At 50.0% G+C, this 142,887-nt stretch overlaps 1 protein-coding gene across 5 annotated transcripts; it reads right to left on the minus strand.

Annotated features, from left to right (window-relative positions):
- Window positions 1-18,631: 18,631 nt before the first annotated feature.
- On the minus strand, window positions 18,632-108,001 carry Bcor (BCL6 corepressor). Of its 5 annotated transcripts, none has more exons than XM_038317018.1 (15): window positions 107,892-108,001; window positions 43,380-43,505; window positions 42,050-42,128; window positions 38,359-41,199; window positions 37,659-37,712; window positions 36,994-37,180; window positions 30,823-31,080; window positions 30,115-30,459; window positions 29,211-29,536; window positions 28,641-28,895; window positions 23,569-23,735; window positions 22,561-22,706; window positions 21,262-21,339; window positions 20,921-21,077; window positions 18,632-19,792 (listed from the first exon to the last, which is right to left on the minus strand). In XM_038317018.1, the coding sequence occupies exons 2-15, from the start codon at window positions 43,463-43,465 to the stop codon at window positions 19,501-19,503; spliced, it is 5,271 nt and encodes a 1,756-aa protein (XP_038172946.1). In that variant the 5' UTR covers window positions 43,466-43,505; window positions 107,892-108,001; the 3' UTR covers window positions 18,632-19,500. The 5 variants fall into 5 exon arrangements, with proteins under 5 accessions (XP_038172946.1, XP_038172948.1, XP_038172945.1 ...); XM_038317020.1 differs by lacking the exon at window positions 107,892-108,001 and adding an exon at window positions 60,937-61,185 and having other exon boundaries at window positions 30,115-30,357; XM_038317017.1 differs by lacking the exon at window positions 107,892-108,001 and adding an exon at window positions 60,937-61,185.
- Window positions 108,002-142,887: the final 34,886 nt, after the last annotated feature.

The following is a 142,887-nucleotide window of genomic DNA, read 5'->3' on the forward strand; positions in this document are numbered from 1 at the left end:
GGTTGGGCTCAATTAGCCTATTTACTGTCTGCACTGGTTTTAAAATATGTACACAAATTCTTTGGTACTCCTCCCTCCAAAAGGTGGAGCCCAATTTTCCTCCTTGGAGTTGTGAACTGTATTTAGTGAGTCACTTTTAATAAATAGAATGTGACAGAAGTGACTGTGTGACCGCCAGTAGTAGGACATAAAAGGCATTACAGCTCCCTCTTGGCAACCTGGGGGAAGCTTAGCAGTCAGATGACCGCGGAGAAAAGCACATGCCAACAGCCCTGAGAGGAAGCCATCTTGGAAACACATCCTGAAGCCCCTGGTTGGGTCTTCACATGACATCTCGGCAGCAACAGCATGGCACGATGAGAGTCAGAACTGCCTAAATATGGGCTCATTATTCTCCGACCCCTAGGAACTCTGGGAACTAGATCTGTGCTGTTTCGAGTCACCGGACGGTAGGGTGCTGTGTTATACAGCAGTAGTCAATCTTGCGTGTGGACACTTTTGCTTCCACCCATTTTTCCTACCCCCCACACATATATTAAATGTTATTTCTTTTGTTTGTTTGTTTTGATAAAATCCCTCTATGGAGCCATGACTGTCCTGGAACTTGATATGTAGCCCAGGATGACCTCAAAATACCAGAGCTTTTCCTGCCTCTGCCTTCCAAATGCTGGAACTAAGGGAGCACACCACCACACCCAGCTACCACACACACAGGCACACATTCTGCAGTGCTGAGAATAGAATTTCATGCACGCTAGGTAAGTGCTTTCTCACTGAACCACATCCTCTGCCCTTCTAGGCCATTCTAATAACTTTGACACTGTTTAAGGCAGTAGAGAAGCCCTCTTCCAATCTTCAAAGGAGGAACGTCACCAACTTTAAAAAATTACATTAGATTTCTCTACTATGAGTATGCACGTATGAGTATGGGCATGCACGTGCATGGCATGTAAGGATGTCAGAGGACAGCTTGCAGGGGCACTGGCTCTCTCTTTCCACCATGTAGGTCACAGGGTGCAAACTCACGCCCTCAGGCTTTACAGCAAGAAGGTTTTGACTCACAGGACCATCTCACCATTCCTTCACCATCTTTTCCCCCCTCAACCTCGAGAACCATTTCCTAAAACCTTGTGAGGAGTAACCTATATCACATGGCTGGGAGTGAGAGAAAGGAGTGAAGGAATGGAGCAAAATCAAGTTTCCCGTGACTATAAACTCAGAAGCAGAGGCGGTGAAACAGTTTTAAATAGTTCTTTTGATCACTTTGCAGTTGCAAGTCGGATCTCTGTAAGAACTCATTAGCATTTCACTTACTGTGAGGAGCCATTCTTGAGGGGAGAGTCAAAATGAAAGCAAACACACCCAAAGTCTGAAGAGGAAGCAGGATCATTCATTTCTGGAGGAGGTATGCCCCCGGGCGCTGCTTGCTGAAGAGGCAACTTCCTTTCCCTCCTTCTTGGTAGTTTTTCAACAACTACAATGATAAAATGTTTGGTGTGTGACCTAAATGACTAAAATTGTTTCCTGTCCCCAGAAGGGGCACATTACAGAGTCAACTTAAGACTTCTCACTCCTTTCTAGTCACTCACATGAGACGAGAAGAGAAAAAGACATAGAAAAGGAGAGAGAGAGAGAGAGAGAGAGAGAGAGAGAGAGAGAGAGAGAGAGAGAGAATATTGAATATCATTCACAGAGGATTTGACAAACTTAGGGACTTGGGTTTAGATCCTCATCACCCATGTAAAAACCCAAGCACGGCCACGCCCTCCTGAAGCTTGACGGCTGAATCACTAAACTGAATCACTGAGTGAGCTCCAGGGTCAGTGAGAGACCCTGCCTCAAAAGAAAGCGGGACATGTTTTGTTTGTTTGTTTTTGAGACAGGGTTTCTCTTTGTAACCACCCCATCTGTCCTGGAACTCACTCTGTAGACCAGGCTGATCTCAAACTCAGAGGTCCACCTGCCTCTGCCTCCCGAGTGCTGGGATTAAAGGCATAAACCACCACCACCCAGCGGTGTGACACAATTTAAGGTGACACCTGGCATTGACCTCTGGTCTCCACACAAATGTAAGCATATGCACATAGACACCCACACATATGTGTACTTACCCCCATGCACATGTGTACATACAGGAACACATATACATCCACACACAAAATGAAGGAACCTAGAATTCTGTACATGCCTGTAATTCTAACACTCAGGTGGTAGAAGAAAGACCAGGAGTTCCTAGTTATCCTCTGTTACCTAGCAGGCCAGCTGGGGCTACAAGACAGTGTGTCTCAATAAGCCATAAACAAACAAAACAACAAACTCCACACAGTCAGGGAAGGGCTTTTCTTGTTTGTTTTTTAGGCTGGTAGTGATGGAAGCCAGGGCTTTATGCATGTTGGGCAAGTGCTCTATCTCTGAGCTACATCCTAAACCCAGGGAGGCAATGATAGGAAAGCCATTGGGATGGTACTTTCTTCTATCAGTTTGGAAACACCCAATATTCATTCATTTGAATGATATTTATTGAGTAGCTATTGTAAAGTAGAAGTTAATGATTCAAAAATATGTAAGCAAGGGGTACGGCTCATGGGTACAGTGCTTGCCTAGCATGTGAGGGGCCCTAGGTTCTGTCCTAAGCACGAAACAACGAAGATGCTCAGAGTGGAGTAGAGCGTGCTGTGCAACCTAGTGTTCTAGCCACTTCCACAAACGTCTTTGGAGCCAGGTATGGTGATATATGCCTTTTATATGAGCATTCAGAAGACTGAGGCAGAAGGATCAGCAAGTTTGGGGTCCAGTCGGGCTACCGAGTCTCAAAAAGCAAAAGGCAATTGAAGAGTACTCAATAGCCAGGGAACCGGAATTACAAACATATATTCTCCAAGTCATGGCTTATACTGGGACTATTGGTAATGACCCCAAGCTGGAAACTGCCCAACTGCCTATCGGTACCAGGATGAGCAGAGAAACCTCAGTTCATACAGTGGACTACTATAGAGCAGTGAGCGCCAGCAATCGACACCCGCACACTACAGCCTGAGGAGTCCCTTCTGCATGGCATAGGGTGGGAGGATCTAGACTTAAGAAGGTAAGTACTGTATGATTTCCCACAGACAGAGTTTAAAAACCAAGCCAGACTGCCCCATGCAGTCAGCAGTCAGGAAGACGGTTACTTCGCTATAGGGAGGGACATGATGGGGAGGCGGCCACTGAGGCAGCCTAGGAGTCAGGGAATGTTCTGTTCCTTAACGGGGTGCTGTTTATGTCCAAGTGCAACAAGTCTCTTCAGTTTATGAGCCACCATTGGTAATACCTGCACTTTCTGCCTCTCTTCAGTACATCCATAAAATGTGCTTTTTAAAAACCCACAAAAGTCCTCCCTTGGCTGGAGGGGATGGGCCAATGAGGAGGAAAAGAGGGAACAGGGTGGGAAGTCTGCATCCTGCAAAATGTGATGAGTTCTTAAGTTTTGTTGTCGTTGTTTTGGTTTGGGTTGGATTTTTTGTTTGTTTGCTTGCTTGTTTTTGAGACAGTGTTTCTTTGTGTAACAGCTCTGGCTGTCCTGGAACTCACTCTGTAGCTCAGCCCAGCCTCAGACTCAGAGATCCACCTGCCTCTTCCCCGAGTGCTGGGATTAAAGGTGTGCATCACCACCACCTAGACTGGCTTTATTTCTTGATTTGTTCTGTTTTAAGTCTGAACATTTATGTATTTGCAGTGTGTGCGCAGAAGTCCCAGTGGAAGACTGGAAGAGAAACGAGAAGACAACTGGAGAGTCTTTTCTCTCCTCCTCGTGTGAGTGGGTCCTAGGGCTGTCACTCAGCTCATCAGGTTTGGTGACATGCGCCTTACCAACAGAGCCACCTCATTAACCCTTTTGCTCTCCTGGACCTTGCTCTGTAGACCAGGCTGGCCTCGAACTCACAGAGATCCACCTGCCTCTGCCTCCTGAGTGCTGGGATTAAAGGCTTGCGCCACCACCACCAAATGGGCAATCTTTTATGATTCACAGCATCCCTTGTGTGTATGACATCCATCTCAGGCTTGGTCTACACAGGAAGGTCAACTTTAGCCCAGGGAACAGATGGGTAAATAAACGTTTAAGTAAGAGCCGAGGGACTGGAAGTAGTCTAAGGAAGGAGTCTTGGGAACCAGAGGTTAGGGAAGAAAAGACAGCTATGGCAAACACTTCTTAGCCCTTCCTTACCAGCATCATTTGGCAGTGCAGTCTGGTCCAAGTACAAACACCTTAGCTAAAACAAGTGTGTACAGAAAACATCAAGTGCATCTTCCTTTTAGGGTCTGGATGCTGATGTTGCATGCAGAAGCTTCCCAGGTTCCCCCCTCCAAGATGACTACAACCTGAGTCAGCTCCCCTATGGAGACCTCATACCGCTGTTCCAACCTCCACCTGGTTCATGCTATGCATAACAAATGCTCTGGGTTCCTGGGTTTTGTCTCCATCAGAGCACACAGCCCACTCAGTTCCAGCTTTTTGTATTCCTGTCTGTCCTTTCTTCTTTCCTTGTGGCCCAAGTTAAGCCAATCTCTAAGCAACAAAGGTCCTGGAAAGGACATGATGACAATTAAGTTCAAAGAAGCTCCCTTCAAGAGTGACAGCAGAAGCCATCGGTGGTGGCACAAACCTTTGCTGGAGAATCTCTGAGTTCAAGGCCAGTCTGGTCTATGGAGTGAGTTCCAGAATGGTCAGGGACACAGAGAGAAACCCTGTCTCGAACAACAAAACAAAACAAACAAAAATAAAATAAAATAAAGAGTGGCAGAGAACTGAAGACCTAGAACTTTCCTAAATGTGGTCTGGGTAAGAAGAGAGGTGGGGTGGGGGAGGGGAAGAATAGATGATTGTAAGGGGCAAGTCAACGGAAGAATGAGAAGGACTCTGAAAGCAGAAAGGAAAAATAAAATGGGTATTTTAAAGCATCTAGTTACACATACAAAAATACAGTCTCTTTAGCTTTCTATAAAGACGGTGTCCTTGAATTCTTAAGGACGGGATCAACCATCAAAGGGATGCCCCGATTTCTCTCTGAAATAGATTCTTACCTTGGCATCCACAGCTCGAATTCAGGAGACTCGTGAACTTGAATGGCAAACATTTTTTCATTTTCTTTTCATTACCCTCGAATTGCAAGTTAACATTCCCTGTGGGGTATACCGTACGCAACAACTGCAACCATGGCAGAAGCGCCCAGGACTTCATTGCCACTCAAAATCACCAAGATTTTCTTATCAGGTTACAATTGACTCAGATATCGAGACATATTGATTACATGCATCACTAATTCAAAATTATGATGTTTGCTGGGCCTGTGAGCTGATCTTATTTAATTTATAATCTTTGCAAATTCCTTAAGTGTCTGTGGTTATCTGCTTTATGTAACAAAATATCCTGCAAATTTAGGGGTTAAAACAATAGGGCTTTTACAATTTTTCTTTCATACTTTTTATTTATTCTTGGATAATTTCATGCGTATCCAAAATGTATATGAATCCTATCCATCCCAATGCACCCCTCCCACATTCACGTGGTCTTCCTCTTCTTCATCTTTTTTTTATTTTTTTTTTTTTTTTTAAAGATTTATTTATTTATTTATTATGTACACAGTGTTCAGCCTCCATGCCTGCAAGCCAGAAGAGGGCACCAGATCTCAGTACAGATGGTTGTGAGCCACCATGTGGTTGCTGGGAATTGAACTCAGGACCTCTGGAAGAGCAGTCCGTGCTCTTAACCTCTGAGCCATCTCTCCAGTCCCCCTCTTCTTCATCTTGTAACACCTTGAATCCAATTAGTGTCACCTGCTGGAATCTTGTTGGCTTGCTGTTGAGCAGATCTTGTACGGGTGATCATAGCAGCAGTGACTTCAGGACTACAATGGTCAGGTTATGTCCATAAGACGTTTCAGGGTACTCCTCCCACCCTCCTGTTCTCATCTTCTTCCCAACTCCCTTTCCCTCCATTGTCCCTGAGGGGTTTGATTACAGACATCCCGTTTAGGGTTAAGCACTGAATGGTCACTTCTTATTCCATGACCAGTTCTGAGTCTTTGCAGTCACTGCTGCCCACTGCCAAAAGATGCTTCTCTGACCAAGGTTGAGAGCAGGTCTCTCAACGTGCACATGTATATTTAGAAGGCAGTTTGTCAGCATGTTCATTTAGCAAAACCACGGCGGTAGGTTCTACATCAGAGCCTAGGGCCTCTTAGCGTAGGGTTTAGACCAGGTTTATTAGTACCAGGTATGAAGTCCCTCTTGTGGAGCAGGCTCCAGATCCAATCAGATAACAACTGGCTGCTGTTGTAACCTTTATGCCACATCAGTGGACACATCTCGCCTGGCAGGTCAGTAGTGTAGCATGCAGAGTGTCGCACCGACTGATAACCACTGATAGCTTTTCACCCCAGCGGTCTGCGTGGCACCTGCTGACGCTATGAAATCCAGCCAGTAGGGAAGCCGTTTTCACGTCAGTTCCAGCTCGGTTTCTCTGTGCCTGTGACCAAAGTGTGCTATCTTCGGCAGTAGTCTTTTGCTGCGTGATTATGCTGGGTAGCCAAGAGAAAGGCCAATAGCCGGTGTTGTTCTAGAGGCCACTGGGTCCTCCTTGACTAGTCATAGGGAGGTAGCTTACACGTGGTACTGAAATTTTCATCTGATAACTCATGTCTTCTGGGAGAAGTATGTTCCATGCATGCCGAGCCCTTGTGTTCGAAGTCCTTTTGGGAAACAAGGAATGTAGTGACTCTGTAGATAAACTCCCGACAGTTTGTGGGAAAATAAGGGAAATGACAATGTTAGTCGGTTGCATCTATAAGCTTAAAATTGATAGAGGAAAAGTATGAGCTCAGTGAAAAAAAAATTAACCAGCTCCAGATTTGCATAAACAGTCTAAAGATTTCTCAGCAAGCTCTGGAAAAGAATCTTCTCTCTAGCAGCCAAAGAGCTTACGTTTTAGAAAATTAAACCCAAGCCTCATGATAAGATTGTCTAACCTACAAAGAAAATTCAAGTCCCAGTCTCGGAGAGTGTTGGCAGCTAAAGTAAAGGCACGGAGTGGTAAGGGACGGCATCCTAAAAGTTGGGATGGAGATGTGTGGGAGGACCGTAATGAGACTTCAGACTCTGAACCCTCAGATTCCGATGGATTTATCTCATCTGAGGAAGTAATCCTTCTATTCCAAGCACACACACACACACACACACACACACACACACACACACACACGGAGTGGAAGGGGTGTTTTTTGAGACAAAGGTCTCAATATAGCCTTGGCTGACCTGGAACTCACAATGTAGATCAGGCTAGTCTCAAGCTCATAGAGATCTGTCTGCTTCTGCCTCCTGAGCACTGGGATTAAAGGAAGGCATGCATAACCATACCTCCCCTCCCCCAACCCCCGTAAAACAGGGTGGTGGGCAGCACACACCTTTGATCCCAGAATTTGGGAGGCAGAGGCAGGTGGATCTCTGTGAGTTCGAGGCCAACTTGGTCTACAAAGTGAGTTCCTGCACAGGCAGGGCTACATGGTCAGATGTTGTCTCAAAGAACCTAGGCAGAGGAATGGTAGGATATTTCCTTTCTGCTCCAACAAATGTTAGGGGCCTCAGATGGGATGGCCCAAGTGATTGGGGTGGGAGTTGGGGTTGGGCGCTCTTGGAACATTTCTGCCTCTTTCTTTCTCTTGACAATCTTCAGACCTCTTCAAGTCCTCTCGTTTTCTTTTAATTGCTGATGTTAAGGATTGAATTCAGGTCCTCACACATATTGAACAAGCACTCTACCAGAGCCCCGTCCTCAGTCCCTTTGTTTACTAGCTCGCTTTTGGTTTGGTTTTGTTTGTTTAAAGCAAAGTCTCAGTTTGTTACCCAGGCTTTCCCACAACTACTGGGCTCAAGTGATTCCCCTCACCTCAGCCTCCATAATACCAGACAGAACATAGAATTCTAAGGCCGAAGGCCCTGCTGCCTTGGGGAGATCACAGCTCTGAGACTGCACTGGGCCTCTTAACTCTAGAAAGACTCCGGATAGTTTAATTAACTTGAAAACAAAGAGACAAATGAGTAAAAGGGGTGGCGTTTGTGCACTAGGCTTCCTGGAGGGAACAGGAGCACATGTCTTCTCTCTTTGCTAACTAATGACAATTCCACACACCAGACAAGGCCTTCCCCCAGCTGGGTCTGGTACCAGGGCCGAGGGAACACAAAGAAAACTCTCAGCCACCAAGATCTCCAATTTAGCAACAGATAATACAAATTCCTGCAGGTAGGTTGCCCGGGATACGAAGTAGCCAGTGTACAGAGAGTAACCCAGTGCAAAGGGATGGGGTTGTCTCTCTCCTTTAAACTGGTATTTAAGGAACCCAGGCCAAGTCTGTCTCCATCACTGATGGAGGGCCCATTGTGCAGCAAGGACTGAGGAGACCTTGGCGCCTATCTTCCAGGAACTTAGGATACCTGGAGAAAGAAATGTAGGGCACCTGGGACCAGAAAAGAAAGTGGACACAGAGACCTTTGTGTGGGTCTCTAGAAGTTTCATTTGAAACATGGAATTCTTTTCTTGACAGAGTTCCATGTATCCCAGGCTGGCCCCAGAGTTGCTAGGTAGCCAGAAATGACCTTGAACTCCCAATCCTTCCAGATTAGAGATCGAATCCGGAGCTCCAAGACTGACTCTCACACTGTCCACTGAGTTGCAGCCTTTGCCGCTAAACTTGCAGAGGCCTCAATTGCATTTCAGTTTGTGTTGTTTATTTTCAGAATGGTGGTACTGAGCCAAAACAAGAGAGAAGCAGGTTTGGAAGTAGAGTGCAGGAAGAGGGGACTTTTGGAAACATTTCCACCACGTGGCTGGTAGCTGTGCTGTGTGTGACGGAGAACTTTGGAAAGGGGGCTGGAGAGATGGCTCGGCAGTTAAGAGCCTTTGCTGTTCTTGCAGAAAGAAGACTGGAGTTGGGTTCCCCGCACTCATGTCAGGGGCCTCAAAACCTCCTGCGATTCTGTATCTAGAGGCTTTGGCGGCAGATGGCTGGGGGTCATGGGTGTATTACACTACCCGGTCTCTCTCCAGCTCTATATTTTGTTTTTGAGGCAGGGTCTTGCTGTCTGGCTTGGTCCTTGCAATGTAGTTTAGCCTCAAACCCAAGCTTGCGCTCCTACTCTGTACTCCTGAGGTTGAGATTACAGGCCTGCCTGTGTCACTACCGTGGCCTGCTCTTATTATTTCGGTGGCTGTTGCTACTATTCGCCTGTTTGTTTCTAGCACTCAGATTCAAAGCTATGAACGACAGATAAAGCATGGTATTGGGCTAGGCATGGTGGCACCTATTGGTCTCTGTCCCAGCACTTGGGAAGCAAAGCAGGAAGATTTTGAGTTTAAGGCCAGTCTGGGCTCCATAGTGAGTTCCAGGCAAGACTGAGCTACAGGAGATCCTGTCTCAAAAAACGAGTCATTGTCAGGCATAGTGGTTAGTCAGGATTATATACATGGTCAGAACTTGTCTCAGAACTAATGGGCAAAACTAACGTGTTTCAGGTGCTGCACCCAGTTGTTATCCGGTCCCAACCAGTTGGAGATGGGGTAAAGGAGCCTCCAGATTCTAGAAGCTTCTAGTCTAGAAGATTCCAGCCAGTCCTTGTGCTACTCCAGTGGACGCTTAGTGGATCAGAGGTGAGCTGTCCCCGGGACGGCCGCTCAAACTGCAGCTTCACAAGCAAACAGATTGTTCCTGCTTTGAGACATGAAGCTTCTTTTAAACAAAATCTTTATTGAGATATAATTCACTCATTCAGTTCTACAACTGAGTGGTTTTACCATATTCACAGGGTTGGGAAACTTCACGGGGAACTGAGGACCCATCACGGCTCTTCTGAAAGCTGAAGGTTCCCCGTGCCCTCTGCCGGCTCCCCACTCCCTGGGACTCACTAGTTGGCTTTCTGTTGTGGGTTTACCTGCTGCAGACATCTCAAATGAATACTTTCCCGTGCTCTGTGGACCTTTGGGTGTAGCTGCTTTCACTAAGTGTGCTGCGAGGCTCACCCCTGTGGTAGCGTGTTCTTACTCGAATACTTCATTCCTTTTTATTGTTAAATATTCTTACTTGCATGGCTACACCACATGTTTTTAAGCCATTCATTAGACCGACATTTAGATCATCTCTCTCTCTGTGTGTGTGTGTGTGTGTGTGTGTGTGTGTGTGTGTGTGTAGGCCAGGGGTGAGCACTACGTGTCTTTCTCAGGAGCTCTCCACCTTCAGTTTTTAATTATTTTAAAGTTATATTTTGGATATATGGATGCTTTACCTGCATATATGCCTGAGCACCACATGCATTTGTGCTGCCTAAGAAGATTAGAAGAAGGAGGTGGATTCCCTGGAAGCAGAATTGTGAATGGTTGGTTGTGAGTCACCATCTAGATGCTGCCAATCTAACCCAGATCCTCTGGAAGAGCAGGCAGTGCCTTTAACCACTGAGCCATCTTGCTAGCCCCTTCCTCCCTTTTTGACAGGGTTTTACTGTATAGACTTGGATGGTCAGTGAGCCCCAAAGAATCTGCTTCCTCAACCCTGGTGTTTATCACCATGCCTCCCGTCCCAAGATTTGTGTGTGTGTGTGTGTGTGTGTGTGTGTGTTGAGATAGGATTTACATAGAGCAGGCTTACTTTGAAGCTGCTGTGTAGTAGACAAGACTTGGAATTCCTCCCGATGCTCTTGCTTTCACCTGGTTATGCAGTGCCTGGGGAAACAAACCCAAGACTTCAAGGAGGAACATCCCCAGCCCTAGTTTTTAAAAAAAAGATTTATCTTTATTTTGAATTATGTGTATTGGTGTGTGTCTGTGAGTGGGCATGTGCTCATGTGTGTAGATGTGAGACGCAGGTCCCCTGCTCATGGGTGTGGACGGGAGACGCAGGTCCCCTGCTCATGTGTGTGGACCGGGCACAGGTCCGCTGGAGCTGGAGTCACAGGCAGTTGTGATCAGTCCACATGGCTCCTTTTCTTGCTTTTACATCATCACTAGCTAGTCAGAGCCACATTAAGAATGTAACGTGGTATTTTGCCTATTTTTAAACTTTATATGAATGTGTCACATTATACGTATTCTTCTGCAATTTGCCTTCTATTTTGGTCGCCATTATGTGTGTGACATTTCTTTTCTGGAGTGGTGCAGCTGGGATACAGCATCTTGTTTCACTAAACGCTCATTTCTATGTCCACTTGTCTTATTCACATCACAGTTCCCCTCTCTAGGTCCCGTCCCTAACCCCAAAACTTACCTAAAGCACAACATTTTCAGTCTTTCTCCCACCCCACCCCGTTTCCCCCTTTCCTTTTGTTATTTTGGGACAAGGCCTTAGTCTGAGCTCAGGCCTGTCCCAAATGTATGTGACACTGGTAACCCGCCCCATGAGCTTTGACAGGGCAGGCATCTAGAAGGGAGGGAGAATGGTGGGTGGAGCTTCCAGCCTCGGAGCCTTCTGAGGGAAGAAAGGAGAAAAAAAAAAGATGAGTAGGGAAAGTCCCAGAAGGCAGCCAACATAGTTCTTAGAAAGGTCAGCTAAGCTGAGGAGGATTCCTCGAGCCAGGGTAGCTAGGCTGGACTTGCATCATATCTGGATGAATGAGCCGAGCACTGGAAGAGATGGTGGTTGAGTGGCCACCCCTAGCTGAGAGTGCTGGGACCCTACAGTAGTGGGGCCTAGTCTTTCCCTAGCAGCTGGCTTCTGTGGTCCTGGCTTTAGTGTGTTCATGAGGACATTTCTGCTCAGGAGGAAATCTGGCCAGTAAATCACCTTTTAAACCAGAGTGCACTAAGAGGAAGGCAGCTTCAATGTGAGAAAATACCCCTCCCCCAAACTAAATTTACATGGAAACTTTGAAGTGATTCTGATCTCTCTCTCTCTCTCTGTCTGTCTCTCTCTCTCTCTCTCTCTCTCTCTCTCTCTCTCTCTCTCTCTCTCTCTCTCTCTCTCTCTCCAAGGTGTGTCCCTGGTGGGCTCAGAGGTCAGAAGAGGGCAGCGGATCCCCTGGAACTGGAGTTGTGGATGACTGTGAACCAGTATGGAGATGGTCCTGCGGAAGAGCGCTTAGTGCTCTTACTTGCTCAGCTGTCTCTCTAGCTCCAAGAATTTATTGTCTTTATTTCAGCCTCCCAATTGGATGCAAGCATATCAGTGGGTGCATGGGGTAAAGGAGGTGTCGAAAGAACAAGGTCACAAAGGTACTTTGGTGTTGACAGGTTTTCTTTCTCCTTTCTTCCTTCCTCCCTCCCTCCCTCCCTCCCTTCCTCCCTTCCTTCCTTCTTTCCTTCTTTTTTTCCTTTCATGGAGGCAGGGTTTTTCTGTGTAGCCTTGGCTGTCCTGGAACTCACTCTATAGACCAAGCTGGCCTTGAACTCAGAAATCCTCCTGCCTTCCGAGTCCTGGGATTAAAGGCATGCGTTACTGCAATGTGATGAGAAGTTAGTTTTCTACTGGATTCTGAACTGGGAATACTTACATGGGAGTAAAATTTCCAAAATGAAAACAGGACATTTACGTGAGTTTTTGTTTTATTTTGTTTATTATTTATTTTTTGTTTGGTTGGTTTCTGTTTTGAGACAGGGTTTCTCTGTGTAGCCCTGGCTGTCCTATAATTCACTTTGTAGACCAGGCTGGCCTCCAACGCCCAGAGATCTGCCTGTTTCTGCCTCCCAAGCACAGGAATTAAAGAGGTGCACCACCACCGCCTGGCTGTTTTGTTTTTTTTTTGCTGTTGTTGTTTTGTTTTGTTTTTGAGACAATGTTTGTCTGTGTAGCCCTCTCTGTCCTGGATCTCAGTTTGTGACCAAACTGGCCTTGAACTCAGAGATCTGACTGCAGAGGAATGCTGGAATTAAAAGCGTGTCCTACCACATCCAGATATGAGATCTTTTTATTACCTATGAATAAGACCTCAACCAGGTGGTGGCAGATCATGCCTAGAAGCAAGAAGTTATCTGTGAATTTGAGGTCTACAGAATGAGTTCCAGGACAGCTAAGGCTGCACAGAAAGACCATTTTGAAAAATCAAAAAAGTGACCGGGTGCCTTACAATTATTTACTCCCTGTCTGCATCTAGTCCTCTGTCAAGGTTTGTGCTCTGTGTTCCATTGTCCTTTCTTTTTAGCCTTGTCTGATCTAGGATATTCTCCCCTCCTTAAATTTCTTTCCCATGACACTGATTTGTAAGGAAAAAGGAGGAGGAGAAGGAGGAGGAGGAGGGGCAGAGGAGAAGAAGAGGAAAAGGGAAAGGAAGAAGGGGGGAGGAGGAGGAGAAGAAGAAAAAGAAGAGGAAGGAGGAGGAAGAGGAGGAGGAGGAGGAGGAGGAGAAGGAGAAGAAGAAGAAGAAGAAGAAGAAGAAGAAGAAGAAGAAGAAGAAGAAGAAGAAGAAGAAGAAGAAGAAGAAGAAGAAGAAGACAGTGACAAAGTCAGCACATGGTGTAGGAAGTCCTTCTGTATTTGTGTTGCTTTCATTGGTTATTAAAGAAACTGCCTTGGCCTAGCTGATAGGGCAGAACTCAGATAGGCAAAGAAGACAGAACAGAATGCTGGGAAGAAGAGCAGAGTCAGGCGGACACGATGAAGCTCCTGCCCAGGATGGACACAGGTTAGAATCTTTCCCGGTAAGCCACGACCTCATGGTGTTACACAGATGATTAGAAATGGGTTAGATCAAGATGTGAGAGTTAGCCAATAAAAAGCTAGAAATAATGGGCCAGGCAGTAATTTAATTGGTACAGTTTCTGTGTGGTTATTTCGGGTATTAAGTAGCCAAGTGGGACAGAACAAGGGGCCCTGCTCCTTTCAACAAGCATAGATTAAGAAACAGCCAAGCTAGTTGTCTAACAGAATGGCCTACATTCTGGGTTTGTCTCCTCAAAACCTGGTTCATGTCAAACATTTCTTGACAAAAATCCGTTCTTTTCTTTTCTTTCTCTTTCTTTCTTTCTTTCTTTCTTTCTTTCTTTCTTTCTTTCTTTCTTTCCTTCTTTTTGGTTTTTCGAGACAGGGTTTCTCTGTAGCTTTGGTGCCTGTCCTGGAAGTAGCTCTTGTAGACCAGGCTGGCCTCGAACTCACAGAGATCCACCTGCCTCTGCCTCCCGAGTACTGGGATTAAAGGTGCCAGACTACCACTGCCTGGCATCTGACTCTTTCTTAATGGTCATCTCAGGGGGGCATATGGACCCCAACTGGCCAGGCTTGCCTGTGTGTGCCCTGCTACAGACTTAGGGCTAGCTGTCTACAAAAACGTAAGTTTTGACAATGGAGATTAGAGCCTGCAGACCAAGAACCTGGTCTGAGAACTCTTACTGCTGCCGGGCTGTCAGGGTTTCTTGGGCTCTTTTAACAAACCAAGCTTGGAAATCCTGTTTATGTCCTGAACTCCAAGTCACCTGTGGCACCCTAAAATTCTTTCTCCTTTCCCTACATTCCCTATGAGCGCATCCCCAATCACTGCAGCTCTTATCCCCATTGTGTTGAGTACTTGCTCTGCCTTCTAATGGAACAGAAGACTTTTCAGTAGTACAATCCAAATGCTACTCCAGCGCCAGCACAGTAGATCTGTGCCCCTGTCTTATTTTGTGCTTTGATTATAGCCCACCGAGGATTAACATGCACGGGTGCTATGTTCTGGGATAGAGCTGTTGGTAGATGCTTGCCTTTGTTAGACTTGAGTCTACCATGAAACTTTGAGTCTGATCCCCAGCACCCGAGGGCATCATGGTACTATAATCTCAGTACTTAGGAAGTGGAGGCAAGAAGAAGACAAGTTCAAGGTCATCCTTGGGCTGCATTCCGTCCATTCTCAAACAACAGTCAACTATTAAAGTACCCAACAAGATAACAATAAAGAAAACAAGTACCGTGTTAGGAGAGAGGTAAGCCTGGAAACCCAGCACTACAGCGCTGACTCGGAAGGACCACAGTGCTAAATTTGGAACAATGGCTATGTCTTTCTGCCATGTCATCAAGGTGACACAAAACTTAAATTTATTTTGGCTTATAGTCAAATAAGTTTTTACAGAAACATGCCACAAGGTAGAGTCACCCCAGGAGGAAACCTTGACAGAAACGGGAAGGAAGACCTGCTGCAACAGTCGACTGCAGCAGGAAGAGCCATCACGAAAGCATCCAGGATTGTCAGTGCCAGACTGGAGCTGCTGAGACACTCAAGCCTCAGAGTGAGCAACTACTGGCCTCAGCTTCTTAGGTGTGATTCAGCTGTTGTCACCATTTTAATGAATGGCAACTTAATAAATTATCTATAACAAATCCCAGTGGTTCTGTTCCTCTAGAGAACCCTGATCATATAAATATACATATATCGTCCAAACATGACAAATAGGTATGCAGAGAGCAACGTGCATGGTGTGGCTGGGTGGGACAGTGCTTGCTTAGCACTGTCACTAAAACTAAACCAAGTGGCCCACAAATCTGCTTTGGAGGAACAGACTCCTTTTTTTTCTTTTAAAGCTTTGTGTTTTGCATTTTTTTTAAAGTCTTTATTTTTTAAAAAATTTTTGAGGCTGGGTGGTGGTGGCGCACAACTTTATCCCCAGCACCTTGGGAAGCAGAAGCAGGCTGATCTCTGTGAGTTGGAGGTCAGTGTGGTCTACAGAGTGAGTTCCAGGCCAGCTAGGACTACACAGAGAAACCCTGTCTTGAAAACTTGTAAACCCCAAACAAAACAAAAATCGAGATAGGAAGAGTCTTACTAAGAAACCTTGACTGGCCTGAAACTCACTATACAAACCTGGCTGGCCTCAGACTCAGAGATCTGCCTGCCTCTGTCTCCTGGGATTAAAGTGCTGGAGTTAAAACATGTATGTTACCAAGCAAGCCCAGTTTCTTTTCAAGAGACAGTGGGATATAGCTTAGTTGACTATATGATTATCCAAATTATTTTATTTTTAGTGTAAACTCAGGAGTCACACATGGGGTAAAAAAACCTGAGTGATCAGAGAAGTAACCAGTGGCCTCCTCTTTCTCCTTCCTCGATCCAAACGGCCTGAGAATCTCTCTAACCACTCCCTACTACTTCCTGTGTCTCTGTATGTCCTGGGTCCTCTAAAACCTTTATGACTAATTCTGGTCGGCTAGTAGCTAGTTCTGCCCTCTGACTCAAGGAAAGCTTTATTGGCAGTCTCTGGAGTGTCAGAGTGTGATCAAAATACCTACAACAGTTGAGAGAATGTCTACCTACAATGCACATTTTTAGCCTGGCATCGTGACACTCTATCAATCCTAGCACTCAGAAGAGGCTGTAGAACTCTGTGAGTTCAGGGTCAGCCTGGCCTACGTAGACCCTGTCTCAACGCAAAACTGTGGAGATCTCCGTTTGCCTAGGCTTCTGAATTTCTGGGCTAAAGCAACTCTTCAACTACATCCTCCTGAGTAACTAAGTGGCATAGCCTTGGCTATTGGTGGTATTCTATCCTGACTAGGTTCTGTGGCCTTTTGCCCACTGTGTAGAACATGGATCTTGCTTCTCCTCGTGTCCTCTATAATCACAATGGTGATGGGTGCTCTCAAACTCAAAATACTGAGCCATATGAATCCTCTACTTCTATAGGAAGCTCCTTGATGCCCTAATTCTGCTCAGCTATAGTACTCTTCGAAAGGCAAAAAATATTCAAGGTTATCTTGTCTATGACTGTTTTGCCTTTATGTACGTATGTATGTGCACGACATAAGGAAGTGCCCCACGTCCAGAGTTCAAAATAAGACATCCAAATCACCAGAAATGGAGTTACAAGCTATTATGAACCACCACGTGGGTGCTGGGGACAGAACCCAAATCCTCCGCAGAGCAACAAGAGTTCTTAACCATTGAGCCAGCTCCTTCAGTACCCACTCTCCACTTTCTTTATTAGACAGGGCTTCTCTGTGTAGCTCTGGCTATCCTGGAACTCGCAGAGATCCGCCTGCCTTCTGAGAGTTGGAATTAAAGGTAAGGCATGCATCACCACAGTCCAGCCCCACTTGTCTTTTTAAGATAGGGGCTCACTATATAGTCCTGGCTGGCCAGGGACTTGCTATGTAGATCACTATGTCGGGGGTGCATATATGGAAGTGGAACTAGATCCTCTCCTTCCACAATGGGGGTTCCAGAAATGGAAGCAAGGTCATCAGGTTTGCGGCAGGCACCCTTACCAGCCAGTACCTTATCAGCTTCTTTCACTCGTTCCCAACTAGAGGTGTCTTGAAGTTTCTCTACCAGCTTCGTCCAAACCTCCATTTTCCTCCACGGAACTTATTTTGTTCTCCATCCTCTAAGCCCCCATGTGACTCTCCCTTTGCCTCCAGCTGAAATGACCTTGGAATTTTGCTGTGGATTTGCCTCGAAGCTCCTGGCAGCCTTCCGTCTTGGGGTTCCAGTCTACCCTCAATCGCTTCAGCAGGCAGCACACTGGCAGGCTGGTCTTGCTTGCTAGCCAATTCTCCCCCTCCCCCGCTTTGGCCCTCTTATCTACAGTTTAAGGAGACTCTAGGTAATCAAATCTCATCAAAATCTTAACAGTAGTTCCGTCTGGAGTGGGGAAGAGTACTCTGTCGAAAAATGTGTGACAATTTGCTTTCATGATTAGAAAAGCTCACCAAAATACAACGAACAGAAACCTTGCTTGCTGCCTTGTTTTCAACACACATTCTAAATTTCACGTGGCAATCCATCTTCCTAACAAAAATTTCTCACTCCCAAGCATGCATTGATTGTCTTACCCGTCAGGCCACGGCATTTGTAGACTTCCCCATCTCAGGGTACTGAAGACTCCACCTGATAACCAGATGCTGGAATTGCTATGGCAGTGACTAGAAGTGTCTTCCCATAACCCATCTTCCTGTTTTGATTGTTTCTGGTGTTGGAGGGTAAAACCAGCTGCAAGTGAACCCAGTAGTTACAGCTTTCCCATCTTTGTCTTTAGGAGGATGGAGTTAAATGACTGTAGGATGGACTAACTGTTAATGCTAGTAGATGGTTCTAGCGAAAAGGAAAAGTAGCACAAAAGTTGAAACTGTAAGCCTTGCTGATTAGGCTTTTAAATAGAGTAATAGAACAAAAGGAGGCCGGGGGGGGGGGGGGCAGAAGTGACAATAAATACAGCATTTCAGAGAAAAAACACTCTGAAAGGACCAAGGGCTGGCAATGGCGTGGGACTGCAACTGATGAAGGTCAACAGCAATGCAAGTCAGCTTGGCAATCCAAGGAGCAAGGGAACAGAAGAGCCAAGAGCCGGATATGCCAGTACATGTCTACAAACCCAGGATCTCAGGAGGGTTGAGGCAGCAGGACTGAATTTTAGCTTGGGACAAAAGTGAGCACTGTCTCAAAAAGAGGTGGGGGTGAGGCTCAATAGTAGTATAGTTGCTTAGCATGTGTGAGGCCTTGGATTTGATCCTCAGTACCTCAAAAAAGGATCAGAGAGATAGATCTAAAAATCAGCACTCAGAATGGGATGATAGATCAGATTCTCAGCACAGTTCCCCTGAACTCTGTATTCTACCTTGGTTTACAGAAACAAAATTGGCTGCAAGTTGCCCATCACCAACAGTTAAAGGAAACCAGTAATACCCTAGGAATATAAAGGATGTACTGCAGTGTGCTCCTTTCCTCGACAGGTTTATTGCCTTTTAAGAAAATTTTTGTAAAATATAAATACAAAGGCAGAGAATTTACTTACAAAGTTAAAACACAGATCTCAAACATAAACACACAATTCAGAAAATTTTAGTTTTATGTACATTTTCAAGCAACCTCAACATATTATGTTAGTTCTCAATATTTTACAGGGTACAGAAAAAAATAGCTCAAAGTCTTCTTTAAATAAGAGCATAAAATGTTTAAACATATAAACAATCCGGTTTGATGTGTGAAAAGTAATTTCACAGCTTTTAAATTAGGATACAAAAGTTTCATACAATTAGTTGTGTGTGGATATCGTTTGAATTTATATTACATACTACTGGATTGCCTCCAATAGCATTTACCTGGCATGAGCAGGTAGTCTGTAAACAAAACATAAAAGTACATCGCGCCACCGAGTGCCTTTGCCCAATCCACTCCCCCAAACCAACCACACAGTTCTGACCACATGCTGCGGCCATGGCCTGCCACCAAAGCTTTGTGAAATTACAATAAAGTATGGGGCTCCATTTTCTTTTCTTTCTTTTGTTTTATTTTCTCCTTAGAAAAGAAAAATGTTCCAAGTAAAAACAGACATACATATCTCAAAGCATGTGTGCACTGAAAAATAAAGACATTTGAACAGGTTCATAAAAACTGACTTAAAAGTTTAGAAAGAAAACACAGACTTCTAGGTTCTTTTGACTGGAGTAACTTCTCTTATATAAAGAAGAAATATTTTAATATGTAATAGTGTCCTTTCTTTACAGAAATCATTGTATTATGACACATATGCACAAGGATTAACACTATAGCACACTGTACACAGTGGTAGGCAGGGCGGGCGGCTCACCAGTAGTCCTCAGGGACCGTGTCACTAGGGTGGAGCCACTCCACAGTGGAGCCCAGCAGAGTCTGGAGCTCATTGGTGAATTCTACCAGATCCAACAGCTCCTTGCTTTCAGAGTTGAAGGCTTCCAGGTCCTTGGGGCAGGAGAACAAAAGACTTGCAGAGACCTGTCGGTAAAACTCGGCTTCTGCGATGGTGACAATTTCCAGATTGGGAAAATTGCAGCGGAAAATCCGGGACGACATTTTCAACCTCTTGAGCACATCTGAGAGCAGTAGCCAGTTTCGTGGCCTATAAGATAAAAAGGGATGGGAGTTAGATTTCTGGAAAGGTACCTTTGCACCCTAACCAGCTGGGTACTAACCAGGGCCAGGGATCTTCTAGTCAACTCTTCTGCCCTGTTCCACCACACCCCACCGCTGGTCTTTAAGGTGAGGAGAAGAACTAAGAATTTGGGACAGATCTGCTTTTATAAAGAGAGCATCTACTAGAATTTGCACAAGCTTCACTGTGCCCGCTGCCATGGATGGAAACAAATGGGGAAAGTCTTGCACACCTAAAACTTGCACCATGCTTCTCCAGTGGACCCTGTACTCAGTGAGGAAAACCAGGCCTATATCCCAACCTCTTTGACCTCTCTGAAGACCCTCACCAACAGATTACTAAACACAGAAGGCTCCCTCTTCTCCCCTTTCACAGTTCTATCCCCATCCTTCAGTTATCTGGGTAGGGACACCTTTGAGAAGGGATGCGTAGTAAGACTTTGAGCCTGACACAATTTAGAATTTCTGTCACTGTTTGCAATGGCATACGTGTTTATACCTTCAGAGCAGAGGAGGACATTACTCATTAAACATCTTTGTTAACACAAAGCATAGCAGCTTCTTGACATGGACACCCCAAAGGACTGATTATTAAGGTACAGTGGCACACCCATAGGGAAAACATGGGATCTAACCAAATCTGATGACACATTAAGGACTCCAAGTGTCCTAGATAATTGTCCTATTCTTAGGTGAGGAGGTAGTTTATCACTATAGTCCAATTATATCTCAAGTGCCTGGGGGAGCCCATAGGCTGACTCGTTGGGGGATGGGATGACAGCTGCTAGGGGAAGACTCATTTCTTCACTGTTGGCTGCTCTAGTATCCAAGATGGCGGCTTTTCTGTGGCATTTCAGTTACTGTCTTCAATGCCCACTGGCCCCAAGAATGACTTGAAAACATACACTTACTCATGAGGGCAGTTTGAACCATGTTATAGGTAAGCTCTACCTCCACTGGGCATAAATAACTGATCTGGACCCTTAGCCAAGGTCTGAGGACAGCTAAGAAGCCACCCACCCACCTTCATCTGCCTAAAGGGACAAACTGCTTTTCAAGCAGCTTGGTAGTTTGTTCCACAGAGAGCCACGCTTACCCCTGAGCGACGGACACTTGGACGTTATAACACGGCAAGAGAGAGTTTTCCGAAAACTCAAACTCAAACATATCACTGTAGGCATCCTCCTCGTCATCTTGGTCTTCTGGCCCTGGGGGGTTAGCCAAAACGTCATACCCACTTTCATCGTCTGGTTCTAGTGGAAGGCAAAGGAGAGGGGCAGCAGTTAGCTGTAGAGTATTAGCTGGCTGTGGTGACAGCCAGGGCCACCAAATCATTGTGCCAGTGCTCACCCCCTGCCTCCCTCACCCATGCAAGCAAAAACATTCTCAGTCAGTCATTCGCTCTCCACTGGAACATGCACGAACGGTGATGCTTACCACACACACAGCTGCCATAGAACTCCCAAGCGCCACTGGAGTCATCGTCACTGCGACCCTGTAGGTCATTTAAGTAATCTGCAGAGACGGGGCGACAGAAGATAAAATATACTGGCAAGTTCTGTGGGGTATCACACAACTATAATCTCAGAACTCATGAGACAGAGGCAAGAGGATTCTACCTTTGAGGCCAGCTTGGGCCACACAATGTGATCCAGTCCCCAAACAAAACACAAGAACAAATGTTAAAGCAGTCAGGATGCCTTTCCCCTAGAAACTCGTAATAGGCTGGTTCGTGACTGTGCCTGCAAGTCACCTCTCAGTTTTTAGAAGCCCTCTGTGGTTCCTGACTTGCAGAGGGATAGGCCACCTTGACTTACCAAAATGAGAGCAAAGAAGCTTTGGAGGCTTATAAAACCAAGGAAGAATTGTATTCTTCCAACTTGTCTCCAATCCACCAGATAACTTCTTTCAGTAAGTACAACTCAAGGTGGGCATGGATGGATCATGAGGTAGCTGAAGGAACTCCTTGGCAGTGTCTGATGAGGAACTTGACCACAAGGGTCTGACAGTCACGAAACTGAGCTTGTTTTCCGGATCTTAGAACATCAGGGGCTTAAAAAATGGGTTTATCCTAAGACCAAACACCACAGCGCAAAACTGCATGCCTGGGAGCTTGGGTAATTTCACAGAGACTTGCTATGTAGACCCATGGGTCATACTTAGGTGAAAAATGGATTTGTAGAAAATGAAACTAACTCCGAAAAACAAAAACCAAAAAAACAAAACAAAAACCAACCAACCAAACAAACAAATAAAGCCAGGCAAGGTAGAGCATGCCTGTAATCCCAGCACTCAGGAGGCAGAGGCAGGCAGATCTCCTATGATGTCAAGGCCAGCCTGGTCTACAGAGCAAGTTCCAGGACAGTTACAATCTGTTACAGAGACAAACTATATCTCAAAAAAAAAAAAAAACAAAAAAACAAACAAACAAACAAAAAAAAAAAAAACAAAAACCAAATGGAAAAAACAAAAAGAACAAACACAAAACTGTAATATGCAGTTTCCATCTCTGCCCTTCCTACCTAGCCCTTTGGTGAAGTCCAGGGTTTCATACATGCTAAGTTTTCAACTACTAAAGGCCCTAACTTTTTTCTTCCCCAGAACAGCCCTTGATAAGTCAATCAGACTGGACTTACACATCCTTACTTTCTCAGAGTACCTAGGACTAGAGCTGAGCGCCATGTGCCCAGGTGAGTTGAACTTTTGAATAAGATCATCCATTGAACTCCATCATACCTGTTAAAAACTTCTCCATAAGTTCACTGTGGGTCATCTTCATGATGGTTCTACCTGAGTACGTGGCCAAAGTGGGGTCAGCACCATAGGAAAGAAGCAACCGGACAATTTCTAAGTGGTCATTCTCCACAGCATCATGCAGAGGCCTGGGAAGAGACACACAGTGGCATTAAGCTTGTGCGCAGCATACTTGTCTGATCTAGAAGCAGGGGAAACGGAATACATGCATGCCTCCTACAGTGAGCATCCTCGGTATCACTACATACAGAAGAAAACCAAGGCACAGTGACGGGAGCAAAGTCTAAACAACCAAGTGTTCTGGATACCCAACCCTCAAAAGGACCAGGAAGGGACTAGCTCAGGTCAGTTCTCAAGTATCCACCTATTTTATCCTTAGGCCTAAGGAAGAGTTTAAATCTATGATGAAAATATCTTCAGTGCAATGAGGTACAGACGAACCATGTAAAGGTAAATCTACAGACAGGAAAATTCCCACCATTGCAGAAGCCAGTGCAACAAGCAATCGCTATACAAAAACAAAAACCCCCCAAACCAACAAAAAGCCAAACAAAAAGCCAGTCACCTTTGCTATTAGCAGAATTTGCTAAGAGAAGCATTCTCTAAGTCCTGCTCCAGCACTTTATGTCCAGAAGCCAAGTGCCTGGCAGTGGCATATTCTCAGGAGGGCACATACCACCCCCAGGCCCCTGGGCTAATGCTATTCAATGAACAGCTCAGAGATCTATAAGGCAGCATTTGCCTCCCTGACTCATTGAGGACCATGGCCTTCTGGGAGGCTTTGGTCTGTGGGAGAACTACAGAATTGGTCAAGACTGGGAGGTTTTCATCACCTACCAGAAAAATGTGTTCAATTCAGTTCTAGGCTGGAATCAATGCAGGTGCAATTTGCTCTCCACCTTTCCCCCCTGGGGTCTCTGCATTCCCTGAGAGCTACTGTCTGCTTGACAGCAAGGCCAGGACGCAGGAAGAACAAGATACACCACTGACCTGGTTCCATCCTGGGCACTGCAGTTGACATCAGCGCCATATTCAAGGAGGTGGCGAACGATGTTGAGCCACCCCCTGGCACAAGCTTCATGTAGTGCACAGTAACCAGCATTGTCACGATGATTCACATCACAGATCTTGTTCTCCAGGCAGTATAAGACCACTTCCTGTGGGGAGGGAGCGAGAAATACCATCCGATCACCACACAGTCACCTCATAAGGAAGACGTCTTCATAGTTCTAAGACTGTAAGCTGAGGCCTGAGAACCCACTGTGGTTTGGGTGGTGCCTGAATGTTTATTGAGGGGCCTACAGCTGGGCAGCCCCAATCAAATGTGTTCTGCCTTCTCCCAAGTCTCCATAGGCTGTTTATGAACCAAAACACTTGTCTCATTACTGAGGGAGCATGTGGAAACTCAGCTGCAGAGACTTCAAAAGGGCTCACTGGAAGCCACCTGTATAATTCCCAACACTCAGAAGGTTGAGGCCAGAGAACCGACATGAGGTTGAGGTCAGACTAGGATATAGAGTGAGATCTTGTCTGACCAAAACAAGTCCGAGGGCACATTCATCTGTACTATGGCATTTGTTCCACTAGGGTTGCTACAGATAGTAAACAGCCAAGTTTAGATAAAAGCAAGGATGATCAAAGTGAAGCAAAATGGAAGAGCGCCATAAGACCCTGCAACCCAGAGCAGGCGAGGCAGACGGCATCCCTGTGTGCAGACAGAAGGCAGAGCTCTGAGAGAGGTGGCATACACCTGTAATTCCAGCATTCAAGGGACTGAGGCAGGAGGATGACTTAAGTTTGAGACCAGCCTTGATGGTAAGCCTGCGATACAAAGCAAAATGCCCTCTTAAAAACAAGAAGCTGGGTGGTGGTGGCGGCGGCAAACACCTTTAGTCCCAGCACTCAGGAGAGGCAGAGGCAGTTGAATCTCTGTTGAATTCCAGGCTAGGCTGGACTAAAAAGTGAGTTCCAAGACAGCTAGTACTGTTACAAAGAGAAACCTTACCTCAAAATACCACCAACCAACCAACCAGCCAACCAGCCCAAACAGACAGGTGGGGAAAAAAAAGAGACATAAAATGGATTGGCAGAACAGTAAGTAGCTCAGCAGTAGAGCCTTGGCATGGGTTTCGTTCACACCACACACACGGACACACAGACACCAGGGCCTCAAATAACCCCACCTTTCCTCACTTCTCTCTCTACTAAAGACTGAATCGATGCAATACACGCTTATTTACTTAAGTCAATGACAGGAATCAGATAGATCACATACCAGAACAAAACAGAACAAGTGTGTCCCTCCCCCCTCAGCAGAAGGCATTCAGTGTCAACAGTCTGCACCAGAATCACTATTATTAATTAATCTCACTTCTTTAGCATGTTAAAATATTACTATGAACCACTGCTAGTAAGCACAGCATTAATTTACTCAATGTCTTATTACCATGATTAAGCAAGTTTTCAAACACATTGAACATATCTGTCACCAGGAAACAGGTTACACTATCTTCTCCTAAGACATGCCAAGCAAATTGTCACTAACTTCTAAGAATGGGGCTAGACAATGCAGGGTGGCCTACCATTTGTGACACTGGGAGAACTCGTCTGCTAGACATAAAATATGGCTCCTTCTGGCCACTCATAGCGAAGTGGGTTGTGAAAAATCTCTAACGCCTTTTCTAGGACAGTTCAGTCAAAGGTAAAGGCTCACTTGGGTGCTACCTAGGATGTTCCAGATGCTTCCCTGTGAGCCTAAGGCTGCACACTGGTAAATCTGACCATCCGTGCCCTGTTGCCTCAGATCGCCACAGCAGCTCCTTTCTAATGCAACGGGAGGAAAAGAGAAGGCATGCTTGGCAAGGCATTTCTTCCGCCAGGTCCTAACCTGCCAGAATGCCCACAATCCTCTGAGCTCCCAGGCCACCTGCCCTGAGCACCAGTATCCAGGATACCGCATGTAGCTGCTGCTCTTTTAGCAGGTCCTCCCTAGCCAGACTCGAGTGGACGGCTGCAATCTAATGAGTTGTGTGCCCCAGCCAGGACAAGACCTTGTCACGTGACTCTGGGATTGGCCCTGAGCACCACCGACTGCTGTGCAGAGATCAATTTATGTGGATCCCGGCAGTCTGCCTGGTGTCCTCTCAACCCAGGGTTTATTTGTTCTGACAATTATGGCCCTCACCTGGAAACCTTCATCACTACAGGGCGGATCTGAGGGAACCTAGAAATGAAAGAAGTCAGAGCACAAGACTAAGTCGATTCTCTCTTGTCCTGGAGGATGGCGGGAAAGGCCACACACAAGGTGAGGCAGTTGCCACAGTCTATCCTCATTCAGCTGCACTGGTGTCACTTGGCCTGAGATCTGCTTGTCTGCTGTATGTCCCACACTACTCGCCACAGTCCGGGAAACAGCAGGAAGAAAAGTGGGAGTGTTTTCACCCAATACTTGGGGTGACTGCGGAACAGAGGGGCAAGACTCCCACGTCTGCTGGGAAGAGTCAAAAAGCCCAGTAAAAGGTTCTGGCTGGAAGGCTTTGATCCAATTGTCAAGAACATCCTTCTGACCCTCTGCTGGGCTCAAGCAAGCTAATATCACTCTCCTAGCTGGGAGAGTGATAGCCTCTTTACAGATGCCAACAGCAGTCCCCAACAGAGAAGGGTGAAGATGTGTGCCTGCCCAATACATTTCTCAGTTATTTTTTTGCATCAGAAATGGGTGTGTTTGAAGGACAGCCCACCCATTCCCAAACAAAATCAAACTGTTTTTGTTGGACAATTCTGTTAAGAGGCCATAAGCCGAATGCCATTAACCGCAAAATATAACCATAAAGGCCATAAACCCGACATTGTTAATTAATTAAATGCCTCATTAACTTTTTAAAAAACATGATTTATTTAATTCATAGAAAATTTAACCATCATCACTAAACGCACAAGCATGTGGTTGCATACTGACATTTTAGCTGGAGCAATGGAAGCCTTCTTAGCAGGAGCCAAGCAGCGTGAGTGTGCCTGGCCTGATCAGCGGTCGAATTAAGACAAAGCTGGAGAGGGGGCTGCTGTGAACCCCTAGACCCACATTAGCTGGAATAGAATGAGGCGCGGGTGGCAGGGAGAGCCTTTTTATTGCACACAAGGCATCTTTAGCCAAACAGGAAGTAACAGTGTCAAAGTTCACTCCTGGGGAACTCTCCCATAGCTGTGTGTTCAAGCAGTCCCCTACGGAACTATGGAAACTGTCCTTCATTTAGAAAGCTCGAAATCGCCACATCTGAATGACCTATCATCCAACATCTTAAATTCTGCTAAAAGAAATGCAGGAAAGTCAGCCTCTCAGCGAGAGAAATGCTTTAATATTAACAATTTAAACAATGGGCATTGAAATTTACATATTGAAAATTATATGTGCCTGTATGTTGGAAGACAAGTTCAATAAATATTCCCTGGGACAAAGGAACAGAGCCTACAAAGTCCAGGCCTCAGACCTACTGGCTGTATAAAAACTGTTCTTTAGAGAAGCTACAAGGGTCTCTTGAGCCTTGCCAACTCTCTTTGCAAAGGAATAAGACCTTTGGAAATGATGCGAGATCAAAGGCTAGGATAGAAGCCTTGTTTCTTTATGAGCAAGCAGCCTGCTGCCCTTGAGGGAAGCCTCATTCCTTCCCTGTCTCCCCTGGTGAGCGTGCAGAAGCCTCAGTACAGCTGAAGGGAAGCCCCGGGAAGGAAACTGATGCGGAGCACACACCTTATCCTTCTAGGTGTTGATGCTCAGCTGGTGGGAAAACAACGGTGGTCACTTGTACTTAATCCACATTAACTGAGCTAATTACCCATTTTTCATCTAGTTATTTCTGAGATAATCCAGAGATCTCGAAAAAGATGTGTTGGTGCAAACAATGGCACGCACACATGAGAAACACCAGCGCGCCCAAGAACCATGCTTGCCTCAAGTTTTCACCCACAAAGCCACTATTCCCAGGGTGGGCTGTGGGTCACTAGCTATATCACAGGGCTGGGTGATCCCACCAGGAACTACAATGGCATCACAATGAAGTTCAGGCCGCAGGGGTTCTGGCTAAATCCTGCCAGCCCTACCCTGCTGTGGGCCAGTATGGATGCTGCAATGTCTTTCCTTCACACCTCCACAATTGCTGAGCTGCTTTTTATTTTCGCCATCCAACTCCCAGAAGGCTGATGTCAGCATAAAAAAAAAAAAACAAAAAAAACCTTTGCCCTGTGGGCTATTGCATCACAATTCCAACTGGCAAATAAGTGTGTGGGGTACACATGGGGGCAGAAGGAGGCAGTTAGCGCCAGGAGGTTCTGAACTGCAGGAAAGGGCCCAGTGCGAGAAGAGGCTGAGAAGCGCTGGGGAAGGTGCCGGGGTGGACTGAGCTGAGCTACCCAGGATCACTATCTTTCAGCTCTTCAGTCTCTCTGCAACTTTCCTCAACAGAAAGTGCAGATAACAGTAACAGCAAGGGCCAGACCAAAGGCGGTGAAAGGGCAAACTGAGTTGCTGTGGACCACACGGGCTTAAGAGCACAGGTATACTGGCGGCAGTGAGCTTGGGGCAGAGCCCTCAGGCCACCATTGCCCCGTCAGTGCTGCCTTCCCCACCTCAGTGGGTCCATGTCAAGCCTCCTCAGTCACTTCTTACCCCCAAAGACCATCTTTCTACTAGAACTAGCATAAGCCGCCCTAAATAGAGCTAATCACTTCTCTACACCCTTGGTAATCAAAAACCAAATGAATTCATTAAAATTTGCCCCAGACGCCGAGTCCTAGGTTATGTCAGACTCTGTACCAGACACAAGTGAGCAAAAGCCTGGTCAGCATGGCCTGCCTGAACATCTGCAGCCTCCACCAGGCAGACAGACCTAGCCAGAGACAGCAGCCAGAGTGGGGCTAACACAAATATCCTGCTGGGTCTTGGAACACCTCCTGATGTGGAGGGGGCTGGGCTCTGCTCAACAAGACCCTCCCTTAAGCTGCTGCCCCCAGCCTGGAGCAGAGGTTATTGAATGCTCCTGATCCATGGTGCCCACAAGTTCGCTCACCTCATAGCCTAGTCGGGCAGCCCGCTGGAGGAGGGTCTCGCCAGCATTCTTGTTGACAATAAGTCTCCGAGCCTCTGGTGGCATGGGGCGAGACTGGGTGGTCTCTTGAGGAGAATTTGAGCGTGGCAGCTGTGTGGCCTGGGAGGCCGGTAGCAACTGTTGTAAACGGTCAAAGGGCTTTGGCTCCTGTTTGGCCGCCGACAAATCATAGTCTGTACTGGGCTCAGGTCGTTTTCTGAATCTCCGCACAGTCATCTGTCACAAGAGAAAAAGGTATGCGCAGGTAAGGCTGTGAACCTTCAAACACATCCACCGCTTCACTCTAGCTTCTTCCCAGAGTGGCAAACCCATAGAGAAAGACACTTCCTTTTCTTCCTTAGCAAGGGGAGAGGCTGTCAAAGGAGGGCAGGGGATGGGGTCTCACTCTTTCTAGTTTGAAACTTCATGGCCATCCAGAACACATGTCCCTCTAGGACAGAAGTGATGTGAAGGGGAGAGGGGGCTCAGTCCCAGAAAATGGGAGTTTAGTGCATGAGAAGCAGGCCCAAGGTGGGGGCGGGCAGAAGGTACCTTGTTGTCGGTGCTCTCCACATAGTACTCTCCTGTGATGGGCAAGCTCCTCCTGGGCTCCTGAGGTATCAAATGCTTGGTTTTGCACAGTCTCTTCCCGGATGGCTTCTCACTGTTGTCAGTGTATTTCTGCAGCGGGGAGGCAGCCTGGCAATCCTCTTCTTCGTCTGTGCACAGCACATCTGTCTTCTGGCTTTCTTTAATTTTCTGCTGTTTGGCAGGCAGCCTTGAGGCTGGCGTGCAGCTTGGCTGAGTCTGCTTTTTGCCACTTGCATTGGTGGATGAAAGGCTCTTCATGGGCGGAGAGCCGGGGAACACAGGCAAGCCTAAATACGGAGGGGGCGGTGACGGGCAGGGGAGGGGGAGAAGAAGCAGGCGTTACACAGTTGTAGCCGATACAGGAAGAAAAGCCCATTGTTAGCACTGATCACTGGAGCGGCTTCAGTTTTTAAAGATATACCAATTATGTTTTCAAAGCATTAATATTTTAATTATCCCATATTCAAATGGCAAATAGGTTAACCCTCAAAATGCCAAGTGCTAAGTTTCTAGAAAGCGCCAGGACAAGAGGACAGAAACTGGTCTTTCTACTCTTCCCCACCCACTGGACTAGGGCGCCCAGAATCCGGATGGCCGAGGCAGCTTGGGCCTGGAGGGACGGTGCTGGCGAGGGTGCGCGACCACCCAGCCTTCTCTTCCTGACCAGTCATAGACTGGGAAATAAGCAAGGAAGTGGAGAGAATCCAGAAATCGGGTGTGCAAAGACATGCACCACCTACCACACAACCCAGTCAGAGTCAACTCGGATGCCTCAAGGTCCCCCTCTCCAAAGGCCCTCTCTCATGGAAGGCACGACCCAACCTCTAGGGGCAGAGTGGCTAATCAAGAGACGGCCTCTGCATACCTTGTTCATGGTCAGTGGGTTTGAGGGACTCTTCAGACCAGCCTCTGTTGCCTTTGGCCTCTGCCTTTTTCCTGCCAGCCTTCTCTTCAGTGATGTTAGTCCCCTGGGAGGTGACCTCAGGCTGAATAGCCTGGGTCACTTCCTTCCTGCTTTGGCGGCCAGGTTTGCTCTCTGCTGCCGACACCTGCTGCTCCCAGCGTTCTCTAAGGTGCAGCAAGTGGCGTTGCTTTTTAGGATGGAGCCCTGTTAATTCAATGCACACCTTCAGGTTGGTCAGCTCACTATAATGTGGGTCTTCTAAGTGGTTAGAGGAACTGTTTGTCATTTCCCTCTCAGGCCAGTCATCTAATGGAGAAATAACTACAAATTAATCAAAAAGCCCCCTGGGGAGGGAACAAACTGTCTTACATAGCACCAATGGGGTGGGGGAGGGGGAGGGTGTGGCCACTGCCTCTGCTTCCACAGGTCACTTATTTTCCTTTGGCCGCCTCTGGGTTTGGAGGGAGGGAAAGTGGGTGCCACCTCCCCAGGGCTTCAGGATGCATTGTGAGAATGTCAAGGCTGCACCAGATACCCGTTCTCTGTCTATGGGGGGAGGGGAGGGAACAGGTGCTGCAATAACCCCACTGTGTCCCACACCTCAGGGGTGCCCTCTGCGGTTGCATGCACAGGCCTCCCAAGCAGGCAGTGGAAGCTGGCCAAGCTCACCTTTGGAGATCCGTCTCCGCTTGGCTTTCAGAGGGTCCTCTGTCAGCTCTTCCACAGTGGTCTCAGTGTGGATGCTGTCACCTGATGCCTTACGTTTCTTATCTAGCCGGAGGGTGGGGCTGTGCGGCATGTCCACCACCCCCTGGTCAGTGGGTGGCTCGCTCACAGGTGGCCTCTCCAAGAAATACTTTTCCGCAGGAAGATCTTTGTCCTCTGGGGCTTCAAAGGGATCGTGTTTGTTTCCAGTACTATACTCGCCTGTGGGAGGAGAAAAAAGAATGCAGAAATGAGGTCCAGGTTCTCCAAAGCAGGCGGGATAAGGGGAATAAGCAGGACTGCCATGGCCAAGGCGATCAACACCCGAAGGTCTTGGTAGACAGAATCCTCACCCATCAGAAACATTGAACCAACATAAACAGAACTTCGAGAGGAAGGGCATGCCAGAACGAGTCAGCCCGTGTAGCAGAAGGCAAGGCAGGAGGTGCCTTGTCTTCCTGACTTTTTTGTAATTGGGGCCTAAGGTACCCCCACTCTCTCAACCCAGTCTGGTTAAGCTTTAAAAAAAAAATCTCCAGGAAAGCATTTGTTCAAGTCATTATTATGAAATACAGAGGGTTGCAGTAAAAGACTAAACATGCCTAAAATGTCACGTACCCAAGGGGTAACATCTATGTTTACTTAAATGGACAGACAGAAGATGGTGAAAAATGAGGAGAGCAGATGGGAGTGTTGAAAGAAACTAGGACCTTGATGGGCAAGAGGGGGCAGAGAACCCTGCAGACCCAGGGCTGCTGGGAGAAGGGGCCCGGCCTAGCCAAAGGCAAGGGCTCCTTAGAGACAATTTCAAAGGGTTCAATCTGATGGCTGCCTACAGAAATCCCTATCACTAAATCAAGGAGCTGCTCTCATTTAATGTCCAAAATAGGGATCCCCATGGGGACTTAGGTCACCTAACCTGCACTCTTTCTCTCAAGCAAACATCTCTAGACAAGACCTCACCCCTTTCACAGTTGGGTCTTTTGTAGCCAGGCAAGCATTAGCAAAACTGCTGGCTCCAGCCCCTCCCCCCACACCCAGGGCTGCTCCTGTTCTCCAAGAAGACCAGTAGGCATCCCCCTTTTCCCTGAATCACAAAGCCCAGCACCAGTACCTAGTGTTCTAGCTAAGAACTGCCCCGCAAATTGCTCTGGTATGGCAGATTTTCTAATACACAACAAAATAGAAACACTATGGGAACAAGTGAGATGGTTCAGCAGATAAAGGTAACTATTGCAAAGCTGAGGAACTGAGTTCCATCTCTGGAAACTACCTAGTAGAAGGAGGACTGTCCTCTGACCTCCATATATGCATTAACTGTGACATGTGTGTGCACACACACAAAATAAATCCTCTAAACAACAACAACAAAAAACCTACTATGTAACGATCACCATAAGGTTCGGTGCTTACCCATAACACTAAAATGATCCCACATGTTACTGGGGATGTGGGTCTGGCTTTTGCGTGGTGATGCAGAAGTCATTTTGTAGATAAAATAAGCATGCATCTCATAGGCTGAGCTCAATCCATTTCAAATTCTACCCTTCCTTCAGAGCAGCTCGTGCCTCATCAGCTTCTCTCAAGGGCAATCCAGTATTGAGTGGCTGTCAGCTGTGAGGTGAGCAGTACCTGGGGCATGGAAAGCTGGATCCAATCTGAGCTAAGGAATGGCCACACATCCCCAGCCGTTCCTCCTCTTCATGGTGGTACACCTTATAGACAACAGCCAGCAGCCAGGCCCCTTGTGATTCTGAGTATACCTAACTCAAGGGCAAAGCAGGCCTCTGGTAATAATGGCAATGTTCTGTCATAAGGATTGACAGCAGCCAGAGAAGACAAGCAGGCGGCCATAGACCACTGCACTCAGCTTGGCAGGGTCTCACTTGTGCTAGCTACTCTGTGACCCTCTTAACGGCTCTGGCACTAACAGTACCACTTTACAACTTGGCCACGCTGGGCTATAAAGTGGGAACATTATGACCAGCTGCCTCTCATCCAGGGGTAAGCTTCACCAACTCCGGCTGCTCAGGGCAAAAAAGGGAAAGGCCAGAGAAATTACTTATGCAGGATGCTAAGACTGCACTTGCCCCAGTATTTTAAAGTATACTTCACCTCACCCTTTGGTAGGTGAGGTGAGACACTCACTACCAGGCAGCATACTCAGTGTGGGGCACTGCCTCACTTACCCCTTTCCAGCATCGCGCCCCCTCGCTCTAGCCAATCTCTAAAACTCTCTACACCAAGTGTTTTACATTGACTTCCTAGTCTTGCAGTTGAACTCCAGATCTCATGTAGGCACTGGTACCGCTGTCTAAGCTATCTTTCACAGGGAGGTTTTCATTTTCAGTCTCACTGCCAACTCCTAACAGTGAAATGCGGCTTTATCTCAATCATGTGACCCTTTGCCCAAACTGCCCTGGAAAACCACCCATTATTTGACTATTTTATGGGCTGGCCTGTCTGTTCCTCACTAAACAGGGGCATCCCTACAAAACCAGGGGTTTTGCTACCTCCTTTTCTTCTGGGATTTTCCCATCAGGGCAAACTTGTACACAGTGGGTAGAAAGGTGTCCCCACCACTCCATTACCATCTGCTTCTCATTGATAGGGAAGCTGGCAGGGAAGAAAGGAGGACACATTTGCTCACTAGCTCCTTCAATTCCCTACCACAACTCATCCATCTGGCCACTGTATTCCTGAGCCTTGGAGACTGTGAATCACTCTATGGCATGTCCCCTTCTGCCTTATCCCGAGAAAACTCCAGAGCAGTGCCCATTGTTATCTCTCCATTCTAAATCTTCAGGAACTCTCACTGATCAGTCTGGGGTTTACACTAGTCCACAGACCATTAATGTAGTTGTTTTCCCCACCATTCTCCAAATCTTAATAAACTGGGTGGAACCCTCCTCCCCCGATGCAAGCATCTTAGGGCAACAATTCCTATTCCCTTCAGAGACGTCCCAAAGATCTGCACCAGGCTGATCTTCCAGGAGGTAACAACAATTGTGAAGCAAACCTACCCCTACTGCCTGCCATTAGCCATGGGATGCTTCACATTATTTCCATACACTTTGACTTAGACCTCCTTAAATGGGACCAGTCCAACCACTACCTACAAGATTACCCTTAAAGCAAATGAGATGGGCTGATGGAAAGAAACAACAGAAGCCCTAACCACCAGGCTCTACCCACTGCTTGTACTGGCCCCCTGGTCATGCCATGTGGGCAGATGAGGGCGTGGCTGTGTTTGATACTTGCTCCCCTATAGCATGGTCATGACTTGCAGCACATATATCCCATAATCTACCATGACTGTGCTGCCATACTATACCTCATAGAAGCATCACCATGGCAACATTTACAAATCACCATGGCAACAAAGCAACTTCATCACTGTAGCAGCCATGCCCAGAGAGCGCTAAACAAGATGGGAGAGTTTAAGACTTCTGAGGGTTGTCCTGGATGTCAGTCCCCTTTGCAGGTCTGTCACCCACAGCAGAACAGACCAGGTGACTGACTAATGCCAAGGCATCTCTCTGCTCCAAACTCAAAGGACTTCATAAAGCATGCTGCTGCTGTCTGGGGGAGACATTCCCCAAGTGACAAGTTCCCACATAGCCCCTTGACTCAGTTTTCCTCCAATTCCTGCTTAGGCTACCAGTTAGCAGATACCAGGTCTGTGTCACCCAAGAGACTAGCAAGGGACAAAGTAGTTTATGTTCAAGAAAGACCAGGCTAATGCTTCCCCGTCTTTCTCTATCTCCAAAATGTCACTGATAATTCCTACCTACGAATTGTGCAGAGAAGTGATTCATTCATTTGATCAACTTCTACAATACTTAAATTCAGCCACCGTACCGAAGAGGCCAAATAAAATCCTGACCATGGCCCCTTCAACCAGATGCACCCACCATCTCAGAAGCTACGTCTGTTCTGGGAGCAGAGGGGCTGCCTCAGAAGGATAAGGGAGGGGAGACTGGCAGCACATGCCTATCATGTCAGCGCTTGAGAGGGTGAGGCAGGAGGATTAAGGCCAGCATGGGTTAGGTGCTAAGATTCATGTAGGACATACCTACCAAAAAAACCAAAAAGAACCAACCAACCGAAAACTGTGGGAGCAGGTAGAGTTGGAATCCTGTGCCCTGGACTCCAAATCCCCACGCTCGCTCTCATATGCAAACAGCTTGGCTCTTGCCTCTGGGACATCTATGAGAAGTAAAGGGATCCATGAAGAGTACAGCCTAAACCCACCTGAGCTGTGATGGCCAAGAGGGCTCATTAAGTAACGGCTGAAAAAATCTAGGAGTCCTTGTCCTCTTATATTGAGGAAGTAATGAGAGCGAGTACAACAATTCTTTCAGGGTGTCCCTGCCCGTGAGCCACAAACACCAAGTGCCAAGAAAAGTATGAGTATAGTAACAGAGTTCCTTCTTGAAAAACAAGCCTCTTGTATATCACCTGCAGAGCACTTGGTGGCAATTTCTGGCTCTATGAGTGGCAGGAGCCCTGTCCTGGTGCTCCAAAATAGCCCACTGTCTGAGTCTTGAAGGAGCCTCTCAAGCCACTCCAATTTCTTGTCACTAGGGTCAGCAGGGAAAAAAAAACAAACCAAAACAAACTGGAAAGAAGGTAGACCTCCCAGGCAAGTAGGTGGGTGGCCTCCGGATTTTTATCTGAGGGCAGTGGCCACTTTGTGCCTGACTATGTTACTTGCAAACTGAAGAAAGGGCCAAAAGGCTGGAAGCTGTCCAAGTTCCTTCCCACCTCTCAAGCTCTTCTTCCATTTACTCAGAACAAAGGGGAACTAACTCCCACTTGTGGACAGCTTCTCCCTTTTAGAAGTACCTTGCCTACTTCTCAGTTCTTACAGGCCTTGCCAAGATCTATGTGCTCACAAGGTGCTGGTGATGGGATTGCTTTGTGTTCACTCTGAGCACCAGACTGAAAGGCTTTCTTTGCTACTTCACCCAAGAGCAGCCCAGACCCATTACTGCCCAGTACACATCTGGGATGGGGAGTGTAAGGATACTCGTACTCAAACCCATCGAGAGTCCCTTGGGGAATAAAGGGCACTGTGCTTGCCATAGAAACTACTTTTCTTTGGGACTAACTCACAGCAATCTGATCCTGCCTGTCGCTGCAGCCTGACCAGACCATTTGCGGGACCTTAGGGATGAACTGGAAGCAGTGGAGGAAAGACAGTGCTCTAGACAGCCAAAACCACATGTTCCTGGATCAGAACCCCTCAGATTCCACCAGGCACTGAGGAATTATATTGCATGTTCTACACCTTCAAGGGCAGCAACCCAGGACACTCAAACATTCAACGCCGCTGACGGGCTTAGGAGGTTTCTGCAACTGCCAGCTTCCATGTTCACCTAGGCATCCTAATTGGGCACAGCAGCCTCCAAACTTAGGCATGCACATTTGAGGAAACCAAAGACCTTCACCAAGCATTGCACACACCCTCAGAATTCTCCATGGTTTAGAGCAACAGGGGACCCGCTGTTGAGACTGAAGTATTTGCATATCCTCAGAAAGACATTTTCTTCTTCCATATTTTACCCCCAGAACGTAAGCCACCATCTGTCTGGTGGACAGAGATCTTTCAATAAACCACACTCGGGGTCTATTGTTAACTCCCAATGACAGCAAACAAACTCAAGCAATGCCTGTTCCCATCTTTCTGCTACCTTGGCCAACCTGTACCCTATCTCAACAAAATCCAGATGGAAAAAACCTGAGTAGTTCCCATTCTACATTAGCCTGTCACGTGGGAGAGGAACAGGGCTGGAGCATCATTCTAGCTGCTACAAAAAAGAACTGACCCTCACCACCCACTTCCTACTGCTACATTGTATCGGGCTGTCATTCACTTTGAGCCTGGTGTTTCTTTGAAAACAGAGATGATGTCCCAGAAAAGAATCCCACAGACACCCAATTCCCTGCTGTTGCAAGCAGACATCACTGCACTAATGGCCAAAGTGACCCCTTTCTCTGAGCAATCCCCTACTGGAGCCAGGGCCATTATCCACAAATCGCTCTTCCCCTCGCCATCCCAGGCTTTGGAAGCAGGGTGGCCCTGTTCTCACAGGGACATGGTACTACAAGCCAACTGCTCGGGTTACTTACATCTCTCACTGTCATTCTGATCAGCAATGGCCTCTTCCAGGGCGACTGACTTTGGCTTTTTGTCCTGACTTCCTTTCAACCTTTCCCAGTCGGCTGGGCTGAATTTGCACACCTCGGAGTCTTTGGTTGCTGGGTGGCCACCTTCTCTCTCTTTCATCTCCAACTCTGAGAAGCGCATCATTGCACGCTAGAAAGAGAACGGAGATGGAAAAAAAAAAACAACATCTTACCATAAAGGCTATTTCATGTGCCTTATACTATAAAAGAAAGTGTTTTCAAAGAAAAGCTTGCCCAAAGCCAACCACAACTTATGAGATACAACTCAGATATTTTAAAGTTTAACAGATAAAATTTAAGAGTGTCTATGTGAGTAGTCACATTCTTTATCCATAAAGTCATGTGTATATAGATACAGACGCAATGTGTATGTATAGCCATACATACACGATTGCATAGAGACAGACATTCTCTTTTGAAGGTTATAAATAAAACAAAACAAAACCACAACGCAAAGAAAACAAAAGAAAAACACAACAGAAAAGAAACAAAATGTACAATGAATAAAGACGACCATGGCCCACAAACTTCCCTTTGTATATTTGGAAATGAAATTTAACTCAAAAGGTTTATGGAAGATTCTAGTAATAAAAATTTGAAGAACTGACCTCACAGTAAGCAGCGGGTAGACATAAAATACTGTCCTCTTGTAATCCTTCCATCTATGTAATTAAAATGGGCACTCAATGGATCATTTAGATAACTTCATCCATTTTTATCAGCATAAACCAATTTTTTTCTTAACATTGCAAAACAATTTGGCTTTATTCATCTTTTAATTAAAATTAAAATATCTTAAGGAAATTCCTATACAACATCTATCATAATTCACTAGCAAATTAAATACATACTCTATCCCTTTAAGCGAAATTTTTTTTGGTGAAAAAAATTGCACGATTCCCACAGACATGCGACTGACTGCTACACATCTCCACTGCGTATCAAGTAAGGTATTCTAAGCAATGCTTCTAGATATATTTGTTATCTTACAGGCAGAGACATCAAAGCAACTGCTAGGCAAACGTCATGCAGTCTTTAGACATCCTTCATAATAATTACAACTGTTATCAGCATTCCAGTAGAGTTCTCATATAATCTACAGACTAGCTTAAAGTATCCAGACACATGAACCTTCTAAAAGCTACTACTGCCATCCCCTTATTGAACACATTTAATACACTGCAATTATCCTAAGTGTCATTAACCGACTCTGCCTGGTGCTCTGTCCTACCACGTTCCCCCCAAACCCCTTTGTACATTGCAAAATGATAACTGATAAAGTCAGTGAAATTCGGGTGGGGGGCTCACCTGCAATGCCCGTTGCTCTCGGCTGAGCTGACTGGAATCCGCGTACAGTTCGGTAGTGACACACTTGAATCGGTCGCCCACATAACCTGCCGAATTAGCAATTCTTTTTGCCAGCTTGGATGGCTTCGGTTTCAGAACTTTGCCATCGTTGGACTCTGCCTCATCAGTTCCATCTTTGGTATAGGTGGGGGTGACATCCATGCTCGGTGGAGCGCTGCCCACACAAAATGGTTTGGGATCCTCTTGGGTTTTACCAAAAGTCACAGCAGGGCCCTCGCTGCCCAGAGCTGTCTCCAAGAATGGAGTTGCCACCGGCACCCCCAGGTTCTCTTTGTTGGTTCCCGCTGCAACACTGTCCTTGCCTAAGCTAAACACTGGCTGGCCTGGAGCCTGTTTGAAAGCGTAAGATTCATGGAAGTCACTAATGCGGCCCAGCTCCTCTCTGAGGGAGATGAAATCACGGTGTTGCGGGATTACAGGGTCTGCAACGGGCTTGGTGGGCTCTGTGTTCTGGCTCACATTCTCAGCTACAAGGCCTGGTTTGGATGCTCCTACATCAGCTTTAGAATCTGCTTCTTCTCGAAGAAGGTCTACGAAGACTAGCTTGTCGCTTTTGACCCCAGTTTTCCCTTGATTCCAGCTAGGGTTTGGCTTTAGGTTCTTGTCAGTGGGGACTTCTGGGTGTAGTTTGGCGCTGCTAGCTTCCAGCATCTCAGAAAACCGACTGCGGAGGGTTGGGTCCTCATAACGGGCTCTCTCATGGGAGCGGGACCGTCTCTCCGGCTTCTCCTCTTTTGTGATCTCCATGGGTGTGTGTGGAATCAACATGGGATGTACCATGCCCAAGCCCAGGGCATCTTGGTAGGCCACAAATTCTGGCCGGCTTGTATGCAGCCCATAGGGCAGGCCAGGCTTGGGGGCAAGGTGCCCAGGAAACAGACTGCCATTGGGCAACAAAACTGGGTGAGGGTACACAGGTCCTTTGCCATGTAAAGAGAGGGGACTTAGAGCAATGCCTTCTGGTGCTGGGTAGGGGAGGTAACTCCTAGGGTAGGGAATTGGTGGGGACCTGAATGCTTCATTTGGAGATAGAAATATTGAAGTTGGCGGGAGGCCATTCTCGCTCGCTTTGAAACTCGGTTCTGGGTTGCTGGCTTTGGCTCCCTTGCTGCTGGTGCTGCCACTGTGTTTGGCAGGCGTGGCTGGGGGCTGGCCCACGTGCTGAATAACTGATGGTGTGGTATCCACAGAGCTCCTGCTGGTCTTGGTGCCATCTGCATTAGCATTGGGGGCTGGTGATGCAGAGGCTGGACGTCCTGAGCTGGACACCGACCCTGAAACGTTAGTGATCACAGCGTCTGCGCCACCCATGCGGGGACATGAGGAACTCCTCTGTTGTGGTATTGCCCAGTCCAAAGCCTTGTTTTTCAACGACATGCTCTTGCCATTAGTCTCTTCATTAGGACTTGGCCCTGGCACCACCCAGGATGAGGGAGCAGTGCTGATGATTTCTGATCTATAGATAGCACAGCCATTTCCTGGAGAAGATGTTTCTTTTGGAATCTCACTTCCGGAGAGCACTAACCCACTTGCAGCCCGACTGTGAACCAGGACTGTGGGAGCCATCTTTTTCATGTGGTCAGCTTTGGAAGTGTCTCCGTCCACCACTTTAGAAGACAAGTCTAGTGGTTTATCTGTGACGTCTTTGGTAACAGTCTGCTTTTCCAACAGAGGTGGTGAGCCCCCATCTTTTCTGTCTTGAACTGTTGTCTTCCGGGGATGCCCAGGCATGGACTGGGCACAATCACCCCCATCTGGGACCTTGGGGTACTTGCCATTGGACAGCCTGGCTGTGGGGAACTCGTTACTGACTGTCATGTATGGCTTTGTCAGGGTGACTGACGGGGAGGTGGAGATCCTGGGATAATGCTTGTGGAACTCAGAGTAGGTCTCTGCAGCGGGCTGAGCGGGGTGGTGGACACGGGGTGAGGGCCGAGGTGAAGGGGGAAGCAGGAGAGCTGTGTCACTTGGCAGACCACTGTTGACTGCCTTGGCAGAGGGCACCCTGGGTTGTTTACTGTTTTGGATGTGGGGGTAGTTATGAGAATCAACAGGGTTCCCAGGGCTGACACCCATCTTCCATGGGATGCTTTTGTCTGAGCAGTGGACAAGAGGTGGGATGGCTGGAGAGGCTGAAGGTGTGGAAAGTCTCATGGGTGAAGCCAAGGAAGAGGGGATGTGGGGGTTAACATAGTGTGGGGGTGGCAGGTAGAGGAAGCGTTCCCCACTGGTGCAGACGGGAGAATACAGAGGCTGGGCCAAGCCGTAGGACTGCTGAGGTAGCAAGGCCTTATACATGTTCAGTGAATACTTATTTGGCGAGTCAAGGAAAGGGTAGATGGCTGGAGTGGCCCCCTCCATGTAAGGGTTGACCCAGGGCAGCCGCAGGTAACTAGCACCATTGATGTTGAGAGGGCTCTGTTTGTCGCTGGCAGGCCTGTCCAAACCCAAGCTTTCTGCTGTGGCTACAGCACTTTTTTGTATTCCAGGCGGTGTTTTGTATATAGCACTGAAGCCATTTGGGGGTTTTCCAGAAACAGCAGAAGCCTCCGCTGTCTCAGGAGTATTCGGTTTGAATTGCATCTCTGGATTTCTTTCTGAAGAAAACCCAAGGCCACCAAGAGAGCTTGAGGCAGCCTCCCGACCCTTTTCTGGGCCCAGTCCACACAAGCCAGAATAGACGATGTTTCCAGGGACCCGGAGCCCTTCCCGGATGAGGCCTGTGCGGTCCATGCTCAGTGCTGCCAGGCCATCGATCCGATGGGCTCCACTGGTGTCCACCTTTGTAAAAGAACAGCACATGTTACTTGGGACACCAGTCACAGTAGCAGCCCTGGTCCCGAAGAAAAGCCACCCACTGGGTCACATGACATCACCCACAACACTTTACAGAAAAGGTTAAAGAAAGACAGCTTTCCAGTGTCCAGAGGGGCCCCCCCCCCCACATTTCAAGGCTTTTTCCATTTCTGTTCCACTAGTACCCTGCGAGTACTGAAAGTTCTACTCAGACTAGAAGCCAACACATTATTTTGTTCAAATCTTTGTTGCAGCGCAGACAAGATCAAATACAACACTCTCTGCACCACTCTTAGAGGGTACATGACTTCTACTAATCCTGTGGAGCCTGGTAGGTTGAGTGGGGTGGGGTATTCATTTCTCCGGGAGACAGAAAGGGATCATTGAACAGGACAAGAAACAATTTTCCACGGGACAACGGGTATGGGGAACTTTAGCTTATCTCATTTCTAAATCAATAAAGGGGCCAGGGGTCAAAGCACGGTTGCATCTTTTGACTTCCTCTCCTTAGTGTCTGAAAGGACAGTCCAGTGTTTCACATTTCACTGGCAAAGTAAAGCCTCAGGAACTACTTTGGAGGCTGGGATGTTATCCAGTTTTGAGCACTAATGGGGCACACAGTGAATGAGAGATAAAGAACTGAGGGGGGCAGAGGATGTTAAAAGCAATACATAGGCCCTGATGTTCTCCCCTCCCCACACTGAATGTACATGTGCGCATGTGCATACGCGCGCACGCACGCACGCACAATACCTAATTGTATAAACTAATGCACAGTTGATTACAAATCATTGATATTCAGCTGTCCTATCAAAAGAAGCCATTCATCCCTTACCACGTTGTGATTCAAGGGATTCTCCTCCCTCAGTTCCAGCCTGGCTTTTGAAGCGTCACCATCATTCACAGGAATTTTCCTATTTAAAAGGACACACCAATTTCATGAAAACAGTTCTTGCTGAATATGTCTTTCATCTATCTCCCTGGACCAGACCAGTTTCTACTAATCTCATTTATTTTTTTGAACTCTCCTAACCCTCCCTGCCATGACCTATAGTGAAAGTTGCTCCCAAATGGTGATTCAATATTACCCTGGCAGAACAAAGCAAAGGCAGGCCTTTCATGTGTGGGGACATGAATAACACATATGTCCCAGAGGTGGGCAAGTCAGAAATTAAGCACACTTCTCTCACGTGACCTTTTCTACAGAGGCCAAGTACTGTCCTAGCTAACCCTTATGAGCTGTCCTGGAGGGGAGGAATTAAGTAAAATGGCCACGGACCAAGTGAGCTAGAAATCTACAGGCTAGACCCTTCACCTACCACATCTGCATTAACCCTGAGGGTATGCTTTCAAAACTTTCCCCCAAACAAAGTTAGGGACCACATCCATAAGACTAGTTTCCAGGGTGATAGTGAAGCTATATTTGCGGCCTTTTTCAAAGTGATATGGATATACAATAGTAACAGAGAAATGTCAGCTACTCCAGGCAGAAGAGGAAGCTACACATCTGTGCCAGGCTGCTGCTGGCTGTCCCAGGACTTGTTATCAGAGTATTGATAAAGAAAGTGTTCTATGCCAACTTCCAAATACCCAGGATAACATCGCTGACAAGCAGCGGAGGACAAGCTTCACCATCAACCCAAAGCTACTTCAATCATCTGCTGTTCGGTCGTCTACCCTAGTCTACTGATTAGAAAAGAAAGCCTAACTGAGCCGTGCAGTGATCAGAATGGGGCAAACAGCCACGAGGAATGGCAGGAGAGGGCAACCTGAAACCTTGGGTTGCACCCAAGGAAAGGGTAGCCATCTCCTCATTTATTACTAAGCAAACTATTTGTTTTAAAAGCACATCGAATGCCGATCCACCTGGGCCCACACTCCTGACATTTAGAGTTAAAGCAGCATATAGACGGGGATTAATTCTCCTTCATAAATATGAAATAATAAATTAAGGACGAAAGTGCACTGAAAGGCCGCTTCAGGGGCTAATCTTTTAAAGGGCGGCAATGCTTCGCTGAGCCAGGCTGCCTGGTAAAACTGTAAATCAAGGGCCACCAGCTAGGAGATCTCTCTTGCCCAGACCTTTTGGGTCCCTCTCTGGCTGTGAGAGGCGAGGGGCTTGGGCATGGGTTCTGCTCATAAGCATGGGGGAGGAGCCCATTCACCTGTCTTCACTTGCTCCACACATGCGGACCCGTTCGCTGTTCATCCAGCTGTGAACGTTCCCATACAGGGGAGTGGCTGAAAGCATGTCGTCTTCTTGGATGGCAGCTTGGCTTCAAGCGTCTAGTCTGTTTTTAAAAAAAAAAAAAAAGATAGTGGGTCCCCAAGAGGTTAGGGAAAGGAGAGGCACTGGCAAAACAGAGATTGCCTCTTTCAAGGCAAGTCATACACAGGATGCAGCCTGTGCCTGGGGATTGTCTACAAATGACCACGAGCCAAGAATACATCTGACCCACAGTGATTGAGATTCAAGCTAACAGGAAAAGCCCATCCAAGTCACAGCTCTTTACCCCCACCCCCACATATGAAGAAGCCATATTTGAGGACAGACTAGGGAGACCCGAGATGCTACATCGCTGGCACACTGATCCCTCTTGGGGTGGTAGAAGGAGTAACAGTGAGGTGGCAGTGGAAGGTTTGTGATTCAAATTACCGCACATTGTTAGGACTGAATTTTCAAGCTGTCCTGTGTACGACGCAAAGATCGAGGGTGAAAGACAGAGTCCAGTGGGCTGGTGAACCTCTCCACTGAAGCCCTGGATTAGATTAAGCACCTAACAGGGGTGGTTTTGCCTGGGAGCTGCAGGGGGAGGCAGCTGAGTAATTCAATGACGCCTGTTCACTGGGGACAAGAAATCATTAGCGCATAAGTCTCTGCAGCCAGGGCTGATGCTGATGGGCTCCGAGTAGCTGGCACATAGGAAAAGGCAAAAGCCACCCATTTTCCACCTCATGGGAGGGGCGAGGATGTGTGTGCGGGGGTGGGGGTGGGATGCGCGGGCCCCCGCAAAGGAGCCCAAACCACCTCCCCCACTTACCTTCTCAGCCCACTGCCCCCACCCCCCACCACATTCTAGTTTGCTGCATGAGTGAAGGGTCAGGACAAGCTGCATTTTATTAACAGGATTATCACGGCGCGTGATTTATCCTCGTGCAGGATTTTAATTGCTCTTTGGAGGTTGAGCCGTTTCTTTTGACTGCGCTTCAGCCCATATCCTGCTGTTAAATGCTGGGTTAATAAGTAGGGGAGCCTTTAATGCCTGGGACCGATGGCCCTCGGCAATTCCCTGCTCACAAACACATCTCAGTTTCCCTTGTCCAGGACAGACCACGGCATTTTTCCACGGGACCCAAACCTGAGTGTGAAATAATTGGTGTGCAGATAGATCATCAGGGGAACTTTTCTTTCTCCTCCCTCACACACCCACCCACACAGTTTCCGAAAGCCCAAATGTTCCCTTAAGTCGACACATTTCCTTTGTTAGCAGGAGAAAATATGCAAATGCTTGCTTTTACACTTTAGCACACTGCCAGGTCGGTTGGGTGGAGGCACCCCGTCCAGGGACTCTTCTGCCAGGGACTGGGGTGGGGGTGGGGAAGGCTTGGGAGGACTGAATCCAAAAGCTCAGCTATGCTCCTTTCTTTGTCCTAACTAGGTCTTTTGTCCACCAGCAACCCCCACCAGCCCCCAACCATAGAACAACACGCACCGACACACCGTGCAGTTAGAGCTCAACAATGAAGCGGGAAAGGGAGGAAGGACCCTGGAGAGGCTGGAATCTGTGAAGGCATCATGGGAATGGAAGGTCTTTTCCTGGGAAGGGTCTATTTCTTCAGTCAGGAGAACTCCAAATGACTTAGCCACAGTGCATGGGGGAACTGATTGGGGTGCTGGGGAAGGTTGTGTGGGGCTGCATTTTCCAAATACACAAAGCAAGCAGGGAACACCAAATCACCGGTGCTGGGAAGCCCCAAGACCTATTCCATGTAGTGTCCCTTCCCGGAGGATCTGCTGCCTGTTCCCACAAGAAAAGACATTGTGGGTAGCCTTATCAAGGAGAGTAGCATTCCGGGGTGCAGGTGTCCTGGACAGCAGGTGTCCTGGACATCATGCCTTCCTGGAGCCCTGATGAAGTGCAGACATCGCATTGGGAAAAGAAGGACCCCACAACCAATACCAGGAAAAAGAACCTGCCTAAGAAAAGTCAAAACTCCATGCTCCAGTTCCTAAGTCAGCCTTTCCTTGAAACCCAGCAGCCCCCCCCCAAAAGTGGCCCATCTTGGGGAAAGTACCTCAGGGAACCTCAAGGAGGAAGAGAATCAGCTTAGGGAATGTCTTCTCCCACAAAAGCCCAAGAGACTCTTCAGTCCTTTGCTTTCCCCCCAAAAGGCCACCCAGACTGTAAGGCACCTGGAATAGACCAGACAACAGAAGCTTTGGTCTCTCTCTGGGGCTTGTTCTTCAGGATTTTCAATATTACTGTCACAGATAAATAACATTAGCCATCAGGCTGAAGCGTCACACACAGGGTCAGACAGTTAGCCCTGAAGTGCATCTCAGTCTCCTCTGTTTGTGGTTGGGGGTGAGGAGGGAGCTAAACCAAGGGGAGTTGCACTGTGGACTATCCACGCATGTGCATGAGTGCTTGTGCACACTCGTGCACACACACTTACAGTCTTTAGCTGCTCCGTGAACTTTTTGTGAACTGTTTAAAAGTGGAGGTCTGTTGAACAAACAGCGGCGCCACTGCCAGCCATAATTTCATTGCAACAAGCTAAGGACTTTTAACTCTTCAGGTGCCTGGCCAGAGAGGAACAGAGTAGTGAGGACCAGTGACTAGCAGGTCCTGCCTGGCAGGAGGCCCTTCTCTAGGGTGACAAACAAGGGCAGGGCAGGAACATAATCAGCAGAGCATTGAGCTTCCATTAAACCATTGAGGAGCAGGGATTATCATCACCTAAAATCACAGGTGAAGAACCAAAAAGAGACCAAGAGGCAGAAAACAGTAACACTCAACTCATCCCATCCAGTTTCTAGAAAGTGCTAGTAAAATAGTTGAGGTTCTGCTTTCTACCTCTAAGGCAAAGTACTTCAGAACTGCCTTTGCTGACCCTTGGCTGTAGGGTACAGTACAGAGAATACAGAATACCTCAAGGCACATGGCTGCTATAGAAGGAAGAGGCTTACTTTTCGCCCCTTGCACACGCAGGCTATGCCTCTAGGAGTGCCAGGATGTGTAAAGTCACTCGTAAGAAAGAACTTTACAAGCACCAGCCTGTCCTGAAGGCGAGCTGCTAGCTTTACCTTGGCTCTGGGTTTTAACCCCTTTCGCCAGTTGTGGAGGGAAAAGCAAGGGCGAGAAAGGAAATGCCAAGAAATGAGGGCTCAGGAGAGCCAGGCAAGGAAGGCTGTCTGATTCTTATGGAACGGGTTGATTACTAACTGCACTACCTGCCTGCTGAACACAGAGGTTTGGAGGAGCCTACATGCACAGCAACACACGGTATGTGGTTACAACTCCTAATACCGTGTGTAACTGGAGTCACCTGAACAGAAGGAGCAATCCTTTGCTCTAGAACCTGGACACGGGGGAGAAGGGCCTGTCTGGCAGAAGAGTGTCAGAGGGACCAAATTAGGTGCTGTCCCTCCACCCCGGGCATCCTTGAGAAAGAGTATTGCTTCCCTTTATGAGAAGACATGAGGTGATCCCCAAGGAGCACCTTTTAACGCCATCTCATTGATCCCTGCCAAGACCACACTGCAGATCCAGCAAAAGGACACACTTCTCTTTTTTTAAAGACAAGGTCTTACTGTTCTGGCTAGCGTGGAACTCAAGAAATTTATATATCTTTGCTGGGCTATATAATTTAAAGTTTTAAAGATTTAAAGTCACCACCATGCCCAATTTCCTTGTTTCTTTGAGGGCATCTAAGATCCATCCTGCAGACAACAGGGAGTAGTAGGCCGAGAGAAGGGGGGGACAGTGAAACACTAGGTTCCTCGTGAGAAAAGCCTCTCCTCCCATGGCTGGCTCTCTTATGGTCATCCCTCTCCTGGCTCCCGCTCTTACCCTCACCCACCCTGTGTCCCTGGGCAGGTGGCCGAATCTTTCCAACCTTGGGCCCTCTGTAAATATTTGGCACTGTGTTTTCCAGAGGCTTCAGCTGCACTATGGACTCGAGTTTTGCCTGGCAATAGCTGGAGCTGGCCATGGTTAACCCCAAGAGCATCTGACTCCATTAAACACATTGTCCCAGAATGGTTACATGGGTCTTTACCACGGGTGGGGTACCGAGGAAGGAGATACAGAGGGGCCACGCTTGGGAGATGACGAAGACGACTGGTGTGGATTTCACCCAAGCCTAAAGCTAGCGCCAGCCCTTCCTGGGGTTGCTCCAAACCCAGACTGAATCACAGCAGCACCACGCTCTGGGTGTCAAGGAAGGGAAGGGGAAGAAGTTTCTATTTTAGAATGTTGGGGGGAGGGCCTATGTGGGGGTGGGAAATGAAAAGAAAATGCTTTCCCGGATGTGCAATGCAGGGCGGGTCCTCCTGGGCTGCTTTCCCAGATGTCATATAGCTGATGAGTAGGGGACCCTTAAATTACTGAGGTGTGGGGTTGGAGGTGTGATCCATGCTGCCACTCCAAGCCACAACCACTGGCTCTGAGGGTGTGACCACCCACAACCCCCAATTTTACCAGTAACAGACTAAGTCAGAGAGCAGCAGGCTAGAGGGACAATGCTTGCAGAGACCCGATCTCCCCAGCATCCAGAGCCTCCCCCAGCTTGAAGCTCCTGGGTCACAGCAGTGAGCCACTAGGGTGGAAATAAACTTGGCCCTTGGTGGCAGCAGTGGGGGAGGGGCGCCCCTTCTCCACACCTCTGCCTGTGGTGATGACTCTGCAAGGAGTCCCCTCAAGCCTAGCAGAAATTCTAGCAAACATCCTCCCCCAAAGACCCTAGTCAACCTCTGGGACCCTGTGTTCTCATGAGAACTTCCAGGATCCCTCTGCTGGAGCCTTTACTACTTACCAGGAAATTTCAGACAGAAACTTAACTTTTGAGTGCGTTCAGGCAAATTGAGTCAATAAACACCAACTAGTCAATGAACTACAAGTTCCCAAGCCCGCAGTAGAATCAGGACTACAAACCTTCCTACCTTCACTGTGGGCTCCCTTCAGGTTGCTCCTCTGGACCCTCCCCGCTAGGAAGATGGGAGCCAAGTACAGCAGTGTAGAGCCCTGCATAGGGCAACCCTGAGAGCCTATCCAAAAGGGGCCACTGCTGGTCACATATCCTCTCTACCCTAGGCAGAGCCCCACCCAGTTCTCAGGATCAGATTTATCACTGCTCCCAAAATCAAGGACAGAGAGGGACTTCCCCCTTTTCCTTCTACAGGAGTGGCCAGAGACTAACTGGCTTTGTTCCTTTCACTTTCCTCCAGGTTGGGCCACACCAACTAGTCAGTGAACTATGTACATCCAAAGTACAGGAGGGATGAATTTAGAAACAAGGACTCCTTAAAAAGAAGGCTAATTCAGCACCCCAAACCTAGGAAGAAAGCCAGGAATCCTCCTTACATGCCCCCATTCCCTATACTTGGCCTAGGGCAACAGAGCTTAGTCCCCACCGGGGAATCCACACAACCCGGAGAGGAATCCTAAATAAATGCCTCCCACCCTCCCATCCCCGGCAAGACCATAGTAGTGTTTAAGGGTCTCCACTAAAGCTTTGCGTAAGTATAAATGAAACACAGTTAATGTCACTCCCTGCTACAGAAAGTCACAAGTCACATGGAGGGCTATCCCTGGTAAGCACAAAGGAACTTTTTAAGGAATTAAGATGTGAAAAATGCAAAGGTTCTGAAATTTGCATGCAGGCTTCTTGCTGAATGCGCAGAGCCTGGAAGTCCTGGGAAGGCTGGGGGTGAGGGCTAGGAGAGAGACATTCACTTTCTTTACAAGGAACAATAGGAATTCCACGTCTGCTACTCAGTCTTAGAACTCAAAGCACCCCAAAACAAAGCCATATATTTGGGGACCCACGAATTTTTGCGGCTGTTCAGAGCTTAATTACTCCTCCTTGATCCATGGGACTAGACACGACACCGCCAAGGTTAAAATGCCCCAACAGCGCTGAGCAGATGTGAGCGAGCTGGCAGACGCGCAAATGAGGCCTGCCTCGGAGCCCGATAACAAGTGACTAATACATTGCATATCGTTGAAAGAAAATTATTTTTCTCTAATTTGCATTTGCTTGGGGGGAAAAAAAGCCAACCGAGTCCCTCCTTACACGCAGGAGTCTAATCCTGGAAATACAGCCCGGCTGCTTTAAGAGAGCTGGAAGCAGGAAAGACTGCCAGTGTTTTGGCGTTGCAGGCTTGTTTATCTTTCCGCCTTTCCTCCAAGGCGAAACTCGTTTTGCAAGCAACATTCCTACAGAAAATGGCACACGTCATAAAAAGAGACCAATTTATAGAACTGGCAACGAAGTTCATGTATCACTCCAGAAGCATCTTCCAGCTCCCCAAGGGGAATATGTAAAAGTCCACATTAAAGCTCGGCGTGTTTATGTTACCTGGGGGGTGGGGAGTCTCTAGACTCAGACCATCCTGTAGGTGTCCACCAGGGCCAAAGTCACCCAGGAGGGGAGAATACAGAATTAAGTTAGCCTGAAAAATTCTCTATCTCCCGTGGACAGCCGGGGCTTAGGAAGCTTCTTTCAAACCTTGGGATTCCTGGGGATTTGGGGACGATGACCGTCTCAGTTTGCCCAAGGCCACCTAAAAGACAGACCCAAGTTCTTGACCATCTATGTATCTCCAGGACTGGAGGGGGTGACCGTCACCCCCAACTGTTCTCCTTTCCACCCTGGTGCTCACAGAGCGAGCACTCAGCTGCTGCTGCCAGCAGGCCTTTTGTGGCTGTAGCTGAAGAGGGAAGGTTAGGAGATATGTGAGTCCAAGTCAACCTGCAAAGTACACCCTCTGGATCCTGAACCCGCACATTTGCATTTCCATTCCGAGGAATGGTGCCCAGTGCCCAGAACACAGCAGCCACCAGTCTCTAACTTGTCTGAATAGGGCCATTGCAGGGACGGGGGGGGGGGGCAGGGGGGGCAGGGAGGGCGGGGACAGACTTCAGAGCCCCTGGAATCCCCAGGAAGCCTTCAGTTAAGAACACATTCTCTCCAACAAGCTTACTTAGAGCTGCTGGTTATTTGCCCAAATCTTGCAAACTCTGTCACAAGCAGCTGAGGACCTAGGTCCATGGGATCTTGGCAAACCCCTCCAGACACTGACACTCCAGGCCCCCCTGGGCCTTCCTTCTTCTGACACCTCTGCCTTAACAAGTTCCCTAAACCACAACACATAAACCATTCCACACCCTCACTCCACCCTTGGGAAGTCCTTAAGGTGTGTGCCGGGGATTGATTGGTGACGGGATGGAGCCCAGCTTTCTCTCATCCGAAAGCGCCAGCCACAAAGTGGTGGCCACCCTCTGCAGCTCCTCCGCGGGGCTGCATAGTGCGCGCTTTTTGTGTGAGTGCTGAGGAGGCGCAGTGCTGCTCGCGCGCCAACAGCTGTCACATTATTTGCACTCGCTGTAAACAGCCTTCACATTCCCCCCTTACCACATAGTTAAAGCCAGACTAACAATCCACAGTTAGAGATCAAACCAACAACAGCAGCATTGTGTCTGCCTTCGCCTTCACACCAAGCCCAGCAGCTGGCAGGTTTCTCCGGAAACAATGGGACCCTGGCTCTCCCCCACCCCAGCCCTCCGGGCTCTAGCCAAGGCCAGCTTTTCTCGGTGCAGTTTGTTAAACCGAGAGCACCGCCATTTCGCAGAGATTTCGCGGTAGTTTAGCAGCCCTCTCCCACTCGGAGTTTGAGCCTCTTTCTGGTAGAGTCTGGGGATGTGTAATGCGAAGAAGACATGGCTGCTCACACTCATAGACCACTGGGCCAAGTGGCCAGGCTGGGTCTGAGACAGAGAGACCTGCAGCGCTCCAAGTTGTCACAGAGGCTGGGCATGTCATGTCTGCCCTCTGTACAGACCACAGAGGTCTGCCTTTGGTCCTTCAGAAATGCCCAACTCATTGAATACTTACTGGTCGCCCACTGATCAAAATGTCTCCTTTATGATTTGGTACGTTGAACATTTCCATAATCGTATTATTAGCACAAATTACACGCCTAATCGGTCCTTAAATAGATTTTAATTAAATAATCATACAAGGCTCTATTTATGACTTAAGAAAGGCATTACTTTTCGTTTAGAAACTTTCCACCAGGATATGGAATAAGACAGACAAATACTTGTTCTTCGAAGAGCACCAATCACCTGAGGGACAGAGTAGCTGCAGTAGACGTGGTTTTTAACTTCCAAGTGGAAAGCTTGGCGCAACACATTATAGACGCTCAACCGTGCTCCTAGGATGGGAGCGCCTTCTCTTCAGTACTACTTTTGGCTCTTTTTTGGACGTAGAAAAAACTGCCCTCTCCATCTGGAGAGATCTCTCAGCTAGTGGGTTTGTGTAGACCACTTTCCCCCCACCCCCCACCCACTTTCCACCCCAGTCACTGTGGAAAGCAGGCAGTCTGGGCTTGATTAAATGCTGTGTAAAATGCCTGTTAATTAAAATAATAAATACAAAGGATGGAGGCTGCTGGGTCCATGGGTGTTTTGACTGGAAATGCCTGGCACTTGTCATGTGTTTATGGGAGGCAGACAACTCCAAGGATTTACATAGTTTGAACATTTTTGTACTTCATTTATCCTTTCCTAAATGACGTAGGTCTTGAGCTATTTCAAGTTCGCATTTGTACAGAAACTGTGAAATGCCTAGGAGTTTCTCCAATTAAAGCAAGTTTTGAAATCAGACTCAAAGCTGGGACATTACTCCTGCCCGCGTCCACCCTCGGCCTCTTGGGCTTGAGAAAACAAACATCCTCGAAAACCAATCCTGGGTCCTCAAGCTTTCCACCTCTGCCCACTCGAAAGGGCCCCTAGGCAAAGGTTATGGGGGGCTTCAGATTGCAGGCAGCTGGGCTCCACGCTGTGGCCATCACAGCAGATAGGAGGAGCATCCTGTCCGTCCGTATACTACCTCTAAAACAGTGCTAAAACGGGGGCAAAACTGCTGGCCTGGTAAAACACCTAGCTCACAAAACAATGTCAGCAAAGGCTGTAAGGCATTCTTTAGAGGGACCAGGGATTCGTGCCTAAAGCAGCTCTTTCAGCACAAAGGCTTTTAGGGAAAGAAGGGAAAGGGGGAGAGGGAGGGAGGGCTCCTGTTTCAGAGCAGGCATCCCCTGAGAGTCAAGAACCAAGTGTAGCTTCAATCAAAAGCTGACTTCCCCTCTGGGAGTCCAAGAGGAAACCTGATCACAGTAGCTTCCTACCGCCCTGGATCCACACAGGTCTGGTTTTCTTCTCATGCTAGTAATTTTTTAAATACATATCGATATAAAAGAAGCAATCTCTGGCTGACTTTATTGAAAACCACATCGAGCCTTCATAACATCCGGACTTAATCCCTATCAAACCACAGCACCTCTGGCCTCTGCAGCAGGCCATTCCTTCACCTCTTCCAACTAGGACTTCTCCAGCAGCTCCAGTCCCTCGCCTGAAATCCTGCCTGGAAAACTTGCCAAACAGCACACCTAGATAGCAGTTCTGGAATCAATTCCTAACCATATAATGATCCCACTTAGAGGGAAAAAATCCAAGTCGTTGCATATGGAATCCCTTAAAGGCAGAAGGCAAAGAACTCTGACAAAGGGAGAGAGGCGCCCACATTGGCTGACCCAGAGAAATGCCCCTGGAGGGAGTAGCTGACCTGCATACTTGGTCCCTGGGACACAAGCCTAGCAGGTCTTGGGGGCTATAGAGAATTGAGGAGCAGCTTATAGAAACATGGGCAGTCATTCAGAGCAATTATTAACCCTCTGGGCCTACTATGTGCCAAGCATTGTCTTTGATCCTAAAGGTAGATAGATAATTATTCCCAGTCATACAAATGAAGAAATGTACTGAGGTTCAGAGGCCATAAATAACTTGCCCCCAAGGTCACACAGCTAGTAAAAAAAAAAAAAAGAAAAAAAAAGAAAAAAAACGGGCCATGGTCAAACTCGGTCCTGGAGTTGCGGAGAGGAGCCAATTATTGGTCTAATTGTGTCATTTGAAATCCCCATTTTCACATATTGTCTTCACCTCAAATAAATCTGCAAGGTTTCTTGGGTCTTGTGTATCAAGTACAAGGTAAAGAGGCGGCTTGTGAGCCTTACGTAATTCATCCAGTATGATCCCAGAGCCGTCTCCCCAAAACATTACTGCAATCTCTACGGCCACTGAAAAGGCTTTCACAATTTCCCTCTACATACTACAAATCTCTCGAGGAGATGCCCTGGTGTGAGGCTCAAGGCTCCCAACAAGGTGCCACATTCCCTTAGGGTGCTAGCCCACAGTAGGCACCAGGAGGTGGCCTGGCCTTTCAGTTCTCAGGGAAAAAGCTGACTACTGGTCTTTCAGCTGAGATTTCCACCCTGGACTTGGCACAGAATGCAATAGATTATCTAGATCGAGCACCTTCGGAAGGTGCACCTATGTCTATCTACCTCTTCCAAGACTCCAAGAAAACACCCTAGGAACCACGATGAGGTGGGAGGGAAAATATCAGCCAAGTGGCTTGCAAGATATCAGCCCTATTGGGCATTTTCAGAGTCCCCATCAAAAAAGCCAAGCACCAAGGCAAACAGGAAGACTTTCTCCTTTTCCCAACCTTTCCTCCGAGGATATGGCCTCCAAACCTCGGTGCCCCACCATCTTCTCCCCACCTACTCCCAATTTCTAGGCCTACCCCAGGCTTTCAGTTGCTTTTGGAACTTTCACAGGGAAGGCTTAAATCTCCATCTTTGCTCAGTGAGGACTTGTTCAGGCACTAGACACCTGGTGCCTCTGCCAGTGTCTGCAGCTCTGCTTGAGGAAGAGCCTCTGAAATAGACCCGCAGAGAGAGTAGGAGGAAGAGGGTCCAGGTGGAGAGAGACAGCACACTCCCTCTGTTCCCCAGCCGAGTGGCCAGGCGGCCCAGCTAACCTGGCTCCCAGCCAGTCGTCTGCAAGTGGCTTTCTTTCTCTTTTTAAAAAACTTTCCAGTCTTGGCTAGCCGGCGGAGTTTCCAGGTCCCGCCTGCCCCAGCTCGGAACTGGCCTTGCACGCCAGAACCTCTAGAGGCAACCTCCTGTCCCTGGCAGTAGGTAGGCCCAGAGACACCTTCTCCCGCTCCAATGCAATCATCCACCAGAATTCCTCACCCCGAACATCGGCCACCTGGTGCCCGCGGCTTCCCGAGCAATTGCCATCCAGCCGAGCTAGCGAGCAGAGCTTCCGTCGTGAGACTATTGCCCACAGTGCCATCGGTGCGGACCCACCGGGCCTTGCTTAGGTTAGGTGGAGGGCGTGCTTAGCCCCTAACACAATCACGCCCACAAGGTCTACAGCTGGGGGGAGGGGGGAAAGGAGCAAGGCAGGAAGGGAGAAGGGCTGCCTTTTTTTTTTTTTTCTTCCTTTCTCTTTAGATTTTGGTGTCCCTGCCAGAGCAAAGGCTCGAGAGAGAGCCAGAACAATAGAAATGGGAGGTGGGGAGTGCCGGAAATGATGCAGGAAGACCCCCTATAGCCCTATAAACCTCCCCTCTCCCTTATAGTTACCATTAGCATTAAAAGACCTAGGGCCTTCACTGCAATTGTATCTTTTTATAACTTTTCCCCTAAACCCAACTCCCTCCCCACATTTTGAAATCACTAGGTAAAGATATCCGGGAAAGTTGTAAACTGCCCCCCCCCAGCTCTGAGAGCCTCTTACCTGCTCTGCCCCTGGCAACCTAACCTGACTCACCTCCCTCCCCCAATAGTTCCCCTGGTTTGCACCTAGACAATAAATTTAGTTTAATTTAGCTTCCGGTCTTTAATTTTAGCAGGTCTCCTTTTTGCATGCAAATCAATATGGCAATTACCATCTAAAAGCTCGCCCAGCCCCGGGTCAATGTAAATTGATCATTGTCCGCCTTCCACAAAATAACACCGGGAGTCTGTGGTGCATAATGAGATTATACTGGAAACTGTCTTTTAGATCACAAATTATATTTTATGCTGTCAGGATCTTCTCTGAGTAGACTTCTCCATTTGTCTAATCGTGGGGAGTCCAGCCTGTGGATGCTGGCTAGCAATCCTCCGGCTCTGGAAAAAATAAGTGGGGACACACCACAAGAATCTGAATTGAGAAAACACAGAGCTGAGCTTGAGCCCAGAATGTGAGAACCTCCAGAAACATCCCCACAAGAGCACGATTAACTACCCCACAACATGTCAGATGTCCGTTCCTGAGGAACATGTTGGGGATTGAGTTTGGGAAGCTGTTGAAGAGGCCAGTGCATGCCTTGGGCCAAGTGCTCAAGATGAACAGGGTTGGGCTACCAACGGAGGTGGACAGAGATAGTCTTACAATAACAGCTCTTTGGGATTTCTCAGCTTCACCACCTAGGTCTTATCTTGGCAAAAAAAATGGAATCCCATTGGTCATCAACACTGACCAAATTCCTCTGATGGTGGCCAGCCAAAGCTTTCCTAACTGTGGGAGAAGACCTCACTAGACCGGATTCAGATTGTTCCAAGAGACTCCTCGGCAAAAAACACTGCATTTACTCTCTTCAGCGACTCCCAGGACACCCCTAACAAAGGGCCTTTCCTAGCTCCTTTACAAGAGCGGTGGGTCGCAGTATTGATAGCCCATGCAATTCCCCCACCCCGTCTGGCTAGGTGTCTGGATGAAGAGTCCTCGAGGAAATCCAGGGAGGCATTGTTAAGGGCTGCTGGTTGCTCCCGAGGGCTGTGTTAAGGTTGGGCAGCACTTGAAGCCTTCTAGGAGGCTGCCGGCCTTCCGCACAGCCCAGCCCTGCCCCGCCTGGCCTGGGCTCCACCCAAGTGTGATCTTCCCAATAAAAACTGGAATTCCTGACTGGGCTTAAACAAAGAGGGAGGGGGCAAACTGGTGCCCGGAGCAAACTAAACCCTAGCAGGAGTTAACAACGCCCTTCTAGGGGCACTGAGGCGCCTGCTAATGCACCCAACACAGGTTACCCCAGGCACAGTCTCCTACAGCGGGTAGGAAAAATATATAATAAAAGCATAGCAAAATGAAAGCATGCCACTCTCTCCTTTATTTCTCCCAGAGGGTGTGCTTCTTTCGTGTCTGAGCTCAGTCCCAACCCAACACCACCTTCTCCAATAAGACTTTACCAAAGTCTCACATCTTTCTCCCTGCCACCCAAGGTCAAGAACTCCAAGCCTCTTCAGAAATCCTGCTGGCCAGCAAGGGCAAAAACTGGAAGTAACCCCAAACAAGGGCCATCCAGCAGCTTAGGAGCTGCTTTGCCATTTTCTACTACCCAAAGACATTATTTCTGAGACTGTGTCAATGTAGTTGCCCAGTCTTACTTTCAATTGGGTCTCACCAGAAGTCTTCCTCAAGGCAAAGGGGAGGTCTTGGCAAATTGGCCTGTATTTTAGCGCAGGCGTGTATATATATATGTGTGCCTTTTGTGCTTTTTTCCCCAAGTGACCCTCTTCACATCTTTAAATTCATTTTTTTTGTCTTTGCAACACAGAAATTCTGCCTCAGTTTCCAGATTCACAACATCAGTACTTTTTCTGCGTTTGCATGCCTATGTTTATATTCCTCTTGGCCAATTCTTTAATCTCTTGTTCCATTAGGGCACAGGGATCAAAGTGTCTTGACTTGTCCCAGCACAGGCCATTCGGGGTACATCTTAATCTGAGCATTCCTCCCTACTACTTTTAGGTTCTTTGGCTATCCCTATAATGCAGTTCATTTTCTGGCCAGACCAGCATGGCTTCACAGTTGAAATGTAAATAGAGGAGCCTTAGACCACAAATCTTTAAGAGGAAAAGAGGGAAAGGAATAAGTTAATTATCTATAGGTGGACCCACCCATCAATATCCAGCTCTGGAAAGAACTAAATTAATGTACGTTGAGTTATATTAAATTTTAGACCATCGATACACAAATGACAGATTTCTCTAAGAGTCCAGACCATCTCCTATTTAGATTGTCTCCCAGCACATGTCTGATTATAATTGTTCACAGTTCATGGTTAAGTGTTTATGTATGGACAGCTCAAGGAATGCTGTGTTCCCCCTCCAGAACTTACCGGCCTGGCATCTCAGGCTCAGGGCCTTTAATTTGCAACAGCCTGGGTCAGAGCCTTTGCCAACTACCCTCTCTCACTTTGAGTTTCCCCTACATGCGCCAGTTCCTCTAGGAAACAGGTTTTCCTAGCATGCTCCCAAACTCAGATCCTCAAGGGAGGGTGCCCATTTTGTGTTCACAGCTCCCCCAGTAAGAAGCACTAGGTTAAGCGAGTTTACTGTTTAGCAGCTGCATTCGATTTGTGACGGAATCGGCAAATGCACACCCAGAAGAGAAAGGAAAACAGTAGATCTAGACCTCAGTCCCCCACCCCTGCAGACCACTCGACTTCCAGTCACTTCTATTAGACTCGTAGTCCCTCTTATCCCATTAAACTCTTTACCGTACTTAAAGGGTTAAGAGGACCACCCTCCCACCCCCAACCCCCACAACCTGCCTTCCACCAGGCTTGCTGGGCCCACCGGACCCGCAGGCTAGCTTTAGCTTGCTCCCTCTTTCAGGAGTCTCCTGCCTTCTCTACTGCCCCCACCCACTCCGTCCTTCAGCCAGGAGGGAGTCTGCATGCCTGTCTAGACCGATCTATCACCCGCACACCAACAACACCCGCGAGAGCGCGAAGACCCTGCTCAGGTCCCCCTGGCCAGCACGGTTCACAGCGGACGGAGTCCAGCGAGCGTGACAGCGCCTGCGGGGAAGGGGGTGAGGGTCCACTAAGAATCTGACCGCCCCGAGCTCCCTGCTAGTCTTCCCCAGACCCTACCCCCTGCGTTCGCAACCAGCCCAGCTAGGCTACACGGGCACAGTCACAGATCTGCGCGCTGGGCAGTCCTATTTTTATCTTGTCTAATCCCAAACTGGGCGGGGAGCACAGGCGTCGTGCTTAGAGAACAAGAGATAGGCGAGGGAGGCGGGGAGGAGCAGCCAGGCAGCAAAGCCAGCTAGAGCGAGTTAAAGACACAGTGGAGGCGACCGTGAGCAGGAAGAAAGAGCGGGCTGTGTGGACCTCGCGGCGCCGCACGCAACGCGCCGCCCTGCAAAGTTATATTGGCCCGCCAGCTGTCCCTCACTGACCACCCCTCCCCACTTCCCAGCGGCTCTCTCCGCTGCCCGGAGCGCGGGGGCCGGGGCTGTGTGGGAGGCGGAGGCCAGGCCGGCCCTGCAAAGGGCTGGAGAGAATCGCTAATGAGCTGTGCGGCCCATTGATCCAGAGAACACTTCCTAATTAACTCTCAGTCACCTACTGGTGACAGCGCCTCAAAGGACAGCGCTGATCGAGCCCAAGTCCATACCTACCCGCCCAACGCCTGGTGACCGAACCTCGCGTGATCCCCTAACCACCGCAGGCAATTCCTGTACGTAGTGTACACCCTCGCACTGAAGGCCAGCCACAGAGTAAACCTGGGCGGCACATTAATCACCCCTCCACGCTCTCTACACGACACAATCCCAAAATAAACACCAGAGCCAACACTGCACCCAGACCAGGTAACAAGTCGGGGATGGAGCGGGAAGGGCCGAGAAGCGAGTATTTCCCAAATGTCCACACACACAAGCGTCTCTGAGGTCGACAATTAAAATGCCTTCCACACAAGCAATTCTGTTGGCAAAACCGAATCCAGCACCTTGTACAGGTCGATCTCTCCAGGTGGTGTCCGTTTCCAATGCCACAGGAAGTGTCAGATGGCTAGAAACACCCAAGTCCGTCTACTCCAAACACACCACTTTCTGGGGTGGGCTATTTCCTAGTTATTTTTTAAAATCCAGGTCCAATTTTAAAAGATGTTCTTTTTGCCCAAGGGACTAACCTTAGGACCAATACAGCAGCACTCCTCTCCTCCCAAAGCCTTCTCTGAATAAGGGTCCGCGGAGAGGGGGTTACACAGTTAAAACCCCGGACTGTCTAGACTCAACCAGGCAGTACGAATACCTATTTGAAGCACTGGTTTCTTTTTGAGGTTTTGTTTTTAAATAAATATAACCCTCTTCCAGTTCCTTCTTCGCTTTCCCATTTCCCCAACCCCCATCCCCCTAGACGCCGGCGGCGCGCGCCTTCGCGCGCGGGCACTCACGACGTCTAGCTGGAGGTCGAAGACTTCTGGAAAAGATTCATTAGCAGCAAATTAAGCCTCGCTCGGCCTCGGCCTAAAAGCAGACTGGCTACGTCGTCTTCGGGACGTGGGTAGGTGTTCCCGAGAGCAATCGGGCAGCCAGAAGTCCGCCGGGACTACACGTGCCATTAGTCGCCCTAGTACAGGGCGCTCCTCGGCTCCCTTAGTAAACAGCAGGCGCTCGTCGCCACCGCCCTGAGCCCCCGGGTTGGTGGTGGCTCTGCAGCGCAACCTCCCGCTTGTTCCAAGCGCTGGCCCAGTGCCGCTTCGCCCTCCCCGCCTCAGCAGAGAATCGCGCCCGGTGCGCAAGTTCCTCTTTGCCCAGAGCCTCCGCGTCGCCCGCCCTCCGATTGGGACCAACTTCCTCCGGCCGCAGACTTTCACACGCCCATCAGGGTTTCCCACCAGGCTCCCCCAAAGCCCAGCAGAGGGCTGGGGGCGCTGCTCGCTCCCCCGCCCGCCCCAGCTCCCACGCAAGCAGTCTACACCCGCTCTTGGGGGCTCAGAACTTAAAATCTACCCTAAGGACATCTCCCAAAGGGAGGTGGCAGGAGGTCGAATTGGAATCTTAAAAGAACATTTACAAAACAAAGCAGCTGACCTGGCAGGCGGGCGGACTGGCCCCGTCCGAATCTCCGGCTCTCCACGGATTCCTAGTAGTTATTTTTTTTTCCTCCTAAATCCACGTGATCCACGCTTTGGGGCAAGCCAAGGGAAAAAAATACCGGGACTCCCCACCGGAGTTGCGCGACGACCGCAGGTAGAGCGCGGCTGGGTCCGAGGCGCCCGCCGTGCACACTAGCGCACGCACAAGCCGTCGTTCCACTCGGAGGCACCACCGGCCCCTGGAGAGGCCAGACGAAGAGGCGGCGGCTGGGGGTTTTTACAGTTCTTTTCCGAGTCGAAAAAGAAAGCAGACGGGAACCCGCCGCCTCCCCTTCCTGCTAGCGAGGTAACGCCGAGCCGAGCTTCCCAGCTCCCAGCCCAGCACTCCCCCCCACCTCACCCCACCCCCCGCGCCTGACTCCGACGCTCGGCGACGACCGCGCTCCCGCGCAGACACACAGAGGCTGCAAACTTCCACTCACTGAACTCCCCGTCCTCCAAGCCCCTCGGGAGACGGCTGGTCCCCCGTCGAGTCCCTCCCTCCCTGGTGCCCACGCGGGGGACGCTTAGCTTGGCTGCATTTTTAATAACTTACAGCTCTGATGTAAAAACGAAAGCGAGCAAGGTAGCTAAACCTCCCGACGGGGGTCTACTGAAGTCTGAGGAGAAACCCTCGGAGGGTGGGAGTCCCGAGGGACGGGGTCGGCAGCAGTCCCCCGCGCTCCAGCCCGCCTGCGGCCTCCCCGGGGAAAGGTGTTCCGGGCACTGACCTGAAATCCCCAGTCGGGAAGTAAGCAGGGAGCCTGCGATCCGGCGCTTTGAAGTTTTCCCCGGAGCCGAGTCCAGGCGGCGAGGAGGATCCGGGGCGGTTTGCTGGGTGGGTGGACGTGTGCGGGGTCGGGGGAGGGCGGCTACGTTAAGGAAGGAGAGAAGGAGCAGGGCAGGGGAAGCGCAGCGACCAGCAAAGTTTGCCTTCCCCGGGTGCCCGCTGTCCGCTCCCGGCGCACCGCGCTCGCTCGCCTCCGTCTCCTTTTGCAGCCAGCCCGCTGCCCTCCGGGTCGGGTCGGCGGAGGGGTGGGCTCTGGGCCGCGTGGGGGTGGGGCGGGGCGGGGCGGGCTGCGAGCCTCCGGGCAGGTGGCGACGGCCCCGCGCGGTCCTCTGCTCCCGCAGTTGGACTGGGCTCGGTCAGCCTCAGCAGCTCCCGCGTCGCCGCTGCCGCCCGCGCCTGGGCAAGAGCCCCAGCGCCATGTTGACGGTTCGCCGCGAGCGCCCGCTCGGGCTGGGTGTGTGTGAGTGTGTGTGTGAGCGAGTGTGTTGGCCAAGTCGTCCCTGCGCGGCGACAGCGCGGCTCGGGCTCTCCGCCCGGCGGCTCGCGTGCTCCCCCTTCGCCACCGCCGCCCGCCTCGCTCCCGCTCTCGGTCGTGCTCTGGGTTCCGGCGCGTCTCCCCCTCGGCCGAAGAGCTCGGTCGCCGTTCAGCCCGGAGCGCGGCTCTGCCTCACCTTGCCGCTGGGAGCCCCGGCTCCGTCTGCCGCCGCACGCCGCGATCCCAACGCGTCCCCCCTCCCAGGTTCCCTCCTCTTCCTCCTCCCCCTCCCTCCGCCCTCCCTCCCTCCCTCCCAACAGCCGCCTCCCCTCCCCCTTCAGGCGCAGCGCTCGGGCGACAGCCGCCCGCCCGCCGCCGCCTCCAGCTCTCGCAAGTTTGAGCTCCCCAGTCTCTGTTCACCCTCCGCTGCGGCGCCTCCGCGGTGGGGTTTCGGGGGGGGGATTCCTCGGAAAAGGTTCGCCCGACTTTCCCCGGCAGTCACCGATTCCCACCCGAGTGCATTGGGGCCTCGCCACATCCGAACCCTGAACCACCTGGGTGGTAGGGTCGTGTCGTGTCGTGCCCCCCCACCCCCCCACACACACTCCACCGTCCTCTCTGTCCCAGCTCAGGCCGAGTTGACTATTGACACCCAGCCGGGGCTCCCGTTCTAGGGGAGTGCAGACCGACCGGGGCGGCGGCGGCGGCTAGGTTGGCCAAGAGATCCCCAGCCCGAAGACTGGGGGGCGGAGGGGGCGGCTTCCCCTATTGCGCGCCGAGACTCCCCTAGCTACCCAGAAGGCCAGTGGAGGACCGCAATTACCATAAAGCGCCTCGCACTCCTCTCAGCCAAAGCTGTCAAACCCCAGAGGCAGGCGCCACTGCCGCCACTCGCCACCAGCGCTGCGCTCTCCGGGGTCTCGCGTCCCCTCCGAGACCCAGCCCAGCAGAGCCTGAATGCGCGTGGGCGTCCACCCAGCCCACCTCGCCCCTTCTTCCCAGAGGAGCTACTTCCCCTGCAGGCGCAAAGAGCTACACGTAAACACCACCACCGGCAACGGTGGCCGTTCTGCGTCCTAGCTCCCCGGACGTTTCAATTGTGTGGGAATCGTCGGAAGGGGGGGTGCTACTCCTGGGGGCACAAGGTGGTGGAAGGGCCGTAAAGGGAACTGGGATGCTCCCGAGTTCCTCCCAGTTCTTGAGCTTTTCCCGGTCCGGACCTCCGAAGGATGGCTGGAGGGTCTGCCTTCGTCTCTCACCTCGGCCTCGTGAGAGTATCTCCCGCGTTTTATTTTACTTGGCCAGGAACAACTTTTGGCTTCATCGTTCAGCACATAAATTTCCACTGGGTAACGTCGTGCAGATCCGGGCTCGGCGGCGGCGTACAGCCTGCGCCCGCAGCAGTTCAATTCAATTGACACGTATTGAGCTTCTACAGCGCACCCGGAGCAGCTCTGGGTGCCAGATGGGGGGGAAGGGCAGGCAGGCGAAAGGGGGAAGCCGAGAAGCGAGGTTCCGGCCTCCCCGGAGCGCAGAGCCTCAAGGGCGAACCCAGCTCCACTTCGCGAAGCTGGCTGGAAGGGAAGTCAGGGCACACAGGTTGGGGGCTCGGACACCGAGGCCAAAGTTGACCCTATTCGGTGGTTCACGGGGTCTTTTGATTCTGGGAAGGGGGTGGAGTATCTCTTCTGCCTAGGGACAGGATGGTTGCAGGCTTGATGAGAACCAAAGTCCGAAATGGAAGTAGCTAGTAAACCCACGCGGAAAGTTTTTAAATATCCTAGAGCGTCTACATGCCAAAAAATAATCAAAAGCATCTAAAGTTGATTACTAAGTCAAGGTCAAGGCCCAAATCATCTCTAGCTAGAAGATATTTTCCCTTTTAAAAGTGAGGCCCACTACTGACTGTGGGACTGATATTAGGTACGATTATATTCATTCTGTTTTAGTTCTCAGCCCATAGTTATAAAAACAGCCCTTCTCAAAGCAGAAGTGAAACATCTCTACCGTTTGAAACCCGAAACTTGGAGCAGAATTAAATCTTCATGCTCCAGAGCTGCTTGTAACAACTGATGCAAAAGACAGGCAGGCAGGCCGGCCGGCCGGCCAGTGAGCTGTGCCTAGCCATGCTGGGCTGCTAATGCGTCCAGGACCGGCGCCTGCAGAATGGAATGCACGCCTTTTTTTTCCTGGTCTTTCGGGGGGGGGGGGGTCTCTGAAAGCTAACCTACACATTTTTTTTCATCTCCTGTAACAAGCAGAAAGACACCTGCACTATTATGCTGTAAAGCTATTTTTATAAAGACGTTTTAAGGCTAGACATTAAAAGTTATTAGAGTGAACGCATGCGAGTTACAGACACAGCTGGGGGAAAGGCCGCTGGTTGTGTGTTGTAGCAACATTTCTTTTTGAAGCGACTCCCTTTTATTCAAAACAAGTCTAAAATAACCGGGAAAGCTGGAGTTGGGTATTTGTGGGGTAAACTCTGAACGCGGTTCCAGGCAGAAAGGCCGCTTTGCGGCTGCGGGCTGGGCGGGAGCGCTGGCCTGGGCGAGCAGCAGAGGCAGTGTCAGGCTCATCCGGCTTGGTTAGGCCTTAGGCCGCACCGCAGAAGCCCTGGCTCGAGGCCCAGCCACCTTCTCTCCCCCTCTTCTCACCTCCCAACTTTCCCAGGAACAGGCTTTTCCCAGAGTCCGAGTCACATTAACTGTCCAGAACTTTTGGAAAATCCTGGAGCCGAGCACGGAGCCTGAGGCCTCTCGGAACCCTAGGGCCTCCCGGGACTGCTGACAAAGAGGTCTGTTTGTCTAACTTTAAGTCCTAAAGCTAAAATGAATGGGAGGGGGTGCTGTAAGGGCGAAGGGGCCTTGGAGAGGGCTGACTGCTTGGGAAATTTGATGCTGGAGACAAACAGGCCAGTAAATTCGCCTTTGACGTAATTTGTGGCAGTCACCCCCTCTCCTTTAAGGGCGTCTGTGGACTCTATGGTGTTCTCCAATGGGCTGGTGGGATTAAAGGCTTTCTCTACCATCTCCTAGGATGCATTTTCCAATTCCATGGGATTTTTAAACTATCTTATTAAGGGAGTACTAAGAGACGCACACACTCTGTGTGTGTGTGTGTGTGTCTAATTCACTGAGAATTAAAATGTGAGATCTTTCCAGGTCCCCTAAATGGAGAAGGATCACACCTATTGGCCTGGTTAGTCGAATTGTTGCCTGTGAAGAGAAAGCTTTAGAAAGGCAGTCCCATTTTGTGTCCTTACTCGGGAGTTGCTACCAAATCCCAAAGCGGCGCCCCCCCAAGGGGGTGGAGCTACTCAGATGCTCAAGGTCTGGCTTTTCCTCGGTGCTGGCAATTGCCCTCCTCCACGTCCCTCTGGAACTGACCCAGGCGTCAGGTCACCGATATACCCTGCCATCCGAAAGGGGAGGATTTCAACGAAAGTAGAGGAATAGATGGAGTGGACCCGCAAGTGAGCGCAAGGGAAGGGAAGCCCCTTAGCCAGCTGAAAAATAAATCAGCAAGGAAATGAGAAGTACTGCCGAGGTGGAACTGCCGAGGCTGCCCCTCCCCCACCAGCTCCAACTTCCCCCCCCCAAAAAAGGTCTTGCGATTATAACATATGGCTGGACTTCGGAATCCCAGGCCTTCTCCTCCTTAACATTCTAAGCAGGCTCTGAAACTGGGAAAGCAAATGGGAGCTTCTGGGAGCAAACTTGAAACCTGCCTGCCCTTTTCGGATTATGCTGGTTACAGACCTGCCAGGCTTCTATCAGTCTGGCTACCCCTAGGCCTGTAGTAAGGCCATACATCCTGTCATGAGGTCCTACATGCGATTAGGGGCACCTGTGGGTTTCCAACTGGGTGTATGGTAGGGGTTCATTTATGACAGGTATGTGCAGAGTGGAAAGCCTAGTTCTGTAGACGCCTCAGCTGGTGTTTGCTGGCCTATGACACTACATAGTGAAGTTATTGGAAGAGGCCACACTTGAATGGTAAAAAATTATACATTTTAGCTTATGTAACGAGGGAAGTATCCTGTTATGTTAAAATGCTCTTTTAAAAACTTACAAATAGCTACAGTTACAGTCTTTCAGTCAGGGAATGCCAGGCTTACCCAATGGCACTTGAAAGGAAAAAAAAAACTCATGAGCTGAGATGGGGGGAGGCGGGTAGACCAATCTAGCTTACACTCCTGTCTTCCTTTCAAAACTCAAATGAAGTAACAATTGGAAGCCTATCCTTGACCATAAGAATTTTACTAATTGTGAAATATTTAAAGAGAGCTGCCTTCCCTGAGCAGAAAACTGTTGGATTTGGGATTGGACAGGATAATTACCTTTGGAAAGTTCTAGGCTGTTTGGAGGTGGAAGGCCCAAAGAATAGAACCAACATGCTTCACAGAAACAACATTAGAAAATTCCTGGTCTAGGTGACATTTATGTCAGGCCCCGCACTCCAGAATCTCAAAGTCTACACTGCTGTTGCCAAAGGTTGACTGGGTGTTAACCAAATAGCATAAACATAGGGGGCATTGGGGAGCTGCCTAGTCCCTCCATCAAAGTCGAATACTCCTGCAGATCAACCCTGATACTACTTCTAGGCCAGGGTTCTTGTTGAGCAAGGGGCATATCTTACCCTGTTTGGGGACGGGGTAAGTGGGAGCGCCAGGAAAGGGGGAAGCGGGTCGATAGCTGCTCTTGCACCCAGCATAGCTGTTTCCCTCCCCAACCATTTTTAATTCAGCTTCTCTTCTCCTCTTCCTGGGGGTCACCTCGGGGAGCTTCCAAAGCTGCCATCACCAGTAGCTGAACTATTGTGAGAAAGGACTACAGGCCAGCAGATAGAAAAAAGCACAGCTAGTGTAGCTCTAAGCAACTGAGAGCCCTCACAATACATACACACCCAAAATTAGGTCCAGAAAGTGATTGCTGTGGGGTGGTGGTCACCGTGGGATGATCGCAGACAGGACCACAAGTCTGGGAATCTCAAGTGGTTTAAGTTAATCTATGCACATTTTACCTGATTCCCTTCCTCCCAGGGGTCCATTCTGCTGTGCCTTCACCCCATAACCTAGTATCTCCTGCCTGTTAGTGAACCTACAGTCGCCTCCCCATGCCTCCATTGGGGAAACAGGGATGGAGAGTGGTTTGCATTGCCAGGCTGTGGGGCAGCGGTGGGAGGAGGCTAATGCATAATGCACAGCGCCTGGAAGCCTGGCCATTAGCGGCCTGTCGGTGACACAGACAAACGACTGAGAGGGAGGAGATCCAGCAAGCTCTGGAGTTTAAATATACCAGCGTGGAGGGGAAACGCCATGATTTAAAAGTGTGTGTTTGCAGACACCCGCATATATTTTAATGATTTCCAGCAGGCTGCACGTCCCAGCCTTGCATCCTGCCCGCCACCCCACCCCCCAAACGGAGGATATGTATAGAAGAGAGGATGAAGGTAGAGGTTTCAAGGAGAGACCCAGTGACGGTTTGGGGAGGAGATGAAGGGAAGAGGTTGGTAAATAGGGTACTAAGAAAAAGAGGCCTTGGGAAGCTGCCTAAGCCAAAGCCATACGGGGGTTTTTGTTTGTTTTTGTTTAATTCTTTTTAAAAAAAGAAAGAAAAAGAAAGAAAGAAAGAAAGAAAGAAAGGAAGGAAGGAAGGAAGGAAGGAAGGAAGGAAGGAAGGAAACCTGGGCATGGTGCCTTCCAGCTGGAACTTGACCCTCTACACTGTACAAGAAAGGCCTAAGAAAAGAAACTCACCCTTCTTTCCCCAGGGACCCCACATTTTTGAATCTTCCTATTCTACTGACAATCCAGAGACCTCCTTCCTGCCCGTTTAACACACCAGTGTTTTTTAGCAATTAAGGCGAGAAGGGGGTGGGGATAAAGATAAGCCAATTTTTTTCCGCCAAGCAAGTGTGAAAGATAAGATAAGGCTAGGCTGGGGCAAAGCTGCTGCTTACAACCTCCCCTCCGCGATTTTGATCGGTCACTTATCTCGAGAAAAATGCTCCTTTCGAAAACTGCATCAAAGAAAGAAAGAAAGAAGCCGAAGGAAAGCATTTTCATTTGGGAGTGACATTTAAAATCCACCTCCTTTCCACCAGCAACCCCTCTCCAATGGCGAGGACCCCCAGGAAAAGTCGCACCTTTACTGCGGGGTTTCAGGCTTTCTCGTGGGGGCAAAATTCTAGTGTAATTAAGTTGAGTAAAACCAGGGATGCGTGATGAGGATTTATTCTGCATCCGACACAGGCTTGCCAAGGCAGTTTTCTTCTCTAAGTTACGGGTCTATGTTTGGGTTTCACCATCGAGCCGATGTGTTGAAACTAAACAGGTAGCTATATTTGGGAGGGTCATATAACTATGTCAACAATGAGGTGGCTGTTAATTGGAAATAATAAGAAACTCGGCTGGCTTTCACAAGCCCGGTAAGGGGAGGAAAAGGCAGCCCAGACCCTGAGAACTCCCAGCTAAACTGGACTCTCCCGGAGTTTTAGCAATCCTTTTCTCCTCACAGGGATCTCACTGAGGGATTTCTGGAAGACTTTCTATTTGTTGAAGGTTTTGGTATCGAAGTTCCTGCACCCAGGATGGCCAGCAAATTCCCCCATCTAACTGCTGGCCCTAGATCGCAAGCAGCGAAGGAGGCCGGTCCCTCAGGCCAAGCTCAGCCTTCGCCCACCACGGGCTCCAGGGTCTGAGGCAGCTTCTCCGCTCGGCACCCTGGACTCCGCTCGGGGCCAGGCTCAGGACCCAAAGCCCAGGGTCAGCCACAGTCGGATTGTCCCCAGGGAGCCAAAACCACCGGTCGGGGGAAACCCCTCCTCTTGCCCTTCCCCGAAAAGCCTGGTCGCGGCGTCAGCGCCGAGCGAGCGGGCATCTGCTGACAGCCTGGCCTCTCAGGAGGCCCACACGCGTCCCATTAGTCAGCTCGAGTTCCCCTCGGGCGAGCCGTCTGGCACGGCCTCAAGGCCCGGTTCGGGCAGGGAGGGGGTGCGGGGCCGCAGCGAGCTCCGCGGGGCCTGGCCCGACTTGGTTCCGCGTTCCTGGACCCGTGGGGAAGCTGAGGCGGCGGGCCAGGCCGCTCCCTGGCGGGCTCCCGGCGCCGAGCTGCGCTTCACGTGCCCGCCATAGCCGCGGCGCGGCGAGGAGGGGCTGGGAGGCCAGCGGCCGCTCCGGCAGGGTCTGCGACCCCCGCCTCCCTGTGAGGGAGCTGGGCGGGGACCACCCTGAAGCCCCGATCTCCGCACAAGGTGAAGGCGACGTCGCCAGACGCCCAGAGGCTCTGAGGGCGCCGCTCCGAGAGCTGCGCGGCGGCGGCGACAGCCAGGGGAGGGTGCTCCTCGCGGCCGCGCCGGGAACTTCCCGGCCGCCCCGCCGCCGCAGTCACGGGGACCGGAAGCCCTCCCGCCACCCCGAACGGCCTGCTCTGGCCCCCAGGGCAGTTCCAGACGGGAGCTTGCCTCCCGTCACCCCAAATCTCTCCTGACTCCAGGCGGCTGCCCGCACCCTAGGATGCCCCCCTTTGAGCACCGAGGACCCTCTCGGGAGACGTCCGGTGAGACGCCCCTCAGTTACAAGCACCCACGCGCCTCCCCCCATCGTCCCCCGGCCCCGCAGCTGGGACAGGAGGGGCGCCGAGCCGCCACTCCGGCCAGGCAGGAACACCTGCTCCGGGCCCTGCAGCTGGGCGCGTGGTGCTGGGAGAAGCTGCCTAGTGTTGTGTACGGAGAGCACGGAACAGAAAATGGGGCTCCAAAGCAGCGGGGTAGCATCCTCCCCCGGCTCCTCCACACTCGGGGCGGTCAAACCCACAGCCCAAAGGCTTGCTGAGGGCACTGGTCTCCCTGAGGGGCTGAGGGCGACAACACCTGAGATCCAGCTTCTGGCCTTAAGAGGTCGTTCGCAATCACATGGGGGCAAAAAGCAGTTGTGGGGACCGTCCCCAGTGTCCACCTCCGCTCTTCAACACGGACACTCATCTGCCCTGCGCATTCTTGCCTCGTGCCGCGGAGGGCAGTAGGTCGGGATGGCACCAGCATCTCCCCCCCTTTCCCGAGGGACAGAGAGTCTGGTACGGACCTCCGGCTTTGCCAATGCTCGCGGGGGAGGGCCAAAGGGTCCTCCCCATCTTCTGGATGCCCGGGGTCGGGCGGCGGAGGCAACCTGCGTGGCTGTCCCAGCCTTACCCCGCCCCCGTCCGGCCCTCTCCGACTTCCCTGGCCCAGAGCCCGGCCGGGGAAGGCGTTGTTTTGCCAGCGGGAGCGGAGCGAGTGCGCGGAGAAAAGCCACCCTGCTCTAATGAGAGTGCACACCGCGCTGCAGCGAGGAGGAGGATTACCCGGCGGGCGGGGGAGGGGAGCGGGGCCGGGACCGCGGGCGGCGTGTGCGGCGGCCCCGCGGGCCCGGAGTCCCCGCCTGTCTGGCTGCTAATCGCACGCTTTCTGCTGTTACGGAGGCAGGCGGGAGCTGGCGGTCGAGCCCAGCGCCGGCGACTCGGCGGGTGACACGGAAACATGGCGCAGCGCCCCTCCCCCGCCCGCCCTCCCCGCGCTCCCGCCTCCCGCCTCGCACTTCCTCCCGCCCGCGCGGCTTTTGCAGTTCTAATGCTCTGCTTTCGGCCTGGCACCATTACGCTAGCAGACGCTTCTCTGCGGCCTCGCGCGTCTCTTTCCCCTTTGTTTTCAGGGTCTATAGAAAAGGTTTGCTTTTCTATAGAGCTCTCTCGTTAAACCAAACTTGTGGTGGCAACGGAAGGCAGTGCGGGCGGGGAGGGGCCAGGGGATTTTGGCAGCAGCAGACCAGAGCGTGGTGGAAACTTCTCTCGCAGGGTTCCCCACCACTGCCTTCCTATCCCCACCCCCACTCACAACCAGTCGCCCCGTCGACGCTTCGCTCTTGAGAGGCCCCAGGGCTCCAGAAAGGAGGCCTGGGACTATGACCACAGGTCTTCGAAGAGATGAGGGTTCCTGTCTGTGACCCCAGACTTTTGGCACTCAATGACCTTGTTCCTTGGATGCTTTTACTTGACTTGGCTTTCCTTTGGTCATTCGGGGCCCTGTGTCTCGGTCGGTGGGTAAAGAAGAGGAGCGAAGTAAAGTGTTTAGTGTGTGGTTCTTATTTTTAAAAGGCTCGCTGTAATCCTACCCTTTACTGCAGGCCTCCTTTATCGGGTCGACTACAAGAGGGTAGCACCGACTCTAAGGACAAATGACAGAAAAGCCACTACCTGGTGGCTGGCCACCTCACCCACAGCCACTCAGCGGGCTCCCCTGGAAGGCCCAGCAGAGACGAGGACCGGAGAACTAGCTCCCTCGGTTCAGGAGACGCCAAACCTTCCTCTCTCTAGGCGAAAAATCTGAAAAACCCCCTCCTCCCAGGGCGCACTCCCCAGACCCAGACCCACGCATATGTTGTGGCTTTCTGCACCGGAGCTGCTCAGGCGGCAATTTTTTAAGCCTGCAATTAAGTGAGGCGTCGCCGTGTCCTCGGCTAGTGTCGATCCTGTCAGTCGCACATGGCCTTGGTGCTCCGGTCCGAGGCCCCGCGATTAGTCACAGGCTCGCTTCGCTCCTTCCCTAATCCGCCTCTGCAGGCAGCCTGGGGACGCGGCCGACTAGGCGGCGCTGGCAGGGAGCCACCGCACGCGGGGCGGGCCTCCTGGTTAGTGCCAGCCCCAATGCACCCGAGCCAGCGCGGGCCCCGAGGTGCGGGATTGACGCCCCCCCTTACCGCCCCCTGGTGGGGCGCCGGCGTCCCTCCTCCTCCCGCCCCTCTCCTGGGCCTGCGAGATCTATTTGTGTGGTGTCATTTGCATAAAAATAGGACAAGTGTTTCAGTGCGTTCGAACGCGGGAGGCGAAATCCTTATTGATGTGTCTGTGTGGAGCCTCCGGTTGTCGGAGCAGTTTGATTTAGGGTGTTTGTGTTGCCTTCTACGAGAAATGAGAGGAAATCCTGTGCAACGCTTCCCGCGGCCGGGGCCCCCTGGAGCATCCCCCCCTCTGTGCGGCTGGGAGTAGTGCACGGCTTGGGCCCCAGCACACCAAGTCTACAACGGGCAGGTTGAGGGCCAGGCAGGCGGCCTATTATGACTCATAAAACCGGGCAGCCTAATCACCAGCTGCCAATCCATTTACATGTGGCGCTTCCAAATGCACCCTTCTTCGTCCAGGCCGGGCCTCCCGCGGGTTCGCCGCGGACACGGCTAGACTCTCCCAGTGGAAGCTAACCAAGCGGTCGTTCCTTCCCGTCGGTAGCCCGGTTTCCCCTCCTAGGAGACCCCCGCTCTCTAGGCCTCTGCACCTCTTTCCAGCAACTCCTTAGCTTGGACAAATAGGTTGGGAGGGCGCCGGCCTCTCAGAACCAGTAAATCAATCATTAACTCCCTAGCGAGGCCAGGTCAACGGAGGGGGCGGTGGCCAGAGCCCAGTGCGGGGGGCAAGAGCAAGGCCCCCAACCCTGGAGTGAGCGCCATCCCCCGCGCCAGCGAACAGGATGCTTGAGGACAGCTCCTGCAGGCCTTCCCTGTCTCCTCCAGAAGCCTAAACCCGCTGGGCCTTTCAAGCCGCACCGAGCCTCGCCGGGCAGGTTGGGTTACTGCGCAGCCCCCTGGCTTCGGGCTTCGCAGCCTGCTGTCCATAGGAGAGTGTGTCGCACCAGGGCAAGTGTCCCAGATCCAGCGGGCCTTCATATGACTCCGGCTTTGCCAACCTAGCCAATCGGGTGGACCTGACCCCCGAGGCATGCCCCCTTGGAGCCCACGGTGGATTTGGCACGCAACGGGTTAAAAAGCCCCAGTTCGCCCTGGCTCCTCGGTTGCACAGAGGAAATGCTGATCAAAGTGCCTCACGGCGAAGGAAACACACGCACTCTCGGGGCTTGGGGTCGAAGGAGAATGACTGGAAACGACTCCCGAGTCGCCCGCCTCGAGCCGCTTCCCACACTCCCGGCAAGGCGGCGGCGGCAGCCCGCAAGATTCACCCCGGGAAGCTCTGCGTGCAGGGCCTGGGGAAGGAGGAGGGACTAGGGGGCGGGAGGCGAGCCCGGGCTGCGCGCCAAGAGGCCCGGAGCCACAGATTAGTCACCGCTCGGCTCGGAGCTCACGGGTGCGCCGGGGAAAGGGAGGGCAGGCGGCGGCCCAGCTCAGCCGGCTCCCGGGGCCTCGGCGCCGCTGCCCCCACCCCCACCCCCGCGTGCGCCGGGCGAGACTCTCCAGGACTCTCGCAGCGGAGATCCACTTGTCAGTTCAAGGGCAGGACAGAAACTGCAAGCTGAGTCTTGCGAACAGGAAATTTCTCATTGACAAGGTGCTACGCGCCCCCCTCTCATCTCATCTCCCCCCCCCCGCCCAACCCCGGCGCGCAACACGGCTTTAAAAACAAAACCAAACCCCAGCGCGAGCAGCCGGAGTGCCCACTCGGCCTCAATCGCCTGGGCGTCCCCCGCCCCTTAGAGTCCCAAGCACCGGGCCAACACACTGGCTCAGCCGAAGGCTTCGGCTAGGGGCCTCATGGAAGACATAATCATCTCTGCAGGACCCGAGTCGGGGCGCCGGGCCCCGGAAGCTCTGCGCCTTCTCGGGGAGTTAACCCGGCCAACGAGCTTTGCTCTGGGTGGCCGCCGGGTCAGCGCGGTCTGCGGGGAGGAGGAACTGGGCGGCTGCAGCGAATATCGCTGCGGGATCCTGGGAGGGCTGCGAGCTCGGCCTGGCAAAGTTCCTGTGGAAACTCCATGTTTTGAAACTCCAGCGGCGTTGCGGAAGGAGGGGGAGAGGGGAACGCGCCGAGCGCCAAGGGCGGCCAGCACCCGCCTGGCGCTCCGGGGAAACCTCTCTCCCCAGCCCCGCTGCACGTCTGCAGGGCTGGGAGGGCCGAGCCCCTGGAGCAAAGTCTTTTGTGTAGTCCCCTTTTTCCTCCGCTCTCCAAGGGAAATTCATTAACCCGTTTTATTTACTGAGACGAAGGCAGCCTTTTTAGGGGCCCTGATATGCAGGGTAATTTCGTATTTGACACGTGTAAATACTTAGTACTCTCAGGTAAGGTCAAATTATTTATCATCTTAATTTATATTTCAATAGGCCTACAATTTAGAGTCGAGAAATGCCTCCTTATGAATCATTATGGTCTATTAGAGGAACTAATGTCTAAACAGCACTATTTGGGAGGGAATCACTTATGTTGACATTTAAATGGCTCTTCAATAGTTAAAAAAAGAGACATTCGAGTGCCTTTGATTAAATATACAATTTACAAGACCATCAGCAAAACCATCAGGGCTATAAATTCTAGGGATTTTTATTTTCAATTTTCCCAAAGTCTTTCAGGACATATATGTCATCTCCTATGGGAAAAAATTACATAGATTTCTGACAATTCCACCCCCCCACACACACACACACAAGCTAACGTCTTATCAAGGGCCCTAGATCCTGTCTCTTAGTGACAAACTTAACCACTTTTTAGCACTATTGCAGGTAACTTGTAAAAGCAGCTTACCTGTCTTGCTGAAAGCCAACCATCCATCCTGACATCACCACAGCACCCAGGACAGCCTGCTGGTGCTTTAAAGTCGCTTCTATACTTGCTAATATAAACACCAGTCTCTTCCTAGCTGTCTCCAGTCTCCAATTCTAGAAGGGTCCATTATGGCTCTGTAGTGTTACTTTCTCCTCTGACACAACATCTTTCCGGGCCTCAGATGGCTTCATAAGTGTCTGTTTTCTAAGACCAGGCTAACATCGGAGATCGGCCTGCCTCTGCCTCCTTAGTACAATGATTAAAGGCGGGGCCACCACACCAGGCTCATTTCCTTCCTCCTATTTGCTGGTTTCCAAGTTTTTTTGTTTGTTTATAAAAGCATAGGATTCTAAACAATGTAATTAATTGTGCATCAACCATTTGGATCACCCCTGCACGAAGAGTTCCGTTCCGTTTGGGAAGCCGGCAGGGTCTGTGGTAAGAAGAGAAACACACCCGACTTTGTGCATGGTTATGTTGCAGTTCTTGTTTTTGTTTTTTAAAAAGGCATGGGTTAGGGAGCTTCCCCTGGGGGTAGGTCACAGACCCCCAGCGGTGCCTATGCTCCAAATTTATTTGCATAAACTGTTCTGTGCTTTATTCAGGAAAACTTAATGCTACATCTTGCAGCTGCCAAAATATGTGTGTTGTGTGTGGGGGGGGTGTCCTGGTTAGGTTACACAAACTGGTTTCAATTCCTGAGCTCAAGCAATCCTCCTGTATCAGCCTTCCAAGCAGATTTACAGGTACAGTCAGTTAGCATATGACTTCCTATCAGCTTAGGGAAACGGTACTTGTTTGTGACAAAGTTCCTGGAACTTCACTATATAATACATCATCATTTATCACACTATTCTAGCCATCCTCCCTAGGTATTCCACAGAAAGTACTAGGAACCAGACACCTCCTTCATGCTGAGTCAGGGAGTGTTTATTTTGTTTTCCTAGACAGTGTCTCTACATAATCCTGGCTGTCCTGGAACTCACCATGTCGATCAGGCTGGCCTCACACTCATAAGAGATTTCCCTGCCTCTGCCTCCTGAGTGCCAGAATCAAAAATGTGTGCCACCACCCAGTTTTTTCAATCCTAGTCTTCCTTAACTTCCCAGAAGCACTTAGCACCACCTTAACCCTAATTCCCAACTGCTCCCTTTTATTGGCTTCCTGGTGGCAGAATATAGGGGCATTTTTTTTCCAGACTGAGAGTCCCTTTCAGTTTTTCTGGGCTCTTGTCTCTGCTCCTCCGGTGGTCTTGGGCCTGGATACCCCCCCCCTCGACAAATTTCATCCCCGTTTATGACTTTAAATACCTCTCACTTGGTGATTCTTGGTTTGTTCTTTCCCAAGTACCAGGCCCCCATATCAAACTGCAGAGCAGCTAGCTCCCCTTGGCATCCATATTCAGCTTAGTAACCACAGCTAACAGTTGCACAGTGGTTTTTAGGTAACCAAGCACACAATATAAATTGTCTATGAATTCTTGCAATTATTCAGTAAAGCAGGTAGTCTCTATCCACAGATCACAGATAAAAACTGAAGTAAAGGACTTCAGAACACTCACGGGAATTTGTGCCAACAGGATTCAAACATAGGCGGCCCTCTGTCCAGAGTCTTAATCAACATTAATCCCATGTTCTTAATCAACCCCCACTACACAGCCATACACAAAATCCTACACGAGAATAAGTCCCCACCTTCACCTTCTACCTTGCTTCTCTGCAGCACTCTGGTAAATACAACTAATTGTACTTTTCGGTATTCTATCTAAACTTCAACTTTTTGCAGTAACTATAGGCCAGGCCAACGCATTTTCTTGCCTGGATGACCTAGGGTTCTAATTCCAGGTATCATTTCTCATGTTCCTCCAGTCCGTCCTCCACATAGCAGCTAGACAGGCCTTTTTGTACCGTGTCGCATCTGGGCTTGGTAGTGAGGACCTGCAATCCCAGTATTTAGGAAGTAGGAAGGATTATGAATTCAAGGCCAGGCAAAATCAGCTTTCAAAAGATGAATCAACTAGGTGCTAGTGAGACGGCTGATCGGCTCAAGGTACCTGTTGCCAAGCTTAACGGCCTGAGTTCTAGTCCCATGAGCATCATGGTGGAAAAAGAGAACTGACTTCCGAAAGTTGTCCTCTGACCTCCACATTCAGCCTGTGCTGCACAAGCACTCAGGGACACGCATGTAAATAAGTGAACTTTAAAAACTAAAAGCAAATACACGGCATGCCAGCTATCACTACCTTCATTAGTTTCCTGTCCCATTTGAAACAAATCTCAAACTTCTTAGGCAGGTGTGTGGTCACATGTGTAACATCAGTAGTTGGAAGAGGGAAGAAGCAGGAGGACCTCTAGTTTCAGGTCAGCCCGAGCTACATATCGAGTTACAATCTAAGTTGAGCTGCTTGGTGAGGTCATGTCTCTAAATAACAGACCAACAAACCCGAACTTTCTGACCTAGCAACTTGTTTTCTACCACTTCACTGCTTGCCACAGTCTGCCTCATCATCTGAGCAGGCCTACTGGCAGCTCCCGAATAAGCTCTCTCTGTTGTTAGCTTTCTAGACTGTACCCTCCTAGCGCCAATCATGGTACCTAGCACATGCAGACTATGTATAACTTGATTACAAATCAAGGAGTAAGCTGAGAATGGCGGTGCACTCCAGCCGGTGTTACATTGCTAGACCTTGCCACAAAAACAAACAAAGGCCGGGGATGTCACTCATTCGTTACAGTGCCCTGCTTTCTACCCCTAGCAACCCCAGCAACACACTTTTAAAAAAATTAGGTGTGGCACACTCCTGTAATCCCAGAACTCTGGAGGTGGATGCTGGAGGATCAGAAATTCAAGGCCCCTTTAACCTCAGCACTCCAGAGGCAGAGGCAGAGGCAGAGGCAGAGGCAGAGGCAGAGGCAGAGGCAGAGGCAGAGGCAGAGGCAGGTGAATCTCTGTGAGTTTGAGGGCAGACTGGTCTACAGAGCTAGTTCCAGGACAGTCAAGGTTACAAAAAGAAACAACTCTGTCTCAAAGAACCAAAAGCAACAATAACAAAAAAGAAGAAAAGAAAAATTCAAGGTCATCCTCAGTTGCTTAGGAAGCTGGGAGCCAGCCTGGGCCATTAGAGACGCTGTTTCAAAACACAACAACAAAACAAAGACCCAGTTTGATGGTGCACTTAGGAGGCAGAGGCAGGCGACACAGCCTACATAATGAGTTCCAGGCAGGCATGGTGAGACTCTGTCTCAAAAACAAAAATGAAAGATTGAATGTAACTTAAATGAATGAATGATTGAATGCCTGATACATTGTTATTCTGAATGTAGCACAGGCTGATATTTGAAGCAAATTCAAGAAAGCAAGACAGCTGTAGGGGTGGTGCTAATGTGCAGGGAGTGGATCTGTGGTTCTGGGGAAGACTGAGGCAGAAGTAATTAGCTAAGTCAAGTACAAGTCAAGAAGAGGTGATACCATCTGGAAAGACCCACGGGAGCATGAGATGAATATACACAGCTCTTTCTTGGTCAGAGGAGCCAAGTGACTTCCTTGGGTGCACATGTTTCTGGAAGATCCCTAGGAGGCCCCTTAGTCTTCCCAAGTGCAGAATATCATCCCCAGGAGGTGACATCAGGAGCCCTTAGCCAAGATCAAGACAAAACCCCTTTAGTATTCCTTGCCTATTCCTGATCACTCAAGACAGGGTCTAACGGTATAGCCCAGGATTACAGGCACACACCACCATGCTCAGCTAACTCAGCTGTTACCCGGTGCCAAAAGATGTAGGCTCTTCCTCCTCAAGACCTTCAGGGCCCATCAATGGGGGCTCTGGTCATAAGTGACACTGGGCCACAGAGTCTTTTTCTCCCAGTTCCATGCCTTTGACCTCCTAACAGGAACTATGTCACTGTGCTATTCTTCACAGCAAACGAGATCGTTTGAATCATTTGTACAGGATAAAAATAGCTACTGTTTATTGAGGACCTTCGCTCCCTTCCAGTTCTTTACTAGGTACATTTCCATGCAATCTCGATTATGCCCCCTAATAACCCTGTGGTTACATACTACCATCTACTTTACAGCTGAGGAAACTAAAGCTCTTAGAACTGCCCCTCCTCCTCCCCAAAAAACCCCAAACCTATATATGGCTAATCTAGGAACATGTGGCCACAGGGATTCCCCTAACTTCACACCCCTCTGGCACGCTACATAGAGTGAGTACATGGCTTCTCAGTCAGGCATCTGCACTGTTTCCGCAGACCAAGTGCTTCTGGAACCAAATCCTATGCAGCTTTTCCAATCGCATCTTTCTTGGGTCATCCTGGTCACTTGCCAACTGCAGTAAATATCATACAAGGCATTTCTTTACTTTCAGGATCAGCAGGTGTCAACTGATCCATCCTGCCCACCATGGGAACCTGAGCAAATGCATCTCCATGAAGAGTGAAGAATGCCTTCCTCCCAGGAATCTCAAGGCAAAGACTTACTTCTCAGACAAAGCAAACAGACCCTGGAATGGAGTTGGAAAAACCTCTCTATTCTCCTTCCTGGTGATACTAAACTGTGGCTCTGCAATGGATGATATTATGACCCGTTTTGTCCTTTCCCACTCCTGGGTAAGTTTCTTGGATTTTGAGCATCCATGGACATCACTCTTAGGGCTGGCTGGACCAGATCCAGCTTACCAGTAGAGCACTTACTGAGCATGTGTGAGGTCCCTAGGTTCCATTTCTAGCCCTGCAAAAAGTCCGTGTCACCACAGAGAGAGAGAGAGAGAGAGAGAGAGAGAGAGAGAGAGAGAGAGAGAGAGAGAAGGGGTCCCCATACCCCTTCTACCGGACTCCTCTCCTGAAGCTTTTGAGATCTAGGGAGCAGATTAACTTTCTTCAGTTTCCTAAGGGCTTTCTTTCTGTCTGCCAAATACAATATACACTGATCTCATTCCTTACAGAAAACTACAATCACCATTCACAGATGAGGGAATGAAGGCTTAAGAGACTAAACATAACCGTTTGCCTGGACACTCACCACCTGACTCCCCAAAACCCAACTGCTACCCAAGTCATTGCTTCCCCTGTCTTCGTGGTGGGACATGGGCAAGTAAATGTCATACTTTCTAGGACCCATGGACAGCCAATTTCCTGGGCTCATCATAAACAGGCTCTGATGTCAATGTCCTTCACTGCATCCTGCCATGCAAATGATGTCCCCTAAGGACATCATTGTCCTGCAGTGAATTTATTTGCCTGGTCCCTAGGAGAAGCCTTTTTTTCCCCTCCCGTGGCATGAAAAGCCAAGGATGAAGCTGGCAGAAACTCCAGAAGGAAGGCTGAATGCCTTCATGGGTTCAGTGCCAGTGGCTATACCGGGCCCTTTCTGGCCTGCTTGCTGGCACAGAGAATTTGGAGGAGAGATCAATCTGGAAGATAATTTAGCTTCTCTCTTTTTTGAAGTAGCCATGGTCCTCTTCACTAGGTCTACTGGCAATGATTAATACTGCCTGCTTTCTCCCCTCTCCTCTGCTTCTTCCTTTCTTTAGGGTTTATTTTCCAACCATTGCCACAGTTTCTCTTCAGAGCAGAGTAAATAAATATTCAGAGTATACTGGCAGAGCAAACCCCTCATGCTGCTCTGACAGAGCCCCAGGTGGCAGACAGTACCAGATTCCCCTAGAGGGCACCTGCTACTGTTTAGAGAGTTCAAGGCTAACCCGCCACTGCCGGCAACTGAGGCCTAATCCTTTAATTATTCTCAAAATGCCAAAAATAAAGATTGCAAGGAAGGCAATTAATAGGATCATACGGTGTATTCCTCATTTGTAATTATATATTATTATTTTCTCCCTACTTTGTTCCAATAATGATGTAAGGCCGCTTCCAAAGATACACAAACCCAAGCAAAGATAAATAAAAGGAGTGGGATGTGAATTACAATGTCATGCCTGCTCGAGACATCTTTGCCCCACTCCACATAATAGAGCTGAATTCATAACGCCTTTCAAAGATGAGGTAATTTAGTTCTTTCAGTGGCAACACCAGGCTCTTTGTCAAAAGAAAGGGTGTCAGGCAGTCTGGAAAGGACTCGGAAAGGACAAGGGGTCTGTTCTGTAAGGCTGGCAATTTCAGTGTGTGATCCTGGACAAGCTGTTGGTGTTGGTATAACAAAATACCTGAGATTGAGCAGTTTATAAAGTAAAGAGGTTTATTTGACTCATAATTCTGATGCCCAGAAGCTTCCAACAGCTTGGCATTGGTGTCCTCGTGAGGGACCCCAGGCTGCATGACAACGTGACAAAGAAGCAGAGAGGACAGTAGCTACATAAAGAAAGGGACAAGAGAAAGTCGGGTAATGACTTTTGCTTTGCAACAACCCAGTTTCAAGAAAGCTAATCCACTCCACTGAGACTGCATTGATCTCTTTAGGATCCAGGCACCTAATCACCACTCACCAGATCACAACGCCTAAAGTTGCCACCACCTCAACACGGCTGGAAAGCAAGCTTCCAGCATGTGAATCCTTGTTCGGGGGGGGGGGGGTGGGGTGGGTGGGTTCACACCACACTTAAGTTTTAGCATTCACCCTCTCTGGACACTGGACTCTGGGATCCCCACAGGTCTCTGTAAGTCCTGGAGATGCCCCTGGATGTGGGAGGCAGAAACCAACAAGGCTCCTCTAGCATGAGGGGCCCTGTAAGAATCCTGTTCAAGCCAAGCAACGGTGACACACGCCTTTAATCCCAGCACTTGGGCGGCAGAAACAGGCAGATCTCTGTGAGTTCGAGGCTAGCCTGGTCTACAGAGTGAGTTCCAGGACAGTCAAGACTACACTGAGAAAAGAAAAAAGAAAAGAAAAGAAAAGAAAGAAAAAAGAATCCTGTTCAAAAAACCACCTCCAGGCCCCAGAAGTCCTCTCTCTCCTTCATCTTTTGCTCTCTGTGTCTCTGTCTCTCCCCCATTCCTGGATGACCCAGATAGTAGAACTTGAATTGTCTCCTATTCTGTGGCAATAATTCCACTTCCAATCCTTAGGCCAAAATGGCATGAAGGAAGGTCCCCAGGAAGGAGCAAGGTACTTCAGTTTAAGCAGTGCTGTTGACTTTAGAGGCCCCTTATCTCCTCTTCACTCCCATTAACCACATCTTCCACTTTGAAATCCCAAGCAGCACCTAACACAAAGCTTACTTAGCCTATCACTCCGTTAAAAAGACTGATAGGAAGCCAGGGGTGGTGATGACACACCCATAATCGCAGCACCAGAGAGGTGGAGGAGGCAAAAAGGAAGGTCAAAATTTCAATCCCGCTGGGCGGTGATGGTGCCCACTTGGGAGGCAAAGGCCAGCCTGGTCTACTACAGAGTGAGTTCCAGGATAGCCAAGGCTACACAGAGAAACTCTGTCTTGAAAACCACACACACACACACACACACACACACACAAATTACACCGTGAGTTGAAAGGCAGTGTGAGCTATGCAGTGTGAGACCCTGTCTCAAAAAAGAAAAATATACCCCAAAATCCTGTGAACAGAAACACCCTTTCTTCTCAACAGTCCAGCCCCACTGATTGGAAAGGTATGCCAAGCAGATGTTATGAAAGCCTCTGCTCAGGACAGAACACCAGCTCTCTCCTCCCTCCTCTAGCCTTGCTGCCCTTTCTGCAGGGACATAGGGACATCCATTGCTGCCCAGTGAATGCTCCGGTCCATATGTTAGCTATGTAACCCCCACTAGTCACAATTGCTAGTGCTATTTGGGGGTGGGTCTGTGGGAAATAACATGTGTCTGTGTCTCACCTCACGATGCCTCCACCACGTTGTTCTAGAGCAAGGAGACGCTCACCAGACGCCTGCCTCACTCTGGAACTGTAAGCTGTGAACCCCTGTGCGCCCTTCTCCTCGCCTCACCCTTGCTGTTTCTTGTTTTCGTAGTGGTCAGATTCCTTTCTTTCCTTCCCTCCTCCCTCCCTCACACATACTAAGCACCTCTATTACTCCCCCCTGTAGCCCCACTCCTCACTCTATAGCCCAAACTGACCTACAACCCACGCTAGACAAGGTATGTTCGGCAAGCCCCCTGCCTTGGCTCCTTGAGTGCTGAAACTACGGGGTGAGCCATCATCACCCCTAGATTAAATGTTTAATCTTTATCTTTTAAATGAATTACATTTTCTTTGTTTATTCATTGTGTGTGTGTGTGTGTGTGTGTGTGTGTGTGTGTGTGTGTGTCCTCTGTGGCCCTTGCGTGGGACAGAGGCCAACTTCCAGGACTCAGTTCTCTCCTTCCACCATGTGGGTCCCAGGGATCAAACTCAGGTAAGTGCTTTTACCTGCTGGGACATCTTGGGGCCTATTTATATTCCCCTGAGATAATGACTCAGACTGGTCACAAGTTTGCTATATAATTCATATTAGCCTTGAACTCCTGATCCTTGGCTCTCGCTTCCTAAATACTGGGATTACAGGCATGCCCCAGCATGTCCAGCTTAAATTTCTATTTATAAAGTCCCTGGTCTCTATGCAACAATAGAAAATGGCCCTGGAGTTGCCACTTTCCTCTGTCCCCCACCTACCATTCAGTAATGCAGCCCGGGTGGGAATCCTGGATCTTGCCAGCTCACTCCGCTGCTCCTCCATCACCAAATCCTGCATTCTTTGCTCTTTGGAGCATGACTCAGCCATTGCTTGTCATCCAATGCCCTGCTTGCCCAGCACAGCCTCTTGTCAATGCTGTGGCAGTGACTGCCTGACTGCTTTCCTTTTTCCGTTTCTGCCTCTTTCTGGTTCACTCCCTACACGGAGGCCTGTAGCTATACCGCACCTGTGTGCAAAAGCCAGACCAGGCAGTACGTACCCCATGGGGAGAAACCAAATGGCTGTCCTCAGGGCATTTGTGTTTCAGCAGGCCAGATGGCAACTACACAATGACGGTAACAGGTCATACCATGATCCAAGATGGTGGACAATGGACAGAAGAGAAAAAGTGAGAGCAGGTGAAGGGCATCTAAGAAGCAGAGGGGGGAGCCATCTGCACGATCCCGAGGTGACCAGAGGTTGGAGCCTTGTGTGAGCGAGAGTGTGGGTACATGTGTGTGCCACAGTGCTCGTGTGGCGATCAGAGGACAACTTGCTAGAATGGGTTCCCTGCTGCCAGGGATGGAATTCAGGCTGTCAGGTTTGCTGGCAAATTCCAATGTACACTAGAACACCTCACCAGCTCAAGGCTTTTTAGAGACAGAAGAGGGGAGGAAAACTTGAAAGGTGGTGAGGGGTCAGGCAAGTGAGCCTCTCTCTGCTGGAAGGGTGCTGGAGGCACAGGCATGGGCAGTGTGCAGAAGCCTTGGGGAAAGAGGGTACCTGCTCTTTGTAAGGGGAAAAACAGGATCCTAGCAGTGCTAAACTATAATAGGAGAAAGGATGTGGGTTATAGGGAAGCAGGTTCTGTGTCCGGCCTCTATGAAACTCCAAGGAGCTTCAGGGCATTCACTGTAGAGATAAAGATGAACGATCTCAGCTCTCCAGGCCAGGCTCAGGCCTGGGGTTGTTTTCAGTCCCTACTCACCTTGGGGCCTACCTGGAGGCTGTTCCTGTTTACTCTACCTTGGTCCCCTTTGTCCAGGCACCCAGAGTTCTGAAGAAAATGCTCCCAAGAACCCTTCTCCAGACCACGGTCCAGGCCCTGGGTTAGGGCTTCACCATCTCAAACTGTCCCCAGTCCTTCCCCCACAACCTCCCTCCTTTCAGCAGGTGGCAACTTAGCACCACACCTATGATCCAATGATGGGCTTGTGTGGCTTGTGGTATATTTGAGGGTTCATTCTTCTGCACCATGAGCTTCCCTGGATGCCAGAGGCCCAGTGGTGACCTGAACCACCAAGAAGCTTATCCCTAGGAGATGGCCACACGAAAAGCAAATAAAAACAACTTTGGGAGATAGTGGGCAGGTTTACACAGATGACCCAGGGCACTGTGGGCCAGAACACCTTTAGTAAGGTGGCCAGAAGTCAGGAAACAGCCGAAGGCTGAGAAGGCAGCAGTTGGACGAGTCTCTAACAAGGATAGCTCCAGGCTTAGACAAACTACAAGTACATAGGCCCTGAAGGACAACTGACCTTGGCTTCTGTCCTGATTAATTTTCTGTCAGTTTGACACAAGCTTGAGTCATCAGAGAGGAGGGAGCCTCAGTGGGGAAATGCCTCCATAAGATTGCACTATAGGCAAGCCTGTGGGGGCATTTTCTTAATTTGTAATTGATGGCACCACTGTGGGTAGTGCCATGCCTGGGCTGGCAGTCTTGGGTTCTATGAGAAAGCAGATTGATCAAGCCATATGAAGCAAGCCAGGAAGCAGCTCCCCTCCATGGCCTCTGCATCAGCTCCTGCCTCCAGGTCCCTGCCCTGTCTGAGTTTCTGTCCTGACTTCCTTCAGTGATGAACAGCGGTGTGGAAGAGTCAGCCAAACAAACCCTTTCCTCCCCAATTGGCTTTTTGGACATGGTTTCATCACAGCAATGGAAATCCTAAGACATAGCCGGGCGGTGGTGGCGCACGCCTTTAATCCCAGCACTCGGGAGGCAGGGGCAGGTGGATCTCTGTGAGTTCGAGGTCAGCCTCGTCTACAAGAGCTAGTTCCAGGACAGGCTCCAAAGCTACAGAGAAACCCTGTCTCGAAAAAACAAAACAAAACAGAGAAAAAGAAAGAAAGAAAGAAAGAAAGAAAGAAAGAAAGAAAGAAAGAAAGAAAGAAGGAAAAGAAAAGAAAAAAAAGAAAAAGAAAAAAATCCTAAAACAGTTCCAAGCTCCTAAGGCTGAACCAGAGTGACTCTTTCTAGGACTATGACTCCACAGCCCGGAAGCCCAGAAGCCTTTCATTCCCCCTGTGGCTCTGTCTATCCCTCAGGCTAGCTCAGCTGACGGCCATTGCTTTTGTGGAATCTGAAGGTATCTATCAGACACAGGGGTTGTGGAGATGGCTCTAGGGAAAACGCTTGCTACAAAAGCATGAGAACCTCAGTTCGGATCCCCAGAACCCTCATAAAAGTCAGATGTGGCTCTGCACCCTTGTAATCCCGGCACCTGGAAGATGGAGACACCAGGTCCCTGGGGTTTGCTGGCTAACTTCTTTAGCTGAAATCAGCGAGTTCCAGGTTCAGTGAGAGACCCTATCTCAAAAAACAAAGTGGCAGCAGGGCAGTGGTGGCGCATGCCTTTAATCCCTGCATTTGGGGGGCAGCAGCAGGCAGATCTCTGAGTTTGATGGCAGCCTGGTCTACAGAGCGAGTTCCAGGACAGCCAGGACTACGGAGAAACCCTGTCTCAAAAAACCAAACCAAACAAACGAGTGAATGAGTAAAAAGTGGCTAGGGGAAGGTATGGTGGCACTTGGGAGGAAGAGGCAAGCAGAGCTTTTTGAGTTCAAGAGCAGCCTGGCCTACACAGCAAGTTTTCAGGTTATCCAGAGCAACATGAGACCCCGTCTCGAAAATAAATAAAACAAAATACGTAAATAAAACACAAATTAACAAATGAACAAATGTAAGGCTGGGTGTGGTGGCTACATAATGAGATCCTGTCTCAAAAAAACAAACAATAGTAAGCAAACCGTAGAGGGATAGAGGAAGATGCCCAGTGCTTCACACACACACACACACACACACACACAGATGCCCAGTGCCAACCTCTGCTACACACACACACACACAGATGCCCAGTGCCAACCTCTGCTTCACACACACACACACAGATGCCCAGTGCCAACCTCTGCTTCAGTCACACACACACACCCACACACACCCAGAGAGATGCCCAGTGCCAACCTCTACTACACACACACACACACAGAGATGCCCAGTGCCAACCTCTGCTACACACACACACACACACAGATGCCCAGTGCCAACCTCTGCTTCACACACACACACAGATGCCCAGTGCCAACCTCTGCTTCAGTCACACACACACAACCACACACACCCAGAGAGATGCCCAGTGCCAACCTCTACTACACACACACACACACACACACACACACACACACACTTCTGTCTCCTTCTTCTTTTATTTGGTTGAGGATGGATCCAAAGGCCTTGCGGATGTTAGCATGTATTTTACCTCTAAGCTCTACTCACAGACTCTGAGGCCATACGTATAAACCCTGTTCTGCTCTTTTGTTGTTGTTGTTTACTTTGGTTTGGTTTTGTTGGTTGAATTTTTTGTTTTCTTTCTTTCTTTTTTTTGAAACAGGTTCTTAAGTAGCCCAAGTTGGCTTTGAACTTCCGAGTCTCCTGACTGCATCTCCTAGTGCTGTATCATAGGTGTGCACCACCACCACATCTGGTATATGTGGTGCCAGGGATCAAATCCCAGGCTCTACCAGGCAACTGGTTTACCAACTTTCCTGCCCAGTCTTCAATCTGCTTTCTCCGCAAGCTTGTCCCAGCACTCTGCAGGCCTCCGAGAACAAACGCTAAACCCTAAACCCAAACTGAGGTCATTACTTGACATCCTTGGGCAGCCCAGGCAACCCTGAAAGCAATGTGAAAACAGCGTTCTTGTATAGGCAGCCTCTTTGCTACCTCAGAGAGCCTGTGAGAGGACCAAGATGCAGATATTTGTGGAATGTTCCCTACTCTTTGCACCAGAAGAAAAAGGGCTAACTGTTGGAGTGGTGTATCCAGGGTCTGCCTGGCTCTTGTCACCCAGCTCCTAGGCCTCAGATACACCTGGTCTAGCTGCTGGTGCCCTCTAGACGGCTGGCCTTCATTTTAGAAGAGATGAGCACAGGTCTATGCTTTTCCAGGTTTGTAGACCTTGAAGGCAGGATCAGGTAGATGCTTTTCCATGCCCTGTCCTCACTCCCATGTCTACACACCATGTATACACACACCATGAGCTGAGACTTCGTAGGAACCTCCTTCCTCCCATGTCCGAAGGACAACAGAAGCCACCACACTGGGTATCATCTGGCTTGTGTTCAGGCTGGCTATTCTTAGCAGCCTTCGGTCACCATCCTGAGAATTCAAAGTCCCCTGTCACTAGGGCTTAGCTCTTTCCCCACCAGAGCAGGGGAGTTTTCTATTTCTAGGCACAGAAGTCAGAGTAAAGAGTGACAAGGGACGTGCTGATTTAGGAAGCCCCAGCTTTGGGACACAGCCCAGCAACACACTTAGCCTGTTGCTGCCCACCACTGCCCCGGGCCTGACTGACTGGCCAGACTGTTTGGAAAACATGTTCTGGTTTAGCAAAGAGGCATGGTGGGGGCTCTGGCCACAGCACAGCAGTTATCACGTCTGACCTCATTCCTGGGGCCTGAGGCAACTCTGAGGTCTGAGTGGCTCCAACACTTAATCTTCCTTGAAAGATACCCACAATAAGTCAAGCAGCAACACTGAACAAGGGGTGCGGGTGAGGGCATTAGCAATTCCTGGCTGGGTCCTCTCCTAAGAACCCCCAGCTAACTCCCCCTCTGGATAAGACCTTGTCACCCATTGTGGAGGGACTATCGTGTGTGGCCTGCCATCAGGTTGCATCAGTAGAGGGGCTCTGGTGACAGCACTGTGGGAGGCTGAGGAGAGATGGCGGCTTGCTCCAGCCAGCTGAACATGTTGCAGAAGAAAGGTTTCTGCCGAGCTACTATTGAAGCCTAAAGGAGTTCAGAGATAGAACACACGTGGAGCCCAACTGCCTGACAGAAGTGAGTCCAATCCAGGATCCAGGAAGTGCTGGCTTTTGTCAGCTTTACTGTTGGTGGTGCCACCAAAGTGACTTCCCTCAGCTGCACCCCTTCCAGAAGAGGGACATTTGAGGCCCCACACTCCATGCTGGTTTTTGTTTGCTTCCTTCCTCCCTTCTCATTTCTCTTGGGGTGGCTGCGTCTGCAAACTGTATTTGTCCTTGATTTGCTTGGCTCCAGGAGGAGCAGAGCAAAACCTGAGAGGAGGTGGAGGCTGGGATGGGGGACAACTGGGGAGGGGGGTATTTACACAAGGATATGGATGAAGCAGAAATGGTATCTCTTACTAAACACCTGTGATTCCCTCACACCTGTCACCATGCCCAGGTAGTGGAGGAAGGAGGAAGATGGTAAGTTCCAGGCCAGCTAGTAAGCTCCCAAAACCAGTCACCAAACCAAATTCCAGGCAAGCCAGCTCACTCCCAAACCACTGCTCCTCCAGCCCGTAGCAGGTTCAAGGTCAAAACCCTGTGTCTTGTAGGGTGGACACAGTAAAGAGGAGCACTTACAAAGGTGCTGGAGAGATGGCTCAGCGGTTAGGAGCACTTGCTGCTCTTCCAGAGGACCTGGGTTCTATTCCCAGCATCCACATTAGGCAGCTCACAAACAGCTGTGACTCCAGATAGTAGGGATAGGATGTACTTTTCTAGTCTTTGAAGGCACCCCCACAAACATATGCATACTCACAAACAGATACACGTAATTAAAAAATAAAATCTTGGCAGGGCACCCTGGCATATGACTTCAATCCCAACACTCCAGTGACAGAGGTAGGAAGATATCTGAGTTCAAGGCTAGCCTGGTCTACATGGAGTTCCAGGACAGCCAGGGCTAAATAGAGAGACCAAATCTCAAAATAAATAAATAAATAAAACATTCAAATGAGCAGCTGTGGAATGGGGAAGGGGTAGGGGCCTTGAAGGGAGGCTCTGATTTGAAAAATCCCCCTCATGGAGGGGACAGAGAGATGGACCAGCCAGGAAAAGCACCTGCTGCACAAGCATGGTGACCTGAGTTTGATCCACAGAACCCACGATGGAAGGGGAGAACTGAACACGAGCACCATGCACACATGTGCCCACATCTCCCACACAGTGTGAGTGCATGGGCGTGCACACACACACACACACACACACACACACACACACACACACACACGAGGGAAGAGAGGGAGGGAGGGAGAGAGAGAGAACAATTTAAAATTTAAAAACAAACAACAAAAGCCAGAATCCCCAACAGGGATTTCTGGGCTTCTGAACTAGGGCCTGAAGGGACCATGAAGACTCGGGACGAGTCTGCTCTGTAAATGTCTTCTGAACATCCCCTATGTCTGGGAACAAGTGAGATACTCTATCCAAGGAGACTGCCCTGGAAAGACATTTGACACCTTGGGGGGAAGGAAGTCAGACAGAAGATGGAGAGCTGGACCCAGGAGGTGAAAAAGGCAGGTGTGGCCAGTCTGCCCTGTCTTGTTCTCGGAGGCCACCCACACCGTCCACTTATGGTGAAATGAGAGGGGGCAGGGAAAGACAAGCGGCAAAGACAGGTGAGGTGGACCCAGAAGCCGCTGTGTGCCCAGAAATGACATCTTAGGGACAGCAGCTAACTGAGGAAGGAGCCTGTTTACAGGAGAAATTGAAAATGGAGGATGAGGCCTAGTTTTTTCTCTCTAACCTCCAGGTGAACAGAAGATATAACAGCAGTAACAGTTGTACTAGCCGCAGGTCTGTTTGCACCCTGACAAGGTGAGACACTGGGTCCCCTCAGAGTCCCTCAAACCCAGGCATGGGTCCTTGACAGTACCTCCTACCAAGGTGGGGAGCAGAGTATGTTTTTACATTTATGCTGTGGGACCTCAGAATGTGACCTTATTTGAAAGTACGACCCTTAAAGAGGTGATTAAGCTAAAATGTTGTCACCACGGTCGACCCTAATCCACTTTGACTGCTGTCTTATGGGAAGAAGTCAGGATACAGACAAAGATAGGGAAGATCATATGAGGGCACAAAGAGAAGGTAGCCATCCACAAGGCCAGGACAGGAACATCACAAAAAGCCAACCCCACTGTCACCCTGATTTGACTGCCAGACCACAGAATCACTGGTTATGCCACTAGCACCCGGGTTGTTGAAATTCTGTTGATGCACCAACTGTCAGGCTCTTCTGGAAGCCATCTTGAACTATCCTGTCAATGACTCCAACTCTTTGAGCTAGCCCTGCTAGATCCAGCAGCAAAACTAACCAGACAACCACTCAATTGTGAAGATGTGTCCACATATTAGTCCATTTTCTGTTGCATGGATCATGGAATATATTAAAGAGTAGAGGCGAATTGGGTGTGGCAGTGCACACCTTTATTCCCTGCACTCAGTAGGCAGAGGTCGAGGCAGAAGGATCTCTGAGTTCAAGGCCAACCTGGTCTCAAAATGAGTTCTAGGCTAGGCAAGCCTACACAGTGAGATACTATCGTGTGTGTGTGTGTGTGTGTGTGTGTGTGTGTGTGAGAGAGAGAGAGAGAGAGAGAGAGAGAGAGAGAGAGAGAGAGAGAGAGAGAGAGAGATTTGGTTTAATTATTGCAGTGTGCCCAAGGCAGTTGAGTCAACATAGTTAATGAGAACCAAATCCCAGCCCTCTGGAAGAACACCTATCACCCTTAACCACTAAGCCATCTCTCCAGCAACCATTGCAAGCTTCATTTCTTCCTTCCTTCCTTTCGTTTTTTTTTTTTTGTTTTGTTTTTTGTTTTTTTGGTTTTTCCAGACAAAGTTTCTCTGTGTGTAGGAGGTAGACCTGGCTGTCCTGGAACTCACTCTATAGACCAGGCTGGCCTCGAACTCACAGGAATCCGCCTGCCTCTGCCTCCTGAGCGCTGGGATTAAAGGCGTGTGCCACCCACCATGTCCAGCTCTCAAGCCCCATTTTTGCCTCTGATAATAAGCAGCTGCCAATGTAAGTCAGCTCTCTAGACATCTAGAAATCTCAGGAGCTTGGGTGCAGCTCAGCGGTAAAGCAATTGGCTGGTAAACACAAAGCCTTGAGTCCAATGCCCAGCATGGCAGCAACAGCAACCAAACCCCCTCTGGATGCACAGCTGTGAGCCAGTAGGGAAAAAGCCTTTGTTTACTAATTTTATTTATGCCACCACATGGCAAACACCAATGAAGTATGAGGCATATAGTTAATGCATTCTTCTTTTCGCTTCTTCTTCTTTTTTTTTTTTTGTTAATGCATTCTTTTATGTAACTTTCATGAATGTAAAAATAAGGCACAGCCATGACCCTATTTTATAGGTGATAGAACTGAGGCTTAAGGCCAGACACAGTGGCTCATACCTACAATCCCAGCACTCGGGAGTCTGAGGCAGGAGGACCATAAATTCAAAGCCAAGCCTGGCATGACGGCACGCACATTTAATCCCAGCACTCCTGAGGCAGAGGCACATGATCTGTGTTGCTGAGGCCAGTATGGTCTGCATATCAAGCTCCAGGCTGACCAAAACTGCATAGAGAGACAGAACAAAATTTACAAAAAGAAAAAAATTCAAAGCCAGCCTGAGAGATATGAGTTCAAAGTCACCCTCCAATGCAGTTTCTCAAAACAGTTTCTCAAAAACAACGACAGAGAGGCCCTGAGGTTTAGGAACTGTCCTGAGGTCACAGAGCTAGTGGACTCTGACACACAGCGTTTCCTCTACCCTGTGTATGCTAAGGGAGAGTGCTTAAATTTGGTTCCCACTCTGGCCTCTCAGCTTCTCCTTCCAGATACCTCTGGTCTCTTTCTACACTCCCGCTTATGCCATCCCCTAACAGCCGGGGACCAACCTGGTTAAGAGCACCCCGCACTTCCTCCTAATGAGACGAGCATCTCCTTACCCTCATTTTACAAGTAAGGAAGCTGAGGCATGGAGATGAGAATAGGCAGCCTGCTCTGTGGCCCAGACCTGTTACTCCATGCCCTAGGGAGGCCTCTCCTGGCCCTGCCTTCCCTACCATGGATTCCTTGGGTGCTTACCCTGAGCCATGTGATGTGTATTTATCAACAACACAGAGGGTTGAGGATGTAGCTCAGTTGGTAGAGTGCTTGCCTAGCCTGCATGAAGACCTAGGTTCAATTTGCAGCATCGCAGAAAACGGCGTGGGGGATGCGAGATAGCTTCGTTGGTAAATGCTTGCAAGGCAAGCATAAGGAGCTAAGTTAGATCCCCAGAATAAACACACACACAGCAGGCTTGAAATTTCAACATTGAGGACACATAAACCCATAAACAAGCCGGGCGGTGGTGGCGCACGCCTTTAATCCCAGCACTCGGGAGGCAGAGGCAGGCAGATCTCTGTGAGTTCGAGACCAGTCTGGTCTACAAGAGCTAGTTCCAGGACAGGCTCTAAAAGCTGCAGAGAAACCCTGTCTCGAAAAACCAAAAAAAAAAAAAAAAAAAAAAAAACAAAAAACAAAAAACAAAAAACCCATAAACCAGCATATCCCTATGGCTCACTCTGAGCCTAATTGGCAAGGCATTCTAGGCCAGAAAGGGGCCCAGTATCAAAAAAAAAAAAAAAAAAAAAGAGAGGGAACAAGATGTCTCAGCTGGTAAAGACATTTGCTGCACAAGCCTGGAAACCTGAATTGGATCCTCTGAACCCATATAAAGGAAGTGGAAGGGGAGAACTGACTCTAAACACGCACGCACCCTGGAACATACCCACACAGACAATAATAAATAAAAAATATAAAGGTAGCTGGTGCCTTGAAGAACAGCTTATGGGCATGTGCACACACATACACATACTTGGGAGGGGGACAGGACACCGACAGAAGACAAATACTAAACACTGCGGTGCACTTCTGTAATTCCACCAGTCAAAAGAAGGATCAGAGGTTCAAGGTCACCATCAGCTAAGTAAGCTAGTAAGTTTGAAGCCAGTTTGGGCTACAGGAGACCTCAACTATAGAAGAACATACACACACACACATACACACAAAATCCAACCATTTACAGCCATCAGGGCTGTGCACTGTGAAATACAAGGAATACACACTATGTAGTGGAGGTTCAGCATCCACATTCCCGTGAGTGCTTTCCCAGCCAGCTCTGAATAAGACAGTTGCTAAATGTGATGCCAGTAGAGGGGTGCTCATCAAATTAAATGAAAACCTCTTCTTTTCTCTTTTCTCTCCCCCTTTCCCTTTCTTTGTGAGATGGAGTTTCACTGTGTTATCCAGGCTGACCCAAGAACATGGAGCTGATACAAGTGTGTATTGACACAAATGACAAAATTTCCTTGTCCAGACCCTGGGAAGTCCTTTTTACTCTTACACAACTAAGAGACAAAATTTTTGGTTTTTTGTTTTAGTTTATGAGTGTTTTGCCTTCATATACATCTGCGTACCACATGCATGTAGTGCCCTTGGAGGCCAGAAGAGGGTGTTAATCCCCTAGAACTAGAGTTATAGACAGCTGTGGGTGCTGGGAATTGAACCCTGTCCTTTGGAAGAGTAACCAGTGCTCTCACTGCTGAGCCATCTCTCCAGTCTGTTTTGGTTTTTTTTTTTTTTTTTTTTTGGATTTTGGGGTTTTTTTGCTGTTGCTAAGAAGTGGAGGCTGGCCTCTACTTATAATCCTCCTCTTTTCCCCTCCCAAGTGCTGGGATTGCTATGTGCTTCCATGCTGGGTTAGGAGACAGAACTGGCTCTCCGGTCCCTGCCTTCTAAGGTTGCCCAACACTTAAGAGATTGAGGCGGGAGGATTTTGGGTTCAAGGCCAGCCTAGGTCAGCCTTGGCTCTGCTACTTAGTCAAACTAACCCTTTGTCAGAAAGCCAAAAACAAACATAAACAAAGCAAACCAAACAAACCATATAACTGAACTAAAGCAGGAACTTAGATAGGAGGCCTTTTAGAACAACACAGTGTAAGTTTTGTGGCCGAGACAATCAGCACAAAGATAACAGCGAGAACCTGATAGAATAGTGGGTGTCAGAAGCTTGGGCGGGGCTCCCCAGGGACGCTAACACCTGGAGTTGGGAGTTAGGGTGAGTTGGGCAGGGTGACACAAACCTTTAGTCTCCTTCCTGGGCAGGCAGATCTCTGTGAGACTCAGGACAGCTTACAGTTCCAGGCCAGCCCATCTCAACAGAAATCCAAAACAACAAAAGCGAGGCTGAGCAGGACCAGCACTCCAGTGGGGCTCTGGATGGACCTTGGCCAAGAAAGCAGCAGCCAGCAGAGGCCTGAGTGCACAGGGAGGTCCTGCTGCCTTGTGATCATGAACTGGGCAAGACAATTGGAGTGGGGCAGGCCCAGGCCCAGGCCATGGAGGAATTAACCAGACCTGGCTCTTCTTGGTTTATTTTTCTTTTCTTTTCACTTTTCTTCTTTAAAGACAAGGTTTCACTCTGTAGCTAAAACTAGCCTGGAACTCACCCTGTAGCCTAGGCTTCCCTGAAACTTGCAGCAATCCCCTTGCCGCAACCTCCCAAGTGCTGAGATGACAGGCATGAGTTGATCGGGGTTTTCAGTTTCTCAGTGTCCAAAGGCTGCTGGCACTAAAGATCACGGACCAAGTTTCTGATTTTACTGACGATTCCCAAACTACAGTCCCTCGTTTCCCAGAGCGTTGGAGAACATTTCCCTGGGAGGATGGGCTTGTGGGAAGTGGGGTGGCCTGGAACTCACTATGCAACCCAAGTTGGTACCAAATTCACCACAATCCTCCTGCCTCAGACTCCTAAAGGCTGAGGTAGCACAGTTTGAGAGAATTTAAAAACAAAATTTTAGCATTTATTTAGCTGGTTAGCACGCACATGTGTGTGTGTGTGTGTGTGTGTGTGTGTAGGTCAGAGGTCAACTTTCAGGAACTGGTTCTCTCCCGGGGATCAAGCTCAGATGGCCAGGTTTGGTGGTAAGTGCCTTTATCTTGATAGCTCAGGATTTTTTTGTGTCTTTGTTTTGGGATTTTTGTTGTTGTGTTTTGTTTTTTGAGGCAGGGTTTCTCTTGTGTAGCCTTGGCTGCCCTAGAACTCACTCTGTTGACCAGGCTGGCCTTGAACCTATGTAGATATGCCTGCCTCTGCCTCCCAAGTGCTAGGATTAAAGATGTGTGCACCACCAACCAACTACAGGGTTTCTCGGTGTAACAGCCCTAGCTGTCCTGGAACTTGCTCTGTAGACCTGGCTGGCCTCGAACTCACAGAGATCCACCTGCCTCTACCTGCCTCCCACGTACCTGTTATCAAAGACGTGTGCCACCACTGCAGGACCATGGCTCAGGATTTTAAAAGAAGAAAAGCAAGAGATTTTCCCCCCTTGGAACACAGTCTCACTCTATCCCAAGCTAGCCTGGAATTCACTCTCTAGTGAATTTCAAGGCTGACCTTGAAATCACAGTTCCGACTGCTAGGATTACAGGTGCGCTGCCCTGCTCAGATCTGCTCTGGGACACTTTTCAGCTTATCTTTGAATGCTGAATATAAGTCTAAGGGCATGACTTAGTGGTAGAAAATTTATATTCAAGACCCTGAGTTCAGTCCTCAGTACTGCATAACAACAACAAAAGCTGACAGATCCTATGGCCCTGACGACACAGCAGAAACGTACATGCTATGGGGCACTCCACACATTCGCAACCACATTATCAGTAATGGCTCCAAAGCAAGACTGTCCAAATGCCCATCAACAGTGAAACAGTAAATAAATGTGTACTCATACAGTGGAATATTATACAGTAGGGAGAATGGACCAATCGCTCTACACACAATATGTACAGATCTCAGACATAACGCAGAGGGGGAAAAAGCAGATACATAGTACACTCCTGTATATTTCATTTCTACAAAGTACCAAATCAAGGGAAACTAAGTGATACCATTAGAAACCGGGACAGAGTGGCAATGTGCCTCCAAGGTGAGAAGGCTTGCCAGGTGTGTGTGAGGAAGGCTGAGGCGCCTAGATGGAGGCCCGAGGAGGGCTTGACGGGGCTGGCCATTCTGACATGGGATGTGAGTCCCAGCTCCGTGGGTGTGCTGCTATCTGGCTGTATGCTAACGATGCGTGCAGTTTTCCGCACAGCCAGTGTGTTTTCACTAAAACTAAAGACTCTCCCAATCCCGTCATCATCGTCTAATAGGGAAAGGAGGCTGAAAGCACAGGAGGGCCTCTGGGAAAGAACTACAAAAAACGATTGATCTTGGGGGTGGGGAGAGGGGGCAGTTAAGTGGGAGAGCTAAACAGTGCTAAGTTCAAGGTGAACCGTAGGAAATCAAACCCGGGTTGCTGGTGAGCTCAGAAATCAAGTTGCAGTTGTGTGGACTCCCCAGCATCTTCCGTCACAGTGGTGGCTGGTTTGGAAGCAGCCCCACGTCCGCTTCTAGGCTAGGTTTCCTCACAGGAGGCCAATCACTTCACATTGACTTTGAACCCCCAAGTAAGAGATACTCTGAATCCAGAGACCTGGTAGAAGCCATGCCTGCCCCAGCACCTCACTCTCCCTGCTTAGAAAGGAAAACTTAGATGCCTTTCCACCAGGTGGATTCCTCTGATTGCAATCACTCCAGGCTTCGGTGATTAGATTCCATTAGCTGTGGGAATCAATTGAACAATGACCTTTCCTAAAGAAAAGGGCCAGCTTCCAGAGCTTTGGCTGGCTGCAGAGCCCAGGAATTCACTGAAGGAAGGCAAATGAAGACATGATCACTTTCCTCTTTCTTTCTTTTCTTTTCTTTCTTGTTTTTGTTGTTGTTGTTGTTTTTGTTTTTGATACAGGGTTTCTCTGTGTGTAGCTTTGGAGGCTGTCCTGGCACTGGCTCTGAAGACCAGGCTGGCCTCGAACTCACAGAAAGCTCCGCCTACCTCTGCCTCCTGAGTGCTGGGATTAAAGGCGTGCACCTCCACTGCCCAACAAGACCAGATCACTTTCTTAAAAAATGCTAAAGAGATCCTTTTCACACTACTCAATGACAGCAAGACAAAGACAGGGTAGGTGCAGGAAGCAAGGAGCTGCAAAGAGCAACTACAACCTTTCATCCCTGCCCTGGGTCCCCTGGGCAGCCATGGAGACCAGCCTGAAGGGTTTGTTGGCAGCAGAGCAACAAACAGGTTAGTGCCATCCCAAGACATGCACAGAGATCAGCAGGGACAATTGCTGGCCTTGGGGTCTCCTCTGGTCTTTCCCCCACCTCTGCTCTCAGCATGACAAGTCCAGGAGGTTAAGAAAGGTCTCCCCCAAAACACACTTCTCTCTTGGCATTGGCGAAGCCTGTGGCTTGTATTCCCAGGTTTCCCAAGGCTGGCAACAATGATCCATAAGCCACCTTAGGGATGCTGATGCGTAATTATCATATGGGCTTATTTAAATTTAATCTAAAACACAAGATTCCACCAAAGGAGGTTTTATCATTTGATATATGTATTTGTATATATAAATGTCATAGCTAGAGACACACAGTTTTGGTTTGAGCCATCTGTTTCAGATTGGGCTACTCCCCATCCAGCCCACTGCCCTGAACTCCCTCCCTATCTGCATCCTGGTGACTCTGCAACTCATTCGCTAGAGCTGAGGCCTGCCTCCCCAATCCACTGCTATCAGATCACAGAATTCATTGTAGCCAACAGGAAGTGAGCAAAAGTAACAGTGGCAACTTCTGAGCAGGAGACTTAAGAAACACTGTATTCTCGTTTTGCTCTCGTACAGTTTTGCCTTGCCCCAGCTGGCCTGCCCTCTGCTCATCCACAGGAGGATGAAAGACATAGAGCTAATGTGGACCCAGCTCTTACTCAAGCCTCTGCTCATTAACCAAACCCACGTGACCAACAGACATTTCCACAAAAGTAAGTGCTTACCTGTGCTTTGGGTGATTTCTTCCACAGCATCATTTCAGCAAGAGCTGACTGATACACCCCCTAACCATATTCCTCTGCCTACTCAAGACTCACAATGCACTATCTACCTTTTAAAACAATACTATCTCTCTCTTGTTCATACCCTTCTTAATTTTTACTTAACTTAGCACAACTTATAATATTCTTTTTTGTTTTTATTCTTCCTTTGTAATAAAATGAAATTTTATGATATACAAGACATTGTTCAGTACCCAAAGCATTGGTAAGAGAGTGGTAGGCACTAAGTAATTTTGTACAGATACATAGGTATACTTCTTTTTCTCCTTAAGTCTTTTGTTCAATTTATGGGGGAAGCTCAGAGACTTTATGGTAGGTGAACTTGAAAAAAAAAGCTTCTTCTTCTTTTCTGGGGGAGGGCGGGGGCTGTTATCTCTCCAGGTGTGGGGGTGCATGTCTATAACTTCAATACTTGAGAGACTGGGGCAGGAGGATGGCAAAGAATTTTAGGTCAACCTAGATTATCTAGCAAGTTCAAGACCAACCAAAATCATAAATAGTGAAACTCTGCCAGAGAAAGACAGAGAGAGAGAGAGAGAGAGAGAGAGAGAGAGAGAGAGAGAGAGAGGAGAAACAGACAGACTGACTGACTGAAGGGTACATCATACATTGCTTGTATTAGCATTCAACTTCTAGACTCAAGTGATCCTCCTGTCTCGGTTTCTCCAATAGTCCAGACAGTCCGTAGGTACATGCCACCTCACCCAGCTAAAACAAAACATTTCTTAGAAGAAAAAAAAATCAGGAAAGTTGAAAATGTTGGAAATGCTGATAAAATTCTGCGCCCCATATCAGGGACTGTCTTCAACCTTAGTGGCTTTGTCTATGTGTTACTGGGGTGCCGGGAGGGACTTTAAAAGGATTTAGGTAGCTTCCAAGAGCTGTCAGAATGTTTGACTCTGGCATGGTGCCTGCATCATACGTTAATTAAATTATATGGCAGAAACACCACAATGTCAAGAGCAGATATTACAGCCTTCAAAGCCTAACATTAAGTGAGGTGTTTTCTAGCACAGGGCAAAGTATACCTCTAAACAAACTCCTTTGTCTTTCCTCAGCTCTCTAGACATGTACCAGTCAACATAGCCTATGAGAAGATAGCCTGGACGATTTTATCAGGTGCAGGGGTGTACCCCACAAAATTCTCTAACTTGTAAGACAGTAGGAGGTTCATGGAGTCATACCTGCTTCCTCCATCTGACCCTCAACTTTGGTTTTGTTTGTTTATTTCTGAGAGTCTCACTATGTAGCCCTAGTTGTCTCTCTATGTAACCACCCGGCTGTCCTGGAACTAGCTATTGTAGACCACACTGGCCTCGAACTCACAGAGATCTGCCTGCCTCTGCCTCCCGAGTGCTGGGATTAAAGGAGTGCACCATCAAACCTCTAGACATCTCCCAGGGGGAGAAGATCTGGCATTCTGTATGTAACAGCAGGTTCTGTCTTCTAAGATGGTTCTAGCAGCGGGGCAGCAGCTGGTATAGAATGGCGGGATTCACATGACCTTCCCCTGTCATTCCCCCTCCCCCTTCTAGCACTGGGATAGAACCCAGTACCTAATACAAACTAAGAATAAGATACCACTCTACCTACCACCGAGCCACAGCTCCTACCATCCAAATGTTGCCATTTTTTTAAGATAATAGTCTCATGTATCCCAAACTGGCCTCAAACTCACATGTACCCTCCTCCACCTCTAGAGTGTTATTACTATGCCTAATTTCTTTTGATTACTGTTATATTTATTTACTTATGGAGAGCATACAGTGGTACCAGTTGCCACAGTATGCATATAAGCACAAATTGTAGGTGCCAGTTTTCCTCTGTCAGATGAGTCCAGGGATAGAATTCAAGTGTTCAGTCTCTGAGGCAAACCCACTGAATGAACTATCTTGCTAGCCCTATGCCTGGTTTTTAATGGAGTGCTAGGGATAGAACTCGGGGTATCATTCATGCTAGCTAAGTACTCAGCCCCCTCTAATGTCTTAAATAGGAATGGTGAGGGTTGAGGATTATTGTCTCAACACTGCAGACTGGAAGAAGAACGTATGCTTCAAACTGTCTGAGGACATCACAGGCGAGTACCACCTCCTATCTCTTGCGGTTAACAATCAAACTCCCAAGGCTGTTAAATCAGAGGGGCTTATCCATAAACAGCACAGCAAGGTTGAACCCAACCAGATGTGTGTGGTGTGGCTCAAGTCTCCCCAACTCCCAATGAGTGCTTTCTGGGTGCTAGGTATTATTTTAAACCTGTTATGCCCACCAACTAATTTAATCACCTCACCATTATGAAATGGGCCATGTTGATATTTTTTGTTACAGGGCTGAGAAGCCAGGAACCCCGGCTGAGTGAGAAGAGTAACTACCTAGTCACACAGCAAGGCAACTGGTGGAGGCAGCTTTTGAGCCCTAGTAATCTTGCTTCCTCAAACTAACTTCTATGTGGTCTTTACTTTTTAGATGTATTCACCTTTAGTCATAGTGCACATGCACAACTATGAATGTCAAAGGACAACTTCCCAGAGTTGGTTCTCTCTTTGTACCACATGGGTCCTGAGAATCAAACTCAGGTTGTCCTGATGGGCAGCAAGCTCCTTTTCCTACTGAGCCATCTCAATGCCCCCTTTTTTGTTGTTGTTTCTCTCTTTTTTTAACGTATTCATTCATTTATTTAATGTATCTAAGTGCTCTGTCTTCATGCACGCCAGAAGGAATCTGATCTACTACAGATGGTTTGAGTCACCATGTAGCTGCTAGGAATTGAAGTCAGGTCCTCTGGAAGAGCAGTCAGTGCTCTTAACCACTGAGCTATCTCGCAAGTCCCTGTTGTTTGTTGGTTTGTTTTTCAGACAGGTCAGCACAGGCTGACCAAGAACCCACTTAGTAGGTGAGGATAACCTTGAACTACTAATTCTTCTGGGTCTCTCTCCCTGATGGTAGATTATAAGTATTCATCTATTCACCTATTATTTTGGTTTGTTGTTGCTGCTGAGACAAGGGCTCAGTCTGTAGCCCAGGCTGAACTTGAACTCATGGAGATTCTCCTGCCTCAGCTTTGAGAATGCTGGGATTGCAGGCATAAGTCACTACACTGGGTAAGGGTGAGGGATAAGAAACTGCTGCATCGCTGGGCAGTGATGGCGCACACCTTTAATCCCAGCACTTGGAAGAGAGAAGCAGGCAGAGCTCTGTTAGTTCAAAGCCAGCCAGGGCTAAACCCTATCTCGAAAAAAAAAAAAATTAAAATAAAAAAGAAAAGAAAGGAAAGGAAAGGAAGGAAGGAAGGAAGGAAGGAAAAAAGAAATTAATTTATGAGGTTAATACGTTCCTTGGTAACAATTTAGGATAAATGTAACAGTTTAGGATACATTTAAACTAATTCAGACCTTTGAAAGGCTTTTGAATTCTTTGCAATAGGCATGTCAAATAAATAGTGTACCTTCAAAAATGTGCCTTCCAATATGGGTGTCTGTGGCACTGGTCTTTAAATTTTTCTGTGGGTTTGTACTTCTTCAAGGTAAAATTCTATTTTTTTCCAACCTCCTCTTTTTTTAAGATAAATTAATTTTTTTTAAATCTTCTTAACTATCCTGAAAAGTTTAATCAGGAAACTAAAGGGAGCAGCAGTCTTGCAGAGAGGTAGCTAACAGTTGGGTGGGAGAGGCCTACACTTCTCCCCCATCATCCTTTGATATCCTTAGAATGTTTTGCCATGTAGCCACCATCCTGGTACACATCAGTAATCCCAGTATTTAGTAGGTGGAGACAGGAGGGTCAGGAGTCCAAAGCCAACATCAGCAACATGAAACCTTGTCTCAAAATAAATACTGCTTCCCCATCCCCCCCCCCCGACAAAAAAATTTTTTTTGTCATGTACAGGTATTACCCCTAACATCTGCAACCAACATGAGCTAGTTGTCTGGGTGGGACCTTGGGGAAGAAAACACAGGCTATCAGCCCCCAAACCCCATTTAGTAGACTGTGCTGAAGGCATTTGTGGCAGTCCATCTTTATGTAAGTGGAACAGATTAAAAAGACACCACACTCTGAAATAAGACAACTGTTGGAGCCCTCCTGTCTCCCAGGAGCTCTGAGCATCGCAAGCTCCAGTGCAAAGGGTACACATGAACTGGCCATAGTGGCGTCCACCCGTAATCTCAGGACTCAGGGGATTTAGCAGGAGTTCAAGAATACCTGGGCGGGGCTGGAGAAATGGCTCAGTGGTTAAGAGCACTGACTGCTCATCCAGAGGACCAGGGTTCAATTCCCAGCACCCACATTCTGACACCTTCACACCAATGCACATAAAATAAAGATAAATACATCATAAAAAAAAATACCTGGGCTACATATTGAATTCCAGGCCAGGCTGAACTACCATGTCTCATACTGCTCCCCCCGCATGTGTCTGTCTGTCTGTTGCTCTTGTCCATGTGCGCGTGCTCTCTCTCTCTCTCTCTCTCTCTCTCTCTCTCTCTCACACACACACACACACACACACACTCAGAGTAAAAAGCACAAGCTTTCTCTCAGCTTTTGAGTGAGAGAGAAAGCAGGTTCCTGGAAACCTCCTGCCCCCCTTGTACAAGCCATCAGCATGGTATTAAATAGACCAAAGACTTGAGCTAAAGGATGATGAATGAGTGACTGAACCACTCTCCCTCGCTACCCATGGAGAAACACGTGACTCGACACCCACCACCCGCCCCCTAGTTCTATGTATAGGGAACTTCCCCTTCCCAACCTTGACTTGATCATATTTTTGTGCAGCACAGGATCTAAGTCACCAAGTGTTCACAGACACTCAAGTCCTGAAGCTAACAGGCAGGGACTCAGGCTATCCCAAGCTCCCCAGGCCATCTGATGAAGGGAAGAGCCCCTGCTATTGGCCAACTCGTTCAGTCTTGGGAAGCTCTCACAGAGGCCACGAATTATCCACCTTTAAACCTGAACTGGGAAGTGTTGTTCCGAGAGGCAGTAGGGCTTCCCGGGACTTAAGCTAGCTTGAGGGAAGGGTGCCCAAATTTGGGGGCAATGAGGTCTGAGTAGTGGGCTGGAGAGGGCACACTGCCAGCTCCGGCTGGCCTGGAGCCAAGAAGTCTGACTGAACTTGGGCCAGCCCTGTTGGCCCACAGACTCAGTAAGCTCACTGCTCCAGCGTTCCTGGCCTCTTTGTTTGCGCTGCCCTACAGTTCCCTGGTAGTGTTTAGGAATGCTTTGAAGGTTCCAGCATGTTTCGCCAGTGCTGAGGGAAACCAAGAGCAAAGGCTGGGCCCAGGCCAGGTGGCTTGAAGGAGGGCACCTGTGATCACACTGAAACACCCCAACGGGCAAGTGGAATCTAGGGGGCACAGAGGGAGTGTGCCCAGGGAAAGGGAGATGTATTTAAGCCAGTTCGAATTCTCTACTGGGAGACTCCCCTCACAACTCAAAACCTTGGAGATTCACAACTTTGTTTTGTTAAGGGAGTCCGTATTCCCTTATCGAGAGAGAGAGAGAGAGAGAGAGAGAGAGAGAGAGAGAGAGAGAGAGAGAGAGAGAGAGAGAGAGTGTTGGGGGGGTGGTGCACAAGCTATTCTTTTCTGTTGGCGGAGGGCAACAGTGCAGGCTAGTCCTGACTAGAAAAGCTGCCTTCTTGATTTGCATCAAAATCTCTGGCCTGCCCCCCCAGGGGAAATAAAGTCAGGCAGGCTTTCCAAGGAAGGGGGAAGTAAAGGGCCCATGTGACCTCTGCCACCGTCTAGACTGAACAATCTGGAAGGCCCTGGAGCTTAGCCCCTGCAGGGTTCACTTCAGATTGGCGGGAGAGGTTCCGAGTCACGGGCTGCCTGTGGCCTTACCTCCCTTCAGGAATCTAGCTGAAGGCTAGGGGTAAAAGTGGAGCTCTGGAGGAGGCTGACTTCCTTCTCAGTCTCAGCTCACTCCGGCCTTTGTTGTCCTCCACAGAAAAAGTAGGAGCATTTTGAGGATTCTAGCGCTGGTGGCCCCAGATGCCCAATATACTGTTTGCATACAGCAAGTCTTAAAAATGGCTAAAATTTTTGCCCAGGAAGAAGAGTTTTGTCCAATCAGCAGTTCCTTTAGTCCTCTAACTCTGTGTCTTTGGTACTTGGGTTCTGGTCTTGCTTTTTGTCACATTGACCCAATGTTTTCACCCTCAGAATCAATTTCCTCCACTGAATTAGCCAGGGTTCAAAGCCCCAAGGCCTTTCCAGGTCTTCCGCCACCTTTCTTGGCAGGCAGCTCTGATCATCTGGATCCCACGTAGGGGGCCAGTGGCTTTGGCTGCATTTCCTCCTGTTCCTCCGCGCTCCGTGTAACTTGACCATCCACTCGGTCCTTGGGCTCTTTGACACATCTGTCCCTTTCTGTCTCCACAGCCATTTATCCAGTTCCAGCTCCTGAGTACATAGGCCTGTAGCACATGAGCAATGACTCCAAAGCCACAAGGGTGCTTGGGTCATTTTTTTTTTTTTTTCTCTGCAGCCAGCATTGTCTAGAGCTCTGATAAACCTCCCTCTTGCTCCCAGATGATGACACAGGCCTGGTTTAGGGACATGTGGTCTCTGGATTTTCCCCTTCATTCCCATTTCTACTTGTTTCACTGTTGGCACTGATATGGCCTCTGAAGCTCTGCTTAGGGTAAACAAAGTGATCCAAGGGGTCCCTTTCTTCCCACTCTTAGAAAAGTCACTTTCCCTGCTTAAGTAATGACCGCCTTTTCCTCCTAGCTTCCTGTCAGCCTACGGATATTTAGTGCAAGCTGCCCTGGGTAGAGTTTAATTAGGTACCAACTCACCCAGGGGCAAAAACCAAGGACCCCTCTCAGGTTGAACAAATGGGACCCAGGCCTGATGTAGGAGCCTGTAGCCAGCCTCCCCTGGTTGGTAAGTGACTGGCGGCCAGCAGGTAGAGGGCTGTCCATTCGCAGCTAATGATCGCCTTAGGCACCAAATGATGGAAAATCCAGGCTGGCTGGCAAGCTGCAGGGCGCAGCCAGGGACAATTGTACGGACCAGTTTAAGGGCGGCTTCAGGGAGGGATGGCAGAAGGAACATAATGTGTGTGTCTGTGTGTGTGCGTGTGTGTGTGTGTGTTTTCTCCCCTAGCCTCCCTGCTACCTTTCCCAGCTTATGCTCTTTTCTTACATTTTTCTCTTGTTTCCAGCCCATGCAAGTGGAAATTAGAAAGGTCTTTGAATCCATTTATTTGTTTTAATAAAGACAGCATTTTAAGAAGCATATTTGCAGCAATTGAGTGTTAAACTAAACACCAAGCCAGCTAAATGTGTTAGGGGGAAATGAAAAGTCAGTTTACAAGAAACATATAATTAACACATTCTTTGACTTTCTCTAAGCCTTTGTCTGGCTCAGGACAAGACAGAAGAGCCATGATCAACTTTAATAAAATGAAAGATCGTATCCAGGCAAAAGGGGGACAGGAAAGTTCGGAGTGGGAAACAAAGGCAGAAGAAGGGATTTAGGGCATTGGAAGATAAATGCGTAAAAAAAAGACATCTTTTGTTTTTCTACGTTAGTCAACAGCCATTTTCTCCTTCCCAATAGGAAGGCTCTAGCTTGGACTGTACCTGTGAACAGTCACAGAAACACGTCCTGGAGGGGGAGAGGAGGTGGGACTGTACCTGTGAAGTCACAGAAGCACAGTCCTGGAGGGGGAGAGGAGGTGGGACTGTACCTGTGAAGTCACAGAAGCACAGTCCTGGAGGGGGAGTGGAGGTGGGACTGTACCTGTGAACAGTCACAGAAACAAGTCCTGGAGGGGGAGAGGAGGTGGGATTGTACCTGTGAAGTCACAGAAGCACAGTCCTGGATGGGGAGAGGAGGGGGGACTGTACCTGTGAACAGTCACAGAAACACGGTCCTGGAGGGGGAGGGGGAAGATGGAACAAGGCACCCACAGGAAATGCAGGGGGGGGGGGGGGACTCAGGGAGCTGGGAAAACCGGGCTAATGGAAATTACTATGGCACAACACGGGAGTCTTCCCATGGCCCGACTTCCAATAAACTGTTCCCCTCCTCACCCCTTGGAGAAAGTGAAATAAGACATTAGACTTTCAATAATCTCATATGGTGATGATCAATCAAAACCCAGAGGAGAAGGCCAATTTATAGAAATTGTATCTGCTTCACTGGGCGGCTGGAACCAGGGAGCTGAAAAGAACACTGTGGCCGCCTTTGATGTGTGAAGTTGCTCCCAAATGACAAAACGCCAAAAAGCACTGCCTGTACACATGGGGTCTTTTCAAAGAGAGAGGGTGCTCCATAGAGGGCTGTCTTGGGCCTCTTACTGTGGGGACCTGTCTAAGGGGAAAGCACATGGTTAGGCCACATCAAAGCCATTTATTTTCTATTATCTGCTGGTTATTTTAAGTTGGAGTTGCCATCTTTCTTATTTGTTTTATTATCGCCACTGAAGTTTATTTACTGAATTAACTTTTAATGGACCCCTCGACTTTGTTCTTCGGAGTGTAGCTTCTAATACTTGGGCCTTTTTAGCTAGGCCCCCCTCCAGGCTTTGGTGATCAGCTTGCCTTTGTGACCCTCAGGCCCCGTCCCCTCCACCCCAATCCTGGAGGTGAAGAGCTCAGCCTCTGTTAACTCCTTGACTGCTGGTGTCCTTTTTTGTGTAGCTACTAATCACCACTCCCCTTTTGATCACTGCCAAGTTCTCAGGTTGAAGGAAGGAAAAAAGACCTCTTGACCATTCTGACTGGCTTCCACATGAGCCTGAAAATGTCGACAAATTTGAAAACTCTGCCGGGCTGCTTTGGTCTGATTGCTAAAATATGCCGACCTCAAGCCCCCTCCCCCCGCCCTTTTTAATCTGTTTCATATTCACAATTAAGCATTTAGTCTGGGTAATAAATCAGGGCGGTTTACGAGGCTCACAAGAGACAAACAAGCGAAAAAGGGCGCAACACAAGCCCTTGGAAGCGGAGCTGCCAAAGCCGGGAACTCCAGGCACTGGAACTCCTAGGGCAGTCCTGGCGCACCCCGAAAAGACTCCCACACCCACTCTTTGGCAGGTCAGGGGACCTAGCAAGGTAGAGAGTACAGATGAACAGCCCTAGCCTAGGGCCCACACGCCTGGAACCTTCCGCGATAATCTGTTTGTACCTGGCCTGCCCCAGCTCCGTGCAACTCGGCAACCCTTGCCCTACAAGGAGAGCTGCTGCTGGCAAAGGTGACCACCTCACCCCCACACACACCCTGTATGGGCCCATTAGTCTCTTCCCCACAGAGTACTGGGTTCCCCTCCCCCACCCTCTCCTATCCGCTGGCTCAGCCTAAAGATTTCCAAGCCTACACTAACCAAGGAGAAAAAGAGTCCCTCCATGCCCACAACGTGACTGCCACCAAGCCTGGGCATGAACCTCTCTGGGCCCGCTCCTCCTCCCAGGTTTCAAACCTAAGTCGCCACAAAGCTACTTTCAAGATTCAATGCAAAGCGGGATGGCGCCTTTGAGTGGATCCAGGCTTTACAGAGAAGCTGGAAAAGAGGACCAAAAGACACAAACGGGACGCGATCACGCCGCTGCAGAAACCCCAGCCCCGGTTTTAGTGGCCACGCAAACTCGGGGGGCTCTTATGTGTGCGTTTCCCGCCTTCCTGGAATAACCGTGAGAAGTGGACCTGGACCAGAGGTTTCGGGACCAGTCCCAGTCCAAAAACCTTGAGAGACCTCCTCAGAGAAGAGTGGCTCGGGGTCACCTCGATTGGGCCTTTTGTCGCCCTGGCTATATACTCAAGTTCCCTAACGACTGGTGTTCTTTGATGCTATCACCGGACGCGGTGGGGCGGGAACCGGGGATCCTGGCTGTACAGCCCACCCGAACCAGGGAGAGGGTATGGAACCAAGTCCCCCAACCCGCACATAGCACAAACGTCGCCCTTCCTCTTTCCCTAGCACACATTCCAACTGCGAAAGCCATTACACCGCCGGCGCGCGAGAGACTTTTAAAATATTTACAGCCCGCTCTCCGCACGTAGCCTGATCCATCTTGTGGGCGCGGAGGCGGGGCGCTCAGGCGGGGAACTGAGCCCGGGTGGGGGGCGCTAGCTGCTTCTCCCCACCCGCGGCCCCCGGATCCTCTCGCTGCTCCCACTGTCGTAACCCCGGGCTGGAGAGGCGCCCGAGCCTGTGCGCATCGCCCCCGGAGGCCCTGTCCCGCGCGGAGAGGGCGGGGGGGGGGGGGACAGAGTCCGAGAGAAGGGAGGGCGGGGAGGCTGATTTAGAGGTTCTCACCGGGAAGGGAGCAAGGCACAGACCTGAGAGCCGCCGCGCGGTGAAATCCGAGGAGCTCTCTTGGCGAGGAGGGGCTGTCAGAGGCCATTTATCTCTCGCCAGAGTGGAGGCTCGGCTCCCACACACCGCCCGCGAGTAACAATGGTCAGCGAGCAGCAGCTCTGCACCGCGCTCAGTTGCATGAATGGATGCGAAGATGCCTGTACTCCGCTCCGCTCCCGCGGCTCCTCAGCGCCCCTCCCCGCCCCCGCCCCCGCCCCCGCCCCCGCCGCCTCCCTCGGCCCCCTTGGGGCGCCTCGCGTCTCGGGGTTCACAAAGTTGGGCCCTACAACGTGGTCTTCTCACTCAACCCGCGCCTCCCGCCACCTCACCCCGGTTCCCCCAAGCCGTTCCCAGGGCCTGGCACCTCGCCATCGATAGTCATTAGGGGCTGAAACTTGACCTAGCCTTCTCAGCCTCCCCGACGCAGACCACCCCCGCCAGCTCGCTCCTCTCCTCTCCCCAGCCCTGGCAGCTCGCGGCAAGTTTACTTTCAAGGAGTTTGAGGACCGTGTTTCCGCGCAGAGGCCGACCGCATGCGACGCGAGTGGGGGGGGGGGAGGGAGTCGGGGCTCCGAAGGGTGTCACCTGTCCAGAGTGCCTAGGGTGTTCCCAGGAGGTTCGCTGGCTTTCACCCAGTCGCCACTCCCAGTCCGCTGATCCACAGCGGGTCCTTGCATTTGGCACGTGCGCATGCACTCTGGGTACTCGGACCCCAGCCCCAATGTCCCGCCAAACTTATCCGATAGCAGCAACAGTGTGCCCCAAATTCTTCACGGCGACTAACAGTCTCCAGAGTGTTGGGGAGAGGTCAGCTGCAGACGTGTGCCCCTTCGACTCTGCATAGGAGGTCTAATAAAAGTCCCCCGCCAGTTTCGGCTTGGGTTGAAACGAAGCAAACCCTATTCCTCCGGGTTCGGATCTCATAGTCCTGCCAACAGTTTTCTAAAGACTGGGGAACCCTCTAGAAGTGGACACCCACAGCGACCTTAAGGCAGTGCCCCAGTAGCCCGCGGGAAGAGACCAGGTTTCAGGAAGCCAGCCACACGTGCGCAAAGGCGCACTCGGGGAGGCAGAGCGCGACCCGTGGACCCAGGAGACTAGTGAGGACAGGCGAGAAGCTGGCAGTGAGACAAAGCCAGAGAACGCCAGGAAGGCTCACCGCAGACCCGGAAACACAGGCAAGAGCAGCAGCCGCCAGAGCCCATCGCGGAGGCGTGCGCAGCCATGCCCTGCCCGGTACATCTCCATTCATGTGCCTAGTGAGAAAGCTCACCAGGACTCTAGGAGGGCCCTGCTGCTAGGGTTGGTCTCTGTCGGTCCGGGATAGGTCATATATATTTGGAACTTCCCAGCAGAGAAGGGGTCCCTGGGGCGGTCTTAAGGGCTCCAGGCCCCTCTGGTGTCCATCCACCCTTCTCGGAGCTCGGGACAAAGAATAGTAGGTTAATAATAGCAGTTCAGCACATTCTCAGAGGGAGGAGCATGGTCTTAGAAGTGCCAATGGGCTTCCCTATGACGGTATCATTGAGGCACACTAACTACCCATTTTGACTTTTAAGGCAATTAAGAACCAAGCTGGGTTTCTCTCAACCACTAACCCTGTAATGCCGATTCGAGTAAAGATCTAGTGTAGGTACCAAGGCTCTCTGGCTACAGCCATTATACTGGGGCCAATCAGTGCCTAGCAAAGCCTCTGTTCCCTTCCTGCCACCACCGGCTCCGTTGCACTGACACTGCTGCAAAACTTCTCTCTCAAATGAAGCCAAGTGCTTTCCATTGCTGTTGACTGTGCGCATAGACACTCCTGAACCCACACACGGGAACACACACATGCTTCTTCTGGCCCTTCTGTCTTCCTGCTGGTTGTCCTCAGTGTCCAAAACCTGACTGTCTAACCCAGTGAAGTAGTAGATGACTGTCATGGAGTCTGGGTGGTCAAGTGGGAGGCCACTAGGGAGTGAAGGCCAAAGCCTTTAAAGAGGAATGGACTTTTCTGTCTGAGAAAGAAGGCATCATAGGCGTCTCAGCCTGACAGGATGGGGAAGCAGAAAGGGAGGCCAATACCAGTCTCAGCCTGCCTTCCAAGGGACAGCAGTTGACTTTTCCCTGAATGGTTTCTCTTTTGCAACCAGTGGTTTCCATCTATCTGTAAGGGAGCCAGAGCAGACAGCATTACCCCATGTGGCAAGAAGAGGAAGGGGGAACGAACGGCCCCAGAGTTTCAGCTTCTGAAGTAGGCCCAGAGTTTCCTGCTGGAGTTCACTTTCCTGCTTAGGAGGCTGTGTGCATGTCCTGGGGTGAGTCTGTAGAGGGAAGGGTACTCCTGGCCGGAACAGCCATCCATTAAGGAAGTCCCGGAAGGAAGGACAGAGCTCCCACACCTCTTCCTCTGTCCAAGCTCCCATACAGAAGTCCCAGCCCTTTCCAATGAAACGTGAGTGCCCCCGCCCCACTGCCCTTGGGCAAAGGCTGTAAAGTTGCTCTCTATCCCTTCAGCAGGAGGTCTCAAGTCAGTCTTGCGAGGCCTCCCCTCCCCTCTGTCATCCATCCCTGCCCAACCCCCAACATTGGCTACTAGATGCCTTGGGTCCAACTGTGGTTTCCGGGCAATAAAACAACTGTTTAAAGTCACAGGCATGGTTGGGTGATTTGCATCACATCCTCTCATGCACGGATTCAATATATAATATACAATATTGAATACGGATATTAAAAATCAATAGCTAGGGACCCCTGGGGAGGTGTCACAAGGTGATCCTGCTTCAAGAATACAACCAGTTCCCCTAAAAAGACGGAAACAGCAAGTTCAGCCAAGCTAAGGCAGGCACCAAGGGAACTGAGGAGTCATGGGCTGTAATCTCAGCTTCCTGATAATGTCTAAGGGTACGTTTCCTAAGTTGAGCAGAAGCAAAAGCCAACTAAATGGTATGCCTGTGGGCTTTACTAGCTAGCAGGCCCAAGAGATTGTTCTGGTTTCTCTTCAAGGCTGCCATCCAGGTACACTGGATGCTATTCCGTAGCTGTTGGTACTTTCCTTTGGTTCGGGTCTGAGTCTTGTATGCCAGGCTCTAACTTTTTCCCACAACCCATGAATGGCTCCTTTCCCTGGGCCTCAGACAATCCATCAAAACCGCAGGCCCCCTTGGGAGCCCTGGCATAAAAGCTTTCATGGAGATGAAGCAGAAATTCCAGATGGCTCAGGATATTCCTTTGTATGATAAAAAAGAAGAGGAGGGAAAAGAAGGAGGATGTGAGAAGGGAGGGGACGAGAGGGGAACGAGGCGAGGAGAAGGAGTAGGAGGAGGAGGAGGAGGAGTAGTAGAAGGAGAAGCCCGCCTCCGCTCTCCTCCTCCTCCTCCTCCTCCACTCCTTCTTCTATCTCGTCTTCTTATCCGTCTTACTTTCTTTCGTTCCCCTTTTCTTTTTTCTCAATTCTTTTTTTCCTCCTCCCCCCTCCTCCTCCTCCTCCGCCTCCTCCTCCTCCTCCTCTTCGTGTCGTCTTCTTCCTTTTTCGTTCGTTTGTTCTTCTTCTCTTCTTTCTTACATTCTTCTTCTTCTTCTCTCCTACGCCTCCTCCTCTCCTCCTCAGCCTCCTCAGCCTCCGTCCTCCTCCTCCTCCTTCCGCTCACTTTTATGTTTGTCCTTTTACAGTGTGCGTTCTTTTGTCGTCTTCTTCTCCGTCATCTTCTTACTTCTTCCGGAGGAGGAATGCCTAAGTTGCAGGGTTTTCTGAGGTACCACCACCACCTTCAGACCTGTTGGTGGCTAGGGGCTTGAGGGGAGTGACAGAGGGAATGGGCCAAGAAAGCACTTGCACTTTAGAGTCACAATCAAGATCATCTGTTAAAGAGACAGGAGACAGCAAGCTCCTGGGATGCATCATTATCTTTTCAGGCCTGGGAAGGAACACCAATTATTATCTTCCTTATCAAAACATAGAAATATGCTTTATTAAAAAAAAAGAGAACTAGGCATTCCCAGACTGATTAGGTCTGTGAAGGAGAATAAACATTTTCCAGGAATTCCATCCCTTGCCCAGCTATGGAAATGGAAGAGAAACTGACAATAAGAGCCATCAAGCTTAAGTTAACTGATTGAAAGGGCCTGGAGAATTTAGATAGATAGGAACAAAAACAAAACCCTAAGTGAACTTGACCTACTGAAGTACCATCCTACACATCAAGTTAATGATAGCAACTCCATGACTTTCCTTTTTATCATAGTTTAAACCAACATGGAACTAGTGAGAAGTCTTGGAAAGATCCCTCAGGAAAACCTCACAGTAGCCATTTGGGTAAAAGTCAGAAGTGAAGACCAGAGGTGTTGAGAAATTGCAGTAAGAAGCCTAAGGCCTCCAGTCTTTGTTCCCTAACAGTTGTCCTAGAACCATCAAAGCCAGGGTGGGAACAGACACTCCTCTCAGAGCCCAAACAGGAAAAGCAGCTGCTCTCTGGCTGCGGAAGATCCCCTGATGGTGGTTCACTCAGCCAGCCCCCTGAGAGTTTGCCTGTGTGTATGCATGGACATCCTGGCTGGAATTCCTACTCTTCCAGCATTGGACCCTGGGCCTGGGAAATCCACTAGCAATGATTCTATGGGCATGTTGGATAGAAAGCAACAGAGCTGCGCCATCATCAGCAAACGCTCCCCCAGCCTAACAGAACTGCTCTCTAGTTCACTAGGGCTCTCTAGTTCACTGGGCCACAAGGCCAAACTCCGGCCCCGTCACTAGCCACTCCACTTCACTGGCTCAGCAAACGATTTGCATCCGGGAGGAAGGAGTGGCTAAGGCCAGCAAAGGCAGGCCTGAAGAGGCTGGGGCGGTGGGGGAGGAGGGGAAGTAGGGCAGGCTTGAAGCTGACCCAGCTAGGGGAGATTGCACCTCCAGAACCCAGAGAGTGATATTTTTTCCTTAAACCTGCTTGGTACTTCAGCTCAGAGAGCAAGCAGCTTCGTGGCATTTAGATGGCCTATACCCAAAAGTGGGGGCGACCTCTGCCAGGAGAGACTTGCATACCAAGTCCCAAACTGTAGTGTAGACAAGGGTAGATAGGGGACCGGGTAGGACAGTGGGAATTATTTGCCTGCCTTCGCCACTCCACCTTTTTGTACTGTTTTCCTGTTAGGAAGCGAAGCCAGTGGATTTGTTCTTGGAGGCCTTCTGGACTGCCCGCTACTTCCTGGTGCAAGGCCGTGAGAATAAAGGCTTTCTGCCAAGAGGTCCCCCTGGTTTAACACCAAGAGCCTCGAATCCTGGCGGGAATCCTCGCATCCTCGCACTTCCAACAAGACTCTCTCTCTCTCTTTACATACACACACCCCAAAAACTACTCCCAGAACTGCTGAGGTGAATTCAGAGCCTGAGGCCAGGGTCAGTGAAGGGACTGTCCCCATCACCAACAAGTTGCTGGCCAAGATAACAGCTGGGGGGGGGGGCGGAGGGAGCCGCAGGCAGCCACGATTGAACGGTTGCGATCTAGAAAATTCAACAAGAGGCCGCCACAGTGGCGGCGGCTCCAATTAACTGAGCCAACAGGGAAGGCAGAGAGCGAGGCAGCGGCCCTGCCGATCGTGCCCGGGGCGAGCAGGCGGGAGGGGGCGCGGGGCCTCGGAGCTGCCCGGGCGGCCCTCGCACGGCCCCTCCCTGGGCTCACGGAGCGCGCCTGGTGTTTACATACTGTCCTTCCGACACGGGATCAAGTTTCAGGCCGCGCTGGAGGCGCCTGGGGCCGGCCACAGGCCGGGGAGAAGGGAAGAGCTGGAGCGGGATCTAAGGCCGCGCTGCATCGCCGAGAAGACCGGGCCACGCGTGACCGCAACTAGTGTAGCCCTCCCTCCTGGCCAGGGGTGAAAGTCTACCGTGTAGGGTGGCAAAGGCAGGTGGAGGTGCGGAGCGCTGTCCAGAGGGAAAAGCACGTCTGGCTCGCGAGCGAAGCCCAGAGCACACCCGGGTCTGAGAAGTCACGGGAGGGGGGGGGAGGCTCTCTGATTGGAACCCTTCGAGTCCTCTTTGTGAGCCCTCACTCCTCCTCCCAACTCCTTTGATAGACTACCCGATCCAGGCTATTGTTGGGGGCAAAAGGTCTGTGGACTGCAAAGACACCAGATTGGGAGCGACCTCTCGATTTTCCTGGCGCAGCCTGGCCCCAGTGCTGCGGAAGCCTCGAGCGGAGTGCCCAAGCGGAGTGCCCGAGGGTGCCCAGTGCTGTCAAGTGTGGGCAAGTGAGCTCCAGTTGCCAATACACTGTAAACAGCCGCGCGCGCGCCCGCCTAGCCCGGGGTGGGAGCCCCAACCCAAACACTGAGTGTCCTCTCGAGCTCCCAGGCGAGGTTTCTGTGGCAGGGACTGAGGAAAGAAAGCTCCCATGGCCTCCCCCAGCCCGCGCGCCGCCACCTGGATTTTGAAGAGGGTGGTCAACCTGCAGAGGCGCCAGGTGCTGCTGGGAGGGGAGAGCAGCCTGTCCCCCTCCCCGCTGAATACTGGCTTTGTTCCCGAAAACCGGGGAAACATTAGGCTGCTGCCCCCAGGGAAACACAAAACTTCTTTTTGAATCTCGGAAAGGGCGGCTGACTGAACTTCGAAGTTCCCGAGATCGGCAAAGGAAGGGAAAAGCCGAGGGCTGGGGGAGACCGGAAGACTTGAGAGACAGGCCAACTGACGACGTGGGAGGAAAGCAGCTCAGGGTGACCGGGCCGGAGTCTCGGAACTCAACTCAGCGTGACGGTGCTTCGCGAGTTCCAGCGAACAGCCGGCTAGGCCAAGTGGTGTCTGGCCAGCCGACGGCTGCGCCAGCTTCCTGCCCTGCCCAGGACCGCGGAGCAGTAAGGCACGCCACCTCTGGCTGGCTTGGTATCCCAGGAGGATGAGGGTATACAAATAAACCCCTGATTTCAGCACAGTGCACACACCCCGCCACCACCATCGTTCGCAACACAGTAGAGCCAGGCCAGTTGGTGGATCATCCGCTTCAGGCTCTCAACTTGGGGTTTAAGGCAAAGGTGCAGTGATCTAGCCAGCGAGGACGGCTGAGTCAGTCTGAGATGTCTTAGATGTCCTCTGTTGACTGCCTGTCCCTTCAGCTCCCACCCCGTCTCCGCCTAGCTGAGACTACCACCAGGTTAGTGATATTAGCCCGTATAACAGGCAAAAGGACGAGTGAAGGCAAATTTGCCAACATCCCCCCAACTGCCACCTCTCATTTAACCTTTCCCACATTTAAGGAAGGGGAGGGCACTTAGTCTCTGTCCCCATTCCCCGTGGGACGCTCCCCTCTGTCTCGGAAGCTCAGACTGCGAATGAGGGTTTTCCCCCTTCCCCGTGGGCTCGCAAGGTTTCTAACTTCCTCTAAACCTCCCTCTTCGCTCCGAAAAGCCCCGAGGAGAGGAGCAGAGAGGAAGCCAGCCGCTAGTGTGCTAAATGAAGACCATGTGTGAGGATGGCGGCATCAGAGTGCAGCGGCCGGGAAGGGGGTGGTGAAGGCCGGTGCGCGGCCCAGGGCTCCAGGTCCAGGCAGACAGCCTGGGCTTTGGGAACTCAAAGCCGCAGCTAAGTACTGCTAGGCTGGCCTCGTGGCTGGCCACGGTGTGTGTGTGTTTGTGTGTGTGTGTGTGTGTGTGTGTGTGTATGTGAGAGAGAGAGAGAGAGAGAGAGAGAGAGAGAGAGAATGTGTGTATGTGAGTGTATGCGTGCGCGCGCGCGTGTGCATGTGTGCGTGCGCAGGATCTGCCGCGCCGCGGGGGGCGGGGGCGGGGACGCAGCCCTGACTTCCTGGACCGCAGCTGCGACCCAGGGCGCAAGAGCAGATCTTGCTCCGCGGCAGTGGAGGCTCGGGCCCGCCACGCTCGCAGCTGAGAATCAACAAAGAGAGGCCGCAGGACAGCGGGGGAGGGGCGCGGCCGAGCGTTTGCTGGCTGCTGTGGAATAATAAAAAATAATTAATAATGATAATAAGAGAAAAACCCGCCGTCTTTCTTGGCACTGGGTTTCCGCGTGGCTGCAGCGGGAAGCGCGCTGTCCTTGACGCGGCCTCCCCCGCCTGGTCTGGCTACCCCTCCCCCTCCCTCACCCCCTCCCCTTCCTGGGAACCGGGAAGAGAAAGGTCTGCAGCTGACAAATATTATCCATTCTCCCCATCGATCGCGGAGTGTACAGATGTGAGCGCTTGATGTGCCCGCGGAGCGGCGGATCCTCCCTGCTCGCTCGCTCTCGCCCAGGCTCCGCTCGCCGCCCCCCTCCTCCCCCTTTGTTCTCCTCCCCTTTCCCTCTCTTTAAATAGATTTCAGGGCGCTGCCTGTTGGAGAGCAGCTGGCGATCTCTCCAGAGAGAGAGAGAGAGAGAGAGAGAGAGAGAGAGAGAGAGAGGAGAGAGAGAGAGAGGAGAGAGGAGAGAGAGAGAGAGAGAGAAGCCCGAGGTGCCCTGTCACCAGCCTCCCCTCCCCCACCTGCTCTTCCCGCTGTGAGCCCACCTCCCCTTTTTCCAGTTTCTCAAACAGAAATGGAAATGACCAGGAACGCCCACGTCCACTGCATCGCGAACCTCGGAGCCTTTGGACGCCTTGCGCTGTCCCCGTGCTGTTCCTTGTTTCTGTGAGGAAAAGGAGGAAAGCGCAGGGAGGTTACATAGCGCCCTGGCTGAAGATCCGAGGGTCGAGATCTTTCCCTGGCGGCAGCAGGGACAGTGCACGGGCCACGCTATAAGGGTACAGTTTACCCATTAGGGAAAAAGTCGGACAAGGCGGCCCCTTTATTCCTCTTTTGCAAATGGCAGATTAAGCCGGCAGCGCTGGGCTTCAAAGGGGCCCGGCCGCCCCGCAAAGGGTTAACCCCGCGGCCCATAATCGCAGACACACACACTCACACGCGCGCACAGTGCGCCCTCCCCGCTCGCCAAAGCGCCGGCCACGGCCCGCAGTGCACCCGGGGGGGGGGGGGGGGGGAGTAGCTTGGGGGGGAGGGGCGGGCTTAACCAGGCCGCTCGACTGAGCCCGGGCCACCTCGCCGTCTGTCACTTAAATGATTGTCCTCCGCTCCGCTCAGTGCGGTCAGTACGGGCTGTTAACAGGCAGTTGCAATCAGTTTCCGAAAGGTCAGCCAAGGTCCTCCGGCTCTCGCAGACGGAAGGCATTACGAAACCGCTTTTGTATCTGCAGGCACTTTAGAAAACGAAGCAAGGGGGGGCTCACCCCAGCGCCGCCGCTGCTGGGAGCCCTGAGAGGGTCGTAGGCGGTGGGGAGAGGGAGTCTGCACCCCCGCGGACTTGGCTGGGCAGCTAGGAAATCACCGGCCAAGTGACCTAGGCCCTTGGTGTTCCGATGGGGAAGCGGAAGGTGGGCAGGCTGTAAGGGAAACAGAAATGGGAGGAAGTGGGAGAGACGTCTTGGTTCCTCGCCTCTCCCGGCCTGCGGCCCACACCCGGTCCTGTACCGAGGTGGGTGGCCTTGGGGACGGGGAGACCCCCACGATCTCCCCTAGACTCTCCCGACATGCATAGGTGATGAGGAAGGTGATGGGGGAAAGACCCTCGTAAAGCCAGCGAATCCCCGCGCGGTGTCTGAAGACGCTGCTGCTGCTGCCGCCGCTAGAAGTCGTCCATCAGCAACCAGTCCAACCTGCCAGTGATAATGTGCGATCAACACCAAATCACCCCCGCCAGGCGCGATCCATCATTGCAGCGCTCCGCAGGCCCGTGTGAGCCTGACTCGCGGCTGGAGGTGGGGAGGGGGCCGCAGAGCAGGAGGCGGTCACCCAGCACACCCGAACTCTGCGGACCTCGCTGCCCCTCCTGGAGACATGCACCTTGGTGTTCATAACTCTCCAACTTCCCCAGCTGCGGGAGTGCAAACACGGTGGCTCCAGAGTTCTGGGCACGGTCACTTAGGAGCCCGCATGTCCTCCACACCCAGTTACCCTGGTCACACCCAGCAAAGCCATCCTTTCCTTGGCTTTGCCCTGCCTGTCCCCTCCCCCTCCTTCGAGAAAGCGTGGCTGGCGGGAAATTAATATTTAATATCGTGAAATTGATTAAAGGGCTGGAAGCCGGCGATGGGGTGGGGGAAGGGTAGGGTCTCAGCGCGTAATTAAAGATCTGGGAGTGGTGGCAGCTTCTGGGCTACCCTGGCCCCACACAGTCTTTGTGAGGCCCAGGCGGGGTCGGGTGGGGTTGAGCCAGTAGTAGTGCGTGAGGCCCTGGGTTCTGGCACTCGCTGGGGGGCGCGCTCTCTGGGAAGTATGTTGTAACCCTAGCTCACCTAGAGATTACAGAGAGAACTGAGGTCCCCTTCTCTGTTAGAATGTTTCAGGTCTTAGACCTTTGCTAGTTACAGAAACTCCTTCATGATCAAGGACCTCCTGGCGCTGTCTTCACTCTGTGCTGGCCTTATGACGCCACCCCCAAGGCATGGGTCTTTTGGGACTCTCAAGCAGGACTTGTGGAAGAAGGACTCAAATCCTGCACCTAGGAACCCCTAAAGCTGGGCTTACTCGGGGTTCCCGCCGGTTCTCTCAGGTCCAGGCTCCACCCTGGATCACTCACTCCTGGGGAGGCTTAACTCGTTCAGCTGCGCTGCAGATGGGGCCTGCTGCTTCAGGCTGCTGTCTCTTGAGAGCATCACTGAAACCAGCTCAGCCGGCAACCTGTCTAAATGTTTAAGGTTATAGTGCTTCCAGAGAGGGACTGGGCTGGCCAGGGACTAGAGGTGATGGTGCAGACCCCAGGCACCTGGAGAGGCATTGGGTAGGTACTAGGTCAGCGGTAATGTGTTGGCTCTGTGGAAGCTTTAGAAATCCCACGGTTGAACTGGGCATGGTGGGACACGGCTTTGATCCCAGCCCTCAGAAGGTAGAGGTAGACAAATTTCTGGGAGTTTGAGGCCGGGACTACATAGACCCTGACTCAAAATAACCATCAAACAAACAAAAAAAAAAAATCTGATAGTTGGTTCCGGTGGTGGGAATGAACCCAACTCAGAGTCCAGAATCTTTAGTGTCTTGAACTTTGTTTTGCATACGAATTCTTTATTTCTATGTATTTATTTTGCAAAGCACTATGTCTGAAAAGCATCAAGTGCACAGAGAAAGCACACTTGGAATACGACAACTAGCAGCACCATTGATCCTAATCAAGTAGGAGACCCTGAGGGCCAGGCTGACTCCAGGCCTACTGCGGGGAAGGTCAGGACCAGAGAGGATTAGGCTTAGCCTAGGGTTTATTGCTGTACTTGAACAAAGTGCCGGGGGCTGCCTAAACTGGGGCTGGAGAGAGGTAATTAAAAGGGGAACTGCAGAAGAAGGAAAGAGTAGCTGGCGTGGCTGCTGCGGAGGTGGGTGGAGGAAGTGTTTTCCTTCAGAATAACAAGCCATTGCAAACGTTATGCAGAACGACTTCGTTTCATCAAAACAAAACCCAAAACTTTCAGCCTCTCTTCCAGAGCTGATGTACAACACGCTAACTTCAGACAGAACCTTGAGGTGGTAGGTGTCAGCCAACAATTTACAAAAGGTAATAGGGGAGCTTTTCGCGGTTCTTCAGTTCCTCCCATTGAGAGTCTACCTGCATCAGCCCCTCCCTGAAGGGGGGGCGGGCTTTGACCTCTCAACTTGAGCCCTGCGGAGATCTCAGAACGCACCGCATTCATCAATGCCATTTCTAGTAAATTGGACCTACGGTTTCTTAGTGTCCTAGGAGGAAGGCAGCCTACACAGTGCGCATACCGATGTCTGAGCAAACGTGTGTGTGTGTGTGTGTGTGTGTGTGTGTAGGTGCTTATTCTGTAGCTTTTACTAGAAAATACTATGGATTTTCCAAGACATTTCTGATGACTTCAACAGGGCTGGCTGGGCTCTGTGTCTTATAAAGGGTACTCCATGGTGGCTATGAATATTGTGGAACTGTGCTCCAAAGTTGGAGGAAACGACGCCTTGGGTGTGAAGCTTGTACCCAGTGGCCTGTCCACCAGGTGTAACCTGGAATCCACCTCACGCTCCTCGTCCCAAGAACCTGGCCCTACCTTCTAGTAACAGGAGTATCACGATTATAGTGGGAGTGTGAGAAAGTATTCTGGAATGACGTTGAGCGGTGGGGCTGTTTGAGGAAGTGGGGAACAACCCCAGGTCGCTCCCGCTGGAGGAGGTGCGACTTCCAGCCCGAGGACAGGGCGCGGGGCGGCTCCTGGCCCGGGGACTGCAGCCACCTTTCGCGGGCGCCAGTGGCCCGCGTGGCTGCGCGCCCGCCGCCATCTTGACCGGGAGGCTCAGGTCGCGCTGCCCCCGGTGGTGGCTCTGTAGAGCCACAGGCTTGGCGGAAGGGACCTCACGGCCATCTCCAAGCTGCCTGGGGCTGCGAAGCATGCTGCCTGCGCTCCCTCAGGAACCCCCTCCCCACTGTGGGCCACGTGGGCCTTCTCCCCTACAGGCGACAGAAGAGCAGCGACCCTCAGTGAAGCTGCCGCTTGCAAGCCTCCCTTGCCGAGTCGCCAGAGCGGGTTTTAATTCCGACAACCACCGTTCACGGATTCCTGAGATGGGCAGCACGTTAGCAACTCTGGGCACACAGTGCTCGGTCCGCGTAGCCGGGAACTGGGGCCTCTGTCCTCAAGTGCAATCCGCTCAGAGAGCTGTGAGCGAGGGGGAGGAGATGTGAGGCCTGCAGCCAGGTCTCCAGCTTTCAAGGGCTTTCCAAGACTCGCTCTCAGGAGAGAGGATTTGAAAGTCACCACGGTTTACAAGAGCCCTTGATTGGCGAAGGACGGAACTTAATGTGTCCTTTTTTTTTTTCGGTGTAAAATGTGTTGAAGGAAAACTTAGTAAGGACTTAAAGGAATACAGAAGGGCAAAGGTGATTTTTTTATTTTTTAAAAGACACCTCGGGTCTTCTAGCAATTTACAATCTTAGTGAAAAGGCAGAATTGCAAATGTCTAGACACAAATAAAAGGCCTGTGAAATCGACGCCAATCAAAGGCCTGGGGGAAGGATCCATTAAATTATTTTTAAAATCGCCTTTATTTCTAGAAGCGTACATCAGTGCTGGAAAGGCGGATAAAAATTTACTAACAGTAAACCGGGTGTGGTGGCGCACGCCTTTAATCCCAGCATTCAGGAGGCAGAGGCTCCATCTGTACGATCGAGGCCAGCCTGGTCTATAGAGTGAGTTCCAGGACAGCCTGGGCTACATATACACAGAGAAACTGTCCTGAAAACTCAAAAATTAATTAATTAACTAATTAATTAAAATTTACAAACAGTGGATAGTTCCAAAGTTCCAGGGATTTACAGTCTTTACTTCTGAAGGGCGGCTATTTAGGAGGAAGAATAAAAGTTTATTTAAACTAAGCAAACAGAAAAAATGAGAAACTCTGGTTAATTGCACAGCTCCTGACATTCAGTATATGGTAAAGAAGCAATTTTCAATCAAAACATTTTATTTGAAATCCGTAAAATATTCCACCCCATTTTCATTAAAAATAAAAGTTTTAAGAAAATAAAACTACGCCTTTAATCCCAGCACTCGGGAGGCAGAGGCAGGCGGATCTCTGTGAGTTTGAGACCAGCCTGGTCTACAAGAGCTAGCTCCAGGACAGGCTCTAAAGCTGCAGAGAAACCCTGTCTCGAAAAAAACAAAAAAAAAAAAGAAAATAAAACTAACCGGGCGGTGGTGGAGAACTTTGGAGGCAGGCGGATCTATGTGAATTCGAGGCCAGCCTGCTCTATAGAGGAAGTTCCAGGACAGGTTCCAAAGCTGCAGAGAAACCCTGTCTCGAAAAACCAAAATAAATAAATAAATAAATAAATAAATAAATAAACTAAAACTAACAGAGGACTGAGTGGCACAATGCTGTGATTCTCAGCACTCGACAGGCTCAACAGAGGGGTTGGTCTCGGCAAGTTTAAGGTCAGTCTCATTTATAAAATGAGTGCGACATGGTAAGACAAAGATGTAGAAATGAATTCCATGGGGGCCAGGGTAGGGGCGGGGATATGATCTCACTAGATGGGACTAGCCAGCCCAGCAGTTTAGAGTAGTTGCTGCTCTTGCAGAGGACTGGAGGTTCTAATGTCCCCTTCTGACCTCTGTGGGCACCTGAACCCACATGCCTACACACACACACACACACACACACACACACACACACGATAAAGATTTTTTTAATGTATCTTATGTGCACAGGTGTTTTAAGGGCATGCAAGTCTCTGTGCCATGTGTAAGCTTGGTGCCTGAGAGGTCAGAAGAGGACGTTGAATCCCCTAGAACTAGCGTTAACCTATGGTTGTGAGCTGCCATGTGGGTGCTGAGAATCAAATTTGAGCCCTTTGGAAGAACAGCCAATGCTCTTAACCGCTAGGTTATCTCTCCAGCACCAAATCTCTAAATGTATACATAAAGAGAAGTAGGGCAAAATGGTGCCTTTAATCCCAACATTTGGGAGGCAGATCAACACAGAGAGGCAGACTCTCTGAGTCTGAGGCCTGCCTGGTCTACAGAGTGAGTTCCAGGACAAAAGCTGGAGCTGTATAGTAAGACCCTGTCTCAAAAAACAAAACAAACAGACAAAAAAGAAATGTAATCACCAAGATTCTTTTGTCTGAGCATGTTCTCTATGTGATTACACGATGTGACTGTGATTATAAAATATGGGAACAAATTTAATACGATATTGAGATCTCACACTGTAGTAAGGACAGGGAGAAGTATGAACATCTAAAATCTTGCTTTGCCATCTTAAGACATCAACAGATAAAGCCGACGTGGATTATTAGTGAAGAAGGTCACATCCACATTATTTAGGGACATCATGATACTCCACAGCAAGGAAACCAGGGGATTATCCAAAAGGGACTAATTTTTGTGCCCAGCTTTTACTTATAATTTGGCTTCATAAGCTTTAGGTAAATATGCCATCCTTAAAAATATTTTTAAATTTTTTTAAAAGTTGAATAAAAACTTGGGAGAATGAGGTGGGAGAACCAGAAGTTCAAGATCAGCCTAGGATATATGAGGCCCTGTCAAAAACCAAAACCATGCCCAATCCAGGGAGGAATTTTAGTTGGTAAAGTTCTTGCTTAACATTCATGAAGCCTTGGGTTCTGTCCCCAGCATATCATGAAACAGGTCCTGGTGGTGCATGCTGTAATTCCACCTCTGATGACAGAGCCAGGAGGATCAGAAGTTCAAAGTTATTCTTGGTTGTGTTGACGTTGAAGCTGGACTACATGAGCTTCTATTTGAGAAAAAAAAACAAAAACAAAACAAGAACCTGAAATGGGAAAGACTGAACCTAAGTACTTAGAACAGTAAAAGTTTGAGAATTCCCAGTCACCATTGGCATAACTGATGCCCTTTCGACATACCACACTCAACTTGCCCAAAGTCCTGGGGTGAGGATGGGGGTTGTCCATGACATAAAAAGAGGCAGGCAGAGAACTTGCCTAGCACACAAGAAGCCCTGGGTACTGTCCTCAGCACAGAGGGGGTTCAGGGAGAGGCCAAAAGGACATACACATTCAGGAAACCCATGAAGAGGGTAGATGAACTCCCTGCTCCTGCTCTGTGGATTCCTGGTTAGAAGGGCAGAATAGGCACTTAAAATTAAATTTGTCTTTCTCTGGAGAGACACGGTTATGGATCTGTTGTCTGAATACTTTTCATTTTAAAGTTGTGTTCATTTGTTTGTGGTGCAGTTTCTGAGGCCCAAACCAGTGCCTCGCACAGGCTAGACTGGCATTCACTAAGCTACTTCGGCTCCTGAGTGCGGCTTGTGGGTTACAGGGAGTTTATAAGGATGTCAAACTCTATTATACCACCTTGTAAGGTCTTATGCTCAAACACTTAAGCAAAGTACACAAAGGCCTGTCATTATCAGCACACCTTAAAGGCTACATGTTCCAAACCAAAGAAACTATCTGTCTCACCCCCAAAATACCCAGAACCTTACTTTCAAAGCAAGATACGTAGGTGCAGTAATATACCTATCTTTGCCATACACACACACACACCCGCCCTAAGACTAAAATGGTTCCAATAACTTAAGAACACTAAAGTCTGCAGATGAGATGTGATCAAACAGAGATCAAGTGTGGGGCCTACTGAACCAAGGAGCTGGCCAATATTGGTTTGGCTTGTAGTTTTAGGCTGGTCTGCTATGTTCCTAGGATGTCCTGCCTTATGTCACCTTCTCTTTTCTTCTTGATCAGAGGTAGAGTGGGTTTCTCCTTTTGTCCTGAGTCACTAGTCTATCTGGTAATTTTGTTAGAATTAGAAAAATGTCCCCCGAGCCTGAATTCCAGCTATCACTCTCTGTCTCGGCTAGGAATCATTGTGCAGCAGACAAACTACACAGTCTGATAGAGTGACCCTGCCTGAGACGTCAGCGATTTCAGGGGCTACCCCCCCCCCAAGTGTTGCTTAGTTCTCGTCCACAAGGTTCCTGCTGAATGTGAGTCCCTTTGGCTTCTAGCATAAGAACTAGCCCAGCAAACCCTAGTCACCCTAAGGGAACTGTAGAAAACCAGATGCATACATACATGAGCATTGACAAAAGGGACATCAGAGTTCACCTATGGCTTCTCTACTCAGTAGGGATTTTAGCTTCCATTGAAATCTAGAACATGAGCAGCAAAGGGCACCCCAAATCCTTGCTGAAAATGTTATCTTTATCAGGGCTAGAAAGACGGCTCAGTGGTAAAGAGCCCTGGCTACTCTTCTAGAGAACCTGGGTTCAATTCCTACAGCACCCATAGGGCCATTCACAACCATCTGTAACTCCAGTTCCAGGGGCTCCAATGCCCTCTTCTGGCCTCCACAGGTACCAGGCATTCACATGGCACACAAACATACATGCAGGCAAAACATCCAAACACATAAAAAAAAAATTCTTGATGATATTTCCACTAAAGAAAGGGAAAGCATCCCTGGGGGATCTTTTGGGTGTTCAAAAATGGGGGAAATGATTTAGATTTCAGATTTGGAGAAGGTGTGTCATCTTAGGGGTGCTAGGGAAAATAATAAGCACAAATTCCAAAGCCAGACAAAATCATGTTTTTCCACCACATTTTTATCTCTGTCCCCTAGTCAGAGTCACAATGAAATAGCAGATCAAAGGCAGAGGCAAATACAATTATGCTGCCTGTGAAACCCCTAGCATGAAATTAGAAGTCAAACTCTCCATTCAGGGGTTAGAGACAAGGATAATGGGAACCTGGGGCCCTGGAGATGTACCCAGCCCCTTTCAGTCACAATACTATCCATGCTGGGTATTTAAAACCACACCGGGGGTGGGGGCACAAACATCAAGCATGCAAATAATTTTTTATTCTTTTTTTTCTCCATACTTACTTTAGGAAATGTGTTGACTATATTCCTAGCTTTGTACCATAAAGCTATCTGTATATTGGGGTGTGGCGTTATTTGTAAGGCAATAGTGACAATGTTGCCCCTGAAACAATCGAGGATGGCTGCACATCGTACCCCAAATGGCAGGTGAAAGATAGCAGCAGACACGGGCAGTCTCATCCATTACCTCTTTCCCTTTCAATGCTGAAATGCCAAGAAGCTGTCTGACCGACCACTCAATTCTTCCTCAGTCCTTCCTACGCTTGACAAGCTCACAGAGAGAGCTGTCTTTTGATATTTTCTATTTTTCATAAAATCCATATTTGCCTTATAGCTGCATTTCTTTCCGCCCTGGCCTAATTTTAGCTCTTTGCTTCCCCCTGCCCCGTATTATTTATGAGGCCTCTGGAGGGTGTAAGTATCTATTTGAACGTAGACTACTCTGTTTAGAGCCACTGCTAATTAAGCTTCGCTCTCAAGAGTGCCTGCTACGGCATTCCCCCTTCCCCCATGGTCACAAGTTCTTTTCCACTCTTCCTAAAGGGTACAGTTTATGTCCCTTCCCCTTGATTTTTCATGGGCTAGGACCCCAATGTGACACAAGCGACACAGCATGGCTTCTGAGGGCAGGTCAAGTCTCAGCCTTATTTGCTGGAGTCCTTGTTCTTAGTACACATTTGCTGGAGTCCTTGTTTTTAGTACCCCAAGGCGCTGCTCGGGAATTCTGTCCTACCACTCCAGCCTCCAGTGAGGAAGCCCAGGCCACAAGGGGATTCTTGAGCTTTTGTTATGGGGTGAATGAAGGTCAGGGTCCGTTTAACAGCCAGACATAGTGGAGTGAGGATGCCCCAACATAATTCCACCCCCACCCCCCCCCAAACTGTGGAGTCTTTCCATCAAATTTCAGAGCTACCAAATCAGTGAGTAGAATGAAACCGCTTCTGTGTTCAGAACATTCCCTGCAACTGGCTGCTGCACAGGGTATCTGTTTCCCAGCACCTTGCTAAATCTGTGGAGGAGGGACCTGCCACCTAACCTGAGGACTTGAATTTCATCCTCTCGACTAATATGGTAGAAGGCACACACACACACACACACACACACACACACACACACTGCAATTTTAGAACAGGCAGTGGTGGCACACATCTTTAATCCCAGCACTCAAAAGGCAGGTGGATCTCTGTTAATTTGAGGCCAGCCTGGTGGTCTACTTAGCATGTTCCAGGACAGGCAGGGCTACATAGGGAGACCCTGTCTAAACACCATCATCACCCAGCCAAAAGTGTGTGTGTGAGTGTGTGTGTGTGTGTGTGTGTGTGTGTGTAAAAGAGGGGGGGGGCTCAGAAGTTAAAAGCACTGGTTACTTTTTCCGAAGATCCAAGTTTGATTCCCATCACCCACAGGATAGCTAGCAGCAATCCCTAACTCTGATTCTAGGGGGTCTGACACCTTCTTCTGGTCTATGAGGGCACGAGGCATTCCCATGCTGCACAGACAATGCATGTACAGAAAACACTCATACACTCATAAATGTTTTTTAAATGTGTTTCTTAAACTGTGACCTTTTTTTTTTTTTTTTTTTTTTTTTTTGCTTGCTTTAAGGTAGTCTCAATATGTGGCCTTGGCTAGAGTCAAAGAAATTGACAAAATTCCTGCTTTTGCCTCCCAAGTGCCGAGATAACAGGCATATGCCACCTCAGCCAGTTTACAACATTAACCCCTGTAGAATACTGACCTATGTCTTCCGAGAAGATTTCACTTCACGTTCCCTCTCCCTGTGAAGGAGCTCCTCCAAGACCCTGCTGTTCCCTCCTGACCTACACTGGCTGCCCAGGCAAGCCTCAGAGAGAAAGTACCTCCCTCAGCTACGTTTCCTTTTCCTCCTACTCTCTTCCTCCCCCACATTTCTCTTATCTTCTGGTGGATGAAGATGCCCGTCTCACCGTTTCTGAGAAGAAAGGGAATGGCAGAGGCAGCTTCCGCTATTTTCTTCCTTGATCCTTCACAAATGGATGCTTTTTTAATCCCCCCTGACCACACCCCAGTCAAATGAGTTTCCACTGACTAGGCTAGGCCCTCCAGTTGAATCACCCCAAGGGGACTCTGCTCCTCACCCTTTCCCCAACCAGGCGGCCCACTGACCTTGGTCTTCAGTCTGTCCCCCTGGGAAAGATCTGAGTAGGGGACTACAAGACACACGACACAGAGTGTAAAAGGCTGAAGCGGGGGAAAGCCTTCTCCACCCCACCCCCACCCCTGCCAAAACCGCGAGCAGAGCAGCTAAGGAGCAAAGAACAAGAGCCAGCTGACTCAGGAGGCTGAGGTAGGAGGATCCGTTAAGGCCGGGAGTTCAAGACCAATGTGGGCTACCAAAGATAGATCTTTTCATTGGGGATGGAAGGTGGACGCTAGGGAGATGGCATCATCCAACTGTTCAGGACTGGAGTTCAGATCCCCAGAACCCACAGAAATGCCCAGTGGGCCTGCAGGCCCACCTGTAATTCTAGCCTCCTAAGGAGGAGACAAAACAAACTGGCTAGTGAGACTAGCCATGTCTGCAAGTTCTGGGTTTGATTAAGAGTCCCTGCTCAGTGACTAAGGTGGAAGGGCAGCACACACACAAACACAAGAAAATGGGAGGGGGCACTCAAGCAAGCTGGGGATGGAGCTCAGCGATAGAACACGCATGAAGCTGGATCCCCATCACTACAAGGAAGGGAGGGCAGACTCTTGTCAGGCCTTCCCAAGACTCTGGGCTTGATCCCCAGTGTTGCAAGCAATACAACCTACAATGCAAAGGAGGAAAAAATGACCCAATTGTGGGTGTCTGATGGGGATAGGGTGGGGGAAGATAAAAGGCCGAGGGGGGGCGGACACCTTTGATACAGGCTAGAATTCGGAGCAGCAGTAAAGAGAGGCAGGCAACACCCACCTCTCCCCTGTCTAATGCTAGCGGATGGAAGCCTCAAAGATCAAATACAACCATAACGGACAGGCAGAGGTCAAGGCTAAAGAGATACTACTCTCTACCACAGATGCTGGCCACTCTTCTCTGGCAGCCTGGCCTCAGGTCAGGAGACCTAACCCCTTGCCTAGAAACTAAGACCTAGGGCTGGAAAGGCTCCTCCCAACTGTTCATAGCTTTGGGGCCGCCTGGCCTGCCTGTAGCTCTAAACCGCACTGCACCCCACCTGGAGCTCACTAGCTAACCCATGCTAGCTCCTGTAGTACTGAGATTACGTCATGAGCCACCCTACTCGGTAAACGCACATTTGAAAGCAATTCCTTTTCCTTCTTCTCTTCCTCCTAACCACCTCCTCTGCCTCTCCCCCTCTTTTTCCTCCTTCGTTTTTAGTGGTGCTAGGTACAGAACAGCTCTCCCCAACCCCTCAAGAGTGGGCACCAGGACACTCACCGCTAAACCCCCACCAGTCCTAGATGCAATTCGTTCTTCTAGTTCAAACCCCAAGCCAGTAAGACACAGACTCAGCTAGGAGCTACAACACACACAGCATTCCAAACACTCAGTCCCAATCCTCCCTTTCCTTTTTCAAAAACAAGGGAAGGATATTTACTGAAAGTTTATTATGATCTCCCTGGAACTTTCTGTGCAATTACTTCATCTGATCTTTTTCCGAACTTCATGAACAGAGGCATTCTTGTGCCCATTTTACAGATGAGGAAACTGAGGTCCTGGGGGATTAAACGCTGTTGGAGCAGAACTACTATGTTCCAGAAATATCTTGTTCCAGAGCTTTTCCACCATAGCTGTTATCGTCCACACATTTGAATGGCTTACTTTGTGCCAAGGTTTACAGATAAAACAGTTGCCGCCCTTGAAGAATCTGGAGTTCAGTAAGGTCACAGATTACAGTGGCACAAGGGGCACTGTTCTAAATATTTCCATCTTTCTCCCTAACCCTCTTCCACCTGGTCTTTCCTTCAGCACTAGCTGCTGCTTTCCCTCCTATGCCTGTTTCTATAGGGACTGCATCCATGCACCCAGCAGCCATCCTGGCACCCCAACTGCCTTGATTGGATAGAATTTCTTGGCCTCGAAGGTACCAGAGAAGCTTACATTCTGGCAACCCTGGGCTGATTTGGTTGAGAAATGGGCTCAGGGGCCCCCAACACCAGGCAGGCTGATAGGCCCTCCCATGGCTTTCATTGCAGCCTGTTAAAGGGCTTCGGGCTTCCTCTGATGAAAGGCGTTTAAGTGCATCTGGTTATGATTAAGGGGAGGAGAAAGCCAGGCGGTCTCTGGGGCTTTGGACCAGTCATCTGGCCCTACCTTCCTCCTAGCAGAGCTGGCTGCTAGTGGGGCCAGGAGGCCAGGTGTGGGGGCAGGCAGGAAGCAGAGGCAGTCAAGACCCTCCAACTCTCCAAGGCCCTGGCTCCATCCCAGAAACAGCCTAGTGGCTCAGGGCTGCCAGGCTCTTTTGAGAAAGTCAAGTTCAGTGTGGCTGTGGCCCACCTCTACCCAACAGCTCGGTACTGTTTTCTACCCACAGTGTTACTCTCCCTCTGAATACAGCCCTTTGCCCTCAAGAATTTCTGAAAGAGATTTAAAAAGAAGAAAGAGGGAAGTAGGGAGAAAACATCCTAAAGAAACACACACTTTCCAAAAGTTTAAAAGAAAAACCCACCCAACGTTATTTCTCCTTCTCAGCTAGCCTGCCATAATTTCCCACAAAACAAAAGGATAAGCATTAAAACTATGCCCTCTCACTCTAATTGACAGTTATGCTCAAAGAAGGAAAGAGATTAATATGAAAACTGGATTGTCCCAAGCCGCTGTGTGTCCCGCACCTGTCTCTATGTGAGCATAAAAAAAGCTCTTGGGGGACCGGATGGGTTAAACACAGTCTTCAGTCCTAGAAACGAAAATGCATTTTCTCCTTCCCGCCCTGATTTAATCCTGCTGCGTGTTATTATTGTCAAGTCTCTTCGCACCACCGTTTCTAAAAAGAAAACCCGTGGGTCTGCACGGCCCTCGGCCGCCTGCTCGGCTTTTATTGTGCAAGCAGCCAGGTCTGCGTGGATCCAGCACGTCGTGACCGTCTTGCAGGCGCTCGCGGACACCCTCGGAATGGCATTTCCATCAGAGCTAGGAGCATTGTCTCAGAGGACACACACGCGCGCGCGTGCGCGCGCGCGCGCGCGCACACACACACACACACACACACACACACTCTAAAGGGTTGCAGACCCCTTAGCCAGCCCTCCACTCAACCCATAATTAGAGATGACCTTTGAGAAAGGCAATTAAAATATGGTAATGATCGATGCGCTTGCTTGTTTCCAAAGAGGCAAACACACAGGTGTTGGCTTCAGCCTGCTCCACCTGGCCGAGCCCGGGAGACTCCTGTAGCTTATGAATGAACTCTTTCTCCAGAGAAGCTTTGGTTCCCGGCTACCTACGCGAGCGAGGGTTCCACCCCCACTACTTTCTCTTCCCCTCCCCCACCCACGCTCTAGCAGCCTGGAGCTTGCTGTCGGCAGCAGGGCTTTGTCATCGCAACGCACACATAGACACGCACCCGCACGCACCGGGCCACCGCAGGACCGCGGCAGCCGCTGTGCTGTGTCCTTCCTCCCCGCCCCCTCTTTTAAAGAGCTGCTTCGGGACCCTTTCTTCCATCCTTTAGATGGGCTGCGCTTTGCAACCGGGAGCAGTGGGGAGGAGGGCTTCCCTCGGGGTCGGGATGGGCAAAGAGGACTCTGAACCAAACAAGAGGGGACAGGATACCCGAACACCACGGCATTGTTTTGCCCCTTGCCCCTACCCAGCGGTCGGCAGAGACCCCGCCAAGCCTATGGCCCACTGGCGAATGGGCATTAGAGAACATCAGCACTTCCTCTGGCGACCAAAGTAGACTGTGCTATATCCTCCCGAATTCACTCCGGGTTTGGTCTGGGTGGGGCTCATGGCCCCGGTAGGGTCTCCCTGTCCACAAGTGGCTCTCCCTACCCAGACAAATTGCAGTGTCATTATGGTGGCTCCTGTTGCTTGAGGCCTCGGGGTTGCTCGGGCCGAGTGCGCACCCCACTTCTACACTGCGCAGAGGGAAAGATAGGGGACACAGGGACCGGGGATCCCTGGGGACTGCCTGGAGGAGACACCGCAGCGGGCCTTCTTCCCGTTCCTCCCTGCTGCCTTCCGGGACCACAAGCACAGAGCCAGGGCGGCCTCTCGCCTTTCATTACCGGGCCTACGAAAGCAGAAGCCCAGGCAAATATGTAGCTATTAAAATTAATCGCCCTGCGTTGTCAGCTGAACATAATGCAAATTATTTATGGGCTGTCTGCGCAATATTTATCATCGTGCAGGCTCCAGGCGCTTAGAGCCTTCTGGCCTACCCCGCCCGCCCTGGCCCGCGGAGACCGAAGATGAACGCAGACTGCAGCGGCCCTGGGGGAGGTCTGGGCACCCGAATGGGCTTCCCAGGACGAGACTGTGTAATCAGTCTGCCTTACAGGCCGAGGGATTCACTTTAGTTTCTACCGTTCATTGCTAAGTTTTGGGGGTCTACTACATGCAAAATTCAGAAGCCTGAGAAACTAGGGGGTGAAACCACTTTGGACAATTCTGATTCAAACAAACAAGGCCAGACTCCGAGCCCCGATGCAGGCAGATCTCTGGCTGCCCCAGAGAATCTAACGTGGCTCAAATCAGTGCCCCAACCTGAGAAACAGATTTGCACTGGGAGAAACTATGGGCTTCGGATGTGCCCAACTGATCCTGGCTCAATTGGAACAGGAATTCAGTATCCTCATAGCCTTAAAACTTGTTTGGTGACCGCAGATAACAGATTAACTGCTAATTGTCGAAATCCGCCGAGCGTTTAGTTTATCACTGCTGGGGGCCGAAGGTACTCGCCGCACTTTTTTATATGTAAAAGCAGCCTTGCTACCTCCTAAACGGCTTTTGTTTCTCTTTCAAACACAGTGTTTTCGAAAACAGCAGCAACACGCCACCCCACCCCCTCTCCAACCTCGCCTTCTGGTTTAAAAAACACAAAACAAAACAAAAACCAGGAGGAAAAATAATCTATAAGACAATCCCCCCCTACTGGTCGGCTCTGGAGTAGGGGCTTTTACGCAGATCGAGTCGCCCAAGACTGCCGAGGTAATAAACAGGCTTTCTGAACCGCTGCTAAATGAATCACGAATGGGAAGAGCCGAGACTGCCAGGCAGCGAAGGCCTGGGGATCCAGCGTCTGGGCGGGAAGGGCTTAGGGCGAAGGACAGTGAGGTGGAGGCTGGTTAGCCCCGGCCAGAGGTCACGGAGCCAGGGAAGGGACAGGAAGGTCTGTGGGGCCAACTCAGGTGTCTCCATTATACCACCCTCACCGCGCCAAATGCTCATCCTGGGTCTTTATCCCCTGTGCACCTGGCCACCACACCGGGCCAGACAGGTTACTTAAACCCTTCCGGGGAAGATTACAGGGTCGTCACCTCAGTTTTAGTAGCTCTAGGCCTCCAGGAAACAGAAGCAGGCCTAAGTCTTCCTTTTTATATTAATTTTAAGCAAGTCATCGCCTTGCTTCCTGGTCTTCACCCAGCATACATCCCTAAATTACCTTACAGTTAGTTGTTCAAATCTGTCAGGCCCTACTTCCGGGGCCCTGAGTGTGTGTGTGCGTGCGTGTGTGTATGTGTGTGTGGTGGGTGGGCTATCCACCGGCATCTGCTCTCCAGACCCACATTAGGGGACAAGGCCAGGAAGCTACTTTGAATTTATATTCTTCCGGTCTTCATCTTAAAATGTGGTTTAATCCATTTTAAAGAACTCTTTTCGTTCTCATTAACCTCAAATTTTAATGAGGAATTTTCCTAGAACATTCCAAAGATTCTCCGGTTCTTCAGAATCTTAATTTTAAGCGGTGTAAATGAAAAAAGGGGTCAGAGTATGAAGGCGCTTTTTGGCCACACGGTCTCTTCCAGTCGTGCAGGGATCTGGGGGCAGGTTACTCATCTGCCCTTTTACTCAACAAAGACTGGTTTTTGCCATTTGCGGGAGAGAACACACTGAATACCATGAACTGGACAAACCAAGGTGCGTTTGCAAAGAACTCTAACACTTCCATCTTCTTCAACCTACCTAAGGCGACAGAGGAAGTGTTAATATTCCCATTTTACAGATGAGAAGGCTGCCTCCACCAGCCCTCAAGTTTCGGAGTATTTGTCTTCATCATAGAAACGAGGTCAGAAGCCAGGTGGAACCCCGCCGCTCCTGTCCATTAACCATCATAGCCCGTGTCAGTGTCATTTTGATAAAATGCTGCACGGTTTCTGGAATTTGCCTAGCTTTTCCCCGCTTGAGGTGGTGCCCTTCCTTCACAGCCAAAAAAAAAAAAAAAAAAAAAAAAAGAAGAAGAAAGAAAAAGAAAAAAAATCACGAATTGTCTGTTTATTCACTTCCCCCAACCCAGCTAATTCCACTTCTCGGCCACCGAGAACTATTTTAAAGTATTTCTGCAGACAGACCCTCTGGCCCCGCCGGAAGTGTTTTATGGACCTGTGAGTCCAGTTAATCCCAAGAGGCGAGGAAGGATTAGTCCGGGGTGTGGGTGTGGGAATCCTGTGTTTAGGTTTATCCCTATAGGAGTGGAGGAGGGGTTTGATGGCTTTGGCAATATATGCCTCCTCCCCTTGAAACTCGACTTTTGAGCCAACAAAGATGGAGACAGAGGCCCTCAAGCCCCAGCGAGGAGGTGTGGGCTGGGACGGAAAAGGGGGGCACACTCTAGGCCAACACTGAACTTGGTGAGGAAACTCCAGAGCGCAGTGGTGTGAGCCGTCTTCGTCCTTGTGTCCATGTCCCCCCTACCCCCACCCCCGCTCCGGTGTTATCCTTCTAGCCTAGTGGAAAGCGAGAGCCGCCACCCTGAAGGGGCCTGAAAGAAACAATCACCAGCGTCTCGCTACTAGTCATGCGAAGATGGCAGCGGATCCCTTGGGTTTTAAGGCTCAAGGAAAGGTGTCTGCCTTGAGGCGCAAGGGCTGCTGCGCTTTCCCTTGCCTGAACGACCTCCCCTGGGCTCCCTAAACCGCTGAGCCCCCAAGTCCGCCTAGGCCACTCAGCCACACTGGGCACGTAGGAATGTCACACTGTGGTCAACATAAAGGGCAGGACAGACCTACTACCTTCGTGGGAGGTGGGATTTACTCCCCCACACCCCTAATTCAGGCGCAGGTCTATTTTTACTCCGGGGTCACTCCGTAGCACGAATAGAATAGATCTTCGCCAGCAGCTGCCACTTCTCGGGGGACAAGGGGATCCACAGGCCTGGCAGTGAGCCCCAGGCTTGAGCGGCGTATGCACATATGCGGGCTGGGGGAAGGGCAGCACAGCCTCCCCACCTGGACTCTGCGACGCAAACAATCGCCGCGAGCTTTCGAACACCAGAGCGAGCCAGGAAGAGGAAGGGAAAGTGGAGGTCCGGAGCTTGGAAAGCGTGTTTGTGTGTGCGCGCGCGGGAGTGGGGGGTGGGGTGGGGGTGGGGTCTAGGGAGCTAGTGGTAAACCCGACTGCTAACGACCAGAACCAGCTGTCCCAACCTGGAATGATGGTCTGGGCTCTCCAGCCCCAGGCAATGGAGTTTAGCCCAGGGCTGGCGCCTCCAGTGGAGAGAAGCAGGGAGCTTCGGGAGGCGCCACTAGGCATCTAGCCAGATCCACGGAAGGATCCTAGGGGCACGCCTGGAGCCAGGGGACCTGCACGAACCAGCCACCACCGCGGGCGGCCGTTTAGCTCAGCCGCACAGGACCACTGACGATGAGTGATAAGGAGTTTCTAGGCAATCTGCTACTCTCAGGCCCTAGTCACCTCCGGCGGACGTCACCGCCGGATGCTCTGTGGCTAGGTGGGCTAGGGGCCTTTGCCCTGCCTTCCTTGGCCCTTTTTGTGCTGCAGAGTCACGGTAGATTCTCTTCCCCGTATCTGGAGTTGTCCTTTGCAAAATAGCCCAAACTGTGGGGCTTCTCAAACCACATTTTCTTTTGGAAGTGTCCAGCTAGTCCCTTTGAAACATCCCCTTAAATAAATCACATAGACTACACTGTGGGCGAGGCAACACAGCCCTTTCTAGTCAGTTCAGGGTCTACTCCAAACGTTGGGGCTTTGGGCAAGCTATTTTAACAATTCTGGACCTCAGTGTCTTCAACCTGTGGGGCAAGGGAAGTGGTCTTAGTGTCACCTCATAATAGAGTTGTTTCGAAGAGAATCTGCTTTTACAAATAAATGCTTAGGCCACTGCAGTGCCTGCCACAAGAGCCAGCGGTTAGGATTTGGCAGTCCCTTACTGGGAGGAGGCACCTCCTCGTTAGAGTCCCCACAGGTCTATTGAGAGGCACGATCAGGCAAAGGGGAAAGAGCATTGTTACTGTCACCAGAAAAGTTTGTGGTTTTGTTTTGTGGGATAGGGTTTCTCTATGTATCCCTGGCTGTCCTCCGGGTACTTGCTCTGGTCTCAATCTCAGAGATCCGCCTGCATCTGCCTCCTGAGCGCTGGGGATGCTGGGATGAAAGGCAGGCGCCACCACTGCCAGGCAGTCCCCAGAAAAGTTAATGCAAAATGTCCTCACACTCTCTTTTAACCCTTTGTCCTTAAAGGCCTGTTTAGGCAGTGTGGAAGAGAGCCCTCCCTCTATTCCCCCATAGGGTCTCTGTGTCCCAGGTGGGTGGGCCTGGAGTTTAAGACAATCCTCTGCCTCAACATTCTAAGTGCTAGGATTGCAAGGACGAGCCTCCACGCCCTGTAAGAGTGCGCTTTAATGGCGTTCACTTAGTTTGGATTAATGTCAAGTTCCAGCCACGGATTAGACATCATAGCCACACTCTCCCAGCAATCTTAGGGGATGCAAAGCAGATTTTCCAAAATACTCTTCTGCGGCCACCCTTTTTGATGATTCCAGGCTACCTCGTTCCTGGAGAGTTGGGTTAAGTTCAAGTGTCCTGCCATTGGTGGGTCACATTTTACTGACACCCAAATGTAAGTACTGTTTATGTGAACAGGATTGGCCAGAATCCTATTTAAGAATCTCCTTACTACCTATGCCTGGCACGATATGGAGATGTGTGGCAGTGGCAAAGAAGGGCCTGACGGGTCAACTATAACTCATAACATAGGTTGCTTTTTCCCTTTTAGAAGACAAGGCATTTCTCATTCGTGGCTACTCACTTAAAAATGCCGGCGATGGCCTGGACTCCTAGCAGATTCTTATCCAAGCTGTGCGAGCCAGGCGGCCAGCCCAGAGAAAGACAAAGAACACAGACACCTCTAAGGTTTGCTCCTGAGAGCTTGGGTCACCTCTGGTGCTTGCCCTGTACTGTTTCCAATCCCCTACAAACCCTGGCCGACCTGCCTCTCTGAAACAGTTCCTCAGACCCAAATCAGAATCCCAGTTCTCGAGCGCCACCCGGAGAGTTCACATTTCCCCTCCTCTGAGGCCGCGTGGTGCGCAAGTGAGAGTCCGAGGGCGGCAGCCGCGGCAGCAGCAGCACAGCTCGGTGGCCTCCTCCTGCCCGCACCCCGCAGCACATAAGCAGGAAAAGAAAGGCAAGAGTAAACCCACAAGAGTGGGGTGGGAAAGCGAAGTACAAACAACCCGAGGCAGGCGTATGCAAGGAAGAGTAAGCAGCCTCAAGTAGAAACTATACCTAAAATATTCCCTTTGAGTTCTATTAATTAAAGGTTCTCGAAGGTGGAGCGCAACGGGGACTCCTCTGTCTTGACTATACTAAGACAATGTGGTTCAGCTTAGATCCTCCAGAAGACACGATTCATAAGTAGACAGTAGTACAGTAAGGTTCGCGTCTACAGATTAACCTGTTCTCATCCTATTTTTAACCGACTCAGTGTGTTTGATTGGGGGGGGAGGGGATGGTGCTTGAAATGTACACGGTGAATCGTATTTAACTGGGATACATTCCCGTGACTGTCTGACCACATTTGTTTGGTTCCTTTGAGAATCCACGTTTTCTGGCCTCAAGAGGGGAAGGCTGCCCTCATGGCTCCTCCCTCGGCGGTTTCCTGGCGAGGCGCCCATCCTCCTCTAGCACCGGGAACAGAGGCAGCCACATTAATACTCCCAGGCAGCCAGTTCCGACCTATACTGTCATTTTTTCCATCGGTCAGGATCAGGCTGGGGTGGGGGTAGTGCTCCTCCGAGGGGCTTTGCACGGATCGTTGGGTTTTCCCCGGCGAACTTAACACGGAGGCAAAAGGGGCAGATGGAAACCAGGCCTCGGCTGGCCGGGCGCGCGTAAGCGCCTCACTCGGCAGCTCGACGCAAAGCCAGGGCTGGATTTTCGAGGCCCGGGCCCGGCGGCTCCTCCGGGCCGGCGAGATCCTCTCCCCCCCCCCCCCCCAGGCTGAGCTAACACTCTCCTAATTCCGCCCCCGGGGACAGCAGCTGTGCGGCGAAAGGGGCGGGTGGGGGAACCCACAACTTTCCCACCAGAAAAGTCTGTGGCGAACAGGAGTGATGAAGGCCCACCCCGATTCCGTGCACGTAGCGGCACAGCATCTAATCAGTGTCACTGCCAGAAATACGCTTCTGCGGAGGGCGACACCCCCGCCCCCGCCAACCTGCGGGGGAGGGGGGCTGCAAATGGCGTCTCCTGTCGTCCTGGACTCTGCTCAGCACCCGCTGCCGCAACCATGAGCAGACGCTGCAGCTAACTGAAGTGCAGCGTCTGGAACACGAACACGCCGGGGCCCGGGTGTCCCTGCAGGGTCACAGTTAAAGGAACTAGCACGCCAGTCCCAGCTTCGAGGCTATTCTCTCCTCCCTCACCTCCGGAAGAGCCACCCTTCCTCAACTAGGGTGTGTGGGGAGGAGTACAGGAAACTTTGCAAGACAACTGTTCTGTGCCTTCGCTAGAGGACCGGGGGTGGCTTTCTCATCCCAGGCCAGCCTACACCACTACACTCTTCCCAGGTCTCAGTCCTGAGCCTCGTGGACTCCTCTAGAAGGAGGAATGTATTCCAGGCCATTGGCAAATGATGGCCACACCAAAGTGTTCCAAGGTTCCAGAGTTCCCAAGGGTTCTGGCAGGTGACCAAGTTTGTGTCCTTAACCCTCCCACGCAAGAGTATTTCGCGCCACTTTGAGCAAATGTGAGGCCCACTCCACCGGAGTGGGGCAGGTGGTTTCTCTCCAGCAACCCCCTCCTCGACCTCGAAATACTCCTGAGGAGGCCCAGAGTGGCTCTCCTCTCTCGGGGGGGGGGGGGGTGTGAATTCGTGCGCGACACCGACTCACATCTTGCTAAGCCACTTCTGTTGCCCTCCCCCCTCCGGGATAGCACTGCAGGACGCGCCCTCCCCCAAGCGTAGTGGGGTGCCCCTGCGACTCAGGCAATGATGGCTGTTCCGGTCGTTCCGGGATTTGCCAGAGAGAAGAAAACAAGGCCGGTGACTGCAAGAGCAGCGCCTCCCTGTTCGGGTCTCAGACATTCGCGTAATCTCCGCGTGGATCTGGCTCTTGCCAGGAGAGAGCCCCGCTGGCGTCCCTCTGCCCTCACATTGCTCTCGGCCATCGTTCTCCTCCCGCCCGGCGCCGCAGCACGCGGAGCTCGGAGCGCCCCGGATCCCACAGCACCCCTCTTTTAAGGCGCACGCCTCCCGAGCTCGAGCTCCGGGTTCCCCCAGCTCCTGGAGCCCCGACTACTCGGCTTCCACCTTAGGCTGCGAAAGCCGCCGCCCCGCGCCACCCACGCCCGGCCGGGCCCTTGTCTTAGCCGGGCTCCCCCGCCAGCTGCACGGCCACCGCCGCACGTGACCCGCCCCCGTCGCGGCTTCCGCTGAGCTGCCTGTTCCGGAGCACAAACAATTTCTGCTCTGACGCGGGGTCTCTGGGGCCCTGGCGTCCTCTCCTCCCTGCCCCCCCCTTCCGGGTACGAGAACTTAAAACAACTCGCTGACCTTCGGGTGGACTAGCGCCGACTTCCACCGACTCCGGCATTCCGTTCGAACCCAGCAGCCTCGGCTTCTAAGATTTCACTCCACGCCTGGCTGGGGGGAGGGGGTGATGTCTCCGGGAGGGGGTGTCTCAGATCGAAAGAGCCACTTCACTCTCTTTCCCTTCATCCGAAGTGAGTTTTTAGACTATCCGGAGGCTCTAGGGAAACTCGAGTGACCGCGCGCAAAGGACCCCTCCCTCCCTCTGCGTCCTGCATACCCCGCCTTGTCTTACTGTGACCCGATTTCCAGGGTCAGCGGCAGAAGGCCTGGCTAGCTGCGTCGGAAATACCAAGTGGACCGGGGAGTTCTGGGGTGAGGTGACTGTGGTAATACTGATGGCCCTCACTCTCACGCTCTGTGCTAGGGCCTTCCTTTGCAGAGCTGGAAACTGAGGCACAGAGAATACGTAGTTATGCTGCTGGTTCTGTTACCTCCAAGTTAATGTGAGAATGTGAACCAAGCCAGTCCAGGTTGGTTAAGCAGCCTGTAGCAGCAGTCACCTTGTTATCCAAAGTCCAGACTCATCTAGAAAACTTAGTGTTCACTCGATGCCTATTAGATTTGCATGGAGCATTGTTCTTAGCATTTTGTAGGCGCGCACTAAGTATTGAGAGAATGGGTGTCTGAACAAACGATTGACAAGCTCATTGATGGCAAGTGATTTTACAGAAAGTACTAACCATTGTTCTTCCTAACAGGATTGTCCTGGTTGAATAAAACCTGCAACTCCCCCCGCCCCATCTTTCTTTTCCTTCCTTTCTTCCTTTCTTTTTTCTTTCTTTAAAATTTTTTGTTGTTGTTGTTGAATGTTTTCAGGTAACAGGAAATCTTATTCAAAAATATATTAACTTCTCATCCCTATCCTTGCCCCCATCTCTACCCAGGTCATCCTGGCAAGCAACTGAAGGCACATTCTCAAAGGTACTGCTGCTTGGTCTCAGTCTACTTCTACACACACACACACACACACACACACACACACAATTTGCTGTATAGTCTTTCCATGCTGAGATACAGGAAAAGCTGCAGCTACAGCTGATGATATTTCTGGACATAGAAAGCTGGAGGATACACCCAGCAATCAAGGTTCACTGACTTCCCTTCTCATAGGTGGAGCTAGGAAATCTACTTAAGGATTGCAGTCCCGTGGCTATTTTATATTTGGTTTTATGAGGCCGTCTCCCTCTGTAGCCCTGGGCTGGTCTGGAACTCATGACAACCCTCTTGCTTCACTGTTCTGGGTGCTAGAATTACCAATGGATATAAATTGCCACTCTCTCTGCCATGTGTTTCTTTTGTTTTTAAGATTTATTTTATTATTTTAAATTATGAGTATTTGTGTCTGCGTGTGTGTGTGTGTGTGTGTGTGTGTGTGCACACGAGTGCTGGTACCCTCAGCGCTGAAGTGATGTGTCTGTGAGCCTTCTAGTGTGGGCGCTGGGAATCACACTCCGGTCCTCAGACTGATGAGCTCTTCCTTGCTGAGCCATCTCTCTAGCCTATGGTTATTTCATTTTAGTAAGTTAAGGGGCACACTACCCAGCTTGCTCATGTGGTGGTCCTCAACAGCTGCGAGGTCACATCTTCAGGAAGACAGCCATCCACTTTTAACAGACAGTGCAGCAGTGCTAGTCAGTGGGGTGACATCTGGGATCTGGAGAGCTGCCATGGGTACTCTATGCTTTCCTGTTCCTTCCTGTGGCCCAAGACAGGATGCAATTCCAAAACATTCTCATATTTAAACAGTGCAGTAGAAGGCATTTTTATAACATATCACACCCCTAAATCTAAGCAATTAACCCTTCCGTTCCACAATCTGGTAGCTATGAAATAAGAGCAGATTTCACTTCTGGTTACCTGAAAGAAAACCTTCTCCTTTCTTTAGTAGTATTCTGCAGCATGTATGAATCAGAGCAGGGAATGGGAAAGATGCCTGCTCTGTTTCTGATTATTACTGTAATCCTCCCTCCTCCTCCACATCTCACCCTCCCTTCCCACCCCTCCCTCTCTTTCTGACAGTTGTCTATTTTGGCTCATGTTCCTATGATTATTGACCGAGAAATGAAAATGTGTATTTTCTCTCTAAGTTACAACCCAATCTGGATTCCAAAGGCTGGGGTTCTGGCTGCCTCTTTTACAGTCTGGTCTGGAATGGCCAACAGAACCCTATAACCTCAGTCTGAGGCCTATCCAGCATTGGAAGGGTCTGAAATTTTCCAAGGACTTCCCCAGCTGATAGTAGTTGAAACCGGCCTTCGGAAAGGCACTCATCCCTTGAGCGGAAAGGACACTGGTGAGCACTGAACCGGAGGTTCGAGATGCTAATTTGATTTATTATCTGTGTACAGCCTGGGGAGGAGAAAGGCTCATAAAAGTGTTCTAGGCTGGTCATTCTGAATGTGAGCGTTTATTTATCTGCAAAGCTGCCGAATGTCCCTGCAGGAAGTCGCGGGCTCAGCAACCCCTGACTGCACAGACAAAAGTCTGCCCTGCACACAGGGCTGCTTTGATTGTTTCCAACAGCTTTGTGCTTTCCCTGGGGGAAGAAGAGAGTCACAGAGGCAGTTTTCTTCCTCTTTTCTCACGCTGCAGAGGAAGTGATGTTGTGGAAACAGTGGCATTGACTTGGCCAGCAAACCACGTAGGGCAGGAGTTGGGAAAAGCTCCAGGCAAGGTGGCAGCACTCCTATGGCTCTACTGCTCTAGGACCTAGGAAACCTCCGCTGGCTTTGAGCTTGGGTACTATGGGATGTATACAGCTGGCGCTGGCATGAATCAAGGAAAGTCAGCAGTACTTGGAAATCATTTCCCAGGGACCAGGATCCCAGAGGTCCTATGGGTGATTCTAGAGCTGTTGAGTTCGGCTCCCGACAGTGAATTTATGAGCATATCTCATTCACTCTTTTATAATCTTTTGCTGTTCTTGTTGGGGGGGGGGTGCGAAATGGCTAAAAGATAACTCAGGAGAGTACTTGCTTCCCAATCATGAGGACTGGATTTCAAATCCCAGCATCCACATTGCAAAACAGGGATCTCCACAAATTTAGGAGGATAGCTAGGGCTTTGTTGCCTTCCAACCTAGCAATGATGAAAGCCCCAGGTTCAGAAAGAGACCTTATCTTAGAGGAATGGGCAGAGTGCTGGAAAGAACACCCAATGTCCCATTATGTCTTCCACATTCCCACGCATGTTTAAACACTCCTCCACACACACATGTGTTTGAATACCCTTAACAGATAGCAGTCATACACATAGACAGATGAAAAAATTAAAATTTAATTTAAAAAAAAAGATTTATTTGAAGCTGGGAAGTTGTGACAAACACCTGTAGCCCCAGACTTGGGAGGCAGAGACAGGCAGAGCTTGAACTACAGAACTAGTCTTGGTCTGCAAAGCTAGTTTTAGGATAGCCAGGGCTACACAAAGAAACCCTGTGTCAAAAAACCAAAAAAAGATTTAAAAATTATTTGAGCTGGGTGTGGTAGTGCACACCTTTCATCCCAGCACTTGGGACAGGTGGATCTCTGAGTTTGAGGCCAGCCTGGTCCACAAATCAAGTTTCAGGACAGCCAGAGATGTTACACAAAGAAACACTGTTTCCAAAAAAAAAAAATGCTTTATTTTTATTTTATGCATATGGGTATTTTGCCTGCTTGTAAGTCTATACACCACATGCA

The sequence above is a fragment of the Arvicola amphibius genome, chromosome X, assembly GCF_903992535.2.
Source record: "Arvicola amphibius chromosome X, mArvAmp1.2, whole genome shotgun sequence".
Classification (NCBI taxonomy): Eukaryota; Metazoa; Chordata; class Mammalia; order Rodentia; family Cricetidae; genus Arvicola; species Arvicola amphibius.

Bases quoted from the DNA above. Each gene is read 5' to 3' on its own strand.
- Bcor (XM_038317018.1), bottom strand. From the start codon at position 43,465: ATGCTTTCAGCCACTCCCCTGTATGGGAACGTTCACAGCTGGATGAAC. The intron at 42,129-43,379 runs GTGAATGGGCTC...CCTTTTAAATAG, and splicing joins TGTGGAGCAAGTGAAGACAG to GAAAATTCCTGTGAATGATG. The intron at 37,713-38,358 runs GTGAGCCCCCCA...TTAATTACATAG, and splicing joins GAGAGCAACGGGCATTGCAG to ATGGAAGGATTACAAGAGGA.